Here is a 142,967-nt window from a genome sequence, read left to right on the forward strand (position 1 = left end):
AAATCGGGCCTTCTCGGCTGTGGCTCCTCGCCTTTGGAACAATCTCCCTCTGATGATTCGCACGGCCCCCTCACTGGGTACCTTCAAAAATCAGTTAAAAACATGGATGTTTGTGCAGGCCTTCCCTCCAGGTAATCCTTGACTTCTGCGGTTTAGCCCACAGTGCCACCACGTCCCTTGTTTTGGAACAGAGTTACTGATAAGATAAGGGAAAAGTAGCTCGTTAAGTTTAGTTCCAGTTTTCATGGGGGGGAAAAAGCAAATAATAGCAAGTTTCTGTAATGTGAATAGACAACAACAGAGGACAAACCTGGGCAGAGCAGAAACTTTCATTTGACGCCTCAGCAAAGGAACTGTGATCCAAAAAGCAGCCAAAGTGCTGTAGATCCTGCCTGGTTCCCCCATTTTGGAGTCCTCCCCCTCCTTCTCTGTAGTTTTGTGACAAGGCAAAGCCATGCACCCAAGGAGCCATGAGTTCTTTGATGTCGTCTGTGGGTACAATGGGACCATTGAGTTGATAGCAGTTTGAGGATCTTCTCATGTGAAGATCCTATGAATTTAGGACAATTAGTTTTTGAATACTTGGATCTGTTTCCTTCCTTCCCTTAAATGACATGCAGACTTCCAGTGTGCACACATGGAAAGGTTAGAAAAGGTTAACAAAGAAAGGCAGTCTGGCATATCTTTGGTGATGGTCCTGATGCCTCCCAGGAATCAGCCCATCAGGTAGGTGGAGGGATGTTTAAAATATAAGGAAGAGGGTTTTTTGTCTCTTGGATTTTGTCCCTCTCCAGCTGGTCATGTCAGACAGCTGATCCCAGGACAAGGGGAGGTGAGAGACCACAGCTACTTCCTTCTGGGAAGACCATCAGGGGCATCTTGGCAGATCTCAGGCCTTTCCTCCTTAACCTCTGATTTGGGCCTAAAAGATGAAGCCAAAGTTGGAGGGGGGGATGGGGTTGTTTGTACATGAAAAATCTACCCACAGTGCACATAATTCCTCATCCCAGGGGCATTCCCTTAAGGCATCAGACTGAACGTTCCATTTTCAGACTCTTGTATGTGGGCCTACAGTTAACCTCTTGTTTCAAATAAGCAGCATTTTTAAATTATAGTATTTCTAGATTTCAAAAGGCTTGTGCGCTGGGCTGAAAATAACAGAATGACTGTGAGTTTTCTCTTTCCCCTCCTTTCCTTCTGAAGGAACCAACGGAGACTCATGTTTAAACTCAAACAGGTTTATTATAGATAGTTTGTTCTCATGGCGGCAGATTGCAAACTATTCCAACTTAAGTGTGGTGTCGGTTTCCTTCACCAAGCCCTCTGATTCGCCACCATCTACTCTGCTGGGTAGCAGATCTTCCCACAAATAGTCCAGTCTGAACCATGGGTCAGAAGTCAATACAGTCTCTTACTGTCCCGTCAAGGGTAGTAAACCCAATTCCCACTGCTTTCTCATACTTTCTTGCCCAGGAAACTCCTCCTGTCAAGGAGCGAGTCCTGAGCAGCTATCCATTCTCAATTTTGTCGGGGGTTTTTTCCTATCTTTCTTTTCTCTCCCTCTGTAATCTCATCTCCTTCCTTCCATCTCTCTGTCCGAAGTATGATTGTTTTCTAGGCATTTGTTTTCTTTCGGTCTGTAGGGACTTTTAGCTGGACCCCTGCTCCAATCCATGGGTCTTCCTTTCTTATCCATTTCTTTATTATCCACTCCGGTAAAACTTTCTCTGGTTTATTTGTATCAGCCCACAGGACGTGGTGGCGCTCTGGGCTAAACTGCAGAAGCCTGTGCTGCAGGGTCAGAAGACCAGCAGTCATAAGATCGAATCCACGCGATGGAGTGAGTTCCCGTCGCTTTGTCCCAGCTCCTTGCCAACCTAGCAGTTCGAAAGCATGCAAATGAAATTAGATAAATAGGGACCATCTAGGTGGGAAGGTAAAACGGCGTTCCCTAGTCGCACTGGCCACGTGACAATGGAAACTGTCTTCGGACAAGCGCTGGCTCTAGGGCTTGAAAATGGGATGAGCACCATCCCCTAGAGTCGGACACAACTGGACTAAAAATGTCAAGGGGTACTTTTACCTTACAGTATCAGAGTTTCTTTGGGAACTCTTTTCTCCACCATAATCACTACTACTCTTCCTTCCTTCCTTCCTCCTCCTCTTTTATAATCCATTGGCTTCTTCCGCTGCAACACTTTCCCTGGGCTTTCCAAAGCCACCGGCTTCTCTGTTTTTGCTTTTGTTTTACTGGTGCGATCTTTGTTAACTGTTTTTCTCCTTCATCCTTAGGACTGTCAGTTAGCTCTACTTCACTCAGCTTTCATGGGGGAGGGGGTGACACACAAATAAGGAGAACCATCTCTCTATCCATTTCCTCACAATGACATTTAACAAGGATTGAAAATTTCTATACGGAGGTGAGGGGTGAAAGACACAGTTTTAAGATACTTTCTTCAGTAATACTACAGTATAAGCAGGAAGTATTTTGGAATTGTCGATCATAAGCTGCATATAAGCCAACAGTGCAAGGTGGCTGCAAAAAAGGCAAATGCTATTTTAGGCTACATTAACCAAAATACAGTCTCCAAATCCCATGAAAAACTAGTTCCCCTCTATTTAGGACCTCTCTTTTAAAAGGATACTGACAAACTGGATGAAGTTCAGAGAAGGGAACAAGGATGATCAGGGGACTAGAAACAGCTGGGCATGTTTAACCTTGAGAAAAGAAGACTGAGGAGAGGTCTGATAGCACGTTTCAGAGACTTGAAAGGCGGTCATCCAGAGGAGGAGCAGGATCTGTTCTCAGTCATCCCGGAGTGCAGGACAAGTAATGATGGGCTCAAGCTATAGGAAGCCAGATTTCGGCTGAATATCAGGAAAATCGTTCTATCTGTTTTAGGAGGATGTGCCACGGAAACAGTTACCTTGGGAATGTGAGCACTCCAACGTTGGAGGCATTCAAGAGAAAATTGGACAACCCTCTATCAGATCTGCTTTGATCTGGATTCCTGCCTTGAGCAGGGGGTGCGACAGTCCACTTCCCGCTCAATTTTTCTATGATTATGAGCCACCTTTTACTCAGTCCCTATAGAAAATAGTGTGGATCCATGTGTTGAAGAACCAAAGGTAATCTGTGTGCACAGATAGGACCTCTGATAGGATGGATGATCTGGTGAGAATCATATATAAAATTATATGGGATCCTGAGGATTGAAATTTGATTACATGGGCCCATGTTTTACCCAGTCCCAGTGATTACTAGGCAAAGAGGCGTCAGAGCCCTTATTTCAAACGCAGGAAGGATGCAAAAGGGATGCTTCCCTTGATCTCATGGATCTGTCTTTTACTCAAGTCTAGTTTTGTGCCACTGCAAAGCCATGGTTTAGCCCGTGAGCACAGCTGGGACCTGTGATTTGAGGGTGGTTCGGGGAAGGATCCCATGTAAAATAAATGAGGATCGGTCAGAAGAATCCTTCGCTCTGTTTTGAGCCGCTTGGAAAAGCCATCTGGCAACTAAGGGTTAAATATACCGAGTTGAGATTGCTAGAAGGGAAGAAGGAAAAGCCTGGCAAGCAGGAAACGGATCTGTCTCCATAGGAAGTGCTCCCACTCCCTCACCCAAAAAAGGTCCCTTCCGGTCTGTCCTTTTTCTTTCTCCGGGAGGAAAGCGTGACTTGGCCTTCTGGGAAGGTTCTTTGGGGATCTGTTTCTCCTTTTCTGGGATCTGGGGGAGCCTCTTCCTGCCTCTCCCCCTCCCAATTGCGACTGGGATGGTGAGTGTGTCCCAGCAGAGCTGCCTGGGAGGTTTGGGGCTGTTCTACTGGAATTGCACCTTCCGTCCCTTATGGTTCTTGGAAGTAAGATGGGTGGCCTGTGTTTGTCATATTTTCAAACCGAATCATAGTCCCGGACGTCTTGTACACCTTATTGCCTTTTAAAGTAAGGTGCGTCTTCCCCATATTAATTAATTAATTAATTAAACTTATATACCGCCCACACTACCCGAAGGTCTCTGGGCGGCTTACAACATTTAAATTACAATAAGAAGGCAAAATAAAAGGGCAAAATAATTAAAATGCAATTAAAATATATATACTCTAAGAATTGCTATCAAACCCACAGCTGACATTATTTCAATTAAAAGCCTTCTATTCCAATTTTCTAAGGAAAGCATAGGCTTACTTCTGCCATTGGCACAGCACCCAGTTTAGGACTGTGGCAGGCATGCAGTCCCTTCCAGTGGGTTCAGGGGTAGATTATCAACCTCGGAAGATATTCCATGGATCTTCTCTGAAGACTGAGGAGGAATTCCTCCAAATCCTATCAATTGCTCATGTGTTTTCTTGAGAAAAATCCAAGGATGATGCCTGCTATTTCCCAAGTCCCTGCCTCATCATTTGAGACCTTTGCCTCTCTCTTTACCTTCTTTATTACATGCCATAGGTGAGAAATCTCTCTGTGGAAGCTCAGTCAGAGATCCAGGTAGCAGAGCAGCCTCACTTCCAGACCAAACAGAGTGCCCAGCAAGAAGAGAGCCATCAGAGCAATAGGGAGGTGTCCGCCTTGATCGGTAAGGATTCATGTTTTTCCCTGTGTGAAAGGAGAATCATTTTTTTTTGTTTTTTGTTTTACTTAACTCTCTTGGTCTGTGGGAAAGGAAAAAAAAACCTATTCTTTTGTTCTTTATGTGCTTCAACCCAGTGCTGTGGTTTTCAGTATTCCAAGATTTTTTTTATATAGCAACCAGTTCCTTGTGGCTAAATGGAAATGCATTTTCACCCATATTTCTCCATGAGTGGTCTCCAGACTCTTTCAATAAATAAAAATAAATAAAAATAAAACAAAATATTTTCAGGTATGTGGGAGAAATTGTGAAGTTAATATTGTGAACTGTTGTAGAAATTTATTTAATCAATATTTTTTCTTCATTGAGTCATGTACCTTTCTCTGAATTTTGTTCACACACACTTTCCTGAAAGGGCACACTTCTTAATATGGGAACCAGTGGTTTTTACTGGCATGTGAACCCTCTCAAGGGTTTAGTTTCTAGTTAACATTTAAAGGATTATGATCTTATTCTAAGAGAAGCTTATCTAATTAGCTTCCTTTCCCCCTTGTCTCTCTCCCAGGGACTGGGAGGATGCCAGGAACAAGTATTCTTTCATTTCTTCCTTGTGATGGAGCAGAACCAGATTGGGTATGTACAAGATGTTTAAAAGACTCCTTGTGTAATTAGAACTTCTGTATATTCCACCACTTTAGTTCTTAATACTGCTTTCCATTCCTTTTTCATGTAATGTTCCACATGTTCAATGCTTTGGGGCCAGTTAGTTTCACTGGAATTCTTTTCCCTCCCCCTGAGTTCAGGTTCTGGAAGACAGGAAGGAGGAGAGAGCTTCCGTCCAGAACACATCCCTTTTAGAGAAGGCTTATGTAAAAATAACGACAAGAATGCCAGTCTCTGAAGCTCGTCTGTCCCAGTTCCTTCCCTCCCTTGCTTCTCCAGGGTTGGGTCAATGTCCAAGCTAATGTAGCCTTGTCCGAGTGCACGGCTGGTGTCTTCAGGGCCAATCAACCTGGTGAGGGTGGGCAGCTTCTGGCCTCCTCCCATACATCATCTGTCTTCTTCCAAGATAGGTGGCAACCTCTTTCCTTCCCAGTTCTGCTCTTTTATTTCCCTTTTATTCCCTTCCACCCTGCCTCCTCCAGCTCCAGAGACACCTTCTAGCCAGCGTAGTCCTGAGGCAGCTCATCCTCCTCCCATCTGACTTCTTGGAGGGTGCACATTGCCAAGGTGATTCACAAAGTAAAATGTATGGCTTATCTACTGCCCCATAGTGCTTAAAGCACTCTCTGAGTCTTCGGGTAGTGTGCGCGGCATATAAGTTAAATAAATAAAAATAAATTTACAGTTTAATCATGCAGGCTATACATCTCCTCCCCCCACCCCCCCGCCGCTGGGTACTCATTTTACCAACCTTGGAAGGATGGAAGACTGAGTCGCCCTTTATTTTTCTACTTTTCTTAAAATGAATAGGAAGTACAGAAAGGAAAATGAGTAAGGGGAATTTTGATACTAAAACATTTTCAAATGTCATATGATTGCATACAAGAATTACTACAAGACAAAACAGAGAAATAAATAATAAGAGAAAACTATTTTGTTGTTGTTTAGTCGTTAAGTTATGTCCGACTCTTCATGACCCCATTGACCAGAGCACGCCAGGCCCTCCTGTCCTCCACTGCTCTCTTTGCACTCCAGGGGACTCTCAAGAGTCTCCTCCAGCACCACAATTCAAAAGCATCAATTCTTTGGCGGTCAGCCTTCTTTGTGGTCCAGCTCTCACTTCCCCACATCACTAGTGGTAAAACTATAATTTTGTCTATGCGGGCCATTTGTCGGCAAGGTGATGTCTGCTTTTTAAGATGCTGTCCAGGTGTGTCCTCGCTTTCTTTCCAAAAAGCATGTGTCTTTTAATTTCATGGCTGCTGTCACCATCTGCAGTGATCATAGAGCCCAAGAAAGTAAAATCCATTTTAGTTCACTGATGTCCAGGATGTCAATGTTTATTCTTGCCATCTCCTGTTTAACCACATCCAGCTTCCCAAGGTTCATAGATCTTACATTCCAGGTTCCTACACAGTATTTTTCTTTGCAGCATCAGACTTTCCTTTCACTTTCAGGCGCGTCCGCAGCTGAGCGTCCTTTTGGCTTTGGCCCCACCACTTCATTAGCTCTGGAGCTACTTGTACTTGTCCTCTGCTCTTCCTCAGTAGCATGTTGGATGCCTTCCGACCTGAGGGGCCCATCTTCCAGCATCATATCTTTTAGCCTTTTGTTTCTGTCCATGGAGTTTTCTTGGCAGAGATACTGAAATGGCTTGCTAGTTCCTGCTCCAGGTGGATCGCATTTAGTCAGAACTCTCCACTATGACCTGTCCGTCTTGGGTGTCCTTGCTCAGCATAGCCCATAGTTTCTCTGAATTACTTAAGCCCTTTCGCCATGACAAGGCAGCAATTCATGAAGGGGGAAACTATACAGTATTAGAGTGTTAAAAATGCTTTCTGTTTTTTCTTTTCATTTTCAACTTCTTAGTTATATTGTTACAACTTGTATTACTGATTACTCAGCTTAATTCTTAATTTTTATCTAGTACTGTAGTAGAGAAAGATCTTAAAAACAAAGCCAAAACTGAACAGAACATCAATAAGAGGACTAAGAATATAATAAGTATCCACCATCTTAGTTGTTTCCAAGATATAAATACGCTTGCCATTTTTGCTCATATTCTTTGAATGGTATTTCATTTACATAGTTTGTTAACCTTGCCATTATTGCATGCTCAGCTAATTTTATTTCCAATTTATCGTTCTGTTGCAAAAGTTACTCTAGCTGCAGTTAACATATACTGTATCCTGAGAAGGCTATTCTGAACCCATCGGGATTGAACTCAGGTTGTGAGCAGAGTCTTCACTGTTATCTTTATGAAACCTATGAAGAAGCCCTGCTTTCCCTTTCATTTAGGATCCAGTGGCCTTTGAGGAGGTGGCTGTGTTCTTCACCCAGGAGGAGTGGGCACTGCTCGATCCTATCCAGAAGACCCTGCACCGGGAAGTCATGGAGGAGAACTGGCGAACGGTATCCTTACTTGGTAAGGCCCTCTCTTTGCCCCACTGGTGCTGTTCTTTCTTTATCAGTGCATTAGTTTTCCCAACTCTCACTAAGCCACTGTGGGATCCGTAATGCCAGACTGGGCAACCTGTGGCCCTCCAGCTCCCATCACCACAGCCAGTTTTGTCTATGTGGAATCACGATGAGAATAGTTCTTTATCAACATTTGAAGAGATGAAGGTTCCTGGATTACACAAGAACATTCTGGAGGGCTACAGTATGATGGCTACCAGTGACGGGCTTTTTTTTTTTGCATGTGCTGTACTTTTCTGTTAATTTTTTTTCTAATAATTTTGACTTCATGGTTTTTTTTAATAGTAGTATGCTGATTTAATTAGAGAATTGATATTATTACAATTTCTTATTAATAATTGTGCATTGTCTTTGGTTTACATGAGGTGCAGGCTAAAACAGAAACACTTCCTGTCTCCATGTTAGAGGAGATAAATGTTTATGTCAATATATTACGAGGGGACTTGAGAAAGGTGTATAATTCCTCCGCCTCATTTTTCTGGGAAGCATCTTGAAAATAGAGTCCAGAAACAAAAACAAACAAAAGGGAAGGGTAAGAGTTATAAGATTTAAAGTTTCTCATCCAGTTGCTTTACCTGGAGTGTAAAATTGTGTAAAGTGGGTACAAGGTGCCCATGACTGAAAGTGTGTAGTTTCTCTTCATTATATCATGATATGGGATAGAAGAATTAAAGAGGAAAGAAGGACAAACTGTTATGTTACTCAAAAGACTGATTTCATTCCATATTCTTCATAAAAGCTTCCTTGTAAGAGCCTCGTGGCGCAGTGGTTAAACCGCTGTATTGCAGCTAAAACTGTGCTCACAACCTGGAGTTCAAATCCCAGGTAGCCGGCTCAAGGTTGACTCAGCCTTCTATCCTTCCGAGGTTGGTAAAATGAGTACCCAGCTTGCTGGGGGGGCAATGTGTAGCCTGCATAATTAAATTGTAAACCGCCCAGAGAGTGCTTGAAGCGCTATGGGGCGGTATATAAGCAGCACGCTTTGCTTTGCTTTGCTTTTTTCCTGGAGATCTGTTTGTGTCTTCAGTACAGTTGTTTCTGCATTTGTCTTTTCTTTCAGAAACTATCTGGAGGGAGAAAAATGTATGTCCTCAATGCGAAAAGAGTTTTATGCACACATTAGAGTTTTCCAGATGTCAGAGAACTCATACAGAAGAGGAAAGTTACGTTCAAGAGAAGACCTACAAATGCATCATATGTGGAAACAACTTTGCCGTGGAGATAGCCATGGAGATGCTTCATGAAAGTATCCACACTGGGAAGACCCAATTTGTAAATGAAGTGTCTTTGAATTATTTAGGCTGCAATTCATACTTTGTGAGTCATCAGAGAGTCCGCCCAAGAAGGAGAGATTACAAATGCCAGCAATGTGGAAAGTATTTTACCTGCAATTCAAACCTTCTCATTCATCAGAGAGTTCACACAGGAGAGAAACCATACAATTGCCAGGACTGTGGGAAATGTTTTGCTCAGAGCTCAAATCTTGAGAGCCATAAGAAATTACACACAGGAGAGAAAACATACAAATGCCAGAAGTGTGGGATGTGTTTTGCGTGGAATTCACAATTTTTGCTTCATAAGAAAGTCCACATAGGAGAGAAACGATATAAATGCGAGGAGTGTGGAAAATGCTTTACAGAGAGTTCACTGCTTGTGAGTCATATTAGAGTCCACACAGGAGAGAAACCGTATCAATGCCACGACTGTGGTAAGTGCTTTGCCCAGAAGTCACAGCTTGAGAAGCATAAGAGAGTCCACACGGGAGAGAAACCATACAAATGTGAAGACTGTGGGAAATGTTTTGCTTGGAATTCTGACCTTTTCAGGCACAAGACAGTCCACACAGGAGAGAAACCTTACCAATGCCAGGAGTGTGGCAAATGTTTCGCGCACAGTTCATCACTTGTAACTCATAAGAGAGTCCACACAGGAGAAAAACCGTACAAATGCCAGGAGTGTGGGAAATGTTTTGCTCGCAGTTCACATCTTGTGGATCACAAGACAGTCCACACAGGAGAAAAAAGATACAAATGCGAGGAGTGTGGCAAATATTTTGCCCACAGTTCATCACTTGTAAATCATAAGAGAGTCCACTCATGAAAGAAACCATACAAATGCCAGACATTTGGAAATATTTTGCTCAGAAAATACATACTTGGGAATCATAAGAGGGAGCACACAGGAGACAAACTGTACAAACTTGTGAAGAATGTTTTGTCCACAGTTCACTGCTGCTTCTGACACCTATGAGAGTCCACACAGGAAAGAAACCATACAAGTGCCAGGAGTGGGGCAAATGTTTGATTCAGAATATACCCTTTGTGGTTCTTAAGGGGTCCATACAGATGAAAAACCGTACAAATATCTAGAGCGTGTTTTGCTCAGACCTTGCAACTTGTGAAGCATAAGAAAGTCCACACAGGAGAAAAGCCTAATAACATAAAGATATTTTGTTTGTTGTTCAGATTTCCTGTATTGTGAACTTTTAGAGAGTCATGATAGGAATGAAGCCATACAAATGACAGGAGTCTGAAATTTTTTTTAGGTTTAACCCATTCGGAGACTCCGGGCAGCCCAGTCAGGACGTAATGGATAAGAGATATTTCCTGCATCTCTTGGCCTGAAGAAAATAAGGGAAGGAGTTCTGTGCCGTCTTAAATTAAGGCACCAGAGATGTCTGGTGCGGTAATTTTAATGTCCGGTAGATCACATGATAGAGAGAGGTAGTTGGAATTGGGAAGAAGGTCTGGTTTGGAGCATACCATGGCCATATGAGTTCTGCACAGAATTTGCTACCTGAGGAGAAGAGACCGGAGTTGGGTATCCATGCTTGAATTGGGCAGCTTCACACCCTACCAGCAGCAGATACCACCTTCCAAGCTCTGACCCTGAGCCAAGTTAGAGAATAGGAGGGGTGTGATTGCACCAAAGTTTCCCTTTCTTAGCTACTTGTGTACAATGTTATTTTTATACATAAAAAGTCTTGGGGGGGGGAAGTGTGAAAAAATGTATGCCTTTTTTCCCATTGGGGTACTGTCCTACCCTTGCTGGTGTAAAATATCGGTATGAAAAATATTCCATATCAGTATTTTGGTGAACTACGCTGCTGAGAAGCCTGAGGGACTGACCCATTCTGGAAAGAGAGTAGATTTCTCTGGAGTTTCAGGAAATACAAGAAGAACACCTTAATAGTCTGGCCTCAATCCCAACCTCTCAGTTCACCATTAGAGTGGGAGCAGAAAGTAATGCACAGTACCCTCAGGGTAAAATGTTTCCTTCTCCCGATGCATGAAGGCTAAATAACAGTTTTTGCGGAAAAGCTGTGTTTGCCATCTGCTTTGAATGCTTTGGCATTACCCGGGGGGGATTTTTTGGATGAGCTTAGCAGCTCTCCAGAGAAATCAAAACTCCCGATGGCAGTTGGTGAATAGTTACTGCAATGCTAGAAAACTGATGCTGAAGGGCTTAGAGTCGAGCAGAGTAAGGAATGAGTAGCCTGGATTTCCCTGGTGAGTTACACTAATGGTGTAAATTAAGACAGTGAATTATCAGTAGTTAACAATCTGCTGTTCTTTACTGTGAGAGTTAAACTTTGGGGGGCCGTTTTGCTCCCCACTGACAGATACTCCAGACACTTTGTTGTTGCCTTAAACCATCATCTTTTATTTCAAAACCATCAACAAATAATAACAGTCTCTCTCTCTCTCTCTCTCTCTCTCTCTCTCTCTGTGGGGAGGTAGTTCCCCACCATCTCCTGAGTGAAAACTCTTGCTGTGGTGTGGTTTTCTCCTTTTTGACCTTTTCTCTTTTCTCTCTCAGTGTGGCGTCTTTCCTCTGATCTTTTTCCTCCACTGCTTACTCTCATATTCTCCCCAGTAAGAGGGCTTTCTGAGTGGTCAATAATTCATAGTCTTTTCTTTGTTCTCTTTAAGCAACATCAGTTTTTCCCACATATCCATGGTTTCTCTAACTAGATCCATTCTCATCCCTCAAGTAATAGTCGCTCTTCTTTTCTTATTTTTTCCATAAATGTAAAGGTTCCCCTTGACATGTTTTTGTCCAGTCGTGTTCGACTCTAGGGGGCGGTGCTCATCCCCTTTTCAAGCCATAGAGCCAGCGCTTGTCCGAAGACAGTTTCCATTGTCATGTGGCCAGTGTGACTAGGGAACGCCATTTTACCTTCCCACCGAGGCGGTACCTATTTATTTATTCGCATTTACATGCTTTCGATCTGCTAGGTTGGCGAGGAGCTGGGACAAAGCAATGGGAGCTCGCTCCGTTGCATGAATTCGATCTTACAACTGCTGGTCTTCTGAAGCTGCAGCACAGGCTTCTGTGGTTTAGCCCACAATACTAGCCTCCATTCTTTCAGTGCTTCTTTCAGCTTTGTTCATTTTCCTCTCTTATTTATATCTTCCTCTTTTTTCTCTCCCCTCCTTTCTGCTTTTCCAGTCTTTTTCTGTATGCCTTCCATCTCTTGTTCAACTGGGGGCATTCTCTTTTCTCTCCTTTTCTTTCTCTCCTGTTCTGAGGGCTTGAGTTTCCTTTATTTTCCGGGTAGAGAAGACGGTAATCCGGCAGAAGGTGTTGCTTTTCTGCCCTCTTCCTCATCAGTTAATGCAACTTCACACACAGTGAGGGATACAGGCATGATCTTTTTAAATAGTAGCTAACAAAGTAAAACTTAATCCAGACAAGAGAGAGGTGTTGAGGTGTTCCTGGTTAGTTGGAAGGCAGATGAGGGAATAGGGATACTACCTATGCTGGATGGGGTTACACTCCCTCTGAAAACTCAAGTCCGCAGCTGGATTCTGGATTTATCCCTAAGCTTAGATGCCCAGGTTTTGGTGGTGGCTAGGAGTGCTTTTGCACAGCTAAAGCTGGTGCGCCAGCTGCGCCTGTTCCTTGAGATGTCTGATTTGGCTACAGTGACACATGCCTTAGTTACATCCGCCTTTGAAGATGGTTTGAAAACTTCAGCTGGTGCAAAACTCTGCAGCCAGACTACTGAGTGGGGCCAGCTACAGGGAACATATAGCACACAACTGTTACAAGAACTGCACTGGCTACCAATCAGTTTCTGAGCCCAATTCACAGTGCTGGTCCTTATAAAGTTCTATACAGCTTGGGTCCAGGCTACCTGAAGGACCCTATCTCCATATATATGTGCCTTCTCGGCGATTCAGATCAGCAGAGGAGGCCCTCCTCTCGGTCCCATTGCCAGCAGAAGCACAGATGATGGGGACACGGGAAAGGGCCTTCTCAGTGGTAGCTCCCAGGCTGTAGAACGCTCTTCCTTGGGATCTCAGGATGGCCCCTCCCCTTTTATCCTTTCGAAAAAGGCTAAAGAAAGACCCATCTCTTCAGGCAGGTTTTAACAGTTATAACTGAATCCCTGAACCCAATTTTAGCAGATAGTTCTAATATTTTTCATGTTTTAATCTTTTAATTGTATTTTAAATCATATATTGTTTAATTTATCTTTTAATATTTAACTTATTGTGTTTTTAAATTGTGTGAATTTTAATGTTGTAAGACACTTTGTGTCCCTTGTTGGGAGAAATGCAGCATATACAGTGGATATAAAAAGTTTACACACCACTGTTAAAATGTCAAGTGTCTGTGATGTAAAAAAATGAGACAAAGATAAATCATTTCAGAACTTTTTCCACCTTTAATGAGAACTCTGAACTGTACAACTCAGTTAAACAACAAACTGAAATCTTTTAGGTGGAGGGAGGTAAAAATAAAAACCTGAAATAATATGGCTGTATCTGTGTGCACACCCTTAATCTAATACTTTGTCGAAGCACCTTTTGATTTTATTACAGCACTCAGCCTTTTCAGGTATGAGTCTATCAGTATGGCGCTTCTTGATTTGGCAATATTTGCCCACTCTTCTTTGCAAAAATGTTCCAAATCTGTCAGATTGCAAGGATGTCTCTTGTGCACAGCCCTCATCAGATCACCCCACAGATATTCAATCGGATTCAGGTCTGGGCTCTGGCTGGGCCATTCCAAAATGTTAATTATCTTCTGGTGAAGCCATTCCTTTGTTGATTTTGGATATATGATTTGGGTCATTGTCATGCTGAAAGGTGAAGATCCTCCTCATGTTCAGCTTTCTAGCAGAAGCATGAAGGTTTTGTGCCAATATTGACTAGTATTTGCAACTGTTCATAATTCCCTCTAGCTTGACTAAGATCCCTGTCCCAGCTGAAGGAAAACAGCCCCAAAGCATGATGCTGCCACCATCATGCTCACTGTGGGTATGGTGTTCTTTTGGTGATGCGCAGTGTTGTTTTTGCGCCAAACATATCTTTTAGAATTAGAAACATAAAGTTCAACCTTAGTTTCATCAGACCATAACACTTTTTCACACATGCTTTTGGGAGACTTCAGATGTGTTTTGCCAAATTTAGCCGGGCTTGGATGTTTTTCTTCATGAGAAAAGGCCTCCGTCTTGCCCCTCTACCCCATAGCCCAGACATAGGAAGAATACGAGAGATTGTTGTCACATGTCCCACACAGCCAGGACTTGCCAGATATTCCTGCAGCTCCTTTAACGTTGCTGTAGGCCTCTTGGCAGCCTCCCTGATCGATTTTCTTCTAGTCTTTTCATCACTTTTGCAGGGACGTTCAGTTCTTGGTAATATCACTGTTGTGGCATATTTTCTCCACTTGATGATGGCTGTCTTCACTGTGTTCCATGGTACAATATCTATATCTAATGCCTTGGAAATTCTTTTGCACCCTTCTCCCGACTGATACCTTTTAAACTATGAGATCCCTCTGATGCTTTGGAAGCTCTCTGTGGACCATGGGTTCTGCTGTAGAATGCGACTAAGAAAATGTCAGGAAAGACCTACTAGCACAGCTGATCTTTATTTGGGATTGCTCAGAGGTACTTTAAATGATGGCAGGGGTGTACGGACTCCTACTTAACATGAGTTTGAATGGGATTGTTTACTGCTGAACACAGCTACATCCCCAGTTATAAGAGGGTGTGCACACAGATGCAACCATATTACAGTGGTGCCCCGTATAGCGAGGTTAATCCGTTCCGGATTAACCTTCGCTATACGAAAACATCGCTGTGCGGGGCAGGAAAACCTATTGGAACGCATTAAACTTAGTTTAATGCGTTCCAATAAGTGTGTAAACTTACCCCCTCCAGCGATGTTTTCGCTCCGGTGGCCATTTTGGAGCCGCCGATCAGCTGATCGGCGGCTCCAAAATGGCCGCCGGATGACCCGAAATGGCCCCTATCAGCGTTTTCGCGCCCTCCCCTTGCTTACGGAGGTCGCGAAAACGCTGCGGGGGGGCATTTCGGGCCATCCGCGGCCATTATAATGGCCGCGGATGGCCCGAAATGCCCCCCCCCGCAGCGTTTTCGCGACCTCCCTAAGCAAGGGGAGGGCGCGAAAACGCTGATAGGGGCCATTTCGGGTCATCCGGCGGCCATTTTGGAGCCGCCGATCAGCTGTTCGGCGGCTCCAAAATGGCCGCCGGAGCCCCAATCGTCGCAAAGCGAGTGCGGCGATTGGGGCTGATCCGTATAGCGATCCCCAAAAAGGGATCGCTATACGGATTTTTCGTTAAACGGTGCACTCGTTAAGCGAGGCACCACTGTATTTCAGTTTTTTATTTTTACTTCCTTCCCCCTAAAAGATATCAGTTTGTTGTTCAACTGAGTTGTACAGTCCATAGGTCTCATTAAAGGTGGAAAAAGTTCCAAAATGATTTATCTTTGTCTCATTTTTTTAACAGCACAGACACTTGACGTTTTAACAGGGGTGTGTAAACTTTTTATATCCACTGTAAATAAAACTAATAATACTGTTTTTCATGATTCTTTCTCAGCATTAACTGTGTGTTGTTCTTAATTGTACCCTTCTTTTCTCTTCCAATCATAATAATAATAGTGAAATGAAATAAAAACAGGAATCCACCAGCACCACCTTCTGAGTTCTCTCATCCAGGAAGGACCTGAGCCAATGTAAAACAGTGCCTGCAATTCACATCTGAGAGGATGGGAACGATGGTATCAAAAGCTGGTGAGAGGTCCAGCAGAACCAACAGGGACACCCTTTCCCTGTCCAGGTCCCAAAATAGGTCATCCACCCAGTATCTGCCATCCACAGGCACTGTGTGAGAGACAGTGTGGCTGTGGCTGGGCTGCTGCCAGCTTTTCTGAGGGAGCCTGGCTCGGTTTCCCTCTGCCTTGCAGGACTGGGCTCTCGCCACTTCTGGCTGCCCTACCCCTCCCCAACATCAGCCACCTGGCTCAGGCGGAGAACAGGCTTATAAGCCGGAGCTGCTTTCAGGGGCCTACTGGACCAGCACTCCTGCATTCAGGGGAGCTGAATAACATCTGCTGATCACAGACATTGGGTGAGAGATGCTGTGGCTGGGCTGCCGCTGGCTGCCAGCTTCCGTGAGGGAACTGGCTGGGGAATAAATTGGAGAACAGGAGGGCTTGGGGGGGTGTTTCTGGGGCAACCAATAGAGACTCTATCTGGTGGGGAAAGATATGGCAGTGGGAGTAGAGCATGCCCGCATAGGAGAAAGGAGGTTAGATACCTTACATCTATCCCCTTTTCTAGCTCTACTCCCAGCCAAATGGTACTAGGTGACCGTATCAGCCACCCCCTGGGCCACATGGTACTGTTGGTAAAAATCAGGTCAGCAAGAAATAAGACCGCCTCTATCCATGATTTAATTTTGTATGAGGGGGCCAGTAGTTAGTTAGACTACCTAGCATTCATCAAAATCACAGGTTCGCCACCCTGTAAGGCAGGACAAGGGATCAAGAATCAACTAAGGGCCCTCCTCCTGGGTGTGTGGGGATTTAGAGTTGAAGTCTAAGAACATCTGGAGGCCCAAGGTTGGGGACTCCTGACGTAGGGGATTGTGGAGGCCTCCATGGGCCTATAAGAGGGATTCATAGATGCTGGACTCCCCTGTGACCACAGTGTGGCCTCAGGATTGGCCCCCAAAGTGATGTGTTGCCCCCGCGGCCCTGTGGGCCAATGGGGTGAGTTTGGAGGGGTTTAGCTAGAAAAGGGGTGGCTGTAGGGCATGCCTTGGGGCTGAAACTCCACAGCGGTTGCTGAAATGATACAGCAGTAATTTTGGGGGTCTTCTGCACGTGCTTGCTGCTCTTTGCAGAGACTGTTGCAGTTTGGAGAAGCTGGAGGAGAAGGAAAAGCAGCTCTCCTCTCCCCCAGTTGCCCCCAAAGGCAGAAAGCCAAAAGAACCTGGACGCCAAAACCCCAGCCAACCCCAGAAAGCGGTACGTGAGTACAGATTCTGACAATGAGAATATGCCACCTGGAAGAACCTTAAAGATGGCATAATATGGAAGCTCCCTTCTATAGAGAGAAATCTTCTGAAAGACTGGTATGTAATCATTTATGGAAGGGGTGGCGCCAGAGGGTTGCTATATGATTACCCAGTCTATGTGTTTGTTAAAAACCCTCTTCTCTTTGATTTTTCAGGAACCATCCCATTCACAAGTAAGTGGAACTCCTCTGAAACGAGGCAAGGGCATGAGATCTGTTGCAAGCCTTTATGGAATTCTGAAATACTGTCTGACTGGCTATATGAAGAAACAAGCGTGCAGGGGATGCCGCCTAGAAATGTCTGATCAAGAGGGACACATTTGTCTGTCCTGGGATGCACACAGCCTTTCAAGAATGCTGTGAATGTCATGTGGAAAAATCTGTTTTAAGACTGCTTTTTATGTTCTTACATTGGTAGCTTACCAGCATCATGCTGTCTACATCACTAAGAGAACTGTGGGTTATATGTCTGAGCTTTATAAAAATGTAACAAATTCTAATAATATCGGTTGTTGTGGGTTTTTCGGGCTTCTAATAATACCTTTTTAAAAAAGTTACAGAGAAAATCAGATCAGAGTTTTCTAGAGACTGTGTTAACTGGGCTTGAGGGCTTTCATTATAAAACATTTCGCTGTCAAGCCTGTAAAATTTGAATACAAATAATACTTTTGAAAGGTGGCAATTTATGATATTTCATTATACCTGGTTCCACACTGCTGCTACATAGAGCCTGGGCCTGTATTTATAAAAGGCCTCTGTATTCCCCCGCCCCTTAAGCAGGCTCCAGAAGTTCCCAAAAGCTTTTCCTGCTTAAAATAGAAAAGCCTCAGAAAAAGCCCTATTGTGGCCATTAAAGATTATTAACACACACTCCTCAGTTGTTATTCAGAAATATTCTTAGAAGTCCTGCTTTTGGGGAAATTTATTTGGAAAGACATCTTCTGAACTCTGACCGTATGCCAAGGGGGGAATAAGAAGAGTGTGATTCCACAAAATTCTTCCTTTCTCTGCTACTGGCCTTGTACAACTTTTTTTAATAGACAGAAAAACCTTGTGGACCAATATATATACGACTTTTTTTGCTGTTGGGTCACTATTCTGTCTTGCTGGTGTAAAATTAAATACTGTCCACACCTGGGTTTTGTGAACCATGATGCAGAGTTATCTGAGGGATGTCTGCTGAATGTCAGAACCTCAGCCCCATTCTTGAACTCAAACCCAGCCACTCCATTCATTAGAACTACAGAAAATAACTCACAACATACCCAGGGTGTTGTTTTTCTAACTTCTTATGCATAAAGGCTGGACGACCATTACTATTAAATAGCCGTATTTGCTATTTGCTTCAAACACTTTGGCCTTAGGGCATCCTTGGATGAACTTACTAGATCTTCAGAGAAATTTAAATCCGCAATGGCTGTTGGTGAATAGTTACTGGATGCAAGACATCTGATGCTGAAGTGCGTACAGTAGAGCAAAATGAGCACTTCTTAGCCTGATCCCCTTCTTGAGCTACACTTGCATGAAGTGCAATGCTGGAAATTGTGGTGAGGAATCATCAGTAGTTAATGATTTCCCCTTTGTTTTCCTTAATATGGATCAGTCCATGCAACTAGGCACACAGTGAGAGATACAAGCACAAACTTGGTCATTAGTAGGCATTGATTGCTGCAATTCACACCACTGCACTGAGACGGGGGTTCCTCGCCATTCAGGTTCTCGGCAGTATGTTCTGTTCGGTGCAATCTGTAGGAAGACATTTTAGCATCAATATGTCCAATTGAGACTAAAATTAGATTTCTCAACAGGATAAACAGCTGCTCAGAGTGGTCAATCTGACCAGATGAGCGGGATATAAATCTAATAATAATAATAAAAATAAAAATTAAAAAATTAAAAAATTATATCAAAAGCAAAGCTGCTTCATACTGGACACAATTTCCCCTTTTTAGGAGATAATTGTCTAGTTCACCTTGGTCCTGGCAATGCAACATGGATGATGTCTTCTTGAAACACTTAGGAGGTGCTGTGAGGAATGCATCATCCACAGGGAGGATCCACTACTACACTTGTTTTTACCTGGTGTGAGTACTTGCCAGGTGGGCCGGTGTGCTGAGGTTTGGGAAGGCTTCTTGGGAGCTCCTTCTCCCATCACCTTTCAGCCCCTTGCTCACATAGTGCTCCAGGCGGTTGCTTCCGGCTGCAAAACATCCTTACAAGGAAAAAAAACCTCAAAACCCACTAAATGTTCAAAGAGACGCTCAAGTTCAAGACACTGGCTTTAGTACCAACAATCAATGCTTTCAGTCGTCTGAATGAAAACACCGCTGTAGAGTCCTATTATTATTATTTTTATTAAAGGTGTTTTAGTGAAACATATAAACTCCCAAGCAAGCTTTGTGACTCTGAAAAGATGATGATGTAAAGCAGTTCCTTAATGAGGGTAAAACAAAACTTATTCAGTGGTTTAGGCAATCAAGGGGTTGTGCCACAGAAAAATACTGTAACAAAAGTTGCCTAATCTCCAGCTGTATTTCTAGAATAGCAGGATTCCAGGGCGCAAGCAGAGTTCAGCACAATAGCAAGCTAGATGACTTAAGCAAGCAAGCAAGCAAGCAAGCAGCTGCTCAAAGCTATTTGCCAGGATCTGGTTAACCATAACTAGTCTTCTGACTGACCTTCTATCCCATCATCCTCTCATGAGTGACAGGCCTTCCAACCAATCAGAATCTTTTCTGAGACTGACTTCTTGCACAGTAACACAGTTCAAGAATGGGGCTGAGGTTCTGACATTCAGCAGACATCCCTCAGATAACTCTGCATCATGGTTCACAAAACCCAGGTGTGGACAGTATTTAATTTTACACCAGCAAGACAGAATAGTGACCCAACAGCAAAAAAAGTCGTATATATATTGGTCCACAAGGTTTTTCTGTCTATTAAAAAAAGTTATACAAGGCCAGTAGCAGAGAAAGGAAGAATTCTGTGGAATCACACTCTTCTTATTCCCCACCTTGGCATACGGTCAGACCACCAGGTGTATCTACTCAGCATACCATGGGGGAACTCAGGTAGTTTCAGCTTCTCAAAAGATACTCCACATTTCAAGGACAAACACTCTCACACCAGCCTTTTGATGGCTTTCTAACTGTATGAGCATTTCCTCTCACTTATGGCAGCTCAGGTATGCTGATCTTAAGACTTCAAGGTAATTTGAGGGGATGACGAACCCTTTTCTTCCTGGTTCCTCTCCAGGGGCCCATTCGTTGGTAGTAGCTTCTTATATGAAACAGGTGATTCCAGACCTAAATTCTTATTACAAAATTCTTGTCCCTTTAGTGTGGGAAGAATAACCTGGAGGCGAGGGTTTGCAGCCAGCAGAGGCTGGAGGGGAAGCCCTGGGAGCCCCCAACCAGAACTTCTGAGCTTCCCCGATTTCTGTTCTTCCACCTTCAAACCTCTCCTGCTCTGTTATGTTGGAGCCATGAGTAAACACCATCCCATCTCTCGTGTTGGCCTTGGGCGATTCATTTGGTCTGTCTCCGTGAAGGATACACCTCAGGTCTGGGTGAGAAGAGGAGAGGGTTTTATCTGGCAGCAGAATGCCTTGGGCCACCTTAACCCTCTTGAATGGGTTCCCTTCTTTCTGCCTCTTTGCAGGAGCCATTTTGGGTCAAGCAGAGAGAACCCTTTGACCTGTGGGGCAAAGGAATCTCTTGCCCCCCAAAGCACCCGCTGTGCCACAGATCCAGGTTGTCTCCTCCAGGCTGGAGAACACATAAGCCATGAGCTGACAGATCCTTCCTTCCTTGATTGATTGGCACAGTTGGGAATCTAAGATTTGAGAGTGGTTTGGGGAAGATTTCATGACTTAGGAGATAGGGAAGAGGAGGAAGAGCTGAGCAATTTCTGAGTAAGGACTTCTTGAGCCCTCAAATCGAATTCGGGAGGGATCCACAGACTGGGAATGGGACACCTATTTTGGAAGTCCTGGATACTCCATCTTGTCACCCAGGGTTTAATACGAGTTGATATTCCGAGAAAAGAGGAACTGCAAAGCAGGAAACTTGTCTGTCTCCCTAGGAAAAGTTCCCTTTCCAAAAACAGTCCCTTGCAGCCCCTACTTTTCCTTCTTCCAGAGGGAAGCATGGCTTCAATCGCTGGAAAGCTTGTCCGGAATCTGCTTCTCTCTTCCTGCCATCCGGGGAGCTTCCTCCTTCCGCCTCCCCCCATTGCAACTGGGAGGGAGGGTGAGTGTGTCCCAGAAGGGCTGCCTGGGAGGGTGAGTGGGGGGGACTGGGGGAGGGAGAGCCCCCCAACTCCAAGCCCAGCCAAGGGAAGGGAAGCCCCCCAAGACTGGGCAGGAGAGGCAGCCAGAGGGGAGCCCTCAAGAGCTTTTGTGGCCCAAGCCTTTCTGCTGCCTGAAGGATGAAACCTTCGGACCGCCTCCTTCCACCTCTCATGCTCGCAAAAGGGCTAATCCTGCAACTTCCAAGCCATCTGCGGGGGGGGGGGGGGAAGAAGGTTCCCTGTTTGGCTCCCTTGGAGGGCGAAAAGGTTCCCTTTGGGGGCTGCGGGGCAGGCCGAGGGGAGGCCGACAGCTCCCTTACCCCCGAGAGGCAGAGCCTCCTCCCTCTACCTTATCTCTGGCGACACAAAAAGGAGGGAAGGAGAGCTGGTGAGGAGAGTTCTCTATTTACAGAGAGGAAATCCAAGGGGAGGCTTGAAAAGTTTAATGAAGACTACAGTTCGTATGATTCCTCTCCTCCTTCCTCCAGTGTCCAAGCTATTTAGAAAGATTCTTTTCAAAGGCTTCTCAGAATAATTGTTTCATGAATTTTTAAAATGTAGAACTAGGAGGGCACCTGTTGTATTTCCCACAGGAGACCATCACCTAAAGATGGCAGCAGGGCAGAATAAGCTCAGTTTCTGATTCCCATTTTCTGGGTTTCTTTGGGAATCAACCACTGCAGGTGTGAGGTCTGTAAAGATTGGGTCAGACAGGCAGTTGGAGATGGCAAAAGACATTCATTCACGTTTTTTTTTGAAAAGCAGCATTTTAAAAATCATTACATTTCCTTTAGTTTCAAAGGGAAGTTGATCGCTAAGGAGTTGGCAGCTCCAGAAGTATTTTGAGTCTGCAGTCTGATTCCATTTTATGATGCACATGTGAATTTTGTTTCATGTATAACTCTAACGCACCAGGTAAATCTGTGCTAATCAGAACAAACCAACCTTTTATTGGAAACAATCAAAGCTGATAACAGAGACAGCCAGGTTTTGAAACACCCACATTCTCTCTTCTGAACTACAGTGGACCCTTGACTTACAGACGGCTTGACTTACAGACTTTTTGAGTTACAGACTTCTCTGGCCGCCAAATTTAGGTTTGACTTGCAGCCTGAGAATTGACTTACAGACCAGAAAAAAACAAAAAACAAAAAAAACCCAAAATGGAACAAAAACGGCCTGTTACGGGATTAATCGGTTTTCAATGCACTGTAGGTCAATGGAGACTTGACCTACAGACTTTTTGACTTGAGAACCGCCTTCCAATACGGATTAAGTTCTCAAGTCAAGACCCCACTGTATACCAAAGCACTGGCCCAGGCTTGCTTCCCAGAGTTTACTACAATCCATTTTGTGGCTGTTCTCTCCTCTCACTGCCTTCTCCAATCGGTGCTTCTTCTGTAGAAAGAAAGAGGAAGGGAACCTAGCAATGGTGAAAGAGTAAACAAGGACACAGCAGGATGAAATTAAAAATAGATTCATTTTTTAAAAAAGGATCCTCATGATTTCAAGTGATTCTTAAGTGTTTTTGTTGTTGTTTAGTCGGCTTCAAGACCCCATAGACCAGAGCACACCAGGCCCTCCGGTCTTCTACTGCCTCCTGGAGTTGGGTGAAATTCATGTTGGTGGCTTAAGTGTTACCTTCCCCAAAATGTCGGATCCTGCCATCTGATCATGGTTTGGTGGGGATCCTACAGAGAAATCCCCTTGCAATCATGAAGATCTGGGTTTGTTTTTATTAAAGGGATTCGAATTTTCCCGTTTCTTTTGCAAAGCTCCAACCAGACTGGTTTTTGAATGAAAATGAACAAAGAGGCAAACAGAGAGGCCAGGTGGGAGTTCCTGGTCATGAATGGAGCTGGGAAGAAGAAAAGGAGGTGGGAGGATGGGGAAGAGCCCAGCGATTTCTGGGCAAGGGAGCCCCGGATCCCTTCCCTTGAAACCCGGAGGGACCCACGGATGCCGGGTCTGGAGAAGCCAAACCTCCAGGCGGTGCCAAGGATGCTTCCTTGGCCCTCTTTCGGAAAACCAGGAAACGAAGCGTTAAACGCACAGAGTCGCTATGCCTAGAAGGGTATCCTGAACGAGGGTGTGGCATCAGTCCCTACAGAAACGGTCCCATTTGAAAAAGCGTCCCTTCCGGTCCTCCCCTTTTTCTTCCTCCGGAGAGAAAGCGGGGCTTGGGTTGGCTTGGGCTGCTCGAAAGACTGCCTGGGATCCGAGGAGCCCCTTGCAACGAGGAGGGAGGGTGAGTCGGGGTTGGAGGGGGGACGAACTGGGGGAGGCCGGAGGGAGGGGAGGGGCGGGAGGGGGAGGGGAGGGAAGGAGGCTGGTGGTCTGAGAGCAAACTTTGAAGGGATTCCTATGGCTTTGAATTGTCTTTTTAGTCTTGGGTTTTATTTACAATGGTTAATCTAGTCTTTCATTTTTAAAAGGTCTCTGGATACTTACTGTTTTTGCTCCTAAATATTCTTTTTAGTGATGTAAACCACCTTGGGTCCTGTTGAAGGAGATAGGTTAAAGCAGATATCTTTTCAGTTCATCAGTATCCTCCTCCTTCCCCCCTTCATTTCTGCATAAAAGAGTTACTGTCTTTGATTTGTATCCATATAGTTTCTGGTTAGTATATATAAAAGTTAGAAGAAACAAGCCTCAAGTGTCGTAGGACAAAAAAAAAATCCTACAGTAATTCAGTCATAGAAGAAACAGTGATGCACTCTTGAGAAAATTAAGCACTCTAAATTTCAGGAGAGGATTAAGGAGGGTGATTTCTCCACATAAACCTTCTGTCTCCCCACCAAAAGTGCTACCCGTGTCACCCACACGAGTCAGGAGGTGAGGCTAAGGAGCCTGACGCCGAGGGAGGCCCGGAAGGAAAAAACAAGAAACCGGGCCTTCTCGGCGGTGGCTCCTCGCCTCTGGAACAACTTACCTCCTGACATTCGCGCAGTTCCCTCGCTGGGTATTTTTAAGAAACAACTGAAAACATGGAAGTTCAGGCAGGCCTTCCCCCTTTCCACCTAATACCTAATTATTATTTTTTCTTCTATTATATACCCTGTTTCTCACCATCTTTGGGAAAAATGTTATTCTGTCTTTTAATTAGGCAAATTATGTTATGCTATGTGATATGTTATATGTTTAATTTTTTAGTGTGTGTTGTAAGCCGCCTAGAGTGGTCACAATTGACTAGATAGGCGGGGTATAAATTAAATAAATAAATAAATAAATAGGTTGGATAAAATTATTTTAAATAAGTAAATAAATAATAAGTAAATAGAGGATGGAAATTATGAGCTCTCCATGTAAAGGATTCTGTCTGGTGCACAGCATGGTGCTATTCTAGTCAGAAAACTAGACTAGCTGTTCAGAGTAGACTTCAGTCTAGATGGGTGGGGTATAAATTTAATAAATTAAAATTACATAAACTCCTAGCTGGTGAAATATGAAATAGAACCGTCACCTGCTAAAGCATTCTTCCTGAATAAGCAGGGAATATTTTAATGAGATTATTTTTCAAAACAAATTGAATGAACAGATGCACTGCTTTGATTGATGCCTAGCTTTTAAGAGCCAAGCAATGGTTGCCTGAAGATTTCTTCCACATCAAAAGGAGCTCTGTGCACACTTAATATTAAGGCAGCAAAGTAAAAAAGAAAGTCAGGGGAAAGGCTTAGGCTTTGACGGCTTAAGGTGAAGAATGAATTCGAATAGTTAGAATAGTCAGGGGAAAAGGGAAGATGGTTCCATTTCTCAGTCTCTGACGGTATCAAGCACATTGGTCTGTGCCTCTGAGGTGAATGGACAGCCCCACATGCCTTTCTGCCATCTTGGCCTTAGGATCCTTCTGTCTTCCCTGCTGGAGATGAGACTTAGCTGGTTTCTCTTTGTGGCATTTTTTGGGTCTGGCACATGCTCACATGGGAGTGTCTTTGCTTTGCAGTGCTTCAGTCATATCGTTTGTTAAGGAACTTACAGTATTTGCTCTGCAGGACGAGAGTGGGTCAAGGACTGCATTGGTAGTAGTGTTGAGTACAGAATAAAATAGAAGACCAACACACACCCCTCCCCAGAGCAGGAAGAGACCCAGATGTTATGCAGTTAACAAGCCTTGGGACGTGCTCTGAAAGAACAGTGGAGAAGGTCCTAGATGAGGAGATGCCCAGCTCAGATACGCAGTGCCAGAAATTCAGGAAATTCTCCTACGAGGAGGCTGATGGTCCTCGAGAGGTTTGTACCCGACTCCACCACCTTTGCCGTCAGTGGCTCAAGCCGGAGCAACACACAAAGGCTCAGATCCTGGACCTGGTCATCTTGGAGCAGTTCCTGGCCATCCTCCCCCTGGAGATGTCGAGCTGGGTGAGAGAATGTGGAGCCGAGACCACTTCCCAGGCGGTGTCGCTGGCAGAAGGTTTCCTGGGTCTGAGTCAGGCCGAAGAGAGAAAGCAGGAAGAGCTAGAGGTGAGAGCAATCCATGCCAGGGACTTTGAATCTGAAATGGGGAGCCCATGACTCCTGCACTCACTCCCTGTTTGAGGCTGTTCTGGTGGAATTTATTCTTTCTGGTCCTTGAAAGGAAGATGTGGGGTCCGTGTTCATTTTATTTTGAAACCGAATAACCGCCCCCAAAATAGGGGAGACCCTCTTCCACTTAAAACAAGGTGCATCCTTCTCATCTGCATCATTTTCCAAGTAAATTTCAGGTTTACCTCTACCCTTGGCACTACACTCAATCCAGCACTGTTGTATGTGCAATGACACAATATGATGCCTTTCAGTGGGTTCCGGTGGGGATGGATTTTTTGTACTCCAAAGGGTCAAGAAAATGAGGGTAGAAATCCTACAATTTTTACCAATTGCCAATATTTTTCTAAGAAAATCTGTGGAAGATGTGCCTTCTCTTCCAAGTCCCAGCGTCATCCGCTGATATCATTTCTCTTTCTTTTCTTCTTCACCTTCTTATTGCATGTCGTGGATTCTCAGTTGGGAAATCTCTCTGTAGAAAATCAGTCTGAGGAACCTCAGCAACAAGAGATCAATCAAGGGAACGAAGAAGGTGTCAGCTTTATAGGTGAGGCTTTGTGCTAGAAAGCTGTGTGTTTTTCCTATGGGAAAGGAAAGAAGGGCCTGGGTATGTTTATCCCATGACTTTTGAGCTGAGGATAGAGTGAAATTCTTCTTTTCTTCTTTCTTTATTTCAAACCAGGCCCCAGTATATAGCAGCCAGTTCCTTTGTTTCTGTCCAGGAGACCATGTGTGAAAAGATGCATTTTTCCCATCTGAAACAGAAAACGTCTCAGGTGTAAATTTGGGATCAGGATGCAGGTTCCCGTTCGGATAGGGTGTGGTAGTAGCATCTATCTTTGCTGCTCCTTCACTCCTCATTTTTATCTAACTTCCTTTCCATATAGTATTTATAGCTCAATAATTTTATCTAACTCATTTCCACATAGATTTTACATCATTTTTGATATACAGTGGTGCCCCGCTTGATGACGATAATCCGTTCCATTAAAATCGCTGTTAAGCAATATCGTCGTCAAGCGAAACAAAAAACTATTGAAATGCATTGAAAACTGGATCAATGCTTTCCAATGAGTGAAATACCTCATCATCCAGCGAAGATCCTCCATAGGGGAAGCCATTTTCGGTTGCTGTCTTCCAGAAATAGGTCTGGAAAACAGCAGGCGGCCATTTTGAAACGCAATGATCAGCTGTTTTTTATCGTTGTAATGCGAAGAATCGGTTCCCGAAGCAGGAAAATGGATTTTCTCCTTTGAATCATCAATAGCAATCACAAAAACCTCATCGTGAAGCGATTTCGTCATGGAACGGGGTAATCGTCAAGCGGGGCACCACTGTAGAGCCTTTTGGTCAAACTCTGGCTGTGATTCTGAGTGATTTTGAGATCATGGTTTCTGACGTTAATACATAGGCGTTGCCATAAGACGTCCAAATATTTCAGCCTTTTAATCAAGGAACACTTTTTTTACTAATCTGATCAGGGAAAGAGACACCATCTGAACAGTCTATCCCTGGATTGAACTCCCTCCCAGCATGAACAAAATTTTTTCTAAAACATAACAAAGAGTTCAGCAACAGCTGGGAGACAAATATGTCAGTCTGCAAGAAGGCAATAGGAACGAGACACCCAGGAAGACCTCAAAGCCATGGGTTTCTGAATCTAAAGATGCACTGTCTGAGATGGGCATATCTGTTGTAAGCGTTTTTGAGAACTGTGCTCCCCCTTCTCTAATATAGAGGCTCGGGGGAGCAATTTTCCAACTTCCTGCTTGTTTCGTCTCTCCCGCAGGGGCCGGCGCGAGGCCAACGGCATGTAGTCCTTCATCTCTTCATTGCCATGGAGAAGCCGATCTGGTAGGGCAAAGGCCTTGCATATTTCGATTATGTACTGTATTTTATGTTTACAATTTGTGCTTAACTGCTTATTTAATGTACTACTATTATATTTTTGAAACAGAATAGCGTACAACACTTAATGGGGCAGAGAGAAAGGGTGAGAGTGTATTGTGTATCTGGGGTGTGTGTGTGTGAATTAGTAAATGAATTTGTAAAAATTCCTAACAAATCCCTGTACATTCAACCACTTTTGCCCTTATTCAGTCTGACACTTTCTTTTTAATGAAATGCTCCATTTGATCAGTGCTTACGTAGAAGGCTGGTATAGTATGGTCTTCCCAGTGTGATAAAGAGCAATACCTAACCATCCGTTTCCATGTCCAATACAAAGTCCTGTTTATTACCCTATAAAACTCTAGATGGCAACCTGAAGGACTGTCTCTCCCCATGTGAGCCTTCTCGGCTCTTAAGAGCTTCACAGGGGACCCACCTCTGGGCCATCACAGCCGGCCCTCTACTCTACGCCTGGTGTTGTTGAACGCCAGGTCTGTATCTAATAAAACCCAACTGATTTATGATCTTATCTTGGAGGAAGATGCAGACCTGGCCTGCATAACGGAAACATGGATTGGCGGAGAGGGGGAGTAGCTCTTATTTGTCCGCCTGGTTATGCTGTCCAACACCAGGGTAGACTGGAGGGACGGGGAGGGGGAGTAGCCATCCTCTATAAGTCCACCTTGGAGGTGGTTAGGCGCTCCTCGGTGGTAAAGCCGGGTCTTGAGGCTCTCCACGTGTGGATTGGGGCCAGGGACGGTATTGGGATCTTGCTGGGTTACCGTGCTCCCCGCGACCCAGCCATTTCCCTACCGGAGCTGGTGGACTTTGTCTCCGCGGCACTGCTGGGTTCCCCGAGGCTACTAGTCCTGGGGGACTTCAACGTGCATGCGGGGGCAGAAACGTCCGGACCAGCTCTTGAGTTCTTGGAGACCATGGCCTTCTTGAACATGTCCCAGCATGTCAACGGCCCTACACACGTGGGCGGCCACACATTAGACCTGGTCTTTTCCACCAATGGGAGCGAGAGTGGTCCGATGGTGACTGACCTCGAGTCGGTCCCCTTGTCATGGTCGGATCACCACCTAATAAAGTGTACCATCAAGATGGCTCTCCCCCCTCGCAGGGAGCAGGGACCTATTGTTATGGTCCGCCCTCGAAGGCTACTGGATCCGATTGGATTCCAGGATGCCATGAGAGGGGTTACGGCTGACCTGGCTGGCGCTCCTGTCGAGGCTCTGGTTGACGCCTGGTTCACAGCCGCGGCTAGTGCCATAGACACGATCGCGCCTAAACGCCCTCTCAGCCGCAGAGATCGCCCGGCGCCCTGGTTTAACCAGGATCTCCGGATGTCGAAGCGGGTCAGGAGACGGCTAGAGCGCAAATGGAGAAAGGACCCGACGGTTTTTAATCGCATAGCTGTTAAGGTCGCTACTAACCTTTACCAGGCCAAGGTAAAGGCTGCCAGTCGAACATACCTCGCTAACCGGATAAGCGAGGCGTCTAATCAGCAGGCGGAATTATTCCGTATAGTACGTGACCTATCCGGAATTGACCCGGGTGATAGGCCTCCCCCTAGTTTTACACCGGACCAATTTGCAGCATTTTTTAAATCTAAAGTGGAGGCCATCCGCCGGGACCTCTCCCCTTTTTTGAATACAGTGAGTCGAGCTGAGATGTCCAGCGCTCCATCTTGTCCGGTGATTTTTGACTCCTTTCAGCCTGTTTCGCCCGACACTGTGGCCAGAACGCTTGATCGCTGCCGTGCTTCCACCTCCTCTTTGGACCCTTGCCCGGCCTGGCTAATCAAGGCAGCCAGGCCTTCAACAACGGAATGGGCTACTGTAATAATTAATGGGTCTTTCCTTGAGGGCAGATTTCCCTCTGCCCTCAAGAATACACTCATTAGGCCCATAAGAAAGAAACCTAGTTTGGCGGCGGACGAAATTGGCAATTATAGGCCCGTCGCCAATGTTTCTTTCTTAAGCAAGGTAGTCGAGAGGGTGGTGGCCGATCAGCTTCAGGCGTTCCTGGATGACACAGATGCCCTGGATCCATTCCAATCGGGCTTCAGGCCGCGCCATGGAACAGAGACGGCATTGGTCGCCCTGTGTGATGACCTGTTGAGGGAGGCCGACAGAGGCAAAATGTCTCTGCTGGTCCTCCTCGATATCTCAGCGGCCTTCGATACCATCGACCACGGTATCCTCCTGGGGAGGCTCACCGAGTTGGGAATAGGTGGCCGGGCATTTGCCTGGCTCCGTTCCTTCTTGGAGGACCGTCCCCAGAGAGTACAGCTTGGGGAGAATGTCTCGGCCCCGTGGAGCCTCAATTGTGGGGTTCCACAGGGGTCGATCATCTCCCCAATGCTGTTTAACATCTATATGAGGCCGCTGGGGAGGGTCATCAGGGGGTGTGGAGCCCTGTGCCATCAATATGCGGATGACACGCAGCTCTACATCTCCTTTTCTCCAACTACAGGAGATGCCGTTCTGTCCCTTCAGCGCTGCCTGGAGACCGTTCGGGAATGGATGCAGGAGAATGGGCTGAGGCTAAACCCGGACAAGACGGAGGTACTGAGGGTGGGCGCTCCCACAGTTGGGGATTTGGGAAACTCCCTCATTTTTGGGGGAGTGACCCTGCCTGCCAGGGATGGAGTTCGCAGCTTGGGGATTCATCTGGACCCGGCGCTTACTATGGAAACCCAGGTGGCGTCCGTGGTCCGCACCGCATTTTTCCATCTTCGGCGGATAGCCCAGCTGCGACCCTACCTTGATGTGGGGGCTCTCAACACTTTGGTACATGCGCTTGTAATCTCAAGATTAGACCACTGCAATGCACTCTACGTGGGGCTACCTTTGAGGCTGCTGCGGAAACTACAGGTGGTGCAGAATGCTGCGGCCAGATTACTCAGTGGAGTGAGAAGATACCAACATATCTCGCCCACTCTGGCCGCATTGCATTGGCTGCCCATCCAATTCCGCATCGACTTCAAAGTGTTGATGCTTACTTACAAAGCCCTAAACGGTTTAGGACCTCAATATTTGGTGGAACGCCTTCTCCCACCTAGATCTACCCGTGTCACCCGTGCAAGCCAGGAGGTGAGGCTGAGGAGCCTGACGCCGAGAGAGGCCCGGAAGGAGAAGACCAGAAATCGGGCCTTCTCGGTGGTGGCTCCTCGCCTCTGGAACAACTTACCTCCTGAGATTCGCGCGGCTCCCTCGCTGGGCATTTTTAAGAAACAATTGAAAACACTGATGTATAGGCAGGCTTTCCCAACAGATAATCCCTGACGATTTTTCTTTTATATTCTTTGATTTCCATTTTTGTCTATTTGTAATGTTTTTAATAATTTTATCGTTGCTCTAATTGTAAGCCGCCTAGAGTGGTCTAGTATGACCAGATAGGCGGGATAGAAATAAAATAAATAAATAAATAAATAAATAATATACCTGATGGGGACACGAGAAAGGGCCTTCTCTGTGGCAGCTTCAGTTTACTCAGGAGATTGTCCCTTCCTTTTCTCCCTCCACCAACAGCTTCAGACTGGCTTTTACTAGCTGAGTCTTGAATGCTGGTTTTTACCTAGTAAGTTTGTTTTTAAAGATGTAAATGTTTTTAATTCTTTAATATATTTTAAATCATAGTTAATTCCTTTTTAATGTATAATTTATGCTGTTTTAAACTCTAAATTATTCCCATGATGAGCTGCCTTGAGTCCCTTCCTTGGGAGGAAGGCAGCCCACAAGTAGTGGGTTGTTTGAGGTTTTCCAAAAGTGAAGGTGGAGACACCAGGAATTACTTTCCCATCTCTCATCCCAAAGCCCGGATTATTCTAGCATCCTGTTGCTGACAGAGGGTCCCTGGTTGCCTCAAGGAAGCTGACAAGGAGGGACGGTGGGTCACCAGTAGCTCTTTCCCTCCCCCTGTTCTTTTCCAGCAACTGAGGTTTGGAGGCCTCTCTTCCTGAAGGGAACACGTGGCCAAAGTGATTGGTAGCCATTAATTGGTGGATTCCTACCATATGAGATCCACCAACTTCTCTTCAGTTGTTCCTTGGGATTGAGGAGGTTATCTTTGTTAATCTAATGAAGAAGGCCTCCTTTCTTTTCCATTTTTAGGGTCCAGTGACCTATGAAGAGGTGGCCGTGCACTTCACCCAGGAGGAGTGGGCACTGCTGGATCCTGACCAGAGGGCCCTCCACCAGGAGGTCATGGAGGAGAACTGGCAAACGGTATCCTTTCTTGGTAAGGCTCTCTTGTCTGGTTGACGCAAATCTCCATCATTACCAGTGCAATAACGACAACCGTAGTGTTTCCATACTAGAATGGTGCCCCAAATCACTATACCCACTGTGATACTGGCAAATTTGTTGCTGTAGTGATCGCATGGAAAATAACAGTGAAGTCATCAAAATAACAGGCAAATAACAGTAAAGCATATTAAGCTAAAACAAAACCTGTATTAAGATTTTAAAGTCCTCATATAGTACTAATGTATTATAGTACTCCGGGAGGCAGAGGAAGACAGGAAGGCCTGGCGTTCTCTGGTCCGTGGGGTCACAAAGAGTCGGACACGACTAAACGACAAAACAACAACAACAATTATACAGTGGTGCCTCACTTGATGATGATAATCTGTTCCACTGAAGTCACTGTTTAGCGAAATCATTGTCTAGCGAAAAGCATTTCCCCATTGGAATGCATTGAAACCTGTTCAATGTGTTCCAATGGGGAAGAATCGTCATTGTCTAGCGAAGATCAGTCATAGGAAAGCCGTTTGCAAACCACCGATCAGCTGTTTAAATCGCTGTCTTGTGAAGCTTAGGTCCCAAAAACACCTGTTTGCCAGCACGGAGGGAGCTGTCAAAATCGTCGTCTAGTGAAAATCAGTTTGCGAAGCAGGGACCAAACATTGACCAGCGAAATTCCCCCATAGAAATCTGTTTTGTGAATTGGTATAGCAATTTAAAAAAGCCAATGTCTAGCGAAAAAACTACAACAACAACAACAACAGTCTTTATTTGCAGTCTCTGACCCATTAAAATACATACATATAATATTTATATGCATGAGGAAGCAATTAAAACATTACAGGATAGTTAAAACAGTATAAAAAGGTAATATATATATATATATATAAAATATTAATATTGTATACAATCAGACACTCTTAATTTTGCGGTCACCGACTCAATAAAATACATACATATAATATTTATAGTAAGAGGGAGCAGTTAAAAAATTTCAAGGCAGTTAAAACAGAATAAAATCATAAGATAGATTACCCAAACATTGCTTTTGTATTAATATTATATGCAATCAATCAATCTTAATTCTGAAAACTCTGACCCATTAAAATACTTTCATATTTAAAATAGATAGGAGCAATTAAAACAATTATTCATGTTTAAAATAGATAGAAGCAATTAAAACATTTCAAAACAGCTAAAACAATAGAATTGATAAAATAGATTACCCATATATTGGTTTTTTTAATTTTTGTTTTTAATTTTTATGACAGGGTTAGGTAGAGGTCAAGATCGTTTTACGTATTCTTTGAGCAGAGAGAAGGAATTTGGCCACTGATTTGGTGGTTAACTTGTTAGTGTCGCTTAATAAATATTTTGTGTACCAAATCAGAGTCCTACCTGGGAAGATATTCATTATGGGCTTGAGGAATTTGATATGCTCATTTCTATAAAAATCACATTCCAAAAGGACATGCTTCAAAGTTTCTATTTCTCTATCCTTACAGGGGCACAATCTTTTTTCGTAAGGGGTGCCAGAGTACCACGCATCAAAAATTGCGGATTGGAGACAGTTAAATCGGGCTCTTGAAAAAAACTTGCCTGTATTTTGGGATAGTCAATTTCTCTAAATACCTAGCACTTTCGGAGAAATTATAGTTCAGGCCAAGGTGCAAGATAGAGCACGTTTTACGAGCCATTGCAGTGGAATACTGGAAATCAATGTCCCTGATCTGCTTTTCTAAGATAGAGTTGGCTGCCTTGGGTTCCTGGGCATAGAGAAAGTCCAAAGAGAGCCCTAATAGATGCAGTTTGGCTGGAAAAGCTTTAAGCCAAGAGCTGTTATAGACATCTTTCTGTAGTAGGTCGAGGTATCCCATAGATGGATCAGCATGTATCACCTTGTTCCAAAATCTGAAAGCAGAGAGCCACGCACTGCATTCTAGTGATGTTAGTCCAGTCTCTAATCGTAAGGCAGCTGCAGAAAGGATCTTAGAAAATTTGAGAGCACACTCTCTATACATGTGTGAAATCCTAGGATCCAAGTTGGTATGCCATATAGCAGCTGGGGCAGAATCTTGAGCTTAAAAACTTGGATGGCAGCTGGTATAAATTGTCCCCCTTTAGTAAAGAAAAAACGCATGATGGTTTTCTGCATGTTCTGGGTTGCTTGGATTATGGTCCGTCTATGGGCAGCCCAGGAAAGTTTATAACGGAATGCAATACCTAGGTACTTTATCTGTTTTACTTGCTCAATACATGAACCGTTAATTGTCCATCTTCTAGGTATTACAGAATGAGTGAAAACCATGATTTTTGTTTTAACAAAATTTATGACCAATTGATTGTTCTCACAGTAAATCATAAATGTGTGGATCAGCTGTTTAAGTCCAATTCTCGATAGGGACAGAAGAACTGCATCATCTGCGTAGAGCAGTAGGAGGCTTTCGGTCTCTGCTAATCTGGGAGGATGGAAGTCTGTTCCAAGACACCACCCAAGCAGATCATTTAAATACAGGTTGAATAGTGTGGGAGCTAATATACAGCCCTGTCGAACCCCTTTATTAACCTGAATAGGTTTTGTCAGGTTTCCTTCTGTTCCACATATAACACGGAGTGTGGTGCCCTGATAAAGACATTTAATAAGATACAAAAGTCTCTTCTCTATAGAGGTTTTGTATAATTTTGACCATAAAATGTCTCTTGGGAAAGAATCAAAGGCTGATTTTAGGTTTATGAATGCAGTATAGAGCCCATTTCCTCAAGATGACTCAAAACCATACAGTGATCAATTGATGATCTACCCTTTCTAAATCCTGCCTGTTCCTTCCCCAAGATATTTTCCTCCTCCATCCAGGCGAGGAGTCTTTGATTTAAGTGATTAGAATACAATTTGCCCAGCACAGAAAGCAGACTGATTGGTCTGTAGTTAAAAAAGCCAGTGTCTAGCAAAAAAACTGTCATGCAGGGTAACTGTCTAGCGAGGCACCACTGTACTTGAAAGACGGACAATTTCGTCTTTCCTTTAAAGATTTCTTGCCTCAAAATCCACGTGTTGAAAAAACTTTTTTTCGGTCTCTAGATCTGTTCATCTCTCCAGTTGAGCCTTTTTTGCATTTGTCGTCCTTTCCTGCAGATAAATGTAAGGAGAAAAATGTATGCCCCAGATATGAAAAGATGTGTACATACAAATTAGAGGTTGCAGGACACAGGAGAACTCACAGAAAAGAAACCTGTACCCAAGAGAAGCCGTACAAATGCATCATGTGTGGGAAATATTTTCCTCCAATGGTAGCACAGATGGTTCACAGAAGGGTCTGCACTGAAAAGAATATCTTTTTGAGCAAAATGTCTGGGAAATGTTTAAACTGCAAGGAACGCTTTCTGAGCCATCGAAGAGTTTACCCAAGAGAAAAACTGTACAAATGGCAAGTGTGTAGGCAATATATTGTTCATGATTCAAACTTTAAGAACCATAAGAGAATTCACACAGGAGAGACACTGAACAAATGCCAGGAATGTGGGAAATCGTTTGCGCAGAATTCACAGCTTCTGAGTCATATGAAGTTCCATACTGGAGAGAAACTATACAAGTGTGAGGACTGTGGAAAATGTTTTGCTCGGAATTCACAACTTGTGAGACATATGCGAATTCACACAAGACAGAAACCATACAAATGCCAGGACTGTGGGAAATGTTTTCTTTGGAATTCACAACTTGTGAATCATATGAGTATCCATACTGGAGAGAAAACCTACAAATGCCTGGAGTGTGGGAAATGTTTTGCTCGGAATTCACACCTTCTAAGACATATGCGAGTTCACACAGGAGAGAAACCCTACAAATGCCAGGAGTGTGGGAAATGTTTCACTTCGAATTCATCACTTATGACTCATATTAGGATCCACAAAGGAGAGAAACCTTTCAAATGCCAGGAGTGTGGGAAATGTTTTGCACGGAATTCACAGCTAGTGAGTCATATGCGGCTGCACACAGGAGAGAAACCTTACAAATGTCAGGAGTGTGGGCAATGTTTCACTTCGAATTCACCACTTATGAGTCATATTAGAATCCACAAAGGAGAGAAACCCTACAAATGCAGGAATTGTGGGAAATGTTTTGCTCGGAATTCACAGCTTGTGAGACATATGCGGGTTCACACAGGAGAGAAACCCTACAAATGCGAGGAGTGCGGGAAATGTTTTGCTTGGAATTCAGACTTTGTGAATCATAAGAGTATCCATACTGGAGAGAAACCATACAAATGCCAGGAGTGTGAGAAATGTTTTGCTTGTAATTCACAGCTTGTGAGTCATATTAGGATCCACAAAGGAGAGAAGCCCTACAAATGCCAGGAGTGTGGGAAATGTTTCACTCGGAATTCACAGCTTGTGAGTCACATGCGTGTTCACACAGGAGAGAAACCCTACAAATGCCAGGAATGTGGCAAATGCTTTACTTGGAATTCACAGCTTGTGATTCATATGCGAGTTCACACAGGAGAGAAACCCTACAAATGCCAGGAGTGTGGGAAATGTTTTACTCGGAATTCACACCTTCTGAGACATATGCGCGTTCACACAGGAGAGAAACCCTACAAATGCCAGGAGTGTGGAAAATGTTTCGCTCGCAGTTCACACCTTGTGCGTCATATTAGGATCCACAAAGGAGAGAAACACTACGAATGCCAGGAATGTGATGTTTCGCTTGGAATTCACACTTTCTGAGACATAAGGCCATCCACACAGGAGAGAAGCTATACAGATGCCAGGCGTGTGAGAAATGTTTTGGTCAGAATTCACAACGTGACATATAAGAGTCTACACACTGGAGAGAAATCACAGAATTGCTAGGAGTGTTGTTATTGGTTTGCACATAGCTCAACTCTTATGAGGCATAATGGGGTCCGCACAGGAGAGAAACCATATAAATGTCAGGCGTATGGGAAACGTTTTGATGACAGTTCAGAGCTTGTGAGTAATCAGTGTCTCCACACTGGAGAGAAACCATACAAATGCTAGGAGTTTGATATGTGTTTTGGCCAAGTTCCTTTTCTTGTAAAGCATAAAAGAATCCACATGTAGAGGAACACCTGGCTCAGTTTATTTGTTTATTAATAAATTTACAGTATTTCTACAGCACCTTTCTCCTTGAAAAGGACCAAAGGCAACTTGCAACAGTCGAAGACAGTATCAGAGTTTGGAACAATGAGTGTACAAAGTGGTTAACATAATTAGACAGAGCTAAAATATATATAAAGAGGCATCTCAATAAAAGGACATTTTAAAGCTAAGAACTATATGTGAACAAATATTTAAAAGGGAGGGGAAAAGTCATTTTGAAAATTGGAAACCCGGAAAATGGAAAGTAAAATAACAATCCGTCTAAAAATCACATACAGGTAGCTAGATTCCTGAGGGAAGGCTTGCCGGAAGAGGAAGGTCTTTTCCTACTGGCAGAAGGATATCAAAGATGGGGCCATCTCAGCCTCCTGTGGGAGCTAGTTCCAAAGTCTGGGAGCAGCCACAGAGAAGGCCTGCTCCTCTGTCCCCATTTGATACAGTTGTGGGGGGAGGCGGCGGGAAAAACCTCACTTCGTGATCGTATATCCCAGGCCAGCTCATAATGGGAGATAGCTTGTAGGTTAAAACTAGCATAGGCGCATTCAGCAACCCGGCTGCTGTGTTTTGGATCCACTGAAGCTTCCTGACACTTTCCATTATCAGCCCCACATTAAGTCTGTTACAGTAATCCAGATTCTGCCCTATATCTGCTATTCCGTATTATTCTCTGGCTACGGAAAAGAGGCTAGACAGGATACCATATTTTTTGCTCCATAAGAGGCACTTTTCCCTTCAAAACAGTGAGGTGGAAAGTCTGTGCGTCTTCTGAAGAAAATACATTGTGTTTGCTTCCCTCTAGAGGTCAGTCTGAGAATTACACCTTTTTTACAATGCTGATCTGGAAGGATGCTGCCTCAAGTTTGCTGGGACGAAGCAAAATCGTGGTGAGTTAACAGCCCCCCTCCCAGTACTGTACTCATTAGTAGCACTGATACTACAGGGCATCCGTAGCAGCCCTGTAGGACCAGAGCTGCTTACTGGACAGCCGGATCACGTGACTAGCCAGACGCTGGGGGAAGCAGAGAGAGAGAGAGAGGAGAGCTCCATGGACAAAGGGAGAAGACTCGTCCAGGTACCGTAAATAACATAATACAGAGGAATTCCTGGCTGGATTGCTGACTGGTGACATTAAGGGGCACATGAGGCACTGTTGGTGAAAAGTCGGATTTGTTTCAGTTGCTCACTGAGTGAAAGATTTGTCATACTATTCAAAGCAACCCACTCTAATTATATCTTAAACTTGAATTTTTGATACTTTACACTGATGTATTGCGCCTTGGGGTGTCTACTTCACTCCCCTAATGCTGAATATAATTCACAATGTGTTATATAAAGTAACAGACCTCCTCACGTGGGACCATTCTGCCTATAGAGATACCATACAACTTTATTCAGTAGTGGGATTTAAATAAATTAACAACAGGTTCTATGTCCTAATGACCATTTTAACTAAACCGAAAGATATCCCGAAAGGTAGTTTAATAATTCATGCATTAAATACTGCAATAAGAACGGTAAAAGAGGTACAGAAAACTAGATTGTGTTTAAAGGAAGATTTTGGTTAAGCCTCGTTAATAATATAGGAAGGACCAAAGCAAAGTGGCAGATCAACCTTGTCCCATGGGAATCGAACTCCATCCTCTGGCTCTGTAGTCTTTGACCTAAGACCCTGAGCTATCAGACAGCTCTGTTAGTAGAGAGGAGGCCAGACTAGATAGACCTGCTAGCTGGCTGCAAGGAAGGACCCAGGGAGACCCTCTCTAGCCCTGTTCCCACCCAGCCAACCAAACGAGGGGAAGCCCCTAACAAAGGGATGCCATGTGCTCCAGCCAGGCAGGGGACTGAGAACATTAGCAGGCTGACTGCTGTGTTCTGTAGAACCACGTGGCAAGAAACGGCCCAAAAGTGGGGGGGGGGGGCGGGCACGCTAAGACCCAATTACAGCCAAACCCTCTCAATTTGGAAGAAGCACTCTGTCCTGTCGAAACAGCTGATGTCCAAATAAAGCACCTGAACTATAAACCAGCATTTGGGGCTCTTTAGTTGAGAGAAAAGCCACCTGAGGGGGACATGACTGAGACATACAGTATAAAGTTATGCAGGCAATGGATAAAGTGGATAGAGGGAAGCTATTTTCCCTCTTAGGCAATACCAAAACCAAGGGACATCCGCTCCAATTGAGACTTGGGAGAGTGAGAAAAGACAAAATATAATATTTCTTTACCCAGCGTGTTGTTAGTCTATGGACCTCCTTGCCACATGATGTGGTGATAGCATCTGTCCAAGATGTCTCTAATAAGGGATTGGATGGATTCCTGGAAGAAAAGTCCATTGCAGGTTTCAAGCCATGATGGGGATCTATAACCTCCAGGTGTCATGAATTCAGCCAAAGATCTGGAATCTGAGGGGTTAATTACAACTGAGGAAAATGCTGGGCAATCAGAATTGCAGAGAGCTGAATCACCACCAGAGTCTCCTCCTCCAGTAGCCAGAGTGAGGGATAAGCTTCGGTGGAGACTCATGACACGAAGGCCTGAGGCTCACATGAATGTTTCCCATAGGAACATCAATTCAACCAGCCCTGAGATTTAGCAGGATGAAAGATGACTGCTGCTGCTGCTATAAAATCTGCACCCAGAGGCTTGGAAGCTTGTGGAAGCAACACACTCTGGCTCTCATCCACGCTCCTGCTCATCTTTGACCTCTGACTTCTGACTATGTTTTGTGTTTTGGCTTTGACAATTTGGAAACTACTTTGTATCTTCTGGACTTCTGATACTGGACTGGCTTATTGGACTTTTGCCTGCTGAAACCCCTAGGAACGTGACACCTACCTTAAAAGGAAGGTACCTCTAAATGGCAGATGCAGGGGAAAGTGAAACCGGAGACAGGGATCTCGTTCTCTCGTGGACTCCCAGAGGCATCTGGTGAGGCCCCTGTGAGCTACAGGAAGCTGGAAGAAATGGGCCCTTAGCTTGATCCGGCAGGGCTCTTCTTATGTTCTTATGATTTTCAGGGTCACAAGCGGTCAGATGTTTGATGACAGGACGTGTTGTCCTTGTTGAAGGCTTGATCTTTTATTGTTTTATTAAAGGTTTTACTTGGAAGCTAAGCCTGTGAAATTTTTTGAGCCAATTCAGTCTGTTTGACTGGGATTGGTCATCTTTTTCTACTTACAGTACGTTTTTCAGTAATATATTTGACCTCCTCAATATAGGACAAAAAGTTATTTGCATTTACAGTGGGGCCTCGCATAACGAGCGCACCGTTTAACGACGAATCCGCATAGCAATCTATTTTTTAGATCGCTAATGCGATCACATTGCGATATTTTAATGGGCAAAACATCACATTGCGATTATCAGTAAGCGTTTCGCTTACTGATCTTCGCATTGCGATGTTTCTAAAACAGCTGATCGGCAGTTCCAAAATGGCCACCCGGTGCCCAAAATGGCCGCCGCAATCATTTTCGCGCCCTCGGTGAGCTATGGAGGATCTTCGCTGAACTGTGAGTTTGGGCCTCATAGGAAAGCATTAAACGAAGTTTAAATGTTTCTTAGGAATGAAAAGGAGGTTGTGATGCCAAAATATTTTGAAGCCACCAGGTTAAGACGTGGGGCAAGGCCTTGGTCGATCCCATTCTGATCTCTCAAGAACCTTGAAACCGTTCCCTCCCTCTCAGCCTGGCCTCCCTCATGGTTGCTGTTGAAAAGATAAGTGATTTGGAAAAAAAGCTCTGAGCATCTCACAAGAAATGTGAGATATAAAGATAACAAGTATTTATTTATTTATTTATTTATTTATTTGATTTATACCCCGCCTATCTGGTCCGAAAGGACCACTCTAGGCGGCTAACAACCATAAAAATAATATAAAACAACGAAAATGGACATTTCTAAAAAAGGAAAGCACTACATTAAATCATATAACACACAAAGCAAAAAACAAAAACAAAAAAAAGAGGGGGGTCAAGAGGTGTATGATGTAAAGTTAAGTATGGATATGCCTCAGAATCTCTCCTATCCTGCACTTGTACAGTTAAGGCCGTTTATGTCAGACAGAATAAAGGTCACCTCTTCACTCATGGCCTCATGGACAGAAGAAACTGAGGAACTGGTTGCTATTACAAAAATTCTTCTCAAACTAAAAATCACAACACTGGTTTGATGTATAGAAAGAACTAAAGAACAGGATCTCTCCACTCCTAGCCCCATAAATCCAGAGGAGGAATGTATATATATAGACCTTTCCTTTCACAGAGGAAAAAAATACGTATCCTCATAGTATTACCCGTCAAAATGGCACCTTCCTCAATTCCCCAATTGTTTTCTCATCACTGGAGACTTCTTTTGGTGTGAAACGAAGGTTTCTCAGCCATGGGAAAATCAGCCTTAGCAGCGTCTGAGGATCCATGACATACAACAGGAAAATAGAAGAGAAAAGATGGAGGCAAAGATCTCAGTGGGTGAGGTTGGGACTTGGGAGATACAGGATATCACCCTCAGATTTCTTCAATCAAGGATGTGGGCTGTTGGTAGAACATGTAGGGTTTTCTCAGCCTCTTGGAGAAGACAGGGACAAGATCAGGGGGTGGAAAATCCCTGCCAGAACCCACCAAAAGGGATTGCCCCAGGCCACTGCTCCTGCCACGGCTGAAGTGGGCACTGTGCCAATGACAGAAGGAAATCTATCGTTTCCTTAGAAAACTAGGAACACAGGGAAAATGTTGGGTTCAGGCAATGAGCAGGCTGATGGGCTTTGGGGTGATCACCAGATAATAGGATAGCAAAGAGTCTCTTAGCAATAGATTAAGGAAGTCAGCCACACACACAGATGGATGTCTGCCAGCAGGACTCCTGGTGGGCGACTCATCAAGGAAGCAGAATGAGAAGTCTTCTGGCTTCTTCTGGCTCCCTGCCCTCAGGAGACTGTCCTTTTATTAACATTACAAGGTCACAGGTAGTGACAGCATTACAGATAGTAGACTGGGTGCAGATAGGACAATGGTTACATCACGTTATTAGGATTGGTCTGGGGAAAGGCAATTAATTAATCAAGCCCTCTGATTGGCGTAAGGGAAGGCCTCTAATGCAAGCTCTCTATGATAATGAGAAAGAGGAAGAATGGTGGCAACTCCTCCCCTCAAAAGCAGCCACAGGATTCTAGGAGAGTTTTCTCTACACTACAACACCCATGTGACTTAGCAAGCTTGGTTATGGCATCCCACAGGAAAATAACCCTTTTTTAAAAGTGAAAACAGCCTGCCAAATTTTGAGGCGAGGAACACATACCTCAGATCTTATTTTCAAGGATCAGATCAGAAAAATACATGTAATTGGAGCAGAAGAGTCGCAAGCTTAAAAGGGTGATGGGCAGCAAGGATGGACTGCCCATGCCAGACCTCCCAGCAGAAAGTGCTGGGAATCCGTTGCAATCATGAAGATCTGGGTTTGTTTCTTTTTATTATTAAAGGGATTTGGAATTTACCCGTTTCTCTTGGAAAGCTCCAACCAGACTGGTTTTCAATGGAAATGGACAAAGAGGCAAACCGAGAGGCCAGGTGGGAGTTCCTGGTGCTGGAATGGAGCTGGGAAGAAGAAAAAGAGGCTGTGGGTGGGGTGGGGGAAAAATCTCAGTGTTTTCTGGGCAAAGGAGTCCCGGATCCCTTCCCTCGAACGCCGGAGGGAGCCACGGATGCCGGGGCTGGAGAAGCCAAACCTCCGCCTGGTGCCAAGGATGCTTTCTTGGCCCTCTTTCGGAGGCCAGGAAACTTAGGGTTAAACGCACAGAGTTGCTATTCCTAGAAGGGAACCATGGAAGAGGGAGCGGAGCCAGTCCCCATAGAAACGGTCCCATTTGAAAAAGCGTCCCTTCCGGTCCTGTTCTTCCGGACAGAAAGCGGGGCTGCGGCTGCTGGAAAGGCTGCCTGGGATCCGAGGAGCCCCTTGCAAGGAGGAGGGAGGGTGAGTCGAGGTTGGAGGGGGGAGGGAACTGGGGGAGGCCGGAGAGAGGGGAGGGGCGGGAGGGGGAGGGAAGGAGGGAAGGGCCCCCCAACTCCGAGGCCAGCCGAGGGAAGGGAAGCCCCCCCCAAGACCGGGCAGGAGAGGCAGCCGGAGGGGAGCCCCCAAGCAAGGCCTGTTTGCGGCCCAAGCCTTTCTGCTGCCTGAAGGGCCACATCCACCCCCCCTCCTTCCACCTCTCGTGCCCACAAAAGGGCTGATCCTGCACCTTCCGAGCCACTTGCGGGGGGGGAGAAGGTTCCCCTGTTTGGCTCCCTTGGAGGGCGAAAGGGTGGCGCTTGGTGGGCCCCCCATTTAATGGAGGACACCTTCAGCCAACAACTCATTAGATCCCGAAACTCTGGGATCCCCTCGCCTGGGATCCGAGGCTGGTTCCCTCTTGGCTGACCTTCCAGACGGGGATGAAGGCCACCCTCTCCAGGCAGGCTTTCCTTGAGGGACCGACTGGTGGGTCTGAGAGGGTTTCTTTGAAGGGATTCTTATGGCTTTGAAATGTCTTTTTTTTTTTGCCTTTGTTGTTTATTACAATGTTTAATATAGTCTATGTTTTATTTTTAAAAGATCTCTGGATACTTGCTGGTTTTGCTTCTAAATATTCTTTTTAGTGATGTAAATTACCTTGATCCTGTTTAAGGAGATAGGCCGGATAAAATGATTTTAAATAAGTAAATAAATAAAATAATAAATAAATACAGGAGGGAAATTATGAGCTCTCCAGGTAAAGGATTCTGTGTGATGCAGAGTTTGGTCCTCTTCTAGTCAGGAAACTGGACATGCCGCCCAGAGTAAACTTCGGTCTAGATGGGTGTGGTATATATTTAATAAATAAAAATAAAATAAATAAACCCCTAGCTAATGAAATATGCAATAGAACCATAAAGCAAAAGCAAAGCGTGCTGCTTATATACCGCCCCATAGCGCTTCAAGCACTCTCTGGGCGGTTTACAATTTAATTATGCAGGCTACACATTGCCCCCCCAGTAAGCTGGGTACTCATTTTACCGACCTCAGAAGGATAGAAGGCTAACCATCACCTGCTAAAGCATTCTTCTTGAATAAGCAGGGAATATTTTAATGAGATTATTTTTCAAAAAGAATTGAATGAATAAATACACTGCTTTGATTGATGCCTAGCTTTTAAGAGCCAAGCAATGGTGGACTGATGATTTCTTCCACATCAAAAGGAGCTCTGTGCACACTTAATATTAAGACAGCAAAGTATAAGAGAAAGTCAGGGGAAAGTCTTAGGTTTTGGCGGCTTAAGTTAAAGAATGAATCTGAATGGTTAGACAGGGATCAGGGGAAAAGGGAAGATGGCCCCACTTCTCAGTCTCTGACGGTCTAAAGAACATTGGTCTGTCCCTCTCAGGTGAATGGGCAGCCCCACATGCCTTTCTTCCATCTCGGCCTTAGAATCCTTCTGACTTCCCTGCTGGAGATGAGGCTTGGTTGATTTCCCTTTGTAGCGTGGTGTTTTTTTTTTTTTGGTCTGGCAGATGCTCATTTGGGAGGTTATTTGCTTTGCAGAGCTTCAGTCATATTGTGTGTTAAGGAATTTATTTGCTCAGCAGGACGACAGTGGTTCGAGGACTGCATTGGAAGTATTGTCGAGTACAGAGTAAAATGGAAGACCAACACACACCCCTCCCCAGAGCAGGAAGAGACCCAGATGTTATCCAGGTAACAAGCCTTGGGACGTGCTCTGAAAGAACAGTGGAGAAGGTCCTAGATGAGGAGATGCCCAGCTCAGATACGCAGTGCCAGAAATTCAGGAAATTCTCCTACGAGGAGGCTGATGGTCCTCGAGAGGTTTGTACCCGACTCCACCACCTTTGCTGTCAGTGGCTCAAGCCAGAGCAACACACAAAGGCTCAGATCCTGGACCTGGTCATCTTGGAGCAGTTCCTGGCCATCCTCCCCCTGGAGATGTCGAGCTGGGTGAGAGAATGTGGAGCCGAGACCACTTCCCAGGCGGTGTCGCTGGCAGAAGGTTTCCTGGGTCTGAGTCAGGCCGAAGAGAGAAAGCAGGAAGAGCTAGAGGTGAGAGCAATCCATGCCAGGGACTTTGAATCTGAAATGGGGAGCCCATGACCCCTGCACTTGCTCCCTGTTTGAGGCTGTTCTGGTGGAATTTATTCTTTCTGGTCCTTGAAAGGAAGATGTGGGGTCCGTGTTCATTGTATTTTGAAACTGAATAACCGTCCCCAATATTGGGGAGATCCTCTTCCACTTTAAAACAAGGTGCATCCTCCTCATCTGCATAGTTTTCGAAGTAAATTTCAGGTTTACCTCTACCCTTGGCACTGCACTCAATCCAGCCCTGTTGTAGGTGCAATGACACAATATGATGCCTTTTGGTGGGTTCGGGTGGGAATTGTCTTTTTGTATTCCAATGGATCAAGAAAATGTTTGAAGCAATCCTACAAATTTTACCAATTGCCAATATTTTGCTTAGAAAATCTGTGGAAGATGTCCCTTCTCTTCCAAATCCCAGCCTCATCCGCTTAGATCTTTTCCTCTTTCTTTTCTACCTTCTTATTGCATGTCACGGATCCTCAGATGGGAAATCTCTCTGTAAAAAATCAGTCTGATTTCCCCAGAGCAGAGGAACCTCAATTCAACACCAAACAGGATCCTCAGCAACAAGAGATCAGTCAAGGGAACGAAGAAGGTGTCAGCTTTATAGGTAAGGTTTTGTGCTAGAAAGTTGTGTGTTTTTTAATGTGGGAAAGGAAAGACGGGCCTATGTTTTCTCCCTGACTTTTTAGCTGGGGATGGAGTGATATTCTTCTTTTGTTCTTTCTTTATTTCAAACGAAGCCCCTTTAGTTTTTCAGTTTTCCGGGACCTATTATATAGCAGCCATTTCCTTTGTTTCTGTCCAGGAGACCATGTGTGAAAAGATGCATTTTTCCCATCTGAAACAGAAAACCTCTCAAGTGTAAATTTCGGATTCGGAGAGTGGTTCCGGTTCTGATAGGGTGTGGTAGTAGCATCTCTCTTTGTTGCTCCGTCACTCCTTATTTTTATCTAATTCCCTTTTTATATAGTGTTTATAGCTCAACAGTTTGGTCTAACTCCTTTCCATGTGGATTTTATGTCATTTTTATATAGAGCCTTTTGGTCAAACTCCAGCTGTGATTCTGACTGATGTTGAGATCATGGTTTCTGACATTAATACGTAGGCGTTGCCGTAAGAGGTCCAAAGAATTCATCATTTTAATCAAGAAATGCTTTTTAATCTGATCAGGGAAAGAGACACCATATAAATCGTCTATCCCTGGATTGAACTCCCAGCATGAAGAGAAAAGGTTCTAAAACATAGGAAAGGGGAGTTCAACAACAGCAGGGAGACAAATATGTGAGTCTGCAAGAAGGCAATAGGAAGGAGACACCCAGGAAGACCTCAAAGGCCAGGGTGTCTGAATCGAAAGATGCACTGAATGAGACAGGTGTGTCTGTTGTACGTAAGTGTTTTTGAGAACTGTGCTCCCCCTCTGCCACTGTGTCTTTGCAGCCCAGATGATGCTAAAAGCATTCAAGGGAAAGAAAACCATAGCACGCATTCAATTGATCTGGACACTACTGGCAGTGTTTGGGGGAAATCTCCATCTGGAACCCCACCTCCCAGTGCTATCGAATTGGTAGAGACTGATCCCCAGCCGCCAATGGAGTGGGCAAAAGATCCCACAGAACCCTTGGATCCTGATGAGAGTAACCTCTTCGACTGTCTCTTTACTTTAAGAAGTACAAAATGCCCTAAATAACAGTTTTGAGGTTTTAAAGGGCCACCTGATAGAAATAAGGGCAAGGAAGGGAGGATTAAATGACCACGAGAAACTTCACTGGGACAGAGAACGCTTAGACACAATAAATCTAAGAACGAGGAAGCTGCTGGTTCAGAACCTCAGAGTAGAAATATAGAGGCTCGGGGGAACAGATTTCCAACTTCCTGCTTGTTTACCCAATGTGAACAAACCAAGTAGTTTTCTTAGAGAGTGTTACCGCCCGCCTCAACCCTGCTGTGGGAAAGAAAACATTCACCTCAGATTCATCTGCTTCTGAATGACAATCCAGCAACAAGATCTCTCGATGACATTTTTTTCCTGGAACATTACGGGCTCTTGAGGGAAGGTGGTGGACCCCTCTTTTCAAAGCTTTATCAGGGAATACGACACAGGACTCCGCCAGGAGACCTGCGAGAAGGAAGAATGGGAGCTAAACGGTTTTGTAAGCTATCCATCAAAAGCCGATTCCAGCTCCAGAGGAGGTCGCTCTAAGGGAGGCCTTGGCATCCTGATTTCTAATAAATTTGGAGCCATCCATATCAACTTAGTTCTGAATATATCCTAAGGCAATATTCATTATAGCAGAGGATTTCAATGTACACTTAGGTGCTAATGAGGAAAGTTTATATACCACTTTCATTGGGTTATTAGATTCAGATGATTATATATTGGGCGTAAGTTGTCGACAATCCAAAGATAAAATATGGAATTATGCAGGATATTGCTTTACTGAGTTCAGAAAAAAGAGGGATCTCCTAATATTAAATGGCTTTGTGAAGCGAGACGGTTCTGGAGAATGTATTCATTTCAGTAAGAGGGGTGGCAGTGTGATCTACATAGCAATCTTGCATTCTGCATTTTAATATATTGCCCAATTTGAAATTGATTACGTATTACAGAAAGTGATCATTTGTGTCTGGCACTGACACTAATACACCCTCCTTGATTTGAATTACAATTGTACTCCAACAAAAATTTAGAAGTGATACAAGGAAATCTGCAACTGGTATCCGAAGGCCTTAGGAATTCACCTCAACAGATGGGAAACCTTGACATCTGAGCATTCAGCCCGGAGGCAAGCGGTGCATCACAACCTCTCCCATTTTGAAGAGACCCTTGTCCAGAATGTTGAGGCAAGGAGGCAGTCCCAAAATCAGGAAAAACCAGGGAGCTGGACAGGGGACAGAGTGTATTTGTCTTCTGTGTGGAAGGGATTGTCACTCTCGAATTGGCCTCCTCAGCCACACTAGACGCTGTTCCAGGACCTCTGTTCAGAGCACATTACCATAGTCTCTCTAGACTGAAGGATGCTTTCGTTTATTTATCTTTCTAAGACGTATGGCTAATGTAAATAAAATGATGTTTCACATCACCTTCAAATAAAAAAGAGGTTCCTAATCAGGCAGTAGTCCCCCTGTCAGGTTGCAGCACCCCAGTGCTTTAACCCCTTCTTCAGCTCTCGCACAAAAAATCTCCAGACCTCGTAACCTTGAGGGATCAGAAAAGAAGTTGGCTCTTCCAGGGTAGACATAGCTTTCCACAAGGAAAAATACATTTAGGATCAGAGAGATACTGAAACACATCGGTATACAGTCGTGCCCCGCTTAACGATTACCCCGTATAACGATGAATCCGCTTCATGATGATGTTTTTGCAATCGCAGTTGCGATCGCAAAACAATGTTTTAAATGGGTTTTTTTCGCTTTGCAAAGATCCGTTCCCTGCTTCGGGAACCGATTCTTCGCATTACGACAATCAAAACAGCTGATTGTTGGGTTTTCAAAATGGGGTGCTCAGTATGGCTCCCCGCTGTGTTTCTGGACGGATTCCTCGCTATACAGCCACTGCAAATGGCTGCCCCAGTGGAGGGTCTTTGCTGGATGGTGAGTTTTTAGCCCATTGGAATGCATCAACTGGGTTTTAATACGTTTCAATGGGATTTTTTATTTCGCTTTACGACATTTTCCCTCTATAGCGATTTCGCTGGAACGAATTAACATCATTTAGCGAGGCACCACTGTATAGCCTTGCATGCTTCAATGAGTGTACTCGTTTTTCTGTTATTTATCCTATACACCTTTTGAGATGCCAGTCTCTCTTTTCCTCTACTCTCTACAGCTAATGTTTGAAGAATTGAGCTTAATAGTTAGGAAGAAGGTAGGAATCACGGGGTGGAGAGGGGGAAAGAAACACAGAGGAAGGCAATTACTTCAGGGCAGGTGGAGAGACACAAAGAACACCCCCACCAGATTTTCCATTCATTTTCTACAGTGTGGGTTAAACCAAAGCCAGAACTTGGTTTGTTTGGTGGTAATAAATAAATAAAAAGGTGATCCAGAATAAAAAAATTTTTTTTGCACAGCAGTTAAACTCTAGTATCTGGAAAAAAAGGAGAAATCATAACATTTGGTGTTTTTTCATTCTTGGAGAAATTCTTTTACTCAATAAAAAATAAAAAGTCTCAGTCTTCTTCCCTCTTGGAATATCATTCACTCACAGTTTCCTGAAATGGCAGATTTTTTAGTATGTGAATGTGTGCCTTTAACTGCGGTGGGAATCCTCAGGTGCTAAACAAAGACTTTAGTATTTAGTCCATGTTTTTAGGATTATGATCTTCTCTTGAGAGGAGCTTCTAGGACTGGCTCCTCTACTTCTTTCGTCTCTCCCGCAGGGGCCGGAGCGAGGCCAACGACAAGTAGTCCTTCAACTCTTCCTTGCTGTGGAGACGCCGATCTGGTAGGGCAAATGCCTTGCGTATTTCGATTATATACTGTATTTTATGCTTACAATTTATGCCTCTTGGAGTTTCTGTGGTTTCTTTAACTGCTTATTTAATGTACTAATATTATATTTTTGAAACAGAATAGTGTATGACACTTAATGGGGCCGAGAGAATGAGTGAGGGTGTATTGTGTGTCTGGTGTGTGTGTGTGTGTGTGTGTGTGTGTGTGTGTGTAGACTTTGTTTTTGTCTAGAGGGGCAGGGTATAAATCTAAAGTAAAGTGTGTGTATTAGTAAATGAATTCGTAAAAAATCCTAACTGATGAATCCCTGTACATTCAACCACTTTTGCTCTTATTCAGTCTGACATTTTCTTTTTAATGAAATGCTCCATTTGATCAGTGCTTACGTAGAAGGCTGGTATAGTATGGCCTTCTCAGTGTGATAAATAGCAATACCTACCCATCCGTTTCCATGCCCAATTCAAAGTCCTGTTTATTACCCTATAAAACTCTAGACGGCAACCTGAAGGACTGTCTCTCCCCATGTGAGCCTCCTCGGCTCTTAAGAGCCTCACAGGGGACCCACCTCTGGGCCATCACAGGTACACCTGATGGGGACACGAGAAAGGGCCTTCTCTGTGGCAGCTCCAGTTTACTCAGGAGATAGAGTTGTCCCATCCTTTACTCCCTCCACCAACAGCTTCAGACTAGCTTTTAGTAGCTGAGTCTTGAATGCTGGTTTTTACCTAGTAAGTTTGTTTTTAAGGTTGTAAATCGTTTTAATTCTTTAATATATTTTAAATCATAGTTAATTCCTTTTTAATGTATAATTTATGCTGTTTTAAACTCTAAATTATTCCCATGGTGAGCTGCCTTGAGTCCCTTCCTTGGGAGGAAGGCAGCCCACAAGTAGTGGGTTGTTTGAGGTTTTCCAAAAGTGAAGGTGGAGACACCAGGAATTACTTTCCCATCTCTCATCCCAAAGCCCGGATTATTCTAGCATCCTGTTGCTGACAGAGGGTCCCTGGTTGCCTCAAGGAAGCTGACAAGGAGGGACGGTGGGTCACCAGTAGCTCTTTCCCTCCCCCTGTTCTTTCCCAGCAACTGAGGTTTGGAGGCCTCTCTTCCTGAAGGGAACACGTGGCCAAAGTGATTGGTAGCCATTAATTGGTGGATTCCTACCATATGAGATCCACCAACTTCTCTTCAGTTGTTCCTTGGGATTGAGGAGGTTATCTTTGTTAATCTAATGAAGAAGGCCTTCTTTCTTTTCCATTTTTAGGGTCCAGTGACCTTTGAGGAGGTGGCCGTGCACTTCACCCAGGAGGAGTGGGCACTGCTGGATCCTGACCAGAGGGCCCTCCACCAGGAGGTCATGGAGGAGAACTGGCAAACGGTATCCTCTCTTGGTAAGGCTCTCTTGTCTGGTTGATGCAAATCTCCATCATTACCAGTGCAATAACGACAACAGTAGTGTTTCCATACTAGAATGGTGCCCCAAATCACTATACCCACTGTGATACTGGCAAATTTGTTGCTGTAGTGATCGCATGGAAAATAACAGTGAAGTCATCAAAATAACAGGCAAATAACAGTAAAGCATATTAAGCTAAAACAAAACCTGTATTAAGATTTTAAAGTCCTCATACAGTACTAATGTATTATAGTACTCCGGGAGGCAGAGGAAGACAGGAAGGCCTGGCGTGCTCTGGTCCGTGGGGTCACAAAGAGTCGGACACGACTAAACGACAAAACAACAACAACAACAATTATACAGTGGTGCCTCGCTTGATGATGATAATCCGTTCCACTGAAGTCACTGTTTAGCGAAATCATTGTCTAGCGAAAAGCATTTCCCCATTGGAATGCATTGAAACCTGTTCAATGTGTTCCAATGGGGAAGAATCGTCATTGTCTAGCGAAGATCAGTCATAGGAAAGCCGCTTTGCAAACCACCGATCAGCTGTTTAAATCGCTGTCTTGTGAAGCTTAGGTCCCAAAAACACCTGTTTGCCAGCACGGAGGGAGCTGTCAAAATCGTCGTCTAGTGAAAATCAGTTTGCGAAGCAGGGACCAAACATTGTCCAGCGAAATTCCCCCATAGAAATCTGTTTTGTGAATTGGTATAGCAATTTAAAAAAGCCAATGTCTAGCGAAAAAACTACAACAACAACAACAACAGTCTTTATTTGCAATCTCTGACCCATTAAAATACATACATATAATATTTATATGTATGAGGAAGCAATTAAAACATTACAGGATAGTTAAAACAGTATAAAAAGGTTATAAAAATATTAATATTGTATACAATCAGACACTCTTAATTTTGCGGTCACCGACTCAATAAAATACATACATATAATATTTATAATAAGAGGGAGCAGTTAAAACATTTCAATGCAGTTAAAACAGAATAAAATCATAAGATAGATTACCCAAACATTGCTTTTGTATTAATATTATATGCAATCAATCAATCTTAATTCTGAAAACTCTGACCCATTAAAATACTTTCATATTTAAAATAGATAGGAGCAATTAAAACAATTATTCATGTTTAAAATAGATAGAAGCAATTAAAACATTTCAAAACAGCTAAAACGATAAAATTGATAAAATAGATTACCCATATATTGGTTTTTTTAATTTTTGTTTTTAATTTTTATGACAGGGTTAGGTAGAGGTCAAGATCGTTTTACGTATTCTTTGAGCAGAGAGAAGGAATTTGGCCACTGATTTGGTGGGTAACTTGTTAGTGTCGCTTAATAAATATTTTGTGTACCAAATCAGAGTCCTACCTGGGAAGATATTCATTATGGGCTTGAGGAATTTGATATGCTCATTTCTATAAAAATCACATTCCAAAAGGACATGCTTCAAAGTTTCTATTTCTCTATCCTTACAGGGGCACAATCTTTTTTCGTAAGGGGTGCCAGAGTACCGCGCATCAAAAATTGCGGATTGGAGACAGTTAAATCGGGCTCTTGAAAAAAACTTGCCTGTATTTTGGGATAGTCAATTTCTCTAAATACCTAGCACTTTCGGAGAAATTATAGTTCAGGCCAAGGTGCAAGATAGAGCACGTTTTACGAGCCATTGCAGTGGAATACTGGAAATCAATGTCCCTGATCTGCTTTTCTAAGATAGAGTTGGCTGCCTTGGGTTCCTGGGCATAGAGAAAGTCCAAAGAGAGCCCTAATAGATGCAGTTTGGCTGGAAAAGCTTTAAGCCAAGAGCTGTTATAGACATCTTTCTGTAGTAGGTCGAGGTATCCCATAGATGGATCAGCATGTATTACTTTGTTCCAAAATCTGAAAGCAGTGAGCCACGCACTGCATTCTAGTGATGTTAGTCCAGTCTCTAATCGTAAGGCAGCTGCAGAAAGGATCTTAGAAAATTTGAGAGCACACTCTCTATACATGTGTGAAATCCTAGGATCCAAGTTGGTATGCCATATAGCAGCTGGGGCAGAATCTTGAGCTTAAAAACTTGGATGGCAGCTGGTATAAATTGTCCCCCTTTAGTAAAGAAAAAACGCATGATGGTTTTCTGCATGTTCTGGGTTGCTTGGATTATGGTCCGTCTATGGGCAGCCCAGGAAAGTTTATAATGGAATGCAATACCTAGGTACTTTATCTGTTTTACTTGCTCAATACATGAACCGTTAATTGTCCGTTTTCTAGGTATTACAGAATGAGTGAAAACCATGATTTTTGTTTTAACAAAATTTATGACCAATTGATTGTTCTCACAGTAAATCATAAATGTGTGGATCAGCTGTTTAAGTCCAATTCTCGATAGGGACAGAAGAACTGCATCATCTGCGTAGAGCAGTAGGGGGCTTTCGGTCTCTGCTAATCTGGGAGGATGGAAGTCTGTTCCAAGACACCACCCAAGCAGATCATTTAAATACAGGTTGAATAGTGTGGGAGCTAATATACAGCCCTGTCGAACCCCTTTATTAACCTGAATAGGTTTTGTCAGGTTTCCTTCTGTTCCACATATAACACGGAGTGTGGTGCCCTGATAAAGACATTTAATAAGATACAAAAGTCTCTTCTCTATAGAGGTTTTGTATAATTTTGACCATAAAATGTCTCTTGGGAAAGAATCAAAGGCTGATTTTAGGTTTATGAATGCAGTATAGAGCCCATTTCCTCAAGATGACTCAAAACCATACAGTGATCAATTGATGATCTACCCTTTCTAAATCCTGCCTGTTCCTTCCCCAAGATATTTTCCTCCTCTATCCAGGCGAGGAGTCTTTGATTTAAGTGATTAGAATACAATTTGCCCAGCACAGAAAGCAGACTGATTGGTCTGTAGTTAAAAAAGCCAGTGTCTAGCAAAAAAACTTTCATGCAGAGTAACTGTTTAGTGAGGCACCACTGTACTTGAAAGACGGACAATTTAGTCTTTCCATTAGAGATTTCTTGCCTCAATATCCACGTGTTCAGAACCCCCCTTTTTTTCATCTCTAGATTTGTTCATCTCTCTAGTTCAGCCTTTTTTACATTTGTTGTCATTTCCTGCAGATGAATGGAGGGAGAAAACTGTATGCCCCAGATATGAAAAGATGTGTACACAGAAATTAGAGGTTGCAGGACATCCGAGAACCCACACAAAAGAAACCTGTACCCAAGAGAAGCCATACAAATGCATCATGTGTGGAAAATATTTTCCTCTGATGTTATCACGAATGGTTCACAGAAGGGTCTGCACTGAAAAGAATATCTTTTTGAGCAAAATGTCTGGAAAATGTTTAAACTGCAAGGAACGCTTTCTGAGCCATCGAAGAGTTTACCCAAGAGAAAAACTGTACAAATGGCAAGTGTGTAGGCAATATATTGTTCATGATTCAAACTTTAAGAACCAGAAGATAATTCACACAGGAGAGACACTGCACAAATGCCAGGAATGTGGGAAATCGTTTGCGCAGAATTCACAGCTTCTGAGTCATATGAAGTTCCATACTGGAGAGAAACTATACAAGTGTGAGGACTGTGGAAAATGTTTTGCTTGGAATTCACAACTTGTGAGACATATGCGAATTCACACAAGACAGAAACCATACAAATGCCAGGACTGTGGGAAATGTTTTCTTTGGAATTCACACCTTGTGAATCATATGAGTATCCATACTGGAGAGAAAACCTACAAATGCCTGGAGTGTGGGAAATGTTTTGCTCGGAATTCACAGCTTGTGAGACATATGCGGGTTCACACAGGAGAGAAACCCTACAAATGCGAGGAGTGCGAGAAATGTTTTGCTTGGAATTCAGACTTTGTGAATCATAAGAGTATCCATACTGGAGAGAAACCATACAAATGCCAGGAGTGTGGGAAATGTTTTGCTTGTAATTCACAGCTTGTGAGTCACATTAGGATCCACAAAGGAGAGAAGCCCTACAAATGCCAGGAGTGTGGGAAATGTTTCGCTCGCAATTCACACCTTGTGACTCATATTAGGATCCACAAAGGAGAGAAACCTTTCAAATGCCAGGAGTGTGGGAAATGTTTTGCACGGAATTCACAGCTAGTGAGTCATATGCGGCTGCACACAGGAGAGAAACCTTACAAATGCCAGGAGTGCGGGCAATGTTTCACTTCGAATTCACCACTTATGAGTCATATTAGAATCCACAAAGGAGAGAAACCCTACAAATGCAGGAATTGTGGGAAATGTTTTGCTCGGAATTCACAGCTTGTGAGACATATGCGGGTTCACACAGGAGAGAAACCCTACAAATGCGAGGAGTGCGGGAAATGTTTTGCACGGAATTCACACCTTGTGTATCATATGAGCATCCACAAAGGAGAGAAACCCTACAAATGCCTGGAGTGTGGGAAATGTTTTGCTTGTAATTCACAGCTTGTGAGTCATATTAGGATCCACAAAGGAGAGAAGCCCTACAAATGCCAGGAGTGTGGGAAATGTTTCACTCAGAATTCACAGCTTGTGAGTCACATGCGCGTTCACACAGGAGAGAAACCATACAAATGCCAGGAATGTGGCAAATGCTTTACTTGGAATTCACAGCTTGTGATTCATATGCGAGTTCACACAGGAGAGAAACCCTACAAATGCCAGGAGTGTGGGAAATGTTTTACTCGGAATTCACACCTTCTGAGACATATGCGAGTTCACACAGGAGAGAAACCCTACAAATGCCAGGAGTGTGGAAAATGTTTCGCTCGCAATTCACACCTTGTGCGTCATATTAGGATCCACAAAGGAGAGAAACACTACGAATGCCAGGAATGTGATGTTTCGCTTGGAATTCACACTTTCTGAGACATAAGGCCATCCACACAGGAGAGAAGCTATACAGATGGCAGGCGTGTGAGAAGTGTTTTGGTCAGAATTCACAACGTGAGATATAAGAGTCTACACACTGGAGAGAAATCACAGAATTGCTAGGAGTGTTGTTATTGGTTTGCACATAGCTCAACTCTTGTGAGGCATAATGGGGGTCCGCACAGGAGAGAAACCATATAAATGTCAGGCATATGGGAAACGTTTTGCTGACAGTTCAGAGCTTGTGAGTAATCAGTGTCTCCACACTGGAGAGAAACCATACAAATGCTAGGAGTTTGATATGTGTTTTGGCCAAGTTCCTTTTCTTGTAAAGCATAAAAGAATCCACATGTAGAGGAACACCTGGCTCAGTTTATTTGTTTATTAATAAATTTACAGTATTTCTACAGCACCTTTCTCCTTGAAAAGGACCGAAGGCAACTTGCAACAGTCGAAGACAGTATCAGAGTTTGGAACAATGAGTGTACAAAGTGGTTAACATAATTAGACAGAGCTAAAATATATATAAAGAGGCATCTCAATAAAAGGACATTTTAAAGCTAAGAACTATATGTGAACAAATATTTAAAAGGGAGGGGAAAAGTCATTTTGAAAATTGGAAACCCGGAAAATGGAAAGTACAATAACAATCCGTCTAAAAATCACATACAGGTAGCTAGATTCCTGAGGGAAGGCTTGCCGGAAGAGGAAGGTCTTTTCCTACTGGCAGAAGGATATCAAAGATGGGGCCATCTCAGCCTCCTGTGGGAGCTAGTTCCAAAATCTGGGAGCAGCCACAGAGAAGGCCTGCTCCTCTGTCCCCATTTGATACAGTTGTGGGGGGAGGCGGCGGGAAAAACCTCACTTCGTGATCGTATATCCCAGGCCAGCTCATAATGGGAGATAGCTTGTAGGTTAAAACTAGCATAGGCGCATTCAGCAACCCGGCTGCTGTGTTTTGGATCCACTGAAGCTTCCTGACACTTTCCATTATCAGCCCCACATTAAGTCTGTTACAGTAATCCAGGTTCTGCCCTATATCTGCTATTCCGTATTATTCTCTGGCTACGGAAAAGAGGCTCGACAGGATACCATATTTTTTGCTACATAAGAAGCAGTTTTCCCTTCAAAACAGTGAGGTGAAAAGTCTGTGCGTCTTCTGAAGAAAATACATTGTGTTTGCTTCCCTCTAGAGGTCAGTCTGATAATTACACCTTTTTTACAATGCTGATCTGGAAGGATGCTGCCTCAGGTTTGCTGGGACAAAGCAAAATCGTGGTGAGTTAACAGCCCCCCTCCCAGTACTGTACTCATTAGTAGCACTGATACTACAGGGCATCCGTAGAAGCCCTGTAGGACCAGAGCTGCTTACTGGACAGCCGGATCACGTGACTAGCCGGACGCTGGGGGAAGCAGAGAGAGAGAGAGGAGAGCTCCATGGACAAAGGGAGAAGACTCGTCCAGGTACCGTAAATAACATAATACAGAGGAATTCCTGGCTGGATTGCTAACTGGTGACATTAAGGGGCACATGAGGCACTGTTGGTGAAAAGTCGGATTTGTTTCAGTTGCTCACTGAGTGAAAGATTTGTCATACTATACAAAGCAACCCACTCTAATTATATCTTAAACTTGAATTTTTGATACTTTACACTGATGTATTGCGCCTTGGGGTGTCTACTTCACTCCCCTAATGGTAAACATAATTCACAATGTGTTATATAAAGTAACAGACCTCCTCACGTGGGACCATTCTGCCTATAGAGATACCATACAACTTTATTCAGTGGTGGGATTTAAATAAATTAACAACAGGTTCCATGTCCTAATGACCATTTTAACTAAACCAAAAGATATCCCGAAAGGTAGTTTAATAATTCACACATTAAATACTGCAATAAGAACAGTAAAAGAGGTACAGAAAACTAGATTATGTTTAAAGGAAGATTTTGGTTAAGCCTCGTTAATAATATAGGAAGGACCAAAGCAAAGTGGCCGATCAACCTTGTCCCCATGGGAATCGAACTCCATCCTCTGGCTCTGTAGTCTTTGACCTAAGACCCTGAGCTATCAGACAGCTCTGTTAGTAGAGAGGAGACCAGACTAGATAGACCTGCTAGCTGGCTGCAAGGAAGGACCCAGGGAGACCCTCTCTAGCCCTGTTCCCACCCAGCCAACCAAACGGGGGGAAGCCCCTAACAAAGGGATGCCATGTGCTCCAGCCAGGCAGGGGACTGAGAACATTAGCGGGCCGACTGCTGTGTTCTGTAGAACCACGTGGCAAGGAACGGCCCAAAAGTGGGGGGGGGGGGCGGGCACGCTAAGACCCAATTACAGCCAAACCCTCTCAATTTGGAAGAAGCACTCTGTCCTGTCCAAACAGCTGATGTCCAAATAAAGGACCCGAACTATAAACCAACATTTGGGGCTCTTTAGTTGAGAGAAAAGCCACCTGAGGGGGACATGACTGAGACATACAGTATAAAGTTATGCAGGCGATGGATAAAGTGGATAGAGGGAAGCTATTTTCCCTCTTAGGCAATACCAAAACCAAGGGACATCCGCTCCAATTGAGACTTGGGAGAGTGAGAAAAGACAAAATATAATATTTCTTTACCCAGCGTGTTGTTAGTCTATGGACCTCCTTGCCACATGATGTGGTGATAGCATCTGTCCAAGATGTCTCTAATAAGGGATTGGATGGATTCCTGGAAGAAAAGTCCATTGCAGGTTTCAAGCCATGATGGGGATCTATAACCTCCAGGTGTCATGAATTCAGCCAAAGATCTGGAATCTGAGGGGTTAATTACAACTGAGGAAAATGCTGGGCAATCAGAATTGCAGAGAGCTGAATCACCACCAGAGTCTCCTCCTCCAGTAGCCAGAGTGAGGGATAAGCTTCGGTGGAGACTGTTTTGGCTTTGACAATTTGGAAACTACTTTGTATCTTCTGGACTTCTGATACTGGACTGGCTTATTGGACTTTTGCCTGCTGAAACCCCTAGGAACGTGACACCTACCTTAAAAGGAAGGTACCTCTAAATGGCAGATGCAGGGGAAAGTGAAACCGGAGACAGGGATCTCGTTGTCTCGTGGACTTCCAGAGGCATCTGGTGAGGCCCCTGTGAGCTACAGGAAGCTGGACGAAATGGGCCCTTGGCTTGATCCGGCAGGGCTCTTCTTATGTTCTTATGATTTTCAGGGTCACAAGCGGTCAGATGTTTGATGACAGGACGTGTTGTCCTTGTTGAAGGCTTGATCTTTTATTGTTTTATTAAAGGTTTTACTTGGAAGCTAAGCCTGTGAAATGTTTTGAGCCAATTCAGTCTGTTTGACTGGGATTGGTCATCTTTTTCTACTTACAGTACGTTTTTCAGTAATATATTTGACCTCTTCAATATAGGACAAAAAGTTATTTGCATTTACAGTGGGGCCTCGCATAACGAGCGCACCGTTTAACGACGAATCCGCATAGCAATCTATTTTTTAGATCGCTAATGCGATCACATTGCGATATTTTAATGGGCAAAACATCACATTGCGATTATCAGTAAGCGTTTCGCTTACTGATCTTCGCATTGCGATGTTTCTAAAACAGCTGATCGGCAGTTCCAAAATGGCCACCCGGTGCCCAAAATGGCCGCCGCAATCATTTTCGCGCCCTCGGTAAGCTATGGAGGATCTTCGCTGAACTGTGAGTTTGGGCCTCATAGGAAAGCATTAAACGAAGTTTAAGTGTTTCTTAGGAATGAAAAGGAGGTTGTGATGCCAAAATATTTTGAAGCCACCAGGTTAAGAGGTGGGGCAAGGCCTTGGTCGATCCCATTCTGATCTCTCAAGAACCATGAAACCGTTCCCTCCCTCTCAGCCTGGCCTCCCTCATGGTTGCTGTTGAAAAGATAAGTGATTTGGAAAAAAAGCTCTGAGCATCTCACAAGAAATGTGAGATATAAAGATAACAAGTATTTATTTATTTATTTATTTATTTATTTATTTATTTATTTATTTATTTATTTGATTTATACCCCGCCTATCTGGTCCGAAAGGACCACTCTAGGCGGCTAACAACCATAAAAATAATATAAAACAACGAAAATGGACATTTCTAAAAAAGGAAAGCACTACGTTAAATCATATAACACACAAAGCAAAAAACAAAAACAAAAAAAAGAGGGGGGGTCAAGAGGTGTATGATGTAAAGTTAAGTATGGATATGCCTCAGAATCTCTCCTATCCTGCACTTGTACAGTTAAGGCCGTTTATGTCAGACAGAATAAAGGTCACCTCTTCACTCATGGCCTCATGGACAGAAGAAACTGAGGAACTGGTTGCTATTACAAAAATTCTTGTCAAACTAAAAATCACAACACTGGTTTGATGTATAGAAAGAACTAAAGAACAGGATCTCTCCACTCCTAGTCCCATAAACCCAGAGGAGGAATGTATATATATATAGACCTTTCCTTTCACAGAGGAAAAAAATACGTATCCTCATAGTATTACCCGTCAAAATGGCACCTTCCTCAATTCCCCAATTGTTTTCTCATCACTGGAGACTTCTTTTGGTGTGAAACGAAGGTTTCTCAGCCATGGGAAAATCAGCCTTAGCAGCGTCTGAGGATCCATGACATACAACAGGAAAATAGAAGAGAAAAGATGGAGGCAAAGATCTCAGTGGGTGAGGTTGGGACTTGGGAGATACAGGATATCACCCTCAGATTTCTTCAATCAAGGATGTGGGCTGTTGGTAGAACATGTAGGGTTTTCTCAGCCTCTTGGAGAAGACAGGGACAAGATCAGGGGGTGGAAAATCCCTGCCAGAACCCACCAAAAGGGATTGCCCCAGGCCACTGCTCCTGCCACGGCTGAAGTGGGCACTGTGCCAATGACAGAAGGAAATCTATCGTTTCCTTAGAAAACTAGGAACACAGGGAAAATGTTGGGTTCAGGCAATGAGCAGGCTGATGGGCTTTGGGGTGATCACCAGATAATAGGATAGCAAAGAGTCTCTTAGCAATAGATTAAGGAAGTCAGCCACACACACAGATGGATGTCTGCCAGCAGGACTCCTGGTGGGCGACTCATCAAGGAAGCAGAATGAGAAGTCTTCTGGCTTCTTCTGGCTCCCTGCCCTCAGGAGACTGTCCTTTTATTAACATTACAAGGTCACAGGTAGTGACAGCATTACAGATAGTAGACTGGGTGCAGATAGGACAATGGTTACATCACGTTATTAGGATTGGTCTGGGGAAAGGCAATTAATTAATCAAGCCCTCTGATTGGCGTAAGGGAAGGCCTCTAATGCAAGCTCTCTATGATAATGAGAAAGAGGAAGAATGGTGGCAACTCCTCCCCTCAGAAGCAGCCACAGGATTCTAGGAGAGTTTTCTCTACACTACAACACCCATGTGGCTTAGCAAGCTTGGTTATGGCACCCCACAGGAAAATAATCCTTTTTTAAAAGTGAAAACAGCCTGCCAAATTTTGAGGCGAGGAACACATACCTCAGATCTTATTTTCAAGGATCAGATCAGAAAAATACATGTAATTGGAGCAGAAGAGTCGCAAGCTTAAAAGGGTGATGGGCAGCAAGGATGGACTGCCCGTGCCAGACCTCCCAGCAGAAAGTGCTGGGAATCCGTTGCAATCATGAAGATCTGGGTTTGTTTGTTTTTATTATTAAAGGGATTGGAATGTTCCCGTTTCTGTTGCAAACTTTCAACCAGACTGGTTTTCGATGGAAATGGAAAAAAGAGAGGCAAACCGAGAGGCCAGGTGGGAGTTCCTGGTGCTGAATGGAGCTGGGAAGAAGTAAAGGAGGCTGTGAATGGGTGGGTGGGGGGAAGAGCCCAGCGATTTCTGGGCAAGGGAGCCCCGGATTCCTTCCCTCCAACCCCGGAGGGAGCCACGGATGCCAGGGCTGGAGAAGCCAAACCTCCGCCTGGTGCCAAGGATGCTTCCTTGGCCCTCCTTCGGGAGACCACGAAACTTAGGGTTAAACGCACAGAGTGGCATTTCCTAGAAGGGCATCTTGGAAGAGGGAGCGGCGTCAGTCCCCATAGAAACGGTCCCATTTGAAAAAGCGTCCCTTCCGGTCCTCTTCTTTTTCTTCCGGACAGAAAGCGGGGCTTCGGCTGCTGGAAAGGCCGCCTGGGATCCGAGGAGCCCCTTGCAAGGAGGAGGGAGGGTGAGTCGGGGTTGGAGGGGGGAGGGAACTGGGGGAGACTGGGAGGGAGGGGAGGGGCGGGAGGGGGAGAGAAGGAGGGAAGGGCCCCCCAACTCCGAGGCCATCCGAGGGAAGGGAAGCCCCCCAAGACCGGGCAGGAGAGGCAGCCGGAGGGGAGCCCCCAAGCAAGGGCTGTTTGCGGCCCAAGCCTTTCTGCTGCCTGAAGAGCCACATCCACCCCCCCTCCTTCCACCTCTCCTGCCCACAAAAGGGCTGATCCTGCACCTTCCGAGCCACTTGCAGGGGAGGAGAAGGTTTCCCTGTTTGGCTCCCTTGGAGGGCGAAAGGGTGGCGCTTGGTGGGCCCCCCATTTAATGGAGGACACCTTCAGCCAACAACTCATTAGATCCCGAAACTCTGGGATTCCCTCGCCTGGGATACGAGGCTGGTTCCCTCTTGGCTGACCTTCCAGACGAGGATGAAGGCCACCCTCTCCAGGCAGGCTTTCCTTGAGGGACTGACTGGTGGGTCTGAGAGGGTTTCTTTGAAGGGATTCTGATGGCTTTGAAATGTCTTTTTTTTGCCTTTGTTGTTTATTACAATGTTTAATCTAGTCTATGTTTTATTTTTAAAAGATCTCTGGATACTTGCTGGTTTTGCTTCTAAATATTCTTTTTAGTGATGTAAATTACCTTGGATCCTGTTTAAGGAGATAGGTCGGATAAAATGATTTTAAATAAGTAAATAAATAAAACAATAAATAAATAAATACAGGAGGGAAATTATGAGCTCTCCAGGTAAAGGATTCTTTGTGATGCAGAGTTTGGTCCTCTTCTAGTCAGGAAACTGGACATGCCGCCCAGAGTAGACTTCGGTCTAGATGGGTGGGCTATAAATTTAATAAATAAAAATTAAATAAATAAACTCCTAGCTAGTGAAATATGCAATAGAACCATAAAGCAAAAGCAAAGCAAAGCGTGCTGCTTATATACCGCCCCATAGCGCTTCAAGCACTCTCTGGGCGGTTTACAATTTAATTATGCAGGCTACACATTGCCCCCCCAGTAAGCTGGGTACTCATTTTACCGACCTCAGAAGGATAGAAGGCTAACCATCACCTGCTAAAGCATTCTTCTTGAATAAGCAGGGAATATTTTAATGAGATTATTTTTCAAAAAGAATTGAATGAATAAATACACTGCTTTGATTGATGCCTAGCTTTTAAGAGCCAAGCAATGGTGGACTGATGATTTCTTCCACATCAAAAGGAGCTCTGTGCACACTTAATATTAAGACAGCAAAGTATAAAAGAAAGTCAGGGGAAAGTCTTAGGTTTCAGTGGCTTAAGTTAAAGAATGAATCTGAATGGTTAGAAAGGGATCAGGAAAAAAGGGAAGATGGCCCCACTTCTCAGTCCCTGACGGTCTAAAGCACATTGGTCTGTCCCTCTCAGGTGAACGGGCAGCCCCACATGCCTTTCTTCCATCTCGGCCTTAGGATCCTTCTGTCTTCCCTGTTAGAGATTAGACTTGGTTGGTTTATTTAGTGGCATTTTTTTGGGGTCTGGCACATGCTCACTTGGGAGTGTCTTTGCTTTGTAGAGCTCCAGTCATATCAACTGTTAAGGAATTAATTTGCTCAGCAGGACGACAGTGGTTCGAGGACTGCGTTGGAAGTATTGTTGAGTAAAGAGTAAAATGGCAGACCAACACACACCCCTCCCCAGAGCAGGAAGACACCCAAATGTTATCCAGGTAACAAGCCTTGGGACATGCCCTGAAAGAACAGTGGAGAAGGTCGTAGATGAGGAGATGCCCAGCTCAGATACGCAGTGCCAGAAATTCAGGAAATTCTCCTACGAGGGGGCTAATGGTCCTCGAGAGGTTTGTACCCGACTCCACCACCTTTGCCGTCAGTGGCTCAAGCCAGAGCGACACACAAATGCTCAGATCCTGGACCTGGTCATCTTGGAGCAGTTCCTGGCCGTCCTCCCCCTGGAGATGTCGAGCTGGGTGAGAGAATGTGGAGCCGAGACCACTTCCCAGGCGGTGTCGCTGGCAGAAGGTTTCCTGGGTCTGAGTCAGGCAGAAGAGAGAAAGCAGGAAGAGCTAGAGGTGAGAGCAATCCATGCCAGGGACTTAGAATCTGAAATGGGGTGTTACAAACCCAGACCTACTGGAGGATATGCCACAGTTTCACTAAGCTGCCACCAACCATTCCCTGTAAGGAGTCACACAGACCAGGAATGGATTTCTAACAAATAAAGGAATAAGGTTTATTTAGATAACACACAGGGAAAATAAAATGATCAAGTGAATAAGATACAGTAACGTGGCTTAGTCTCAATCATACATACACCAGGATGGTTCACACAGAACACCTTTAAATAGAGCACAGACCCTGAACCTATCAGTTCTGGCTACCCATAAAGACACCTGAACCTATCAGGTTGGTACTGACTGACACACAGTAGTACCCTGTCTGACACACAGACTCCCACACCAGCTTCTTCTCTCAGCTCTCCTCCAGCTTCTTTCCCAGCTTCTTTCCCAGCTTCTGAGCTCTCTTCACACAAGCTCCACATATATATACAGTACAGCCCCTCCTCCTGATGTCCCGCCTTCCACTCCCCATAGGATGGAACTTTCCCTCCAACCCATGACAGACAGGTAACATCAGTGCTGTATGTAACATGGGGAGCCCATGACCCCTGCACTCGCTGCCTCTTAGAGGCTGTTCTGCTGGAATTTATTCTTTCTGGTCCTTGAAAGGAAGATGTGGGGTCCGTGTTCATTGTATTTTGAAACTGAATAACCGTCCCCAATATTGGGGAGATCCTCTTTCACTTTAAAACAAGGTGCATCCTCCTCATCTGCATAGTTTTCCAAGTAAATTTCAGGTTTACCTCTACCCTTGGCACTGCACTCAATCCAGCCCTGTTGTAGGTGCAATGACACAATATGATGCCTTTCGGTGGGTTCGGGTGGGGATTGTCTTTTTGTATTCCAATGGATCAAGAAAATGTTTGAAGAAATCCTACAAATTTTACCATTTGCCAATATTTTGCTTAGAAAATCTGTGGAAGATGTCCCTTCTCTTCCAGATCCCAGCCTCATCCGCTTAGATCTTTTCCTCTTTCTTTTCTACCTGCTTATTGCATGTCACGGATCCTCAGATGGGAAATCTCTGTGTAGAAAATCAGTCTGATTTCCCCAGAGCAGAGGAACCTCAGTTCAACATCAAACAAGATCCTCAGCAACAAGAGATCAGTCATGGGAACGAAGAAGGTGTCAGCTTTATAGGTAAGGTTTTGTGCAAGAAAGTTGTGTGTTTATTAATGTGGGAAAGGAAAGATGGGCCTATGTTTTCTCCCTGACTTTTTAGCTGGGGATGGAGTGACATTCTTCTTTTGTTCTTTCTATATTTCAAACCTGCCTCTTTAGTTTTTCAGTTTTCCGAGACCTATTATATAGCAGCCATTTCCTTTGTTTCTGTCCAGGAGACCAAGTGTGGAAAGATGCATTTTTCCCATCTGAAACGGAAAACGTCTCAGGTGTAAATTTCGGATTGGGAGAGTGGTTCCGGTTCTGATAGGGTGTGGTAGTAGCATCTCTCATTGTTGCTCCTTCAGTCCTCATTTTTATCTAATTCCCTTTTTATATAGTGTTTATAGCTCAACAATTTGATCTAATTCCTTTCCATGTGGATTTTATGTCATTTTTATATAGAGCCTTTTGGTCAAACTCCAGCTGTGATTCTGACCGATTTTGAGATCATGGTTTCTGACGTTAATATATAGGCGTTGCCGTAAGAAGTCCAAAGAATTCATCCTTTAAATCAAGAAATCCTTTTAAAACCAATCTGATCAGGGAAAGAGACACCATATAAATCGTCTATCCCTGGATTGAACTCCCAGCATGAACAGAAAAGTTTCTAAAATATAGGAAAGGGGAGTTCAACAACAGCTGGGAGGCAAATATGTGAGTCTGGAAGAAGGCAATAGGAAGGAGACACCCAGGAAGACCTCAAAGGCCAGGGTGTCTGAATCGAAAGATGCCCTGACTGAGATGGGTGTGTCTGTTATACGTAAGCGTTTTTGAGAACTGTGCTCCCCCTCTGCCACTGTGTCTTTGCAACCGAGATGATGCTAAAAGCATTCAAGGGAAAGAAAACCATAGCACGTATTCAATTGATCTGGATACTACTGGCACTGTTTGGGGGAAATCTCCATCTGGAACCCCAACTCCCAGTGCTATCGAATTGGTAGAGACTGATCCCCAACCACCAATGGAGTGGGCAAAAGAACCCACAGAACCCTTGGATCCTGATGAGAGGAACCTCTTGGACTGTCTCTTTATGAAGTATAAAATGCCCTAATTAACAGATTTGAGCTTTTAAAGGGCCATGTGATAGAAATAAGGGCAAGGAAGGGAGGATTAAATGACCACGAGAAACTTCACTGGGACACAGAACGCTCAGACACAATAAATCTAAGAACGAGGAAGCTGCTGGTTCAGAACAGAGCAGAAATATAGAGTCTCGGGGGAACAATTTTCCAACTTCCTGGCATGCTTACCCATTGTGGAGAAACCAAGTAGTTTTCTCACCCCCTCAACCCTGCTGTGGGTAAGAAAACATTCACCTCAGAGCCATCTGCTTCTGAATGATTTTTAATCCATCAACAAGATCTCTTGCTGACATTTTTTTCCTGGAACATTACGGGCTACTGAGGGAAGGTGGTGGACCCCTCTTTTCAAAGCTTTATCAGGGAATATGACACAGGACTCCGCCAGGAGACCTGGGAGAAGGAAGAGTTGGAGCTAAACGGTTTTGTAAGCTATTTATCAAAACCTGATTCCAGCTCCAGAGGAGGTCCCTCTAAGGGAGGCCTTGGCATCCTGATTTCTAATAAACCTGGAGCCCTCCACATGAGCTTAGTTCCAAATCTCTATATCCTAAGGCAATATTCATTATTGCAGGGGATTTCAATGTACACTTAGGTGCTAATGATGAAAGTTTATATCCCCACTTTCATCGGGTTATTAGATTCAGATGGTTATAATTGGGGGAAAGTTGTCGAAAATCCAAAGAAAAAGTATGGAATTATCCAGGATATTGCTTTACTCAGTTCAGAAAAAAGAGGGATCTCCTAATATTAAATGGCTTTGTGAAGGGAGATGGTTCTGGAGAATGTACTCATTTCACTAAGAGGGGTGGCAGTGTGATCTGCATAGCAATCTTGCATTCTACGTATTAATATATTGCCCAATTCGAAATTGATGATAGATATTACCGAAAGTGATCATTTATGTCTGGGACTGACACTAATACACCCTTCTTGATTTGAATTATAATTGTACTCCAATAAAAATTTAGAAGTGATACAAGGAGATCTGCAAGTGGGATTTGAAGGCCTTAGGAATGGACCTCAACAGATGGGAAACCTTGACATCTGAGCATTCAGCCTGGAGGCTGGTGTTGCCTCACGGCCTCTCCCAATTTGAAGAATAGAGTAACAGTTAGGAAGAAGATAGGAATCACGGGATGGAGAGGGGGAAAGAAACACAGAAGAAGGCAATGATTTCAGGGCAGGTGGAGAGAGACAAGGAACACCCCCACCAGATTTTCCATTCATTTTCTACAATGTGGGTTAAAACAAAGAAAGACAAAGTTTGGTTAGTTTGTTTTTGTCTCCTAAAAAAGGGTGGTAATAAATAAATAAAAATATGATCCAGAATAAAAGAAAAAATCTGGTGCAGCAGTTGAAATCTAATATCTGGAAGGAAGGAGAAATCATACCATTTGGTGTTTTTTAATTGTTGGAGAAATTCTTTTACTCAATAAAAAATAAAAAGTCTCAGTCTTCTTCCCTCTTGGAATATCATTCACTCACAGTTTTGTGAAATGGAAGAATTTTTAGTATGTGAATGTGTGTCTTTAACTGCGGTGGGAATCCTCAGGTGCTAAATTAAGACTTTAGTTTTTGGTCCACGTTTTTAGGATTATGATCTTCTCTTGAGATGAGCTTCTAGGACTGGCTCCCCAACTTCTTTCGTCTCTCCCGCAGGGGCCGGCGCGAGGCCAACGACAAGTAGTCCTTCAACTCTTCATTGCCATGGAGAAGCCGATCTGGTAGGGCAAATGCCTTGCGTATTTCGATTATATACTGTATTTTATGCTTACAATTTATGCCTCTTGGAGTTTCTGTTGTTTCTTTAACTACTTATTTAATGTACTACTTACTTTTGTATTTTTGAAACAGAATAGTGTATGACACTTAATGGGGAAGAGAGTGTATTGTGTGTCTGTTGTCTGGTTTTTTGTGTGTCTGTGTACAGTGGTGTCTCGACTTACGAACGGCTCCACTTACGAACTTTTTGACCTACGAACTTCTCCGGCCGCAAAATTTTACTTTGACTTACGGCCGAAGAATCGACCTACGGACCAGAAGGGGGAGGCGGGGAAAGAGCCCAATTCAAATTTGGCGCTTTCCCCACCTCCCCCTTCCAGTCCGTAGGCCATAGGTCGTACCTCCAGATGCCTTGGAGGGCTTCTCTGCCGCCATGGAAGGCATCTCGGAGGTCCCCGCCGCCTCCGATAGTGCTTCGGACCCACTATCAGCCGCGGTGGGGACCTCCGAGATGCCTCCCAAGGCGGCGGAGAAGCCCTGCAAGGCATCCGGGGGTCCCCTGCTGCTGCCGCCGCTGCTGGAAACCGTGCCATGCCGGGCAACCCAAGCCATGCTCGGACTCCCAGGAGTCCGAGCATGGCTTGGGTTGCCCGGTGTGGCACAGCTCCAAGCAGCTGCGGCAGCAGGGTAGGGGGTGTCCGGATGCCTTCCAGTGCTTCTCTGCCTGGAAGGCATCTGGAATTCTCCACCCCGCCGCCGCTGCCGGGAACCGAGCCGCGCCCGCCTATCCCAGCCATGCTTGGACTCCTGAGAGTCCGAGCATGGCTGGGAAACCAGGCGTGGCGTGTCAGGATCTGCAGATGAAGCCTTGTTGTAGGGATCTGCAGATGAAGCCTAATTGTCGGGATCTGCAGATGAAGCCTTTTTCCCCTCTTGACCAGCAAGGAGAAAGAAAGAGGCGAGGCACTCGAGTGTGGTTTCAGGATGGGATCCGGATGAACAAAACAGCATGCTGTGCAAAGCTGTTCAGTGGGAATTCCTCCCGATCCTTCGCTACGCCCCCTTTTATTGTTTTCTACTACCTTTGCACAAGTTAATCAAGTACATTCTAAACGGAGGCAAGTAATATCCTGAATACACAAGTATGGTAAACAGAGGGGCCGGTAAACAGAGGCAGGTAAACCCTAAATACACAAGCAGGATAAACATTCCTGAATACACGAGCAGGGTAAACAGAGACAGGTAACACCTTAAATACACAAGTAAGTTAATACAATTTACCCAGAGACAGGTAATTATCCTAGATACAAAGGCAGGTTAATGAATCATCCTTTACTAGAAGCTAGTACGCTGTGTACGTGATTTGCGCGCTTAGCACAATGTCTGCTACTACCACAGATACATACATTGTAAAAGCATACATTTTCCCCACATCCCATCTGTTTTTATTTATTTTGTTGAAGATGATGGCTGTTGTAGACTCCTGAAAATTCTGAGTCCAAGGAATTCCGGCGCTGGTATGATGGCATGAAGTCAGGTTCGTCTTCGGCAAAGGGTGGGACAGTGTTAAGAACATGATATTTTACTTGATATAATTGCTTAGTGGTTAAAGATAGTTGAGGTACAGACTTACGGAAAAATGCAGAACACATAGTAACTAAATTTGGAATACACTGAATTGAATAGATATCTCCCAATGTGGAATATTCCAGGCCACTGGGAATAAGGGAGGCATTCAAATAACTAAACCTGCCTCCTTGTTGCGCTGAGAGCCAAAACTCATTGTCACATGCTGTATAATTCTTTAAAACTTTAAAACATTGTTCAGATGGAATGAAACCTGGAATCTTGGCATTCCAGTTCTCTGTATGAGTACAACAGAAACACAAACCATGAGTGTGGTGCGTAAACTGCTCCTAAGCATTAGTATAAACACTACAGGATTTCTTCATCCTATAAGATTTCTACTGGGCTTAACTTATACACCCCTATAGTACCTAAATATAGAAAGATACATAGACTTATAGAAAATACCAGAATTAGCTAATAAGCTCTATGTTCTGTCCTATCAGCAGAACCATTTCCCAACATTTTCCCTTTTTTTGTTTTGTTTTTTGTTTTTGAAACCATCCATCGCTAGTTATACACGCCAGAAAGTTCTGTATCTAGGGATCCACGTTGCTCAGTCATCGAGTGGCGGCAAAATCCATCTTTGCGCAATTAGCGAGTCATAAGCAGCATCTTCATGGAGGATATAATATTCAGCCTGATAACTGCTTAGGGCTAAGAGAATTAGATGGCACAGTCCGATGACATCAGCATCACAGTGTAGATTAAAGAAAATGCAATATACATAACAAGAGTACATAATCATGTTTAGAAAAAGAAAACATATTGATCACTAATTAACTATTCCATTGTTACGAGTGTATGATGAATATTCAGATACATAAAACACAGCTATGGGGAAAAAGCAGAAAATTGTAAAGTATACAGAGCTTTTGCATAGAAACATTTGTCACAGAAACTCCTTTGCTTGAGGTTTGCTTGTGCAAAAGAGAATTAAAAGTTAAATGTGCTCTTTCCACAATTGGTTGCCCTGTGGAATTAAAGGAAATCCTATGCTTCAGTGATTCCCCACTGAACACACACACACACATCATGAATTTCTTGTATGAGACTTGATTGGAGGAGTGCATATGGTAGATATGGATTGAGCAGTAGCTTCCATACATGTCCCAGTAAATGTACTTCTGGGCCACTAATTAAAAGGCAATTAACAGGTGTACAGCTTGGCAACATAACAGTAACTTTAAAAACAGCAACTTTAACCCCTATAATCTGGCAGTCAAATTCTATAGCTGTTTTGTCTTTTATTCCATACTGTGTTTTATTTTTATTTTGAGGGATGAGTAGGAAAAAAGATAGAGGTACTTGTTAGTGCCCTTTATATCTAAATTTAAATTAACTGTTGATGAGTGACTGGTCTCATAATAAAAAGATACCTGTAAAAATGCTCAGGTGGCATCATGGAGCTATGACCATAACACAGTCATATGCAGACTTGAACAGTCATAAACTCAGAGCAAACTTACACCCATGCAGTCATGGATCTTTGGCAGCAATTCCAAACGATCATTTGCATATGTTGAATTGGCCCTTGTTGCGACTGCCACCTCCTCCTACGTCACCACAAGAGATGACAGGTCAGGATCCTTCACACACACATACACAACTTCGCTGCCACCAACCACACAAACCTGACACATCAGACTTATTATGGATTTCAAAATAAAAATGATGATTTATTGAATACAAAAATAAAATTTAAATCACTGAATGAAAGAATCACTTGTCACACTATATTTCTCAGACCTTAACCCTGCACAGTTCTTCGTTACTTAACACTCAATTACCTAACCTATATCTAACCCTGTCTACAGATCTTCTTTCAAGCCCTCACTCAACTCTCTCTTCAACCCTATCTCAGCCCTCTATCTCCCCTTCTTTGCACTTCACCCTTATATACATAAACTCCACCCCTTTAAGACCCACCTCCTGCCCTGCCATAGGCCAGGAAACTCCAGCCTTAGCCAAGACAGGCAGGTGACGTCATGGCACACTTCACATACCTTCCCCCTTTAATAAGTTGTTTTGTGGGGGAAAGCTAAGGTGCTTTTTCCCCAAAACAACTGAAAACAACATCAAGCATTACAGTTCTCACGTAACAACACAGTTTTATATAACCATATTATTCAAATATACTTACACTTCCGCCATACAGGTATATAAAACATGCAATGCACAAAATTTATCATAACACAACACATAACTGTCCAAACATTTTACATTGCCATATACCATGTACAGAGTCCATAAGTTCTTCAGATGTCGTCTTCCGGTCTTCTGGATAAGGCGTCAGCCACACAGTTTATAGTCCCTCTGACCACCTTAACCTCGAAATCATAGTCCTGCAAAAGAAGCGCCCACCTCATCAGTTTACTGTTCTGTGATTTCATAGTCCGCAACCACAACAGAGGTGAGTGATCGGTGCACAAGGTAAAATGTCGACCCCAGACGTAAGCCTTCAACTTCCGGATCGCGAAGATGATCGCCAAACACTCTTTCTCGATGGTAGAAAGACTCTTCTCCCTGGGAAGCAACTTCTTGCTCAGGTACGCCACCGGATGTTGGTCTCCGCTGTCATCCTGTTGGCACAGTACCACTCCCACACCGGCATTAGACGCGTCCGTGTAGATGATGAACTCTCTGCTGAAGTCAGGAGCATGCAGCACCGGATGGTTGGTTAGAGCATCTTTCAGCCGTCCAAACGCCATCTCGCACTCTTCCGACCAGGAAACACTGTTGCTGCTCTGCTTCTTTGTCAGGTCTGATAAAGGTGCAGCAATCTCACTGAAACCGGGTATAAACTTTCTATAATACCCTGCCAGACCTAAAAAGGATCTCTCTTTTTAGTGGTAGGTCTGGGCCAATTCAGGATTGCTTCAACCTTGGCCTCTAAAGGTTTGATTAGGCCTCCTCCCACTATGTGACCTAGGTACTTCATCTCTGTGTTACCTAGCTGACACTTACTAGCTTTAACGGTTAAGCCAGCATCTTTCAATCTTTGTAGCACTAATTCTAAATGATGTAGGTGATCTTGCCAGGTGTTGCTAAAGATCCCTATATCCTCGATGTAAGCCACAGTAAATGCACTGAGCCCTTGCAAGGTTTTGTCCATGAGCCTCTGAAATGTAGCTGGTGAGTTTCTCAGGCCAAAACTGAGGACCCGGAACTCAAACAGACCAAATGGACTGCAAAATGCGGTTTTCTCTAGGATCACTTCTTCCTTGCCAACACTCTTTGGTTAGACCTAAAAAGGATATGACTCTGCAACCTCCAATCGTCTCACTTAGGTCATCAAGCCTAGGCATAGGATAAGCATCAGGTTTAGTTACTGAATATAACTTGCTGTAGTACACACAGAACCTGACACTGCCATCCGGCTTGTCTACTAAAACTGCAGGGGCTGACCAAGCGCTAGATGAGTGTACAATAATTTGATCGTTCAGCATTTCGTCTAGCTCTTTGCGAATATTGTCAAAGTAATAACCTGTTACTCTATATGGTGTTACAGACTGAGAAGCATTCCCTGTGTCAGTCCTGGGTAGCACTCCCTTGTCAACACCAGGTTTGTTTGAGAACACTTCTTGATGTTTTGTAACTAGCGTTCTACGACTATTCTGCTATTCTCTGGATAGAGCAGGGCTGATCTGCACCTCTTGTGGATTGAACTTTTGTGGGCCCCTCCCTTCCCCGAAGGGCAACCCATGTTCCTCCTTATCAGCCGCTTTTATTGCAAACAGCATCTGGTTCGATTCTCTATAATAAGGCTTAAGGGCATTGACGTGAACGACCCCCCTGCCTAACCTTTTCATAAGTTTGGATGTATGAGAGGTTCCTGAGTCTGTGATTATCTCAGAAGGGAAACCCATCCTACTCCTATAATCTACCAAAGCCTCTGCTACTGTCTGGGTCTCTATATTACGTAATGGGATCGCTTCCGGATATCTCGTTGCATGGTCTACTATAGTTAAAACAAATCTGTTCCCCCGCTTAGTGGCGTTGGGCAATGGACCTATGATATCCACCCCTAGACGTGTAAAAGGAGTTGAAATCACTGGTAATGGGCATAGCTTTGCTCTAGTTTTATCACAGTTAGAGCCCTGTCTCTGACAAATATGGCATCTTTGACAGAAACTCTTAATATGTTTACCCTTATCAGGCCAGTAAAAGTTTTGGGCTATTCTTTGTTTGGTCTTATTTATCCCCATATGAGCTGAGAAAATGTCTGCATGTCCCTTTTCCAGAATCATAGGGCGATATTTCTCAGGCACCACCAACTGTCTCTTAACTTCAGGCCCCCCTTTTGAAATATTATTCAGTTTTTCCTTATAAAGTAAACCACCCTTAATAATAAAACGTTCAGGGCACTCAGGTGATAAATCTTTATCAGTCACCTTTCCGAAACAGTCTTTTAAGGTGGGGTCTGCTGTTTGTTCCTTGACTAAGAGGCTTTTCTGAGGTATCTCAACTGAGAATGCCTCAGGTTGGGGTACAAATTTCTCTTGCTCTTGAGAGTCAGTCTCATTACTGGCTTCACTTTGTACGGATTGTGAACGTGTTACCACCAGGGCACTCTTGACATGCTTTGTTAAGTCATTACCAATAAGAAAAGGGGTAGGAATCTCAGAAGACACCCCCACTCTCCAAAATCCCTTCCAACCTTGATATTCAATTTTCATATCAGCTACAGGTAATGAAACTAGTTCTGAACCAATCCCTTTCACAGATAGAGTCTGGCCAGCAATCATACAACTTTGTGGTACTATGTCTGAGTGGCAAATAGAAATTTGAGAGCAAGTGTCTCGCAAAGCAGTATAGTTATTTTCAAAAATCTTTTTATTCTGTCCCCAGCAGATTCCAGTAACTGAGAATTAGTCTCTATGTAATAACAGTGGACAACTTCAGCGAGAGGTAGCTCCTTCAATGTATCCAATTCAGAGCTCCTAACTGCTTCTGCCTGGTTTTCCATGGTAACAGAACTTTCAGTAGAAGAAGCTTGAGGTTTACTCTGAACACAAAATACAGCCTTTGCTTCTTTTACATTAACTTTCTGAGGTGGAATTTCTTTATTTTGCCTTGTATTAAAACATTGTGCAGCAATGTGGCCTTTCTTTTTGCAAATGAAGCAGATTCTCTCCCCCCATGAGCTTTTCCCATCAAATCTTTCAAGTTTCTCTTTTCCCTCCAAAACTTGTTTACTGTGCTGGCCCTGTTTTGAGGGCTTTTCACTAAAATGGCCGCCTACTTTAGTCTGTCTCTGTCCTTGTTCCTAAGAGAACTTTGGGTCCCATGTTTTCCTCACACCTCTCCCCTCATAACAACTGCAATAATAAATGGGTCTTTCCTTGAGGGCAGGTTTCCCTCTGCCCTCAAGGAGACACTCATTAGGCCCATAAGAAAGAAACCTAGTTTGGCGGCGGACGAAATTGGCAATTATAGGCCCGTCGCCAATGTTTCTTTCATGAGCAAAGTGGTGGAGAGGGTGGTGGCCGATCAGCTCCAGGCTCACCTGGATGAAACAGATGCCTTGGATCCATTCCAGTCGGGCTTCAGGCCGCGCCATGGTACAGAGACGGCATTGGTCGCCCTGTATGATGACCGGTTGAGGGAGGCCGACAGGGGAAAAATGTCTCTGTTGGTCCTCCTCGACATCTCAGCGGCCTTGGATACCGTCGACCACGGTATCCTCCTGGGGAGGCTCTCCGAGTTGGGAATTGATGGCTCGGCTCTTGCCTGGCTCCGTTCCTTCTTGGAGGACCGTCCCCAGAGAGTCCAGCTTGGGGAGAGTGTCTCGGCCCCGTGGAATCTCAATTGTGGGGTTCCACAGGGGTCGATCATCTCCCCAATGCTGTTTAACATCTATATGAGGCCGCTGGGTGGGGTCATCCGGGGATGTGGGGCTTCGTGTCACCAATATGCTGATGACACCCAGCTCTACATCTCCTTTTCACCTGATACAGGTGATGCCGTCCTGTCCCTTCAGCGCTGCCTGGAGGCCGTACTGGGATGGATGCAGGAGAATGGGCTGAGGCTGAACCCGGACAAGACGGAAGTTCTGAGGGTGGGTGGCCCCGTGGTTAGCGGCTTGGGGGACTCTCTCACATTTGGGGGGGCAACTCTGGCCGCGAAGAGTGGGGTCCGCAGTTTGGGCATACATCTGGACCCGACGCTCGCCATGGAAACACAGGTGGCGTTGGTAGTCCGTACCGCCTTTTTCCATCTTTGGCGGATTGCCCGGCTGCGGCCCTATCTCGACACGGGGGCACTCACTACCTTGGTGCATGCGCTCGTAATCTCAAGATTAGACCACTGTAACGCGCTCTACGTGGGGCTGCCTTTGAGGCTGATGCGGAAACTTCAGGTGGTGCAGAATGCTGCGGCCAGACTCCTTATTGGAGTGAGAAAATACCAACACATTTCTCCAATGCTGGCCGCATTGCATTGGCTGCCCATCCGTTTCCGCATCGACTTCAAAGTTCTAATGCTTACTTATAAGGCCCTAAACGGTTTAGGACCTCGATACTTGGCGGAACGCCTGCTCCCACCTAGGTCTACCCGGATCACCCGCTCGAGTCTGGAGGTGAGGCTGAGGAGTCTGACGACGAGAGAGGCCCGGAAGGAGAAGACACGAAACCGGGCCTTCTCGGCAGTGGCTCCTCGCCTCTGGAACAACCTTCCTCCAGAGATTCGCGCGGCCCCTACGCTGGGTGTTTTTAAAACTCAATTAAAAACATGGTTATACATCCAGGCCTTCCCTCCTATCAATTCCTGATCCCTTTTCTAATTTCCTTATATTCGTTTTTATCTGCTGTGATTGTAATTATTCTTTATGTTTATGCACATGTTTTTTAAATTGTATTTTATTCTTATTATATGCTGGAAGCCGCCTAGAGTGGACTTATAGTCCAGATAGGTGGGATATAAATTAAATAAATAAACAAACTAGGACCCCTTATTTGAGAAATAAAATCAGCTATTTGAGCAGCTTTTCTAACGTCAGTTGGTTTCTTTTCTTGAACTAGATATTTAAGTTCCCCATGGAGTAAGGAATAAAACTGCTCCAGGCCCACAACATTTTTCAATTCCTGAAAAGTTTTTACATTCTCCTGTTCAAGCCACCAATCTAAACACTTTTCTAAGTTAAAACCAAGTTGGGTATAAGATTCATCTGATTTTTTAGTAAGTTTTCTGAACTTCTGCCTAAGATGTTCTGAATTAATGCCAAATCGATTGAAAACCATTTTTTTGAACTCTGAATAATCTTTAGTGAGCTCAACTGGCATATCAGCATACACATCAGCCATTTTTCCACTCAGGAGAGACCTCAAAATTATCATTTTCTCTGTTTCCCTCACAGAAAAATCAGCACAACTTCGTTCAAAGATTTTAAGGAAGTTTTCAGGACAATCCCCCTGTTTATATGTAGGAAATTTCTTCAAATCTGATTTTGATAACTGGCCTGGTTCAGTACCAGAATCTCTGTTGTTGTTATTGTTTTGGTTCAGTAATTCTGATTTCCTAAATTCAAAAGCCATACGCTCCTTTTCCAGAGCAATTTTCTCCCTTTCTATTCTTTCCTCTTTTTCCAAGGCCCTTAATCTAAATTCGTGTTCCTGGGCTAATTGAATTTTCTTAATTTCTGATAACTGTTCACCATTAGCTTCTTCCTGCACTGAGGCAACTCTTCCCTCACCATTTGACTCATCCCCAGACCAGTCTGACATCGCTTGGTCTCTTAGTTCACTCATTTATGCCATTTGACTGCGTGTGAGAGGCATTTTACTAACTCAAAAGGCTCCTGTCAATTTCCACGCCTCTGTTTAAAATACTTTTCTTCTTGCTGTGCTTTAGGTCTGACACTCTTTAACAGGGTATACCAACAGATACGGCTAGGCTTGTTACTGTAATATCTAATGGCTTCTGCCCCTTCACCGGGCCTCTTGCCAGATTTAGAGCTACTTTAATTTTCTGCCCTTGGCTCTACTTCAAAATCCACCACAGCTTCACCTTCTCTCAGGTTCTGTAGTTCACTAGAGAAATCCCAAATCTTCGCTGCCCTTGGTCTGTCTGTCCCTTCCGAGTTCTCCCAACTCTGGACTCTCAGACCAAGTCACAACAGCCTCCTACTTTGGGCCAATCTCCCTCACAAAATGGACCTTCCAGAGCTCATAAGTCAGTTCCCTCACTCTGAAGTTTAGGTACCTCTCTACTAGATCTGCTCCCCCCTTGAGACAAATCCTAGAGAGTTACCCACACCCCACTTCAGGTGCACCTAACTGAAATCCTTTTGCTCTGGTCACACTAGCCAAGGCTTATCTGGGCAACTGGACCCTCGTATCCCAACCGCTGGACACCAGTTTTGTCGCGACTGCCACCTCCTCCTACGTCACAACAAGAGATGACAGGTCACGATCCTTCACGCACACATACACAACTTCGCTGCCACCAACCACACATAAACCTGACACATCAGACTTATTATGGATTTCAAAATAAAAATGATGATTTATTGAATACAAAAATAAAATGTAAATCACTGAATGAAAGAATCACTTGTCACACTATATTTCTCAGACCTTAACCCTGCACAGTTCTTTGTTACTTAACACTCAATTACCTAACCTATATCTAACCCTGTCTACAGATCTTCTTTCAAGCCCTCACTCAACTCTCTCTTCAACCCTATCTCAGCCCTCCATCTCCCCTTCTTTGCACTTCACCCTTATATATATAAACTCCACCCCTTTAAGACCCACCTCCTGCCCTGCCATAGGCCAGGAAACTCCAGCCTTAGCCAAGACAGGCAGGTGACGTCATGGCACACGTCACAGAAACCAACTGACGTTAGAAAAGCTGCTCAAATCGCTGATTTTATTTCTCTGATTTTATAACATTAGACACACTGACGCAGCTGCCTCAGGCAGAAAACTTTGGGAGCCATGGAAAGGTAAAAAGTTATTAAGTTATTTTGCTTCTTATTACTGTAAGAAATAGGGAAAATGCTTTTAGATTTTCTGCCTCATGTGCTAAAGTGAAACCATGTCCCTTATCTTGTGTATTCCCTCAAGGGAATAATTTGCTTCTCTGTCTCAGGCATAAACAGACAAAGTTTTCAAAGTTTTCAAGGGAAGCTTGTGACATATTTAGAAGAGAGCCACAGTGAACTAAAAGTCTCTCCATGAAGAAACCCACAATCAAATGTAATAGAAGGATATAGATATGAGGAATAAAAAATGCAAAAGAATAAACATATTGTGTCTACAACAAAAGTAAATTCAACATTAGAAAAAAACTCAAAGGCTAAAAAACTGCAGCTAATTCTGAGCATTAAAATGAAGCTCTGTGAAATTCAATACCCATTGCCCTTTAAGATCTGGCTAACTGATAATAGACAGAGGAAAGACATGTCAAGCGCTCTTATCAATATCACCCTGCAAACAAACAGTTAATTATCTGTTCCTGACAATTTAACAAGCATCTGGAACAGGCATTCTTTCAGGGATGTAGAGAACTGCATTTAGCAGCCATGAAGTAGCCAAAATAGCAGGCAGAACGCCTGGAGTCACTCTTAAGATCTTGACACTGTTACTCCTGAAGGCACAGAGGCAGAGACAGGCATGCAGGCTTGTATGAAGTCCATCATGCCGAGCTACTCAGGAAACTCAGCAATGCAAGGTGTGATAGGATTTGTAGTTCTAAGAACATGGAACATAGAGTGTCCAGGACATCATTTGGATCCCTTACAAGTGGCTTGAGTGTAAACAATGCTTTCTCCAGATTGGAAGGTGATGGGGGAAAACTTTAAGGAGCTGATTCACCTCCTCCCACGCTAATATGCAGCATTAGTCTCTCTACTGGCTAGGTGGGGGGGCAATCATTCCCAGCTATGATATCAACTGTGATATCAGCACCTGTATCCACTAGGCTCTGGACTGGATGTCCTCCCATCTGGATGGTCAGGATCTGGATAACTGCCATGTCCGGCTGAGTAGGATTTTTCACCCAAACTGGATTAGCACATGGAAAAAGCAGTTCAAAACAAGCTTCATGTTGGGGTGTAGCAGCCACCCCCCTTAGATTCTCTTCCTCCTCCCCTTCCTTATATGATGCATCAAATGCTTGTAAAGCTGCTTTTGTACCCCAGCCCATGATATCAAAGAAATCCTGCAGATCCTCTATTATTTTCTCTGGGCCTGGGTCCCAATTCCCTGGGATATCATGCAACTTTGGCTGACCAGGTGGAGACAATGAGGTAGCTGCTGCTTCTTTCAGGCCAGCCAGGGAGGGAGGCAGGCAGGCAGTTTGATTTGCTGATTGGAATGTCCGCTTTATAACTACTTCTGCTGCACCAGCATTAAGTCCTGCTTGCTTAAATGCTGAATCTTGCCATTCTTGAAGGCAAATGAGTCCTTCTGCTGGTGGAAGGAGACCTCTCCTCCAGTCACTAGGGACCAGCCATTGGGCGGATGAGGATTCCAGGAGAACCTCTATCCCTTTGTCCTTGCTACTGCTTTGCAGTTCGCGGATGCCTTGAGCGTGGAAAAGTTCAGATCTGACAGGAACTGCTATGGCAGATTCCTGCAGGACAATAGAAGCAGAAATGACACAGCCAGTTTCTGCACAAGCACCAGTTGTATCCATTGAAGGACGGTTATCAATCTCAGTTGCCTGAGGGGGCAATGCTTTTAAGTCATCCTGGGTTTTCCAGGAGGTATTCTCAGGCTGGTCAGAATGAGACGGAGAGTGTAGCAGGGGAGCTAAGGAGGCTGGAGGCAGAATTTGAGGAAGTTGTTTGAGTAGTTTAGCCTCAAATTCTGGATCGAAAAGAATGTTGCGTGCGCCTTGAAGGCAAGTACACACTTTGGAGCATGTAGAAATCACTTCTGCTTTAACTCTTGGCTGTCCATGAAAATAGCTGCTTATTTTAGGCACAAATCCCCTATAGTATATACTAAATCTTCCACTTCTGTGTGTGTGGTCATGTGACCATTCCTTTTTAATAAGAAGTGGAGGTCCTGTACAAATTGTTCCTGAAGACTTGATAAAGAAGTCGCCATGTTGCTAGAAGTCTAGGTGTCTTACTTGACAAATTCAACACTCACCGAGGGATCCTTGCGGATGATTGACGCGTCTTGGGGCCTGTGCCAGGCGAGATGAGTGAGTGGTCATCGAAAGTTGACCTCAGAGAGGGCACCATTTGTTGGGATCTGTAGATGAAGCCTTGTTGTAGGGATCTGCAGATGAAGCCTAGTTGTCGGGATCTGCAGATGAAGCCTTTTTCCCCTCTTGACCAGCAAGGAGAAAGAAAGAGGCGAGGCACTCGAGTGTGGTTTCAGGATGGGATCCGGATGAACAAAACAGCATGCTGTGCAAAGCTGTTCAGTGGGAATTCCTCCCGATCCTTCGCCGCGCCCCTCTTTTATTGTTTTCTACTACCTTTGCACAAGTTAATCAAGTACATTCTAAACAGAGGCAAGTAATATCCTGAATACACAAGTATGGTAAACAGAGGGGCCGGTAAACAGAGGCAGGTAAACCCTAAATAGACAAGCAGGGTAAACATTCCTGAATACACGAGCAGGGTAAACAGAGACAGATAACACCTTAAATACACAAGTAAGTTAATACAATTTACCCAGAGACAGGTAATTATCCTAGATACAAAGGCAGGTTAATGAATCATCCTTTACTAGAAGCTAGTACGCTGTGTACGTGATTTGCGCGCTTAGCACAATGTCTGCTACTACCACAGATACATACATTGTAAAAGCATATATTTTCCCCACAGTGGCGTGGCTCCAAGCGGCAGCAGCAGGGTAGGGGGTGTCCAGATGCCTTCCAGTGCTTCGCCTGGAAGGCATCCGGACACGCCCTACTCTGCCGCCGCCGCCACTGACAGCCTTCTGAGCTCTCAAAGGACTTTTTCCAATGTCGGGTGGAAAGCCCTTTGAGAGCTCGGAAGGCAAAGAGGCAGGTAGGAAAAGGCTGGAAATTCGAATTTCCCACCTTTTCTCCCTGCCTTCTTGCCTTCCGAGCGTTCCGCCGGACATCAGAGGAAGGCATTTGAAAGCTCAGAAGGTATGTAGAACCGTTCGTAAGTCGAGACCCCCCTTTAATTCATTCCATTTTAAACTCTACTTGTTTTTCACATAGTGAGCTGCCTTGAGCCTCTTCCTTGGGAGGAAGGTAAAGGTTCCCCTTGACATTTAGTTCAGTTGTGTCCCACTCTAAGGCACGGTGCTCATCCCCATTTCCAAGCCATAGAGCCAGCGTTTGTCCGTAGACAGTTTCTGTGGCCACTTCTCCAGTGCGACGAAACACGGAACGCTGTTACCTTCTCACTGTGATGGTACCTATTTATCTACTCACATGTACATGTTTTCAAATTCCTATGTTGGCAGGAGCTGGGACAAGCGACAGGAGCTCCCTCTGTCACGTAGATTTGATCTTATAACTGCTAGTCTTCTGACCTTGCAGCACAGAGGCTCCTGTGGTTTAACCCGCAGAGCCACCGTGTCCCACACCTCGGGAGGACAGTGTCCCACAAGTAGTGGGCTGTTTGAGGTTTTCCAAAAGTGAAGATGGAGACACCAGGAATTACTTTCCCATCTCTCATCCCAAAGCCCGGATTATTCTAGCATCCTGTTGCTGACAGAGGGTCCCTGGTTGCCTCAAGGAAGCTGACAAGGAGGGATGGTGGGTCACCAGTAGCTCTTTCCCTCCCCCTGTTCTTTCCCAGCAACTGAGGTTTGGAGGCCTCTCTTCCTGGAGGGAGCACGTCGCCAAAGTGACTGGTATCCCTTAATTGGTAGATCCCTACAATATGAGATCAACCAACTTCTCTTCAGTTGTTCCTTGGGATTTAGGAGGTTATCTTTATTAATTCTATGAAGAAGGCCTTCTTTCTTTTCCATTTTTAGGGTCCAGTGACCTATGAGGAGGTGGCCGTGCACTTCACCCAGGAGGAGTGGGCACTGCTGGATCCTGACCAGAGGGCCCTCCACCAGAAGGTCATGGAGGAGAACTGGCAAACTGTATCCTCTCTTGGTAAGGCTCTCTTCTTCTCTGGTTGATTCTAATTTCCATCGTTACCAGTGCAATAACGACTACCAACAATAACAGCAATGATAATGCTTCCATACTAGAATGGTGTCCCAACTGACTTTAGCCACTGCGATATAGGCAAATTTATTGCCGGAAAATAACAGTAAAGCTATCAAGGAGCATATTAAGCTAAAAGAAAACCAGTAGGTGACTCGCTTAACAAGTGCCTCGTTTAGCGATGAATTTGCATAACGATGGGTTTTTAAGAAAATAATATGCACCATTTAACGATGTTTCCTATGGGCAATTTTTGCTTAGCGAAGTTTGGGACCATGCTTCACATAGCGAATGCGTTTTTAGGTCCCCTGCTTCGCTTAGCGATGTTTGTTTTTTCATTTTAAAAAGTGTCTTAAAATGGTCACAAACGGTTCTAAATGCTTGGATTCGTTAGAGCACCTTCTAAAACAGGTGCAAACTTAATTTGGCTTTGATCTGACTTTTCGTTAATTTTTGCTGAATTTCTTTCTCCCCCTTAGGAAATAAGGCAGCTGTCAAAATTTGACAGGTCCATTGCTTCCTATGGGGGAGAAGAAAATTCACAAAAAATTAACGAAGACTCAGAATGAAGCCAAACTTAGTTTGCACACGATTTAGAAGGTCCTCTAACGAACCCAAGCATTTAAAACAGTTGCTGACTTTTCGTTAATTTTTTTGCATTTTTTCCTCCCCATAGAAAATAATGGAGCTGTCAACTTTTGACAGCTGTCAAAAGTTGGTGGAGGAGAAAAAAATTCAGCAAAAATTAACGAAAAGTCAGATCAAAGCCAAATTAAGTTTGCACCCGTTTTAGAAGGTGCAAAAACTATTCCAAGCATTTAAAACCATTTTTGACCCTTTTATGACACACTTAAAGTTGCAAAAATTGACTTCGCTAAACCATTGAAAAGCATTGAAAAGGCTTCAATGCATTCCAATGGGGGAAACAATGTATCGCATAACGATGTTTCCAATGGGTTTTTTCGCTTAAGGACGGTAATCCTTACTGGAACCAATTAACCGGTTTTCAATGCATCTCTATGGGAAAACGCGTTTCGCATAATGATGTTTCCCATAGCGATTTTTTTTTGGAACCAATTAACATCGTTATGCGAAGCACCACTGTATTAAGATTTAAAGGTCCTCATACAGTCCTAATTCAGTATAAAGGCCTTCGCTTGGATGTTATAAAGAGTATAATGTTGGTACCAGGTGTCCATGAAGGAAATCATTATATTTCTCTTAGCCTTCTTAAATTAGTTTATAGATGTGATGGAAAACAAAAAGGGGAAAAAGGACAATGTATTATAGTACTTGAAAGACTGACAATTTCATCTTTCCATTAGAGATTTCTTGCCTCAAAATCCACGTCTTGAGAAAACTTTTTTTCGGTCTCTCGATCTGTTCATCTCTCCAGTTCAGCCTTTTTTGCATTTGTCGTCCTTTCCTGCAGATAAATGGAGGGAGAAAAAGGTATGCCCCGGATATGAAAAAACATGTACACACAAATTAGAGGTTGCAGGACACCGGAGAACCCACAGAAAAAAAACCTGTACCCAAGAGAAACCATACAAATGCATGATGTGTGGGAAACATTTTCCTCTGATGTTAGGACGGATGGTTCACAGAAGTGTCTGCACGGAAAATAATTGTTTTTTCAGCAAAATGTCTGGGAAATGTTTAAACTGCAAGAAACGCTTTCTGAGCCATCGAAGAGTTTACAGAGGAGAAAAACTGTACAAATGTGGGAAATGTTTTGCTCGGAATTCACCACTTTTGCATCATATGAGGATCCACAAAGGAGAGAAACCCTACAAATGCCAGGAGTGTGGGCAATATTTTGCATGGAATTCACAGCTTGTGAGTCATATGCAAGTTCACACAGGAGAGAAACCCTACAAATGTCAGGAGTGTGGGAAATCTTTTGCTTTGAATTCAAACCTTTTGAGTCATATGTGGGTTCACACAGGAGAGAAACCCTACAAATGCCAGGAGTGTGGGAAATGTTTTGGTCGGAACTCTCAGCTTGTGAGTCATATGCGGGTTCACACAGGAGAGAAACCCTACAAATGCCAGGACTGTGGGAAAAGTTTTGATCAGATCTCCCAGCTTGCGAGTCATATGCGAGTTCACACAGGAGAGAAACCCTGCAAGTGCCTGGAGTGTGGGAAATCTTTTGCTTGGAATTCACAGCTTGTGCGTCATATGCGAGTTCACACAGGAGAGAAACCCTACAAATGCCAGGAGTGTGGGAAATCTTTTGCTCAGAATACAAACCTTTTGAGTCATATTAGGATCCACAAAGGAGAGAAACCCTACAAATGCCAGGAGTGTGGGAAATGTTTTGTTCGGAACTCTCAGCTTGTGACTCACATGCGAGATCACACAGGAGAGAAACCCTACACATGCCTGGAGTGTGGGAAATGTTTTGCTTGTAATTCACAGCTTGTGAGTCATATGTGGGTTCACACAGGAGAGAAACCATATAAATGCCAGGACTGTGGGAAAAGTTTTGGTCGGAACTCTCAGCTTGTGAGTCATATGTGGGTTCACACAGGAGAGAAACCATATAAATGCCAGGACTGTGGGAAAAGTTTTGGTCGGAACTCTCAGCTTGTGAGTCATATGCGAGTTCACACAGGAGAGAAACCCTACAAATGCCAGGACTGTGGGAAATCTTTTACTCAGAATTCACACCTTCTGAGACATATGTGGGTTCACACAGGAGAGAAACCCTACAAATGCCAGGAGTGTGGGAAATCTTTTGCTCAGAATACAAACCTTTTGAGTCATATTAGGATCCACAAAGGAGAGAAACCCTACAAATGCCAGGAGTGTGGGAAATGTTTTGGTCGGAACTCTCAGCTTGTGATTCACATGCGAGTTCACACAGGAGAGAAACCCTACAAATGCCAGGAGTGTGGGAAATGTTTTGCTTGTAATTCACAGCTTGTGAGTCATATGTGGGTTCACACAGGAGAGAAACCATATACTGTAAATGCCAGGACTGTGGGAAAAGTTTTGGTCTGAACTCTCAGCTTGTGACTCACATGCGAGATCACACAGGAGAGAAACCCTACAAATGCCAGGAGTGTGGGAAATCTCTTGCTTGTAATTCACAGTTTGTGAGTCATATTTGGTTTCACAAAGGAGAGAAACCCTACAAATGTCAGGAGTGTGGGAAATCTTTTGCTAAGAATTCAAACCTTTTGTGTCATATTAGGATCCACAAAGGAATGAAACCCTACAAATGCCAGGAGTGTGGGAAATCTTTTACTCAGAATTCAAGCCTTCTGAGACATATGTGGATTCACACAGGAGAGAAACCCTACAAATGCCAGGACTGTGGGAAATGTTTCACTTTGAATTCAAACCTTTTGACTCATATTAGGATCCACAAAGGAGAGAAACCCTTCAAATGCCTGGAGTGTGGGAAATCTTTTGCTCACAGTTCACAGCTTGTGACTCATATGCAAGTTCAAACAGGAGAGAAACCATAGAAATTCCTGGAGTGTGGGAAATGTTTTGCTCAGAATTTACACCTTGTGCGTCATATGAGGATCCACAACTGAGAGAAACCCTACAAATGCAGGTTTGTGGGAAATGTTTTGCTCAGAATTCACAGCTTGTGAGTCATATGCGAGTTCACACAGGAGAGAAATCATAGAAATCCCTGGAGTGTGGGAAACGTTTCGCTCGGCATTCACACTTTGTGCGTCATATGAGAATCCACAAAGGAGTGAAACACTACAAATGCCAGGAGTGTGATGTTTCACTTGGAATTTGCAGCTTCTGAGACATAAGGGAGTCCACACAGGAGAGAAACTATACAGATGCCAGGAATTTAAAAAATATTTTAGTCAGAATTCACAACTTGTGAATCATAACAGTGTCCACACTGGAGACAACTCACAGAATTGCTAGGAGTGTGGCAATTGTTTTGTACACAGCTCAGCTCTTGTGAGGCATAATAGGGTCTGCACAGGAGAGAAACCAAATAAATGTCAGGAGTATGGGAAACGTTTTGCTTACAGTTCAGAGCTTTTGAGTAATCAGTGTCTCCATATTGGAGAGAAACCATAGAAATGCTACGAGTGTGATATGTGTTTTGTCCAAGTCCGAAGCATAAAGAAATCCATACATGGAGGAACACCTGGCTCAGTTTATTCATTTGTTAATTTACAATATTTCTACAGCACCTTTCTCTTTGAAAAGACCGAGGGCAGCTTACAACAGTCTAAGTATTCAGAGTTTGGAACAATGAGTGTACAACAGTTGTTAATATCATTAGACAGAGCTAAAAATACATATAAAGAGGCATCTCATTAAAAGGCCATTTTAAAGCTAAGAACTATATGTGTACAAATATTTAAAAGGGAGGAAAAAAGTCACTTTGAGAATTGGAAAACCCAAAACTGGAAAGCACAATAATAATCCATCTAAAAATCACATGTTTGTTTGTTCAGTCGTTTAGTCATGTCCGACTCTTCGTGACCCCATGGACCAGAGCACGCCAGGCCCTCCTATCCTCCACCGCCTCCCGGAGTTGTGTCAAATTCATGTTGGTTGCTTCAATGACACTGTCCAACCATCTCATCCTTGGTCGTCCCCTTCTCCTCTTGCCTTCACACTTTCCCAACATCAAAGTCTTTTCCAAGGAGTCTTCTCTTCTCATGAGATGGCCAAAGTACTGGAGCCTCAGCTTCAGGATCTCTCCTTCCAATGAGCACTCGGGGTTGATTTCCTTTAGAATTGATAGGTTTGTTCTCTTTGCAGTCCAGGGAACTCTCAAGAGCCTCCTCCAGCACCACATTCATAGGCATCCTTCAGTCTCGAGATACTATGGTAACATGCTCTGAATCGAGGAGCGTCCTCTCCAGAGCATGAAGCCCGGGTAAGGTAATATGGAGGATAGGCTGTTACCCAAGCAGCAAATCCCCCCTCTCCACGTTGCTGAAATGGTCCAATGGAAAGGCAAGAGCCAATACGACTGGTTCCAGCAACGTCGCAGGAGTTGGCAGACCGACACGAGCTGCCTTCGGGACTCCAGCTCCGGATTTTGCCTCGAGGTTAACTCCTGAAGCCTTTTCCATTGGTGGATATAGCCACAAGGCAGTGGAGGTTTGAAATCAGAGTTTTCCTTCTCCCACATACAGGTGGCTAAATTACTGAGGGAAGGCTTGCCTGAAGAGGAAGGTCTTTTCTTATGGAAGGATATCAAAGATGGGGCCAGCTTGGCCTCCTGTGGGAGTTCCGAAGTCTGGAAGCAGCCACAATGAAGTCGCTCTCCTGTGTCCCCATCAGAAACAGTTGTGAGGTTGGTAGGACTGAGGGAAAAGCCTCTCTTCGTTATCGTAAACCCCAGGCCAGCTCATAATGCGAGATGACTTGTAGGTTAAAACTAGCAATGCCGCATTCAGCAATCCGGCTGCTGTGTTTTGGATCTGCTGAAGCTTCCTGACACTTTCCATTGGCAGCCCCACATAAAGTATGTTACAGTAATCTAGGTTCTGCCCTATATCTGCTATTATGTATTATCCCCTGGCTATGAAGAAGAGGCTGGAACAGTGTATTTGTGCTTGGGATGAGCAGTGACACACCATTCCAACAGCAACTAACTCCTTATGCAGGACAAGACCCCTGATAAAGGTCCAGTCACCCCAAATTAACTGCTTTCTATATGGTACCATCTAAATTCAGACCATGATCCAAGATGGGTAATAGAAAGAGTGTGATTGCTTCAAATCCTTCCTTTCTCAATTACTTGCCTTGCAAATATTTTTATAGACAAAAATCGCGGGGTGGGGAAGTCCCAAGAAATGTAAGGATTTTTGCCATTAGGACATAGTCCTGCCCCTTCCACTAAAATATTGGGATTAAAAACATCCTATGCTGTGTGGTGAATTAGGGTGATGGTGAGAAACCTGAGGGACGTATTTGGATCGTGAGAAGGCCATCCCCATTCTGAGGAGTTTTTAGCAGATACATGGAGTACAAGAACAGTACTTTAAAACCCAACCTCTCAGTCCATTAGAATTACAGCGAGAACAGAAAGTAACTCATAGTAATAATAAATGAGTCTTTCCTTGAGGGTAGATTTCCATCTGCCCTCAAGGAGACACTCATTAGGCCCTTAAGAAAGAAACCTAGTTTGGCGGCGGACGAAATTGGCAATTATAGGCCCGTCGCCAATGTTTCTTTCATGAGCAAAGTGGTGGAGAGGGTGGTGGCCGATCAGCTCCAGGCTCACCTGGATGAAACAGATGGCCTGGATTCATTTCAGTCAGGCTTCAGGCCGCACCACGGTACTGAGATGGCATTGGTCGCCCTGTACGATGACCTGTTGAGGGAGGCCGACGGGCAAAATCTCTCTGCTGGTCCTCCTCGACATCTCAGTGGCCTTTGATACCGTCGACCACGGTATCCTCCTGGGGAGGCTCTCCGAGTTGGGAATTGGTGGCTCAGCACTGGCTTGGCTCCGTTCCTTCTTGGGGGACTGTCCCCAGAGAGTCCAGCTTGGGGAGAGCATCTCGGCCCCGTGGAATCTCAACTGTGGGGTTCCACAGGGGTCGATTATCTCCCCAATGCTGTTTAACATCTATATGAGGCCGCTGGGCAGGGTCATTAGGAGATGTGGGGCTTCATGTCATCAATATGCCGATGACACCCAGCTCTACATCTCCTTTTCACCAACTGCAGGTGATGCTGTCCTTTCCCTTCAGCGCTGCCTGGGGGCCGTACTGCAATGTATGCAGGAGAATGGGCTGAGGCTGAACCCGGAGAAGACGGAAGTTCTGAGGGTGGGTGCCCCTGTGGTAGGTGGCTTGGGTGACTCACGTTTGGGGGGGGCACCTTGGCCGCGAAGAGTGGAGTCCGCAGCCTGGGCATATATTTGGACCCAACGCTCACCATGGAAACCCAGGTGGCGTCGGTAGTCCGCACCGCATTTTTCCATCTTTGGCGGATTGCCCGGCTGCGACCCTATCTCGACAGGGGGGCGCTCACTACCTTGGTGCATGCACTCGTAATTTCAAGATTAGATCACTGTAATGCGCTCTACGTGGGGCTGCCTTTGAGGCTGACACGGAAACTTCAGATGGTGCAGAATGTGTCGGCCAGGCTCCTTACAGGAGTGAGGAAATCCCAACACATCTCTCCTATTCTGGCCAAGCTGCACTGGCTGCCCATCCGTTTCCGCGTCGACTTCAAAGTGTTAATGCTTACATACAAGGCCCTAAATGGTTTAGGACCTCAATATTTGGCGGAACGCCTGCTCCCACCTAGATCTACCCGGATCACCCGCACGAGCCAGGAGGTGAGGCTGGGGAGCCTAATGCCGAGGGAGGCCCGGAAGGAGCGAACACGAAATTGGGCCTTCTTGGCGGTGGCTCCTCACCTCTGGAACAACCTTCCTCCAGCGATTCGTGCAGCCCCTATGCTGGGCACATTTAAGAACCAGCTAAAAACATGGTTATATGTTCAGGCCTTCCCTCCTGTCAATACTTAATTTCCTTTCTCTTTCTATCTATTTGTTTTATTATATGTGGTGTTGTTTACTTGTAATAATTTTTATGCTTTATTGTATATTTTTTATGGAAGCCGCTCAGAGTGGTCAATCTGACCAGATGAGCGGGATATAAATCAAATAAATAAATAAGTAAGTAAGTAAGTAAGTAAGTAAGTAAGTAAGTAAGTAAGTAAGTAAATAAATAAATAAATAAATAAATAAATAAATAAATAAATAAATAAATAAATAAATAAATAAATAAATAAATAAATAAATAAATAAATAGTAAGGTAAGGTTTCTCCAACTCCTGATGCAAGCAATATTAGCCTCCCAGTTTGAATGCTTTGACATTGGGGACATGCTGGATGAACTTAAAGAGGACTTTAAAGAACTCTAAATCCACAATCGTAGTTGGGGAATAGTTACTGCAATGCACGAAATCTGAAGCAGAAGTGCTTATAGTTGAGTAAAATAACGAATTATCACCTTAGATGGATTGCATTGTGCATCCCTATCTGGATACTTGGTCGCACATCATGTTGATCCATGCACTGGTTGGCTCAAGGATAGACTACTGTAATACCCTCTATGTGGAGCTTCCATTGAGGTTGATACAGAAGCTTCAACAACTCCAGAACATGGCATCCAGACTAATGGGTGGAGATAAATACCAAACATATCTCCCTGGCCACCTTACACTGGTTACCTTTCCGCTTCCATGTCAGCTTCAAGGTGATGGTTCTGACATTTAAAGCCCAAATGGTTTGGGACCTCAGCACTTCGCAAACTGCTTCTTTCAGCAAGAACTGTTTTGTTGTCTTTGCTCATGTTCTAAACTGCCCAGAATGGCCTGTGGGCAGTGTATAAAATTAAATATCAGCCAGAATCCTCTTGGTGGATAATATTCACATGAAAGTGCCGTGGTGTCAGCAATTTGAACTGCTTGTATCCTTCATGATGTATCAGTTTATGCAACTGGGCACACAGTGAGATATCCAAGAATGAACTTAATAAATTTGCATTTTTAGCAGTGCAAGATAAAATAAAATATAACTAACTCCAAAAGAACTTGTAACACAAAAACACATAAATTATAATCTCAAAAATCTAATCTGTTTCCATGTACAGTAGATGGAGATTTTTTAAGGTGTTGTTACTACTATGTCAGTCATTAAAAATGGAACCACAGGAATATCAACAGTCAGTCAAACTAAGGGTGGATGATTCGGAATGTCTGTGTAGCCAATGAAACATTCCAGAGAGCTTTAAAACGTGCACATTACTTTGTTGGTCTCAGTAAAGATACAGCCATGCTGGATCTTCGTGCAGGCTGCATCATGGCACGGAGACAGCATTGGTTGCCCTGCAAGATGACATCTCTCCACAGCCCTGGATCCTGTCAACCACAGTATCCTCCTGGGGAAGCAGTTGGAGTTAGGACTCAGTGGCCTTGCTCTGTCCTGGCTCCAGGCCTTCTTCAAGAATTATCCCCAGAGAGTGCAACTAGGGGAGAGGGCTTCTTTCCACCCCTTTAACTCTCTCTTGTTGAGTCCCTCAGGGTCAATCATCTCCTTGTTGCTATTTAATATCTGTATGAGGCCTCGGCAGTAGGTCTTCTCATCAGGAGTTTTGTGTCACAAATCTGTGGACAACATGCAATACTTTCTCTCCTTCCCACCCCGCTGCATTGGATGCTGTCTCGTCCCCTGAGCGATGGGAACAACCGGTTGAGGTTGAACCCAGAAAAGATGAAGGTCCTTTGGGTGGATGCCCCTGGTGTCGGCATATTGGGTGACCCTCCCCTTTTTTCATGGAGCTGCTCTCTCTTCTAAGGATGAGGTGTTGTCAGTGGACATTCAGGTAGTGTGTACGGTCTGAGCCGCCTACTGTCATCTAGGGTGGATTGTGCTGCTGCACCCCTACCTGGACTCCAGGTCAATCACCTGTTGCTCCATGCAGTGGCAGTCTCAAGAATAGACTACTGTAATGCTCTCTATGTGGGGCTTCCAATGAAGCTGATGCAGATCCTTGAACAGGTCCAGAATATAGTGGCTGGGTTACTGCGCTGAGTTGGGAAAAACCAACACATTTTTCCAGCTCTGGCCACCTTACTCTGGTCACCCATCTGCTTCGATGCTAGCTTCAAGGTGATGGTTCTAACATATACAGCCCTAAATGGTTCGGGACCTCAGTACCTGGTAGAAGGCCTTCTGGTTTGATAGGCAGTGTGTCAATCAAATCAATAAATAAAATATTTCTCCAAAATTTTTCTACCACCAAGAAAAGCAGATTGGATTTCTCTGACTCAACAGATTTGCGCTTCTGCGTGTCTGGTGTCTGAAGTTCCAAAATGGAACTCCCTTTCAGGAGAAAGGCAGCCTATAAATAAAATGAAAAAGATGCTTCCCAGAGAGCAAGGGAGAGGGGGAAACAATATAGCATTCTCAATTCACCTCGTATTCTAACAAACACTTCTTATTTTTCTACCACAGAAAGTAGGGAAGCTTTCCCTTTTCTCCTCTAATACTGAAGTACAATTATAGAAAATGTGTTTAATATGAAAATAGAATTAAATTAATTCTATTAAATCAAGACGGCAAACCCACTTTTTAAACCATGCAGTTAAAATAAGCACAAACAAGCAGCACAAAGTACATTACATCTCTAAATCCTGAGTCATTCCTGAATCACCATGCCATCATCTGTTTACTAAACCATTGCACCATTAGCAGACAACTTACTAAGGAATATCCCCGTGTGGGATTGGCCCCGATCCCCCCGCTGATGAAACTGGACTCTCTACATCTCTGAGAGTCAGGGTGAGATTCCCGATGAGCAGTTCACCTGCAAATTGGGGAGTTGGCAGTGGTGATGCAGATGATACCTTGGAAGCTGCAGGTGTTACCAGGGCTGGGTGGGGTTTTTTATGGAGGAGCTGGAGGACTCTCGGGTGGATGCTATCGTCCGGCAGGCGTTCAAGGCCCAAGAGGTTTTGGCATTATTGGAACACTCGACAGCCAGCTTGGAAAACTATCCATTGCAGAACTCCAGATACTGGGCATGGGGAAGACTTTTTGGGTGCCGCGAGAGGAAGCGGCCTGAGAACACCCCGAGAAGATGAGGTGATAGGGCTGGAGGACCAGCGATGGCTATGTTGCTGGCAGAGGAAGCAGCCCCAGACAAGCAGATCCTCAGCTGCTGGGATTGGAAGTTGCCAGGCTGGTGGAAAAGAGGGAAACCATCCCCTAGAGGGGACCGCTTCTACAGGTGACGGGCACAGTATCTTTTTGCACTGAGGATCCTCCTCATGGGGAGGGGGAATTTAATTGTCAGGAACATAGAGTGAGAAGTTTGTGACAATTGTGAGTATCACACGGTTAAGTTCCTGCCTGGTGCAATCATTGCGAACATCATGTCTCCTCTGGATCAGCTGGTAGAGAGTGCTGGGGACGAGGTAGCAGTGGTGGTGCATGTCGGCACCAAGGACATGGGGAAATGGAGCCACGAAGCCTGGAGGTGAAATTTAGATTATGAAGGAGGAAGCTCAAAGCTAGGACCTCAAAGGTAGTGTTCTCGGAAGTGCTCCCTCTTCCATGCGCAGGGCCAGCTAGGGCAGGCGGACCTCAGTGGTCTCAATGCGTGGATGAGGGGGGAGGTGTCAGGGGGAGGTGTTTCGATTCATTAGGCACTTGGGAACATTTTGGGACAAGCCGGGTCTCTTCAAGAGGGACGGGCTTCACTTGAATGAACATGGAACCAGACTGCTGGTGCATATCATTTAAAAGGCGGCAGAGGAGCTTTTAAGCTGAATCCCGGGGAAAAGCTGCCTGGTGCCAAGCGGTGTCTGGGTCGGGACTCCTCATTCCAGACTGGAATGAGGGTAGAAAGGGTTGTTGTTGTTATTTAGTTGTTAAGTCATATCTGAATATTCACGACCCCATGGACCAGAGCATGCCAGGCCAGGTGGAGAGGGTAGAGAACCACAAAGTGAGGACAGTGTAAGAATTAGGATTTGGAGCATGATGGTACGTGAGAGTTGGTCCACTGGAAGAAGCTGTGGGATAAAAAAGTAACAAACAAACAGCCCTTCTTGGGGGACACGCTAAGCAGGTGCTTATATGCAAATGCCCGAAGCATCTGAGCAAAGATGAGAGAGCTGGAACATTTAGTGGCTAGGATTAACATTGAAATAGTGGCCATAACGGAAGCCTGGTGGAATTCGGAGAACTAAGGGGACACTTCAATCCCAGGCTATAAACTCTGTAGGAGGGAGAGGGTTGGGCGTGTCGGAGGTGTGGTTGGAATCCAGCAGAATGGAGATGGATGGCGGGTCTGACTCCATCATAGAATCACTGTGGGTTAAACTGCCAGGCCCAAGGAGCGATGTGATAGTGGGGGGAGGGTTTCTGTCATCCTCCAGATCAAAAACTTGAGGGGGAACTTGAAATGAGGAGACAAATTGGAGGGGTCCAAGAGGGACAGGACTGTAATCATGGGGGACTTCAATTATCCTCACATCAACTGGGGCAATGCGTGTTCGGGTCAAGAAAGAGAGATCAGATTTCTTGACATGCTAAATGACTGTGCCTTGGAGCAACTTATGATGCAGCACACCAGAGGACAGGTGACTCAGGACCTGGTTAGGGATGCGAATGTCACTGAGATGCTAGGAAATACTAACCATGCCGCAATCTCTTTCAGCATGCATGCTGGGGTGGGGGTGTGTTAAGCAAATCTGACAAAAACCCTTGATTTTTGAAGGGCGGACTTCAGAGGGCATCCCTCTGATATAAAAACTAGTTATAAATAAGTTGAAAGGGAAGTTGAAAGAACCCAATCTCTCCAGAGCACATGGAGCCTGTTTAAAACAACGGCAGTAGAAGCCCAAAGAAGTTTTTACCACAAAGAAAAAAGGCCTCAACTAAGTCCAAGAGGTTTCCAGTATGGTTAACGAGCAGAATTAGAGAGGGTTTAAAGTGCAAGGAGGGGTCCTTCTATAAATGGAAATCCTTCCCAAATTGTTGTTCTTGTTTAGCCGTTTAGTCGTGTCCAACTTGTGACCCCATGGACCAGAGCATGCCAGGCCCTCCTGTCTTCCCCTGCCTCCTGGGAGTTGGGTCAAATTCATGTTGGTCGCTTCGATGACACTGTCCATCCATCTCGTCTTCTGTCGTCCCCTTCTCTTCTTGCCATCACACTTTCCCAACATCAGGGTCTTTTCCAGGGAGTCTTCTCTTCTCATGAGATGGCCAAAGTTCTGGAGCCTCAGCTTCAGGATCTTTCCCTCCAGTGAGCACTCAGATTTCATTTCCTTCAGAATGCATAGGTTTGTTCTCCTTGCAGTCCAGGGGCCTCTCTCCTCAAGCACCACAATTCAAAAGCATCAATTCTTTGGCGGTCAGCCTTCTTTATGGTCCAGCTCTCACTTCCATATACAGTGGTGCCTCGCTAGACTATGATAATCCGTTCCACTGAAATAGCTGTCTAGTGAAATCATTGTCTAGTGCAGGGGTCTCAATCATGCAGCCTGGGACCTGTTTACGGCCCTCTGGATGACAGTTTGTGGTCCCCGCCTTGCCTGCCCCCCCGAAGCGCTCCCCCGTCCTCTGCTGTCAAGAGTAAAAAAAAAGCCTCACCTCGCTCGCTGGCTCTCCCCCAAGACAGCGCCTCATGCACCCTCCATCCAGAACTGCAGCCTGCTAGCCCGCTCACCTCTCTGCCGGCTGGCAGGCTGCAGTTCTGGATGGAGGGTGCAAGAGGCGCTGCCTTAGGGGAGAGCTGGTGACCAAGGCATGCTGCCGGCCCTTTTCCCCAGGTGCCCAAGCCGCTGCTGAGCGATGCCTGAGAGCGGAGCTCGCTCCCAGCCCATCCTCAAAGAGCGCCTCCAAGCCGCCAATAGCAGCTACCACCGCCGCCTCTTCCAGGGAAGCGTCTCTCTGGCGCTCTCTCAGCACCCCCAGGACCAGCCCGGCCAGCGGCCGCTTCAGCACCCGGCGATGCTTCCTCCTCCTCCTCCTCCTCTTCGTCCTGCATCATCCGCCTCAGCTCTGAAGGCTGCCTGGGCTTGCCTCGCAAAGTTTGCTCCTCTGTCATGGTGGGGGTAGCTGCTGCTACTGCGTGCGCCTTTTTTGAGGGGGCCCCTCAGAGGAAGGTTGCCGGACCGCCATGTGTGTGTTTGTGTTTTTGTGCATGTGCGCACACCTGTGTGGCCCCTGCCTCATTCTGTTTAATTTCACGGGAACCAGTGGGCGCTTTTCTCCTTTGGCAAGGTGATTCTGTGAGGGTTTTAAAAATTTTTTTATGTCGTGCCCTCCTTCCCCCCCCCCGGCTAGGCAGTCGCCGGTGCTTCGTCCCTTCTCCGCTTCTTCGTCCTGCTGCTGGTGGTAGTGAAGAAGAGCCAGAGGGGGTCATGGCTGGCGACAAGGGCTCATGCGCCCCTCCTCCTCCTCCTCCTCCGAGCCCCAGATGGGCTAAAGAAACTCCTGGGCGGCTTCCTCAGGCTCTTGCTCCGCTTGGCGGAAAATCTGATGCGGCCCAGCCTTGCCCAGACTCTGCCTCCAGCGGCCCCCAGGTAAATGGAGTTTGAGACCCCTGATATACAGGATACCCAGTGTGTTGTACTAGGGCAGTGGTCCCCAATCTTGGGCCTCCAGATGTTTTTAGACTTCAACTCCCAGAAATCCTGGCCAGTAGAGGTAGTGGTGAAGGCTTCTGGGAGTTGTAGCCCAAGAACATCTGGAGGCCCAAGGTTGGGGACCACTGTACTAGGGGAAACAATGATGGAGGAGGTCTGGGTTCGAATCTCTGCTCAGCCATGGAAGCTCACTGGGAGTGTGGAATTGGTAAAACCACTCCTTAAATATACTTACCTTGAAATCTCTGTTAGGGTGGCTATAAGTTGTTGTTGTTGTTGTTGTTGTTGTTGTTGTTGTTGTTGTTGTTGTTGTTGTTGTTGTTGTTGTTGTTCATTTGATTTATACCCTGCCTATCTGGGCAACTCGTTGGTACAGAACAACCCTATAGATAAGTTACCTAGCAGGAAGTATGAGGTTTTTTGAGGTAAGAGGGGGCGGGGGGGGGAAAGGATCTGTCATACACCACATAATTAACACGAGGGGTTGCCGCTCCTCCAATCGTTACCCTCAGCTGTCCTCCTGTGCTTTGTGCCTGGGGCCACATGAATCCGGGTGCAGGGCTCCTGCACCACAAACCCATTGGGTGGAAAAGGGAATTCTGACGGATGAGGTTTCCGTGACGAGGTGCAGGAGCATCCTCTTCCTTTATATGAGGCTGCACTTGCTCTTTTGAACAGTTCGGAATGCAGCAGAGGATCCCTGTTTCCTTGTGCAATTGGCCACCTCGCTGGGAAACCCACCTGCGTAAATAATCTACACATGCCCACATGTACATACATAAAGAGACACCAGGGTTTCTTTTTAGCACAGTGGTTCTTAGGAAGGGTGTAATCCCTTCTGACGTTAATTACCCATCCCACAACAAGGTTGATCAGTGTGTTGGAGGGCAGGTTTAATCAATGGAACCTAAGACCTCGGGAGGTGATGTGTTCTCCAACTCTGGAGGCCATCAAGAGAAAACCGGCCCAGCCTCAGTCAGATCTGCTTTAGTCTGGATTCCTACATGGAGCAGGGGGTTGGACTGGATGGCCTTAAGAGGCCCCATAGAATCCATAATTCTAGGATTAAGAAAGCAACTTAGCCATGTGAGCCATGAGAAAAAATTTTAAAGCACAGTTGGTAATGCTTTAACTAACTCCTTTTATTTTTCTTTTATTGGGCCGCTAAGATCCCCCTCCCCCCAAAGACTAAGCAATTGAGGGGTTTTTTTAATCCTCCAGAAACTTCACAGAAAAATGGGCAGCTGAAAACAGAAATGTTGAGAATTCATCCTGGCCAAATCTCATAATAATACTGATGTGCTACCAAGTTGATGATAACTGGTTTGTGGAAAGTATAAAGTCCTTGGGAGGGGTTTACCAACTCTTCCTTCTGGTAGTGCTCTGGGACAGGGCAACCTGCTACATGGGTGAAAAAGCATGTAACCCCATCATCCTCACACACTCCAGGTGATCTCACCTGTCCTCTCCCCCAGGAGGCACAGTCGGGATTTGAACTCTTGGCCCTCACGCGCTCCAACCCACTGAGCTACTCCAGGTTCCTCAATCCAAGGTGAGTCTCAACTAGAGCCAGCCTCCTGAAATCAGTGTCTTACACAGGATGTGACTAAGAAATCCCATTTGTTTTAATGGGTCTCTTCTGTTGGATTTAGCCTTTTGAATCAAATGCCCATTTTGGCTTTGGCCCTTTTCTTTGGCAGACAATCCTTCTGGAGCTTTCCATGACGTTTGAATGGAATCCATGGCCAAGAAGAACCAAACTCCTCCCTGCCCTACATGAGAAGAAGTGGCCAAGTTCTTTATTCGTTCCTGATGGCCTTGCAAACCGTTGTTGAAGCAAAGGCATTGCAGGCTGTCCCGAGAGTGCCCTTAGCTTGCCACCCCCCCCCTCGGCCGATCTCCACAGACAGGTCAAGTCGCATCAGTGCTCCAGAATTTCCAAGAGCGGTCTTCTCCAAGCCAACCCACAGAGGTTGAGGAGGAGCATTGGGTGGGATCCTGTCCCTGCAAAACCACTTCAATGCAACCATCTCTCCCTGAAACAGAAAGAAGTACTTCTGGAGAACACAATCGAGAGCCTTGATTCTAATGTTTCTGGAGTGTCCAATAGAGAAGTCCCATGGAGGAGGAAAGACAATAATCATCACCAGGCGCATCCACAATGTCAGACATATGGAAATGGGTGACACACATTTCACTCAACATTTCAGTCCTTTTTTTGCATGTCTGACGAAGTGGGCATGTCCATGAAAGCTCACATTAAAATATAACCGTTAGTCTTTAAGGTGCCACCACGGTTTTGTCTTGTTTTGTATTAGTTCCTTTGGATTTTGTATTAGTTCCTTTGGATTTTGCCCGCACAGACCCACACGGCTGCCCCTTCCGAAATTGCTGAGTGAACAGGAAGGGGGGCGCGGCACTTCCATCCTTTGCACAACCAGCTCCTGCAAAGGAAATTCGGTGTCCTCAAATATTGAAAAGGATCCTGGGAACAGGAGTCAAAAAGCCAAGCGGAGCAAAAACAAAATAAACCGCGTGGAGGCTGCCTTTTGCTTGAAACAGATTGACTTGCATGGTTCAAAGCCGTGGACGGAGGAAGCAAAACCACCTTATACACCAATTGGGGACATCTGAGAAGATGTGGGTGATGGACTGGTGTCCAAAGGAGAAATTCTGAAGCATCTGGAGGAAAAAGCTAACATGACACTCCATCCAGCGGCGGGCAATGACCTTATATTCCTGCTGGCCATTGGCCAGCCTCAAACTATAAAACTGCAGCCAAGGACTGGATTTCTCTTCTTTTAAGGACAAACAAACCCTGGAGTCTTAATTGCATTTTAATAGAAACGGCGAACATTGTTTTTACTGTTTATGATTGTATGCCTTTGTAATTGACTGTTGTTCTTAACTCTCTTCTAAGCTACCTGAGGTCCCAGGTCTGCGGAAAAGGCACCAGATTCCAGAAATAAATATTAAACGTAATCTCTAGACACTAGGGAGCTAACGGATGAGAGGGAGGAGGTTCTACTAAAGCTCTCTATCTCTTCTGTTCCAGAGGCAAGCCTGAGGTTTGGGTAATATATAATGAATAGTTTTGTGTGCCATCAAATCAGTTGACCTAGGGTGACCTTTTTCAGGGTTTTCCAGGTGGAGGAGACTCAGGTGTGGTTTCCCATCCCCTTCTTCTGGGGAGAGCCCTGGGACTGTCTGTAACTTTTGTGTCTGGACATAGATGGTTGGTAGTGTTTGATTTCATCATCCTGCCTTCTGATGCCTGAGCTGGGAAAATGCTGCCCCAGAATGTCTTGTAAGCCCTTAGCAGAATAGGCCATGAATGGGCTGCTTCATTTATAACGGTGAAAATGCAAAACCTAAAAGCATTCTGGGCTAAAACTTGCACATCACGTCAGCCAGTATGGCCACCATGGATTTCGGGAGCTGCTCTCTGGGGAAATAACTTTTCCAAGCCCTGCTCTTTCCTCTATAGACGGATGAATTAATGGATACAAACTCCACACCTTGTGGGTCCTCCAAATTCGGCAGGTGGGAAAGGGTAGAAATTATAGGCCTGACCAGAATCAAATGCTGTAATGAGCAACCATGTCTGTCAGGTGTGCTGGGAATGAGTCAGGGTGACTCAGCAGAAGATGATGCAACCCAAGATGATGTAACCCAAGATGAAGTAATGGAGTGATGTAATCTGAAATGTGATTGGTTATGTAAATGTATATATGTAGACTTGTACAGTCAGTATTATCTTCACTTGGTTGGAGATCACATATGCCTGCAATGCTGCTGCTGTAAATACACTTTGCTGCACGAAATGCTGCCGGATTGCGTGTGTTTATTGCTGGACTGCCTAGACCGCCATATACTCTGCTGAAACCGCTGAAAAACGTAATTCCGCGAGGAAAACCCCGACACGATGCTTTCATTGATCTGCTGACCTTCCCCAGGGTTTTGTTTTTTTCAATCAACCAAACACTTATTGAAACAATTTAAAAAAGCGAGAAAGACGCAATCTCTGTTTCCAAATTTGTGGCTTTTATTGGTTTTCCAATAAGACCACATTTTCTTTCCTTAATTTCAAGTTTCAGCTCATTTTAATATAAGATTTATTTAAGGTATCCCAAGAGGCTTAAGGTGTGACGCATGCTGGATGCCCAGAGGAAGGCAAAAAACCTCCAGGGTCTCCCAGCCAATCAGCCCTGGAGGAAAATCCCTTCCCGACCCCAAAGTGGCGATCAACGCTACCCTGGGCATGCCAGCAAGGGCCACGGGGAAGCAGACACCTTTCTCCCACCTTCTACTCAGCAATTTCATTGGTGCTGTAACTACAGCGGTCAGCAGGCATATAGGTCCAACAATCATGACAATCAGCTGAAAAGCTTTCCCTGTTTGACTGTCCAAATGTTTGATGTTCTGCAATATTGATGTAGTATTATTTCACATGATCCCCTTCCTGCCCTGTGTACGTGCATGACTGTGGCTCAATGTTGCAATGAAAATTCGATTTGTAGCCAATGCGAAACTGCAAAGGGTGTCCACCTGTACAAACGAATGTGTGGTTAATGAGCTTTTCAGAGTAGAACACGATTATTTCTGCTCGGTCAACGAAAGCCGCTTGTGGTTATATGTGTGTTGATGCTGAAGCATTGACGAACGGCATGCTTCACATTGATCGCCACATAACCCAAGCACGTGTCTGCTCAATTCTAAACCTTACCCTAACCCCAAAGATAATTTAAACCTTCACTGAGCCCCAAACCCCAAATTTAAATCCAAATCCCACTTTAAACCCATCCCAAACCTGAACCTTGCTCCCGACAACCTTGATTTCACACCTTATGGTTTCCACTTCTTCCCACTGGCAAAGCATGACTTGGAAACCAGTGGTGATGCAAAATGAGAAGGCAGAGAAAGCAACAGTGAGACAAAGGGATAAAAGATAGTAACTCAGAATACCACCTGGATGAACGGAGAAACAGGTTTTATGCTGGAAGAAGTTGAATGCAATGAAGACAGAGGTTATTGTAGGGGGGCAAATAAGTCACTTGAAAGAGGAAACTGCAGCTGTTTTAGCTTTTTGTTTTTTAAAAAGAAATGCCGCTGTATGTTATTAAGTCTTGAGTCAACAGGGAAGACCCTTTAGCTGACCCTCGTAATTATGTGTGCAGCGTAAAAACCATGTAAGCAAATACCCAACTCCTATTATTTCATTTTTGGCTACAAGCCACATTTGGTATATTCTAATATCTTTTGTCCAAGCAGTCAGGCTTCTTGATTTCTGAAGTATGTTATGTTACGAAGTGTATTACTTCCTGATTTCTGGAGTACGACATGTTTTTTAATTTAGAAAGGGTAGATGTTTCATGTTTATAATTAGTGATCATTTTGAGTACAGTCCTTATTTTCCTGGTTAGTGCCCGAGTATGTTTCAATTACAACATTAGTTGAAATGATTCCACAGTCAAATTTGTGTGATGCCTGCTGGATGCCCAGGGGAAGGCGAAAAACCTCCAGGACCTCGGGCCAATTGGCCCTGGAGGAAAATTCCTTCCCGACCCTTTCAACATTTCCACATTTGGGTCGACCTCTTCCACATCTGAGTTGACATCTCCTTGTGTTTCAGCAGCTTCTCCCTCCAGGTTTTTCTTCCTTCTTTTTTAGCATTTCTTGCTGATTGGTTCTCCTTCGGTCTGAAGACCTCTGCGATTGATTTGCAAAAGGCCCAGCTCTGACTGAAGCTGGACTGAATCTTCTTTCCCTTGTGATTGTTTCTGAACTGAAACCTTACAACAGATACTGTGGATTTTCAGAGATGCTCTCCATGCAATTAGGAACGGCTCGCATCCAGGTCGTCTTGTGGGTGAATGTGACATTACCGGTGAACATCCTTCCTATAAATTATCACCTTTCCTCTTCCTCTCCTGCAGCCATCTACTCTTCTGTCTCTCATCACGAAGATCCCGCTCAGGAAAACAAACTCCTCTTCAGATATCCTGGGGGTTGGGCTCCTTTGGGTGCACAACGAAAGCCCCTGAGACTGTCTTTTGCGACGTTGCTTTACAGGCGACTCTGGAGGACGACATCTGGGGCAGGAGGGCAAATTTAGTTATGCCGTGCTTTTACCTCTTCCAAAGGGAGATTCCAAAGGCACCCTCATTGCCACATCTTTGGAATTCATGGAAATTACTTACCCAGCGTTGGTCTCTTTCAAGATAATATCTGGAACATGATTGACACACCTTTAGGAACTTGTTGCGAAGGGCCAGTGTCATGAGGTTCATTTCACGATTGTGCAGTTCAGGGCATTCTTGCTAAATGATTGGTATTCCTGATACTTTCCGGGACAGTTTCAGCTTGCTCTAATACCATACCAAGAAGCTTTCGGGTATAGTGGTACTTAAGAAGTCTCCACTTGCGAACGTCATGAGTTACAAACGTCTCCACTTGCGAACGATTTGAGTTACAAATGTCTCCACTTGTGAACGATTCCAGTTGTGAACGTCTCCACTTGTGAACGATTTGAGTTATGAATGTCTCAACTTGCGAACAATTCAAGTTACGAATATCTGAACTTGTGTACAGTTTGAGTTACAAACATCTCCACTTGCGAACAATTGCAGTTGCGAACGTCTGCACTTACAAACGATTGCAGTTGCGAACGTCTCCACTTGCAAATGATTGGACTTACCAATGTCTTCACATACAAACGATTCAAGTTATGAACGTCTCCACTTGCGAACGATTGGAATTATAAACGTCTCCACTTGCCAACGATTGCAGTTGCGAATGCCTCCACTTGAGAACAATTAGTTACGAATGTCTCCACTTGCAAATGATTCCAGTTACGACCATCCCCTTTTGCGAACGATTGGAGTTACGAATGTCTCCACTTGTGAACAATTAGAATTATGAATGTCTCCACTTGTGAACGATTCAAGTTACAAATGTCCCCGGTCACAAAAAGTTGCTTCGACCTGCAAATGGAGCCTTGACTTACGAACATTTTTTTGAAAAAACTCTTTCCTGCCCTTTTTTTTTAAACCTAAGTTCAGTGTAGGTCAAAAGAAGAAAAAAATTAAAAAATATTCTCCACCTAGTGGTAGAGTACGGATTAACCGGCTTTGCATTACTTCCTACGGGAACTAATGCCTCTACCTATGAACAGCGCCTCGACATATGAATGAAAAACAGCCTGAATGGATTAAATGATTTCCAGTGCATTCCTATGGAAAAGGTTGCCTTGACTTATAAACTTTTCGACGTACGAACACCGTTCCAATATGGATTAAGTTCATAAGTCGAGGTACCACTGTATCATCTGCCTACGTTCATTTGATGTCACGAAGCATCACACACACTTGCTGGAAAGCACAGCAGCTGGAAGAAGGGATACAGGTAGCCCTTCGAATGAAGAAATAGCATAAAGGTAAAAAAGTTCCCCTTGACCTTTAGTCCAGTCGTGTCTGACTCTAGGGGGCGGTGCTCATCCCCATCTCCAAGCCGTAGAGCCAGCGTTTGTCCATAGACCATTTCCATAGTCACATGGCCAGCGCGACTAGGCATGGAACGTCGTGACCTTCCCACCAAGGTGGTCCCTATTTATCGACTCACATTTTTGCATACTTTCGAATGGCTAGGTTGGCAGCAGCTGGAACAAGCGACGGGAGCGCCCTCTTTCGCGTGGATTCAATCTTATGATGGTGGGTCTTCTGACCTTGCAGCACAGAGGCTTCTGCAGTTTAACCTGCAGCACCACCACATCTCTAAATGAAGAAACACTCACCTCAACAACACAGTCAATATTCAGGAAAAATGGGTCAATTGAATGCACAAGTATACAACTGTAGGACCGTCTTCAATATACTTGAGACTTGCTGTGTTTGAATTATGGAACCTGGAGACTTTTCAGAAATGAAACTTTTAGAAAGACATCTGTTCTTTGCCTGGGTGCTCTATAAATATCTGTAGGACTCCTGAAGCAGTCAGGCTTCCTGATCAGGATCTGACACCTAAAGATACTCACCTATATATCAGATTCCTGTGGGTTAAAGAATACTCACCTGTGTAGCACTATAAATCTTACTCCAGAACAAAGTCAGTTCAACTAAGCCACCTGCAGGCACCACTAAAGGAGAGGCTGATCCTGCATCTTGAAGCAGTGCTCCCCAAAGTGAGAAAAAACATCCAATTGTAGTGTCATTCATAAATCTTAAAGAATACCAGAGGTTCTCCTTGGCGCACGTTCATTGCACACCCAACACGTTCCAGATGTAGAACTGAATAGATCCATTGTTGCCTTTCACCAGGCAAAGCCAGAAAAGAAAACAATGATCCAGAAATAAGAGGACTAATAAGATCTCTGAGGGAAATCTGTGAACATCTTTCCTGTAAATGATTACCTTTCCTCTTTCTCTCCTGCAGCAATCCAGTATTCTGTCTCTCATCTTCCTCTGTAAACCCTACAATGAAACTAGGGAGAAATGCGAGACTTTTCCACGCTGCATCTCTCAGGTTACTCGGCCTAAAGGAGGATGACACCGAAATGAAGATCCCGCTCAGGAAAACAAACTCCTCTTCAAATATCCTGGGGGTGGGACTCCAATAGAATGCACGTCCCCGAGCCGCTAGGAAATAGTGACCAGGCCGTGATCTCTTTCGCCATGCATGTGGGAAGAAGGTTGTCAAGCAAATCTAACAGAAAAACTCTTGATTTTCGAAGGGCGGACTTCCCTCCGATAAGAAAACTACATAGAAAAAAAGTGGAAAGGGAAGGTAAAAAGAATCCAATCCCTCCAGAGTGCATGGAGCCTGTATAAAATAAAGATAGCAGAGGCCCAAGGAAGTGTTTACCACAAAGACAGAAGGGCTCAACTAAGTCCAAGGGGGTGCCAGCACGGTAAACCAGCAGAATTAGAGAGGCTTTGAAGGGCAAGGAGGGGTCCTTCCGTAAATGGAAATCCTTCCCAAATTGGGGGGGGGGGGGACAAAACTCTGGCAAAAGAAATGTAAGAAGATGAGACAGAAGACAAATAAAGACTTTAAGGGACATATGGCCAGCAATATAAAGGGGAATGATAAAAGCTTCTTTAAATAGGAAATCTGCCAGAGAAGCAGCTGGCCCTCAGAATGATGATGGGGTAGAGGGGGACTTGGAGATGGCAGAGAAATTAAATGAGTTCTTCACATCTGACTTCATGACAGAAGACCCTGGGCAGATTCCGCCGCTTGAACGGACCCTCCTGACTAATTAATTAAATCAAACATAGGATAAAAGAGGATGTCTTAGACCTAATCGATAAATTGAAGATCAATAAGACCTAGAGATCAATAAGATAAATTGAAGATCAATAAGACACTGATTAGTTCAAAATTGGGAAAGGAGTACGACAAGGCTGTATATTGTCCCCCTGCTCATTTAATTTATATGCACAATACATCATGCGAAAAGCCGGACTGGAGGAATCCCAAGCCGGAATTAAGATTGCCGGAAGAAATATCAACAACCTCAGATATGCAGATGATACCACTCTGATGGACGAAAGTGAGGAGGAATTAAGGAACCTTGTAATGAGGGTGAAAGAGGAGAGTGCAAAAAATGGTCTGAAGTTCAACATAAAAAAAACTAAGATCATGGCCACTGGTCCCATCACGTCCTGGCGAATAGAAGGGGAAGATATGGAGGTAGTGAGAGATTTTACTTTCTTGGGCTCCATGATCACTGCAGATGGTGACAGCAGCGGAACGCCTACTTCCACCAAGATCTACCCGTGTCACTCATGCGAACCAGGAGGTGAGGCTGAGGAGCCTAACGCCGAGGGAGGCACGGAAGGAAAAGACAAAAATCAGGCCTTCTCAGCGGTGGCTCCTCACCTCTTGAACAATCTACCTCCTGAGATTTGTGGGTCTCCCTCGCTGGGTATCTTTAAGAAGCAATTAAAGACATGGATGTTTCAGCAGGCCTTTCCAACACATACTTCCTGACCCCCCTCTTTCCTCTCTTTCTGTTTCGTGTATCGTGTAATGTAATGTAGTGTTTTTATCATTCAGAACTGTCTATTTACACTTTTATTGTATTGTTTTTATGGTTGTTAGCCGCCTAGAGTGGTCCTCACCGACCAGATAGGCAGGGAATTAAATAAATAAATAAATAAATAAATAAATAAATAAATAAATAAATAAATAAATAAATAAATAAATAAATAAATAAACAAACAAACAAACAAACAAACAAATAAATAAATAAATAAATAAATAAAAGACGCCTTCTTGTTGGGAGGAAAGCGATGACAAACCTCGACAGCATCTTAAAAAGCAGAGACATCACCTTGCCAGCAAAAGTCCAAATAATCAAAGCTATAGTTTTTCCTGTAGTGATGTACGGAAGTGAGAGCTAGACCATAAAGAAAGCTGACCGCTGAAGAATTTATGCTTTTGAATTGTGGTGCCTGAGGAGACTCTTGAGAGTCCCCTGGACTGCAAGGAGAACAAACCTATCAATCCTAAAGGAAATCAAGCCTGAGTGCTCACCGGAAAAGACCCTGATGTTAGGAAAGTGTGAGGGCAAGAGGAGAAGGGGACGACAGAGGATGAGATGGTTGGACAGTGTCATTGAAGCGACCAACATGAGTTTGGCCCAGCTCCGGGAGGCAGTGGAAGACAGGACGGCCTGGCGTGCTCTGGTCCATTGGGGTCACGAAGAGTTGGACATGACTAAACAACAACAAAGACCTAGATGGCATCCAGCCAAGGGTTATGAAGGAACTGAGAAATGAAGTTGCTGATCTCTTAACTAAAATATAGAACTTGCCCCTTAAAACAGCTACAGGGCCAGAGGAAAGCACATGTCACGCCAATCTTTTAAAAGAGAAGAACTGAGGGGGAACCCAGGAAATTACAGGCCAGTTAGTCTAATGTCTGTTCCAAGGAAGATGGTGGAAAGTCTCATCCAAGACAAAATCTTAAAACACATAGAAGAACAAGCCTTGCTGAGGGAAAATCAGCATGGCTTCTGTAAGAGTAAGTCTTGCCTCACAAACCTTTTAGAATTATTTGAATAGGTGAAGAGGCATGTGGATGCGGCTGAACCAGTGGATATGGTCTATGTGGATTTTTAGAAGGCCTTTGACACGGTCCCTCACAAAAGGTTGCTGAGAAAAATCCACAGTCAGGGGATAGGGGACAGGTCCTCTTATGGATTTAGAATTGGTTGAGAATCAGAAACAGAATAGGTGTCAATGGGCAATTTTCATAACAGAGAGAGGTGAAGAGTGGTCTGCCCCAGGGATCTGTGAAACTTTTCATAAATGATCTGGAGACAGGGATAAGCAGTGGGGAGGCCAGGTTTGCAGATGACACTAACCTTTTCTGGGTGGTGAAGGCCAGAAGGGATTGTGAAGAGCTCCAGGAGGATCTCTCCAGACTGGGAGAATGAGCGGCAAAATAAGAAATGTGTTTTAAAGGAAGAAAATGTAAAGTAGTGCGTATTGGGGCAAAAAATTAAAACATTATTTATCAGCTAATGGGTTCTGAGCTGATCATGACATATCAGGAAATAGATCTTGCTGTGCTGGTGGGCGGCTCAATGAAAGTGTCAAACTAGTGTATGGTGGCAGTAAAGATCATGCTAAGTATGATTTCAAATGGGGATTGAAAATTGAAAGACATTGTGGAACTGGAAAAGGTGCAGAAGAGAGGGACTAAAAGGATGATTGTGCTCGCTTCGGCAGCACATATACTAAAATTGGAACGATACAGAGAAGATTAGCATGGCCCCTGCGCAAGGATAACACGCAAATTCGTGAAGCGTTCCATATTTTTTCATGGATTGCTGCCTTGTCGTGGTGAAGGGGCTTGAGTGACTCAGAAAAGCTATGGGCTATGCCGTGCAGGGACACCCAAGACGGACAGGACATAGTGGAGAGTTCCGACTAAACGCAATCCACCTGGAGTAGGAAATGGCAAGCCACTCCAGTATCTTTGCCAGGAACGCCCCATGATCAGAAACAAAAGGCTAAAAGATATGACGCTGGAAGATGGGCCCCTCAGGTCGGAAGGCGTCCAACATGCTACTGAGGAAGAGTGGAGGACAAGTACAAGTAGCTCCAGAGCTAATGAAGTGGTTGGGCCAAAGCCGAAAGGACGCTCAGCTGTGGACGTGCCTGGAAGTGAAAGGAAAGTCCAATGCTGTAAAGAAAAATACTGCATAGGAACCTGGAATGTAAGATCTATGAACCTTGGGAAGCTGGAGGTGGTCAAACAGGAGATGGCAAGAATAAACATCGACATCCTGGGCATCAGTGAACTAAAATGGACAGGAATGGGCGAATTCAGCTCAGATGATTATCATATCTACTACTGTGGGCAAGAATCCCGTAGAAGGAATGGAGTAGCCCTCATAGTCAACAAAAGAGTGGGAAAAGCTGTAATGGGATACACTCTCAAAAATGATAGAATGATGTCAATACGAATCCAAGGCAGACCATTCAACATCACAATAATCCAAGTTTATGCACCAACCAGCATTGCTGAGGAGACTGAAATTGAACAATTCTATGAAGATTTACAACACCTTCTAGAACTGACACCAAAGAAAGATGTTCTTCTCATTCTAGGGGACTGGAATGCTAAAGTAGGGAGCCAAGAGATAAAAGGAACAACAGGGAAGTTTGGCCTTGGAGTTCAGAACGAAGCAGGACAAAGGCTAATAGAGTTTTGTCAAGAGAATAACTGGTCATCACAAACACTCTTTTCCAACAACACAAGAGGCGACTCTATACACGGAAATCACCAGATGGGCAATATCGAAATCAGATTGATTATATTTTCTGCAGCCAAAGATGGAGAAGCTCTATACAGTCAGTAAAAACAAGACCTGGAGCTGACTGCGGTTCTGATCATCAGCTTCTCATAGCAAAATTCAAGCTTAGACTGAAGAGAGTAGGAAAAACCACTGGGCCACTCAGGTATAATCTAAACCAAATCCCTTATGAATACACAGTGGAAGTAAAGAACAGATTTAAGGAACTAGATTTGGTGGACAGAGTGCCTGAAGAACTTTGGATAGAGGCTCGTAACATTGTCCAGGAGGCAGCAACGAAAACCATCCCAAAGAAAAGGAAATGCAAGAAAGCAAAGTGGCTGTCCAACGAGGCCTTAGAAATAGCAGAGAGGAGAAGGGAAGCAAAATGCAAGGGAGATAGGGAAAGTTACAGAAAATTGAATGCAGACTTCCAAAGAATAGCAAGGAGAGACAAGAGGGCCTTCTTAAATGAACAATGCAAAGAAATAGAGGAAGATAACAGAAAAGGAAAGACCAGAGATCTGTTCAGGAAAATTGGAGATATTAGAGGAACATTTTGCGCAAAGATGAACATGATAAAAGACAAAAATGGGAGGGACCTAACAGAAGCAGAAGACGTCAAGAAGAGGTGGCAAGAGTACACAGAGGATTATATCAGAAAGATTTGGATATCCCGGACAACCCAGACAATGTAGTTGCTGACCTTGAGCCAGACATCCTGGAGAGCGAAGTCAAGTGGGCCTTAGAAAGCCTGGCTAACAACAAGGCCAGTGGAGGTGATGGCATTCCAGTTGAACTATTTAAAATCTTGAAAGATAATGCTGTTAAGGTGCTACATTCAATATGCCAGCAAGTTTGGAAAACTCAACAGTGGCCAGAGGATTGGAAAAGATCAGTCTACATCCCAATCCCAAAGAAAGGCAGTGCCAAAGAATGCTCCAACTACCGTACAATTGCACTCATTTCGCACGCTAGCAAGGTTATGCTCAAAATCCTGCAAGGTAGGCTTCAGCAGTATGTGGACCGAGAACTCCCAGAAGTACAAGCTGGATTCCGAAGAGGCAGAGGAACTCGAGACCAAATTGCTAACGTGCGCTGTATTATGGAGAAAGCCAGAGAGTTCCAGAAAAGTATCTACTTCTGCTTCATTGACTATGCGAAAGCCTTTGACTGTGTGGACCACAGCAAACTATGGCAAGTTCTTAAAGAAATGGGAGTGCCTGACCACTTTATCTGTCTCCTGAGAAACCTATATGTGGGACAGGAAGCAACAGTCAGAACTGGTCATGGAACAACTGAGTGGTTCAAAATTGGGAAAGGAGTACGGCAAGGCTGTATATTGTCCCCCAGCTTATTTAACTTATATGCAGAATACATCATGCGGAAGGCTGGACTGGAAGAAACCCAAGCCGGAATTAAGATTGCCGGAAGAAATATCAACAACCTCCGATATGCAGATGATACCACTCTGATGGCAGAAAGTGAGAAGGAATTAAAGAACCTTGTAATGAGAGTGAAAGAGGAGAGTGCAAAAAATGGTCTGAAACTCAACATCAAAAAAAACTAAGATCATGGCCACTGGTTCCATCACCTCCTGGGAAATAGAAGGGGAAGATATGGAGGCGGTGTCAAATTTTATCTTCCTGGGCTCCATGATCACTGCAGATGGAGACAGCAGCCCTGAAATTAAAAGACGCCTGCTTCTTGGGAGAAAAGCGATGACAAATCTTGACAGCATCTTGAAAAGCAGAGACATCACCTTGCCAACAAAAGTCCAAATAGTCAAAGCTATGGTTTTTCCTGTCGTGATGTATGGAAGTGAGAGCTGGACCATAAAGAAAGCAGACCGCCGAAGAATTGATGCCTTTGAATTGTGGTGCTGGAGGAGGCTCTTGAGAATCCCCTGGACTGCAAGGAGAACAAACCTATCAATTCTAAAGGAAATCAACCCTGAGTGCTCACTGGAAGGACAGATCCTGAAGCTGAGGCTCCAGTACTTTGGCCATCTCATGAGAAGAAAAGAGTCCTTGGAAAAAACCTTGATGTTAGGAAGGTGTGATGGCAAGAGGAGAAGGGGACGACCGAGGATGAGATGGCTGGACAGTATCTGCGAAGCAACCAACATGAACCTGACACAACTCCGGGAGGCAGTAGAAGACAGGAGGGCCTGGCGTGCTCTGGTCCATGGGGTCACGAAGAGTCGGACACGACTAAATGACTAAACACACACACAAAAGGATGATTGGACTGGGGCACCTACCTTATGAGGAAAGGCTATAGTGTTTGGGGCTCTTTAGTCGAGAGAAAAGCCACTTGAGGGGGACATGACTGAAACATACAGTATAAAGTTATGCAGGCGATGGATAAAGTGAATAGAGGGAAGCTCTTTTCCCTCTCAGACAATACCAGAACCAGGGGACATCCACTCCAATGGAACTTGGGATAGTGAGAAAAGACAAAAGATAATATTTCTTTACCCAGCGTGTTGTTAGTCTGTGGACCTCCTTGCCACAGGATGTGGTGATAGCACCTTTCCAAGATGTCTTTAATAGGGGATTGGATGGCACCTACCTTAAAAGGAAGGTACCTCTAAATGGCAGATGCAGGGGAAAAGGAAACCAGAGACAGGGATCTCGTTGTCTCATGGACTCCCAGAGGCATCTGGTGAGGCCCCTGTGAGCTACAGGAAGCTGGACGAGACGGGCTCTTGGCCTGATCCGGCAGGGCTCTTCTTATGTTCTTATTATTTTCAGGGTCACAAGTGGTCAAATATTTGCTGACAGGACGTGTTCTCCTTGTTGAAGACTTGATCTTTTATTGCTTTATCAAAGCTTTTACTTGAAAGCTAAACCTGTGAAGTTCTTTGAGCTAATTCAGTCTGTTTGACTGGGATTGATCATCTTTTTCTACTTACAGTATGTTTTTCAGTAATATATTTGACCTCCTCAACATAGGACAAAAATTATTTGCATTTATTTTTCATTTTAGATGATAGGTTGCATTTTTTTTGTTTAAATGATCTGGTTGATGGCAAAACAGGCAAGGGGAAGCCTGAATGTTTCTCAGGAATGAAAAAGAGGTTGTGATGCCAAAATATTTTGAAGCCACCGGGTTAAGAGGTGGGGCAAGGCCTTGGTTGATCCCATTCTGATCTCTCAAGAACCATGAAACCGTTCCCTCCCTCTCAGCGAGGCCTCCCTCACGGTTGCCGTAGAAAACAGAAGTAATTCAGAAGAAAGCTCTGAGCATCTCAGAAGAAATGTGGGATATAAAGATAACAAGTAAACAAACACATACTGATCATGTAAAGTTAAGTACGGATGTGCCTCAGAATCGCTCCTATCCTGCACTTGTACAGTTAAGGCCATCTGTGTCAGACAGAATAAAGGTCACCTCTTCACTCATGGCCTCATGGACAGAAGAAACTGAGGAACTGGTTGCTATTACAAAAAGTCTTGGAAAACTAAAAATCACAACTGCCCAGTGATACTTGACTCTTTTCAGCCTGTTATGCCTGACTCTGTGGCCAGGGCGATTGATCGCTGCCGTGCCACCACCTCCTCTTTGGACCCTTGCCCGGCCTGGCTAATCAAAGCAGCCAGGCCTTTAACAACAGAATGGGCCATGGCAATAATTCATGGGTCTCTCCTGAAAGACACACTCATTAGGCCCATTAAGAAGAAACCTAGTTTGGCGGTGGATGAAATTGGCAATTATAGACCCGTCGCCAACGTTTCTTTCTTAAGCAAGGTGGTTGAGAGGGTGGTGGCCGATCAGCTTCAAGCGCTCCTGGACGAAACACATGTCCTGGATTCATTTCAGTCGGGCTTCAGGCCGCGCCATGGTACAGAAACGGCATTGGTCACCCTGTGTGATGACCTACTGAGGGAGGCCGACAGGGGCAAAGTGTCTCTGCTGGTCCTCCTCGACATCTCAGCCGCCTTTGATACCATTGACCACGGTATCCTTGTGGGGAGGCTCTCCGAGTTGGGAATAGGTGGCCTGGCATTGGCCTGGCTTCGTTTCTTCTTGGAGGACCGTCCCCAGAGATTGCAGCTTGGGGAGAGTGTCTCGGCCCCATGGAGCCTCAATTGTGGGGTTCCACAGGGATCGATTATCTCCCCAATGCTGTTTAATATCGTCATGAGGCCGCTGGGTGGGGTCATCAGGGGATGTGGGGCATCATGTCATCAGTATGCGGATGACACCCAGCTCTACATCTCCTTTTTGCCAATTGCAGGAGATGCCGTTTTGTGCCTTCAGCGCTGCCTGGAGGCCGTACTGAAATGGATGCAGGAGAACGGGCTGAGGCTGAACCCAGACAAGACAGAGGTACTGAGGGTGGGGGCGGGCACAGTTGGGGATTTGGGAAACTCCCTCTCTTTTGGGAGGGGGACTCTGCCCGCCAAGGATGGGGTCCGCAGCTTGGGGATCCACCTGGACCCAGCGCTCACCATGGAATCACAGGTGGCGCCGGTGGTCCGCACCGCCTTTTTTCATCTCAGGCAGATAGCCCAGCTGCGGCCCTACCTTGATGTGGGGGCGCTCACCACCTTGGTGTTCCTCTTCTTTCCCTCTCCACTGGTTTTCTATCTTTGTAAGGTTCTTATTATTTATGCTGTTTTATATATGTTTATTTTTATTAATTGCTGATTGTTAGCCGCCTAGAGTGGTCCTGAGTTGACTATATAGGCGGGATATAAAAACAAACAAACAAACAAACAAACAAACAAACAAACAAACAAACAAACAAACACTGGTTTGATGTGTAAAAAGAACTAAAGAACAGCATCCCTCCACTCCCAGTCCCATAAATCCAGGGGAGGAATATATATATATATAGACCTTCCCTTTCACACAGGAAAAAAAATACGTATCCTCATAGTATTACCCATCAAAATGGCACCTTCCTCAATTCCCCAATTGTTTTCTCATCACTGGAGACTCCTTTTGGTGTCAAATGAAGGTTTCTCAGCCATGGGGAAATCAGCCTTAGCAGCGTCTGAGGATCCATGACATACAACAGGAAAATAGAAGAGAAAAGATGGAGGCAAAGATCTCAGTGGGTGAGGTTGGGACTTGGGAGATACAGGATATCACCCTCAGATTTCTTCAATCAAGGATGTGGGCTGTTGGTAGAACATGTAGGGTTTTCTCAGCCTCTTGGAGAAGACAGGGACAAGATCAGGGGGTGGAAAATCCCTGCCAGAACCCACCAAAAGGGATTGCCCCAGGCCACTGCTCCTGCCACGGCTGAAGTGGGCACTGTGCCAATGACAGAAGGAAATCTATCGTTTCCTTAGAAAACTAGGAACACAGGGAAAATGTTGGGTTCAGGCAATGAGCAGGCTGATGGGCTTTGGGGTGATCACCAGATAATAGGATAGCAAAGAGTCTCTTAGCAATAGATTAAGGAAGTCAGCCACACACACAGATGGATGTCTGCCAGCAGGACTCCTGGTGGGCGACTCATCAAGGAAGCAGAATGAGAAGTCTTCTGGCTTCTTCTGGCTCCCTGCCCTCAGGAGACTGTCCTTTTATTAACATTACAAGGTCACAGGTAGTGACAGCATTACAGATAGTAGACTGGGTGCAGATAGGACAATGGTTACATCACGTTATTAGGATTGGTCTGGGGAAAGGCAATTAATTAATCAAGCCCTCTGACTGGCGTAAGGGAAGGCCTCTAATGCAAGCTCTCTATGATAATGAGAAAGAGGAAGAATGGTGGCAACTCCTCCCCTCAGAAGCAGCCACAGGATTCTAGGAGAGTTTTCTCTACACTACAACACCCATGTGGCTTAGCAACCTTGGTTATGGCACCCCACAGGAAAATAATCCTTTTTTAAAAGTGAAAACAGCCTGCCAAATTTTGAGGCGAGGAACACATACCTCAGATCTTATTTTCAAGGATCAGATCAGAAAAATACATGTAATTGGAGCAGAAGAGTCGCAAGCTTAAAAGGGTGATGGGCAGCAGGGATGATGGACTGCCCATGCCAGACCTCCCAGCAGAAAGTGCTGGGAATCCGTTGCAATCATGAAGATCTGGGTTTGTTTGTTTTTATTATTAAAGGGATTGGAATGTTCCCGTTTCTGTTGCAAACTTTCAACCAGACTGGTTTTCGATGGAAATGGCCAGGTGGGAGTTCCTGGTGCGGAACGGAGCTGGGAAGAAGAAAAGGAGGCTGTGGGTGGGGTGGGGAGAAGAGCCCAGCGATTTCTGGGCAAGGGAGCCCTGGATCCCTTCCCTTGAAACCCGGAGGGAGCCACGGATGCCGGGGCTGGAGAAGCCAAACCTCCGCCTGGTGCCAAGGATGCTTTCTTGGCCCTCTTTCGGAGGCCAGGAAACTCAGGGTTAAACGCACAGAGTTGCTATTCCTAGAAGGGAACCATGGAAGAGGGAGCGGAGCCAGTCCCCATAGAAACGGTCCCATTTAAAAAAGCGTCCCTTCCGGTCCCCTTCTTTTTCTTCTTCCGGACAAAAAGCGAGGAGCCACATGTAACAAGGAGGGAGGGTGAGTCGGGCTTGGAGGGGGGAGGAATTGGGGGAGGCCGGAGGGAGGGGGAGGGGCGGGAGGGGGAGGGAAGGGCCCCCCAACTCCAAAGCCAGCCGAGGGAAGGGGATCCCCCCCAAGACCGGGCAGGAGAGGCAGCCGGAGGGGAGCCCCCCCAGGGCTGTTTGCGGCCCAAGCCTTTCTGCTGCCTGAAGGGCCACATCCACCCCCCTCCTTCCACCTCTCGTGCCCACAAAAGGGCTGATCCTGCACCTTCCGAGCCACTTGCAGGGGAGGAGAAGGTTCCCCTGTTTGGCTCCCTTGGAGGGCGAAAGGGTGGCGCTTGGTGGGCCCCCCATTTAATGGAGGACACCTTCAGCCAACAACTCATTAGATCCCGAAACTCTGGGATTCCCTCTCATGGGATACGAGGCTGGTTCCCTCTTGGCTGACCTTCCAGACGGGGATGAAGGCCACCCTCTCCAGGCAGGCTTTCCTTGAGGGACTGACTGGTGGGTCTGAGAGGGAACTTTCAAGGGATTCTGATGGCTTTGAAATGTCTTTTTAGTCTTGGGTTTGATTTACAATGTTTAATCTAGTCTTTGTTCCATTTTTAAAAGGTCTCTGGATACTTACTGTTTTTACTTCTAAATATTCTTTTTAGTGATGTAAATCACCTTGGATCCTGTTTAAGGAGATAGGTCGGATAAAATGATTTTAAATAAGTAAATGAATAAAATAATAAATAAATACAGGAGGAAAATTATGAGCTCTCCAGGTAAAGGATTCTGTGTGATGTAGAGTTTGGTCCTCTTCTAGTCAGGAAACTGGACATGCTGCCCAGAGTAAACTTCGGTCTAGATGGGTGTGGTATATATTTAATAAATAAAAATAAAATAAATAAACCCCTAGCTAATGAAATATGCAATAGAACCATAAAGCAAAAGCAAAGCAAAGCGTGCTGCTTATATACTGCCCCATAGCGCTTCAAGCACTCTCTGGGCGGTTTACAATTTAATTATGCAGGCTACACATTGCCCCCCTAGTAAGCTGGGTACTCATTTTACCGACCTCAGAAGGATAGAAGGCTAACCATCACCTGCTAAAGCATTCTTCTTGAATAAGCAGGGAATATTTTAATGAGATTATTTTTCAAAAAGAATTGAATGAATAAATACACTGCTTTGATTGATGCCTAGCTTTTAAGAGCCAAGCAATGGTGGACTGATGATTTCTTCCACATCAAAAGGAGCTCTGTGCACACTTAATATTAAGACAGCAAAGTATAAGAGAAAGTCAGGGGAAAGTCTTAGGTTTTGGCGGCTTAAGTTAAAGAATGAATCTGAATGGTTAGACAGGGATCAGGGGAAAAGGGAAGATGGCCCCACTTCTCAGTCTCTGACGGTCTAAAGAACATTGGTCTGTCCCTCTCAGGTGAACGGGCAGCCCCACATGCCTTTCTTCCATCTCGGCCTTAGAATCCTTCTGACTTCCCTGCTGGAGATGAGGCTTGGTTGATTTCCCTTTGTAGCGTGGTGTTTTTTTTTTGGGTCTGGCAGATGCTCATTTGGGAGGTTCTTTGCTTTGCAGAGCTTCAGTCATATCGTGTGTTAAGGAATTTATTTGCTCAGCAGGACGACAGTGGTTCGAGGACTGCATTGGAAGTATTGTCGAGTACAGAGTAAAATGGAAGACCAACACACACCCCTCCCCAGAGCAGGAAGAGACCCAGATGTTATCCAGGTAACAAGCCTTGGGACGTGCTCTGAAAGAACAGTGGAGAAGGTCCTAGATGAGGAGATGCCCAGCTCAGATACGCAGTGTCAGAAATTCAGGGAATTCTCCTACGAGGGGGCTGATGGTCCTCGAGAGCTTTGTACTCGACTCCACCACCTTTGCCGTCAGTGGCTCAAGCCAGAGCGACACACAAAGGCTCAGATCCTGGACCTGGTCATCTTGGAGCAGTTCCTGGCCATCATTCCCCTGGAGATGTCGAGCTGGGTGAGAGAATGTGGAGCCGAGACCACTTCCCAGGCGGTGTCGCTGGCAGAAGGTTTCCTGGGTCTGAGTCAGGCAGAAGAGAGAAAGCAGGAAGAGCTAGAGGTGAGAGCAATCCATGCCAGGGACTTAGAATCTGAAATGGAGAGCCCATGACCCCTGCACTCGCTCCCTGTTTGAGGCTGTTCTGCTGGAATTTATTCTTTCGGGTCCTTGAAAGGAAGATGTGGGGTCCGTGTTCATTTTATTTTGAAACTGAATAACTGTCCCCAAAATTGGGGAGACCATCTTCCACTTTAAAACAAGGTTCATCCTCCTCATCTGCATAGTTTTCCAAGTAAATTTCAGGTTTACCTCTACCCTTGGCACTGCACTCAATCCAGCCCTGTTGTAGGTGCAATGACACAATATGATGCCTTTCGGTGGGTTCGGGTGGGGATTTTCTTTTTGTATTCCAAAGGGTCAAGAAAATGTGGGAAGAAATCCTACAAATTTAACCAGTTGCCAATATTTTTCTTAGAAAATTGGTGGAAGATGTCCCTTCTCTTCCAAATCCCAGCCTCATCCGCTTAGATCTTTTCCTCTTTCTTTTCTCCCTTCTCACTGAATGTCACGGATCCTCAGATGGGAAATCTCTCTGTAGAAAATCAGTCTGATTTCCCCAGAGCAGAGGAACCTCAGTTCGACACCAAACAGGATCCTCAGCAACAAGAGATCAGTCAAGGGAACGAAGAAGGTGTCAGCTTTATAGGTAAGGTTTTGTGCTAGAAAGTTGTGTGTTTTTTAATGTGGGAAAGGAAAGACGGGCCTATGTTTTCTCACTGACTTTTTAGCTGGGGATGGAGTGACATTCTTCTTTTGTTCTTTCTTTATTTCAAACGAAGCCTCTTTAGTTTTTCAGTTTTCCGGGACCTATTATATAGCAGCCAGTTCCTTTGTTTCTGTCCAGGAGACCATGTGTGAAAAGATGCATTTTTCCCATCTGAAACAGAAAACCTCTCAGGTGTAAATTTCAGATTCAGAGAGTGGTTCCGGTTCTGATAGGGTGTGGTAGTAGCATCTCTCTTTGTTGCTCCTTCACTCCTGATTTTTATCTAATTCCCTTTTTATATAGTGTTTTTAGCTCAACAGTTTGATCTAATTCCTTTCCATGTGGATTTTACGTCATTTTTATATAGAGCCTTTTGGTCAAACTCCGGCTGTGATTCTGACTGATTTTGAGATCATGGTTTTTGACGTTAATACGTAGGCGTTGCCGTAAGAAATCCAAAGAATTTATCATTTTAATCAAGAAATGCTTTTTAATCTGATCAGGGAAAGAGACACCATCTCAACCGTCTATCCCTGGATTGAACTCCCAGCATGAACAGAAAAGGTTCTAAAACATAGGAAAGGGGAGTTCAACAACAACAGGGAGACAAATATGTGAGTCTGCAAGAAGGCAATAGGAAGGAGACACCCAGGAAGACCTCAAGGCCAGGGTGCCTGAATCGAAAGATGCCCTGACTGAGATGGGTGTGTCTGTTGTACGTAAGCGTTTTTGAGAACTGTGCTCCCCCTCTGCCACTGGGTCTTTGCAACCCAGATGATGCTAAAAGCATTCAAGGGAAAGAAAAGCATAGCACGGATTCAGTGGATCTGGACACTACTGGCAGTGTTTGGGGGAAATCTCCATCTGGAACCCCAACTCCCAGTGCTATCGAATTGGTAGAGACTGATCCCCAACCACCAATGGGGTGGGCAAAAGATCCCACAGAACCCTTGGATCCTGATGAGAGGAACCTCTTCGACTGTCTCTTTACTTTAAGAAGTACAAAATGCCCTAAATAACAGTTTTGAGGTTTTAAAGGGCCACCTGATAGAAATAAGGGCAAGGAAGGGAGGATTAAATGACCACAAGAAACTTCACTGGGACAGAGAACACTCAAGACACAATAAATCTAAGAACGAGGAAGCTGCTGGTTCAGAACCTCAGAACAGAAATATAGAGGCTCCGGGGAACAGTTTTCCAACTTCCTGGCATGTTTACCCATTGTGGAGAAACCAAGTAGTTTTCTCAGAGAGTGATACCCAACCCCTCAACCCTGCTGTGGGGAAGAAAACATTCACCTCAGATACATGTGCTTCTGAATGACAGTCCATCAATACGATCTCTCGCTGACATTCCTGGAACATTACGGGCTGTTGAGGGAAGGTGGTGGACCCCTCTTTTCAAAGCTTTATCAGGGAATACGACACAGGACTCCGCCAGGAGACCTGCGAGAAGGAAGAATGGGAGCTAAATGGTTTTGTAAGCTATTTATCAAAACCTGATCCCAGCTCCAGAGGAGGTCCCGCTAAGGGAGGCCTTGGCATCCTGATTTCTAATAAACTTGGAACCATCCATATCAACTTAGTTCTGAATATATCCTAAGGCAATATTCATTATAGCAGAGGATTTCAATGTACACTTAGGTGCTAATGAGGAAAGTTTATATACCACTTTCATTGGGTTATTAGATTCAGATGATTATATATTGGGGGGATGTTCTCGAAAATCCAAAGATAAAATATGGAATTATGCAGGATATTGCTTTACTGAGTTCAGAAAAAAGAGGGATCTCCTAATATTAAATGGCTTTGTGAAGCGAGACGGTTCTGGAGAATGTATTCATTTCAGTAAGAGGGGTGGCAGTGTGATCTACATAGCAATCTTGCATTCTGCATTTTAATATATTGCCCAATTTGAAATTGATTACGTATTACAGAAAGTGATCATTTGTGTCTGGCACTGACACTAATACACCCTCCTTGATTTGAATTACAATTGTACTCCAACAAAAATTTAGAAGTGATACAAGGAAATCTGCAACTGGTATCCGAAGGCCTTAGGAATTCACCTCAACAGATGGGAAACCTTGACATCTGAGCATTCAGCCCGGAGGCAAGCGGTGCATCACGACCTCTCCCATTTTGAAGAGACCCTTGTCCAGAATGTTGAGGCAAGGAGGCGGTCCCAAAATCAGGAAAAACCAGGGAGCTGGACAGGGGACAGAGTGTATTTGTCTTCTGTGTGGAAGGGATTCTCACTCTCGAATTGGCCTCCTCAGCCACACTAGACGCTGTTCCAGGACCTCTGTTCAGAGCACATTACCATAGTCTCTCTAGACTGAAGGATGCTTTCGTTTATTTATCTTTCTAAGACCTATGGCTAATGTAAATAAAATGATGTTTCACATCACCTTCAAATAAAAAAGAGGTTCCTAATCAGGCAGTAGTCCCCCTGTCAGGTTGCAGCACCCCAGTGCTTTAACCCCTTCTTCAGCTCTCGCACAAAAAATCTCCAGACCTCGTAACCTTGAGGGATCAGAAAAGAAGTTGGCTCTTCCAGGGTAGACATAGCTTTCCACAAGGAAAAATACATTTAGGATCAGAGAGATACTGAAACACATCTGTATACAGTCGTGCCCCGCTTAACGATTACCCCGCATAACGATGAATCCGCTTCATGATGATGTTTTTGCAATCGCAATTGCGATCGCAAAACAATGTTTTTGTTTTTTTTTTTCGCTTTGCAGAGATCGGTTCCCTGCTTCGGGAACCGATTCTTCGCATTACGACGATCAAAACAGCTGATTGTTGGGTTTTCAAAATGGGGTGCTCAGTATGGCTCCCCGCTGTGTTTCTGGACGGATTCCTCGCTATACAGGCACTGCAAATGGCCGCCCCTGTGGAGGGTCTTTGCTGGATGGTGAGTTTTTAGCCCATTGGAATGCATCAACTGGGTTTTAATACATTTCAATGGGATTTTTTATTTCGCTTTACGACATTTTCCCTCTATAGCGATTTCGCTGGAACGAATTAACATCATTTAGCGAGGCACCACTGTATAGCCTTGCATGCTTCAATGAGTGTACTCGTTTTTCTGTTATTTATCCTATACACCTTTTGAGATGCCAATCTCTCTTTTCCTAACCACGTGTACTCTCTACAGCTAATGTTTGAAGAATTGAGCTTAACAGTTAGGAAGAAGGTAGGAATCACGGGGTGGAGAAGGGGAAAGAAACACAGAGGAAGGCAATGACTTCAGGGCAGGTGGAGAGAGACAAGGAACACCCCCACCAGATTTTCCATTCATTTTGTACAATGTGGGTTAAAACAAAGACAGAACATGTTTCGTTTGGTGGTAATAAATAAAAAAAAAGGTGATCCAGAATAAAAAAAAAATTTGCACAGCAGTTAAACTCTAGTATCTGGAAAAAAAGGAGAAATCATAACATTTGGTGTTTTTTAATTGTTGGAGAAATTCTTTTACTCAATAAAAAATAAAAAGTCTCAGTCTTCTTCCCTCTTGGAATATCATTCACTCACAGTTTCCTGAAATGGCAGATTTTTTAGTATGTGAATGTATACCTTTAACTGCGGTGGGAATCCTCAGGTGCTAAACTAAGACTTTAGTATTTAGTCCATGTTTTTAGGATTATGATCTTCTCTTGAGAGGAGCTTCTAGGACTGGCTCCTCTACTTCTTTCGTCTCTCCCGCAGGGGCCGGCGCGAGGCCAACGACAAGTAGTCCTTCATCTCTTCCTTGCTGTGGAGACGCCGATCTGGTAGGGCAAATGCCTTGCGTATTTCGATTATATACTGTATTTTATGCTTACAATTTATGCCTCTTGGAGTTTCTGTGGTTTCTTTAACTGCTTATTTAATGTACTAATATATTTTTGAAACAGAATAGTGTATGACACTTAATGGGGCCGAGAGAATGAGTGAGGGTGTATTGTGTGTCTGGTGTGTGTGTGTGTGTGTGTGTGTGTGTGTGTGTGTGTGTGTGTGTGTGTGTGTGTGTGTGTGTGTGTGTGTGTGTGTGTGTGTGTGTGTGTGTGTGTGTGTGTGTGTGTGTGTGTGTGTAGACTTTGTCTTTGTCTAGAGGGGCAGGGTATAAATCTAAAGTAAAGTGTGTGTATTAGTAAATGAATTCGTAAAAAATCCTAACTGATTAATCCCTGTACATTCAACCACTTTTGCTCTTATTCAGTCTGACATTTTCTTTTTAATGAAATGCTCCATTTGATCAGTGCTTACGTAGAAGGCTGGTATAGTATGGCCTTCTCAGTGTGATAAATAGCAATACCTACCCATCCATTTCCATGCCCAATTCAAAGTCCTGTTTATTACCCTATAAAACTCTAGACGGCAACCTGAAGGACTGTCTCTCCCCATGTGAGCCTCCTCGGCTCTTAAGAGCTTCACAGGGGACCCACCTCTGGGCCATCACAGGTACACCTGATGGGGACACGAGAAAGGGCCTTCTTTGTGGCAGCTCCAGTTTATTCAGGAGATTGGGTTGTCCCTTCCTTTTCTCCCTCCACCAACAGCTGAAGACTAGCTTTTAGTAGCTGAGTCTTGAATGCTGGTTTTCACCTAGTAAGTTTGTTTTTAAGGTTGTAAATCGTTTTAATTCTTTAATATATTTTTAATCATAGTTCATTCCTTTTTAATGTATAATTTATGCTGTTTTAAACTCTAAGTTTTTCCCATGGTAAGCTGCCTTGAGTCACTTCCTCGGGAGGAAGGCAGCCCACAAGTAGTGGGTTGTTTTAGGTTTTCCAAAAGTAAAGATGGAGACACCAGGAATTACTTTCCCATCCCTCCTCACAAAGCCCGGATTATTCTACCATTTATTTATTTATTCATTCATTCGATTTATACCTCGCCCCCCTAGACAGCGTCTTCTCAGGGCGGCTTACAAAATTGTAAAATCTTTAAATAACAATAAAAACATCACAATCAAAAATAAACAACATTCATAATCATAAAAAATATTTGAACAATAATATAGCATGATCAAGATGGGGAATCCAAGAACAGAAAAATGGAATTCAGGAATTGACATGAGGGAAAGCCTGCCTGAAGAGCCAAGTTTTTAAATGGCTCTTAAAAACACCCAGTGAGGGAGCCAGGCGGATCTCTGATGGAAGGCGGTTCCGTAGTGGAGGGGCCACTGCGGAGAAGGCCCGGTTTCTTTCTTTCCGGGCCTTTCTCGGCGTTAGGCCCCTCAACCGACCCTCCCGGCTATGCCGAGTAATTCGAGTAGATCTGGGTTTGGAGAAGGCGATCTGCCAAATACCGAGGTCCCAACCCGTTTAGGGCTTTATACGTCATCATTAACACTTTGAAGTCGATGCGAAAGCGAATGGGCAGCCAGTGTAAGGCAGCCAGAGTGGGAGAGATATGCTAAGAAGTCTGGCCACCGTGTTCTGCACCATTTGCAGCTTCCGCATCAGTCTCAAAGGTAGCCCCACATAGAGCGCATTGCAGTGGTCTAATCGTGAGATTATGAGACCGTGGATGGGAGTAGTGAGGGGCCCCCATCAAGGTAGGGTCGCAGTTGGGCAATCTGCCACAGATGAAAACAGGCGGAGTGGGCCACGGACGCCACCTGGGTTTCCATGGTAAGTGCCGGGTCCAGATGTATCCCCAAGCTGCGGGCCTCACTCCGTGTGGTGAGAGACACCCCCCAAAGAGAGGGAGTCTCCCAAACCGCCTATGGGGGGGCCACCCACCCTCAAGACCTCTGTCTTGTCCGGGTTCAGCCTCAACCCATTCAGCTGCACCCATTGCAGTACGGCCTCCAGGCAGCGCTGAAGGGACAGAACGGCATCCACTGAAGTAGGTGAAAAGGAGATGTAAAGCTGGGTGTCATCAGCAGACTGATGGCACGACGCCCCACAGCCTCTTATGACCCCACCCAGCGGCCTCATATAGATATTAAACAGCATTGGGGAGATAATCGACCCCTGTGAAACCCCACAGTTCAGAATCCACGGGGCCGAGACATTCTCCCCAATCTGTACTCTCTGGGGACTGTTCTCCAAGAAGGAACGGAGCCATGCAAATGCCAGGCCACCAATTCCCAGCTCAGAGAGCCTCCCTAGGAGGATACTGTGGTCGACGGTATCAAAGGCGGCTGAGATATCAAGGAAAACCAATGAGGACGTATTGCCCCTGTCGGCCTCCCTCAGCAGGTCATCCAACAGTGCGACCAGTGCCGTTTCTGTACCGTGGCGCGGCCTCAATCCCGACTAAAATGGATCCATAGCGTTAGTTTCATATAGAAGCGACTGCAGCTGATCAGCCACCACCCTCTCTACCACTTTGCTAAGGAAGGAAACATTGGCAACAGGCCTATAATTGCTGATTTTGTCGACCGCCAAATTTGGTTTCTTCCTAATGGGCCTAATGAGTGTCTCCTTGAGGGCAAGAGGAACCTTGCCCTCCCGGAGAGACCCATTAATTATCGCTGTGGCTCATTCCGTTGTTATAGGCCTGGTTGCTTTGATTATCCTGTTGCTGACAGAGGGTCCCTGGTTGCCTCAAGGAAGCTGACAAGGAGGGACGGTGGGTCACCAGTAGCCCTTTCCCTCCCCCTGTTCTATCCCGGCAACAGCGGTTTGGAGGCCTCTCGTCCTGGAGGGAGCATTTGGCCAAAGTGACTGGTAGCCCTTAGTAAATGTTCCCTCCAGTATTAAGTTGAAACCTATAATATGAGATCCACCAACTTCTCTTCAGTTGTTCCTTGGGATTGAGGAGGTTATCTTTATTAATCCTATGAAGAAGGCCTTCTTTCTTTTCCATTTTTAGGGTCCAGTGACCTTTGAGGAGGTGGCCGTGCACTTCACCCAGGAGGAGTGGGCAATGCTGCATCCTGACCAGAGGGCCCTCCACCAGGAGGTCATGGAAGAGAACTGGCAAATGGTATCCTCTCTTGGTAAGGCTCTCTTCTTGTTTGGTTGACGCTAATCTCCATTATTACCAGTGCAATAACAACTAGCAACAATAACAGCAACAGTAGTGTTTCCATGGTAGAATGGTGTCCCAAATCGGTTTAGCCACTGCAATGTTGGCAGATTTGTTACTGCAGTGATCCCACGGAAAATAAAAGTAAAGCCATCAAAATAACAAGAAAATACAGTGGTGTCCCACATGACGACGATAATCCATTCCGGGAAACTCGCTGTTAAGCGAAATCATCGTCATGCAAAAAGCCTTTCCCCGTTGGAATCCATTGAAACCCATTTAATGCATTCCAATGGGGAAATTACCTCGTCGTCCAGCGAAGATCGCCCACAGGGAAGCCATTTTCCTAGCGCTGATCAGCTGTTAAATGGCTGCCCTGCGAAGCATGGGTCCGGAACACACAGGGCAGCCATTTTAAGAACCCGGCGATCAGCTGGAAAAATCGTCGACTTGAGAACAAACGGTTCGCGAAGCATGGACCTATTCAACGTCCAGTGGAACTCCCCCATTGGAATGACTGTTTTGCAAATCGCTGTAGCGATCGCAAAAAGTCACCGTCCTGCGGATTCATCATACAGCGGTGTCCTCATCTAGCGAGGTACCACTGTAATAGTAAACCATATTAAGCTAAAACAAAATCTGTATTAAGATTTAAAGTCCTCATACAGTCCTAATTCTGTATAAAGACCTTGACCTGGACCTTATAAAGAGTATAATGTTGGTACCAGGAGTCCATGGAGGAAATCAGGATGTTTCTCTTAGCTTTCTTAAATAAGTTTATAGATGTGATGGAAAATTAAAAGCGGAAAAAGAACAATGTATTATAGTATTTGAAAGACTGACAATTTCGTCTTTCCATTAGAGATTTCTTGCCTCAATATCTACATCTTTAAAAACGGCTCGTTTTTTTTTCATTTTTAGATTTGTTCATCTCTCTAGTTCAGCCTTTTTTACATTTGTTGTCCTTTCCTGCAGATGAATGGAGGGAGAAAAATGTATGCCCCAGATATGAAAAGACATGTACACAGAAATTAGAGGTTGCAGGACATCCGAGAACCCACACAGAAGAAACTTGTACCAAAGAGAAGCCGTACAAATGCATCATATCTGGAAAATATTTTCGTCTGATGGTAGCACGGATGGTTCACAGAAGGGTCCGCACTGAAAAGAATAGCTTTTTCCGCAAAATGTCTGGGAAATGCTTAAACTCCAAGGCAGGCTTTCTGGGCCATCGAAGAGTTTCCACAGGAAAAAAACTGTACAAATGGCAAGTGGGTAGGAAATATTTTGTTCATGATTCAAACTTTAAGAACCATAAGAGAATTCACACAGGAGAGACACAGTACAAATGTCAGCAATGTGGAAAATCGTATGCGCAGAATTCACAGCTTGTGAGTCATATGAAGTTCCACAAGGGAGAGAAAATATACAAGTGTCAGGAGTGTGGAAAATGTTTTGTGTGGAATTCACACCTTGTGAGTCATATAAGGATCCACACAGGAGAGAAACCCTACAAATGCCAGACTTGCGGGAAATCTTTTGCTCAGAATTCACACCTTCTGATTCATATGCGAGTTCACACAGGAGAGAAACCCTACAAATGCCAGGAGTGTGGGAAATGTTTTGTTCTGAATTCAGAACTTGGGAATCATATGCGAATTCACACAGGAGAGAAACCCTACAAATGCCAGGAGTGTGGGAAATGTTTTGTTCTGAATTCAGAACTTGGGAATCATATGCGACTTCACACAGGAGAGAAACCCTACAAATGCCAGGAGTGTGGGAAATGTTTTGCGCAGAATTCACAGCTTGTCAGTCATATGCGGGTTCACACAGGAGAGAAACCCTACCAATGCCAGGAGTGTGGGAAATATTTTGGTCGGAATTCACACCTTCTGTGTCATATAAGGATCCACACAGAAGAGAAACCCTACAAATGCCAGACTTGCGGGAAATCTTTTCCTCATAATTCACAGCTTGTGAGACATATGCGAATTCACACAGGAAAGAAACCATACAAGTGCCAGGAGTGTGGGAAATGTTTTGCTAAAAATTCACAGCTTGTCAGTCATATGCGGGTTCACACAGGAGAGAAACCCTACAAATGCCAGGAGTGTGGGAAATGTTTTGGTTCGAATTCACACCTTGTGTATCATATGAGGATCCACCACGGAGAGAAACCCTACAAATGCCTGGAGTGTGGGAAATGTTTTGCTTGGAATTCACAGCTTGTCAGTCATATGCGGGTTCACACAGGAGAGAAACCCTACAAATGCCAGGAATGTGGGAAATGTTTTGCTTGGAATTCACAGCTTGTCACTCATATGCGGGTTCACACAGGAGAGAAACCCTACAAATGCCAGGAGTGTGGGAAATGTTTTGCTTGGAATTCACACCTTCTGCATCATATGAGGATCCACAAAGGAGAGAAACATTACAAATGATAGGAGTGTGATGTTTCACTTAGAATTCACAGCTTCTGAGACATAAGGGAGTCCACACAGGAGAGAAACTGTACAGATGCCAGGCGTGTGAGAAATGTTTTGGTCAGATTTCACAACTTGTGAGTCATAAGAGTGTCCACACTGGAGAGAACTCACAGAATTGCTAGGAGTGTGGGGATTGTTTTGCACACAGCTCAACTTTTGTGAGGCATAACGGGGGTCCGCACAGGAGAGAAACCAAATAAATGTCAGGAGTATGGGAAATGTTCTGCTGACAGTTCAGAGCTTGTGAGTAATCAGTGTCTCCACATTGGAGAGAAACCATACAAATGCTAGGAGTGTGATATGTGTTTTGTCCAAGTCTGAAGCGTAAAGGAATCCATACGTGGAGGAACACCTGGCTCAGTTTATTCATTTATTTATTAATTTACAATATTTCTACAGCACCTTTCTCCTTGAAAAGGACCAAAGGCAGCTTACAACAGTCGAAGACAGCATTCAGAGATTGGAACAATGAGTGTACAACAGTGGTTGACATCATTAGACAGAGCTAAAAATACATATAAAGAGGCATCTCATTAAAAGGGCATTTTAAAGCTAAGAACTATATGTGTACAAATATTTAAAAGGGAGGGGAAAAGTCACTTTGAGAATTAGAAAGCCCGAAACTGGAAAGCACAATAATAATCCCTCTAAAAATCACACATACAGGTGGCTAAATTACCGAGGGAAGGCTTGCCTGAAAAGGAAATGACTGAGGGAAGGCTTGCCTGAAGAGCAAGATGGGACCAGATTGGCCTCCTGTGGGAGGGAGTTCCAAAGTCTGGCAGCATCCACAGAGAAGGCCCGTTCCTGTGTTCCCATCCGATACAGTGTTGAGGGTGGGGGACGGAGGGAAAAGCCTCGCTTTGTGATCGTAAACCCCAGGCCAGCTCATAATGGGAGATTGCTTGTAGGTTAAAACTAGCAGTGCCGCATTCAGCAATGTGGCTGCTGTGTTTTGGATCTGCTGAGGCTTCTTGACACTTTCCATTGGCAGCCCCACATAAAGTGTGTTGCAGTAATCCAAGTTCTGTGATTACGTATTATCCCCTGTCTATGAAGGCTTGACAGGGTATTTGTGCTTGGGATGTGCCGGGTCACACCATTCCAGCAGAAAATAACTCCTCATGCAGGACGAAACCTCTGATAAAGGTCCAGTCACCCCAACTTAGCTGCTTTCTACATGGTACCTTCTAAAATCAGACCATGATCCAAGATGGGTAATAGGAAGAGTGTGATTGCTTCAAATCCTTCCTTCCTCAATTACTTGCCTTGCACAATATTTTTATAGACAAAAATCTCGGGGGCGGGGAGAGTCCCAACAAATGTATGGGGTTTTGCCATAAGGATACAGTCCTGCCCCTTCCACTAAAATATTGGGATTAAAAACGTCCTATGCTAGCGTGGTGGATTAGGCTGATGGTGAGAAACCTGAGGGAAATATTCGGATCGTGAGAAGGCCATCCCCATTCTGAGAAGTGGAATTTTTAGCAGATACATGGAGTAGAAGAACAGTACCTTAAAACCCAACCTCTCAGTCCATTAGAATTACAGCGAGAAAAGTATCCATTGCAGAACTCCAGATACTGGGCATGGGGAAGAGTTTTGGGTGCCATGAGAGGAAGTGGCCTGAGTACACCACGACAAGGTGAGGTGAGAAGGCTGGAGGACCAGCGATGGCTCTGTTGCTGGCAGAGGAGAAGCTGTAGAAAAATAAATAAACAAGCAACCCCTCTTGGGGGACACCGTATGCAGGTGCTTATATGCAAATGCCTAAAGCATCTGAGCAAAGATTGGACAGCTGGAACATTTAGTGCCTAGGGATAACATTGATATATTGGGCATAATGGAAATCTGGTTGAATTTGGAGAACCAGTGGGATACTTCTATCCCTGGCTATAAACTCTCTAGGAGGGAGAGGGAGCGGCATGTCAGAGGTGGGGTGGCCCCTTCTATGTCAAAGAAGAGGTAGAATCCGGCAGAATGGAGATGGATAACAGATCTGACTCCAACTGAGAATCACTGTGGGTTAAACTGCCAGGCCCAAGGAGTGATGTGATAGTGGGAGGAGGAATGGTATTATCCTCCAGATCAAAAACTTGAGGGGGACCTTGAAATGAAGAGACAAATCAGGGAACTGCCCAAGAGGGACAGGACTGTAATCAAGGGAGACTTCAATTATCCTCAGTTCTGTCTCATAAGAAAACTAGTTAGAAAAAAGTTGAAAGGGTAGGTTAAAAAGAATCCAGTCTCTCCAGAGCGCATCTCTTAGGCATCCTTCAGTCTCGAGAGACTATGGTAATGTGCTCTGTATGAGTGTCCTTTCTGGAGCACGAAGCCTGAGTAAAATAATATGGAGGATAGGCTGTTACCCAAGCAGCAAATCCCCCCTCTTCACATAGCAGCTTTAAATATGTTAGAAGCAGGAAACCTGACAGAGAAGCACCTGGCCCTCAGGCTAGTGAGGGAGGTTGTTACTGCGAACCCGCGTAGAATCCAGCAGAGTTAATATTTTCAGGTCCAGAAGGCGAAATAAATCACTCAGACACATTCAGCTTTCTCCAGCACATGTATTTACAGCATATGTACAAGTGCAGAAAGCAGCAGCATGACAGCATGGCAAATGAAGGTGGTGATGCATGTTCTATACAGTCCATATATATATACAGTTGAGCCTCTGCTCTTATCCAATCACATCAGGGTCATGCAATGTTGTACTCATGTTGCATCATCCGAGGCACCACCTCTCCAGAGTCACTGTGACTCAGCACATTACACACCTGTATAACATGGCAGCTCATTATTACTTCTGCTCTGCTCTGTTCTGTTCAGGCCTGTAAATTTTCAATACTCTTGACACCCCTCCTAATTTACATCTGAACAGAAACCATACCCCAGTTCCTTAGTTATTTCATCATGTCTTTGTGCATTCAAAGGTTTCATCATAATGTCAGCAACATTCTTTTCTGTTTTCCAGTACTGTACTGTAGTTCTATTAATGTTTCTTTTATAGCTTCTCTTACATTATGATATTTAACATCTACATGTTTGCTCCTAGTCCTCATTTTTTCAGTTACAGCCATCTGTATGTAAGTTGTGTTGTCTTCCAACTCTTTTATTGTGTTATGTGTTTCAACCTTTAAATCTTTAATTATTTGCTTGTACCAGACTACTTCAGAACATAATTCTGATAAAGCAGCAAATTCAGCTTCTGCTGTGGAAGTAGCAACTGAATTTTGCTTCCGAGATTTCCATCGTACTAGGGTGTTTGCAAACATTACTAAAAATCCAGACATTGTTTTCCTGTCACTTTCATCATTCGCCCAGTCGCTATCAACACAAGCCATTAAATTCAATACTTTTGAAGGCTTTATAAATAAACATTTGTCACTTGTTCCTTTTATATACTTAAATACTCTTTTAACACCTTGCCAGTGTTTTACAGTTGGCTTTGACACATGTCTGCTAAGTATATTCACTGCTGCTGCAATGTCTCGCCTGGTCCAATTCGCTAAATACATTGAACTCCCAATTGCAGATTGGTAAATTTCTTGATTTTCGAATTCTTTGCTTAATTCATCAGACTTTTGGAAATCTATAACCATAGGGGTTTGTACACTTTTACAATCTTGCAAATTGTATCGTTCTAGCATCTGCTCAATTTTCATTTTTTGACTCAGTACAAAACCTTTGTTTTGTTTCTTTATTTGCACCCCTAAATAATTTTGTATTGAACCCAATTTTTTTAATTTAAATTTCTTTTTCAGTTGCCTTTCAAACATGTTTATTTGGCTCTGATCCTATGACATGAAACATAGGTCATCCACATATGCCAACAACATATTCAGTTCATTTTCATTGTCTTTTATATATCGGCATGGATCAGCCAGACTGTTCTTGTAATTCATATTTTCTAACACTGCATGAAGACATTGATTCCAGTTTCGAGTCTATTGTCGTAACCCGTAAATAGCTTTATTCAATTTCTAAACCATCCCTGGTTTTGACCCTTCAAAGCCAGGTGCTTTTGCCATGTATAACTCTTCTTTCAAGTCTGCATTTAAATATGCAGTTGTTATATCGTAATGATTTATAAAATAATCCCTGGATGCTGCTAAGGCCAACGCTATTGTCATGGTTTCTGCTCTCACAGTAGGCGAAAACACCTCATCATGATGCAGGTTTTTTCTATTGTGTAAAGCCCTGAGCCACTTTGTACCTAAATTCTCCATTATCTTGCAGTTTTCTTTTGAAAACCCACTTGCTGCCAGTCACCTTATGCTCAGGTGGTAGCCTAGTCTCAGTGAAGACCTTGTGGTCATCCATGGATTTCACTTCCTCTTTCATGGCCTCCTGCCATTTCTTCCTCATAACATTTAGGCTCCTGGTACACATGGCACACCCTTATTTCCCCTACTCCAAACCTTGTGGGTGGAATTCCTTTGTTGGCCCTCTCAGTTAGGACACAGTGGCCTTGCTCTGTCCTGGCTCCAGGCCTTCTTTGAGGACTATCCGGGGAGAGGGCTTCTTTCCACCCCCTTAACTCTTGTGGGGTCCCTCGTGGTCAATTGTCTCCCTGTTGCCATTTAATATCTATATGATGCCTCTGCAATAGGCCTCTTTCATCAGGAGTTTTGTGTCACGATTATGTGGACAGCATGCAATACTTTCTCTCCTTCCAACCCCTTTGTATTGGATGTTGTCTCATCCCTGAACAGTGGGAACAACAGACTGAGGTTGAACCCAGAAAAGACGAAGGTCCTTTGGATGGATGCCCCTGGTGTCAGCAAATTATGCAGTCAAATAATTGTGGGGGAATGCCCCTCCCCAAGCTTGCTAAGCTGTTGGCTGATTCTACAGTCGTAGAGAACGCTCTCCTGGATGACGTCACAGCTGCTTCTGAGAGGAGTAGCGGCTACCCATTCTTCCTCTTTCTCATAGTGATAGGGAGATAACTTCAAGGCCTTTCTTTGGGCCAATCCTAAAATGGCATTTATGTAACCATTGTCCTATCTCTATACTGTCACCTATCTGTGAGCTTGTAAGTTTAATAAAAGAGAGTCCTCCCAGGGGCGTTGTCCCAGCGCTGGATCCAGATGTGTATATGGAGGACTCTGCTGGCAGACATCCCTGCGTGTGTGGCTGAATTCTTTAACTTCTCTCTCTAAGACTTTTTGCTATCCTAATTATCTGGTGGTCACCTAGACTTCTCATTTCATGACCCCTACAATAATGACAAGCAGTACAAAGTACAGTACATCTCTAAAGCCTGAGTCATTCCTCAATCACCATGCCATCACCAGTTTACTAAACCAGTGCACCATTAGCAGACAACTTACTAAGGAATATCCCCGTGTGGGATCGGCCCCGATCCCCCTGCTGATGAAACTGGTCTTTCCACCTCTCTGAGAGTCAGGGTGAGATTCCCGATGAGCACTTCACCTGTTTTGGGTGCTGTGAGAGGAATTGGCCCGAGTACACCACGACAAGGTGAGGTGATAAGGCTGGAGGACCAGCGATGGCTCTGTTGCTGGGAGAGCTCTTCGGCTGCTGGGATTGGAAGTCACAGAACTCAAGGATGCCAATCTGGAAAGGAGGGAAACCATCCCCTAGAGGGGGCCGCTTCTACAGGCGATGGGCACAATATCCAGTTGCCCTGTTGATCCTCCTCATGGGGAGGCAGCAATTCAATTGTCAGGAACATAGAGTGAGTGGTTTGTGACAGCTGTGAAGACCGCACGGTGACTTACCTGACTGGTGCAAAGGTTACAGACATCATGTATCCTCTGGATCGGCTGGTAGAGAATGCCGGGGAGAAAGTAGTGGTGTTGTATGTCAGCACCAAGGACATGGGGGAATGTAGTCAAAAGGCCCTGGATGCCAAATTTAGGTTGCTAGGGAAGAAGCTCAAAGCCAGGACCTCAATGGTAGTGTTCTCGGAACTACTCCCTCTTCCGCGCACAGGGCCAGCTGGGGCAGGTGGAGCTCAGGGGTCTCAACACGTGGATGTCAGGGGGAGGCGTTTAGATTTATTAGACACTGGGGAACAATTTGGGAGAAGCCGGGCCTCTACAAGAGGGACAGGCTTCACTTGAACAAACACAGAACCAGACTGCTGGTGCGTATCATTAAAACGTTGGCAGAGCAGCTTTTTAAACTGAATCCCAGGGAAAAGCTGAATGATACCGAGCGGTGTCTGGTTCAGGACGCCTCATCCCTGTGGAATGAGGGTGGAGAGGGTTGTTGTTTAGTTGTTAAGTCAGGTCTGAATCTTCGTGACCCCATGCCAGGCGAGGTGAAGAGGACAAAGCAAAGTGTGATGCTTATATACCGCCCCATAGCGCTTCAAGCACTCTTTGGGCGGTTTACAATTTAATTATGCAGGCTACACATTGCCCCCCCCACGAGCTGGGTACTCATTTTACCGACCTCGGAAGGATAGAAGGCTGAGTCAACCTTGAGCCGGCTACCTGGGATTTGAACCCCAGGTCGTGAGCACAGTTTTAGCTGCAGTACAGCGGTTTAACCACTGTGCCACGAGGACAGTGTAATAATTAGGAGTGTGATGGGACGTGAGAGTTGGTCCATTGGAATGAGAAGCTGTGGGGGAAAAAAAACAAACAGCACTTCTTGAGGGACATTGTACGGGGGTGCTTATACAGTATGGAAATGTCAGAAGCATTTGAGCAAAAATGGGAGATTTGGAACATTTAGTGGCTAGGGTTAACACTGAAATAATGGCCATAACAGAAGCCTGGTGGAATTCGGAGAACCAAGGGGACACTTGTATCCCAGGCTATAAACTCTATAGGAGGGAGAGGGTTGGGTGTGTCGGAGGTGGGGTGGCCCCTTCTATGTCAAAGAAGGGTTAGAATCCAGCAAAATGGAGATGGATGGTGGGTCTGACTCCATCATAGAATACCTGTGGGTTAAACTACTAGGCCCAAGGAGCGATGTGATAGTGGGAGGGGGTTTCTGTCACCCTCCAGATCAAAAACTTGAGGGGGACCTTGAAACAAGGAGACAAATCGGAGGAGTCCAAGAGAGACAGGATTGTAATCATGGGGGACTTCAATTATCCTCACATTGACTGGGGCAATGCATGCTCGGGTCAAGAAAGAGAGACTGGATTTCTTGACATGTTAAATGACTGTGAAGCCAATCTCTCCAGAGTGCCTGGAGCCTGTTTAAAACAACAATAGTAAAAACTAAAAATCCCAACACTTGTTTGAGGTATAGAAAGAACTAAAGAACAGCATCCCTCCACTCCCAGTCCCGTAAATCCAAGAGAGGAATATACATAGACCTTTCCTTTCACAGTGGAGAAAAATACATATCCTCATAGTATTACACATCAAAACGGCAAAACGGCAACTTCCTCAGTTCCCCAATTGTTTTATCACTGGAGACTCCTTTTGCTATCAAACGAAGGTTTCTCAGCCATGGGGAAAGTTTTTTTGCTTTTCTGCTTCCTCACCTCCACCCCCTTTCTTGCCACAGACTTGGGAAACCCTGTTCCAAGGCCACCGCTTGGGAAGTGGTCACAGCTCCATATTCTCTCACCCACTTCAACCTCCCCGTGAAGTTAATGGTCAGGAAGCACTTCAGGATCACTAGGTCCAGGATCTGAGCCTTTGTGTGTTGCTTTTGTCCAACATTTTATTTTGCACCTAACAATGCCTCTAATGGGGGTCCCAGAGCCAGCAGTATTTTCCTGCTGGCAAAAGGCTGCCTGAACAGACCAGACCACTGAAGCTCTGCCAATCCCATCCCAAGACTCAGATGGAGGGAAGGAAGGTGGGATTCTGCCTTCCCCTGAAAGCCACAGATGGATGGGCTTGAAAACATTGGAGAGTCAGATAGGGAAGCATCTACGAGGCTGAAGTTAGCTTCTTATTCGGCCAGCTTCTTATTCACTTCTTATTCGTGTCCCAGCTTCTTATTCAGAACATGTTGTATTTAAACTATTAAACCAAGTTGGATCACTCAAATATCAGTGTATTAATAATGATGTTTAGCCTGTATAATTAAAATTGTAAACCGCCCAAAGAGTGCTTGTAGCGCTATGGGGCGGTACATAAGTCAAATAAATAAATAAATAGATAAATAAATAAATAAATAAATAAATAAATAAATCAATCAATCAATCAATCAATCAATCAATCAATCAATCAATCAATCATTCAATCAATCAATCAATCAATCAATCAATCAATCAAATCTCTAACACAAAATACAATAGTATTTTGCCTGGACCAATGCTGTTTTGGGCATGGAATAGGCTGGCAAAGTGGGCACCGCTGCATATTTTACCATTTTGAATAAGAAGCTGGAGTTCTGCAAGGGTTAATGAGCCTTGGGCCACAAATTTCACACCGGAAACCAGCAGAGGGGGGTCACTTACATATGACCCACTTGTACTTTGCCTGGCCCAATGCTGTTTGGGGCAAGGAATAGGCTGGCAACCTCCCCCCTTTATCTATTACTTTAATCAACAGTCAGGAAAGTCACTAAGATTATTTTGACATGATCTCCCACCAGTCAATCCATGCTGCTTTGGATCATGTAAATTGCTATATTAAGATTTCCATACTAATAATGTAAGGGTCACAGGTTGCCAGCTACTTTCCTACATTCAGTTTTATAAAGAGGGACTACTAGTTAATTTTGTTAACCAAACCTCCGCCCGGTGCCAATGATGCTTCCCTGGCCCTATTTCAGGGTATCCGGAAGCGAGGAGTTAAACACACAGAGTCTCTATTCCTAGAAGGGAAACTTGGAAGAGGGAGCGGAGCCAGTCCCCATAGAAACGGTCCCATTTGAAAAAGCGTCCCTTCCGGTCTTCTTTTACTTCTTCCGGACAGAAAGCGGGCCTTCGGCTGCTAGAAAGGCTGCCTGGGATCCGAGGAACGGCTTGCAAGAAGGAGGGAGGGTGAGTCGGGGTTGGAGGGGGGAGGGAACTGGGGGAGACTGGGAGGGAGGGGAGGGGCGGGAGGGGGAGAGAAGGAGGGAAGGGCCCCCCAACTCCGAGGCCATCCGAGGGAAGGGAAGCCCCCCCAAGACCGGGCAGAAGAGGCAGCCGGAGGGGAGTCCCAAAGCAAGGGCTGTTTGCGGCCCAAGCCTTTCTGCTGCCTGAAGGGCCACATCCACCCCCCCCCTTCTTCCACCTCTCCTGCCCATAAAAGGGCTGATCCTGCACCTTCCGAGCCACTTCCAGGGGGGGAGAAGGTTCCCCTGTTTGGCTCCCTTGGAGGGCGAAAGGGTGGCGCTTGGTGGGCCCCCCATTTAATGGAGGACACCTTCAGCCAACAACTCATTAGATCCCGAAACTCTGGGATCCCCTCGCCTGGGATCCGAGGCTGGTTCCCTCTTGGCTGACCTTCCACAGGGGGATGAAGGCCATCCTCTCCAGGCAGGCTTTCCTTGAGGGACCGACTGGTGGGTCTGAGAGGGAACTTTCAAGGGATTCTGATGGCTTTGAAATGTCTTTTTAGTCTTGGGTTTGATTTACAATCTTTAATCTATTGTTTGTTCCATTTTTAAAAGGTCTCTGGATACTTACTGTTGTTGCTTCTAAATATTCTTTTTCGTGATGTAAATCACCTTGGATCCTATTTAAGCACATAGATTGGATAAAATTATTTTAAATAATAAATAAAATAATTAATAAATACAGGAGGGAAATTATGAGCTGTCTATGTAAAGGATTCTGTTTGATGCAGATTTGTCCTGTTCTAGTCAGGAAATTAGACTAGCCGCCCAGAATAGACTTCAGTCTAAATGGGTATAAATTTAATGAATAAAAATGAAATAAATGAACTTGTACCTGGTGAAATATGTAGTAGAACAGTCACCTGCTAAAGATCTCTTCCTGAATAAGCAGGGAATATTTTTATGAGATTATTTTTCAAAACCAATTGAATGTAAAACAATGACTGTAAGAAACCAAAATACAAGTGAGTGTTTCACAAGATTGTGTAGATGTTCTGAATGGAGGCACTGCTTTGATTGATGCCTAGCCTTTTAAAAGCCAAGCAATGGTTGCCTGAGGATTTTTTTCCACATCAAAAGGAGCTCTGTGAACACCTAATATTAAGGCAGCAAAGTATAAAAGAAAGTCAGAGGAAAGGCTTATGTTTTGGCTTAAGGTGAAGAATGAATCTGAATAGTTAGAAAGGGATCAGGAAAAAAGGGAAGATGGCCCCACTACTGAGTCTCTGACGGTCTCAAGCCCGTTGGTCTGTTCCTCTCAGGTGAACGGACAAGAGCCCCATCCTTCTGTCTTCCCTGTTGGAGATGAGACTTGGTTGGTTTCCCTTTGTAGCATTTTTTTTTGGTCTGGCACATGCTCACTTGGGAGTGTCTTTGCTTTGCAGAGCTTCAGTCATGTCGTCTGTTAAGGAATTTATTTGCTCAGCAGGAGGACAGTGGTTCGAAGACTGCGTTGGAAGTATTGTTGAGTAAAGAGTAAAATGGCAGACCAACACACTCCTCTCCCCAGAGCAGGAAGAGACCCAGATATTATGCAGGTAACTAGCCTTGGGACGTGCTCTGAAAGAACGGTGGAGAAGGTCCTAGATGAGGAGATGCCCAGCTCTGATATGCAGTGCCAGAAATTCAGGAAATTCTCCTACAAGGAGGCTGATGGTCCTCGAGAGGTTTGTACCCGACTCCACCACCTTTGCCGTCAGTGGCTCAAGCCAGAGCGACACACAAAGGCTCAGATCCTGGACCTGGTCATCTTGGAGCAGTTCCTGGCCGTCCTCCCCCTGGAGATGTCGAGCTGGGTGAGAGAATGTGGAGCCGAGACCACTTCCCAGGCGGTGTCACTGGCAGAAGGTTTCCTGGGTCTGAGTCAGGCAGAAGAGAGAAAGCAGGAAGAGCTAGAGGTGAGAGCAATCCATGCCAGGGCCTTAGAATCGAAATGGGGAGCCCATGACCCCTGCACTCGCTCCCTGTTTGAGGCTGTTCTGCTGGAATTTATTCTTTCTGGTCCTTGAAAGGAAGATGTGGGGTCCGTGTTCATTTTATTTTGAAGCTGAATACGCGTCCCCAAAATTGGGGAGACCCTCTTCCACTTTAAAACAGCATGCATCCTCCTCATTTGCATAGTTTTCCTATGCCACTGCACTCAATCCAGCCCTGTTGTAGGTGCAATGACACAATATGATGCCTTTCGGTCGGTTCCAGTGGGGATGGCCTTTTCTACTCCAAAGCGTAAGAAAATGAGGAAAGAAATCCTACAAATTTTACCAATTCTCAAATGTTTTTCTTAGAAAATCTGTGGAAGATGTTTCTTCTCTTCCAGGTCCCTTTCTCATCCGCTGAGATCTTTTCCTCTTTGTTTTCTTTTCTCCCTTCTCACTGAATGTCACGGATCCTCAGTTGGGAAATCTCTCTGCAGAAAATCAGCCCGATTTCCGCAGAGCAGAGGAACCTCAGCAAGACAGTAAACAGGATCCTCAACAGGAAGAGATCAATCAAGGGAATGAAGGAGGTGTCAGTTTTATAGGTGAGGCTTTGTGCTAGAAAGTTGTGTGTTTTTTAATGTGGGAAAGGAAAGACGGGCCTGTGTATGTTTTCTCCCTGACTTTTTAGCTGGGGATGGAGTGACATTCTTCTTTTGTTCTTTCTATACTTCAAACCAAGCCTCTTTAGTTTTTCAGTTTTCCGAGACCTATTATATAGCAGCCATTTCCTTTGTTTCTGTCCAGGAGACCATGTGTGAAAAGATGCATTTTTCCCATCTGAAGCGGAAAACCTCTCAGGTGTAAATTTTGGATTGGGAGAGTGGTTCCGGTTCTGATAGGGTGTGGTAGTAGCATCTCTCTTTGTTGCTCCTTCACTCCTCATTTTTATCTAATTCCCTTTTTATATAGTGTTTATAGCTCAACAGTTTGGTCTAACTCCTTTCCACGTGGGTTTTACGTCATTTTTGATATAGTGCCTTTTGGTCAAACTCCGGCTGTGATTCTGACTGATTTTGAGATCATGGTTTCTGACACTAATACGTAGGTGTTGCCGTAAGAGGTCCAAAGAATTCATCCGTTTAATCAAGAAATGCTTTTTAATCTGATCAGGGAAAGAGACACCATCTCAACCGTCTATCCCTGGATTGAACTCCCAGCATGAACAGAAAAGGTTCTAAAACATAGGAAAGGGGAGTTCAACAACAACAGGGAGACAAATATGTGAGTCTGCAAGAAGGCAATAGGAAGGAGACACCCAGGAAGACCTCAAGGCCAGGGTGCCTGAATCGAAAGATGCCCTGACTGAGATGGGTGTGTCTGTTATACGTAAGCGTTTTTGAGAACTGTGCTCCCCCTCTGCCACTGTGTCTTTGCAACCCAGATAATGCTAAAAGCATTCAAGGGAAAGAAAACCATAGCACGGATTCAATTGATCTGGACACTACTGGCACATTGGAAATATCCATCTGGAATACCCCCCCCCCCCCAATGCTATAGAATTGGTAGAGAATGATCCCCAGCCGCCAATGGAGTGGGCAAAAGAACGCACAGAACCACTGGATTCTGAGGAGAGGAACCTCTTGGACTGTCTCCATGCTTTACTTTATGAAGTATAAAATGCCCTAATTAACAGATTTGAGCTTTTAAAGGGCCACCTGATAGAAATAAGGACAAGGAAGGGAGGATTAAATGACCACGAGAAACTTCACTGGGACAGAGAACACTCAGACACAATAAATCTAAGAACGGATCCATCTGCTTCTGAATGACAATCCATCAATGGTGGTGGAAGGTGGTGGACCCCTCTTTTCAAAATCCTCCAAGGTAAGCTTCAGCAGTTTGTGGACCGAGAACTCCCAGAAGTACAAGCTGGATTCCGAAGAGGCAGAGGAACTAGAGACCAAATTGCTAACATGCGCTGGATTATCGAGAAAGCCAGAGAGTTCCAGAAAAATATCTACTTCTGCTTCATTGACTATGCAAAAGCCTTTGACTGTGTGGACCACAGCAAACTGTGGCAAGTTCTTAAAGAAATGGGAGTGCCTGACCACCTTATCTGTCTCCTGAGAAACCTATATGTGGGACAGGAAGCAACAGTTAGAACTGGTCATGGAACAACTGATTGGTTCAAAATTGGGAAAGGAGTACGACAAGGCTGTATATTGTCCCCCTGCTTATTTAACTTGTATGCAGAATACATCATGCGGAAGGCTGGACTGGAAGAAACCCAAGCCAGAATTAAGATTGCCGGAAGAAATATCAACAACCTCAGATATGCAGATGATACCACTCTGATGGCAGAAAGTGAGGAGGAATTAAAGAACCTTGTAATGAGAGTGAAAGAGGAGAGTGCAAAAAACAGTCTGAAACTCAACATCAAAAAAACTACCATCATGGCCACTGGTCCCATCACCTCCTGGCAAATAGAAGGGAAAGATATGGAGGCAGTGACAGACTTTACTTTCTTGGGCTCCATGATCACTGCAGATGGAGACAGCAGCCCTGAAATTAAAAGACGCCTGCTTCTTGGGAGGAAAGCAACGACAAACCTTGACAGCATCTTAAAAAGCAGAGACATCACCTTGCCAACAAAAGTCCACATAGTCAAAGCTATGGTTTTTCATGTAGTGACGTATGGAAGTGAGAGCTGGACCATAAAGAAAGCTGACCGCCGAAGAATTGATGCTTTTGAACTGTGGTGCTGGAGGAGGCTCTTGAGAGTCCCCTGGATGCAAGGAGAACAAACCTATCAATTCTAAAGGAAATCAACCCTGAGTGCTCACTGGAAGGACAGATCCTGAAGCTGAGGCTCCAGTACTTTGGCCATCTCATGAGAAGAAAATAGTCCTTGGAAAAAACCTTGATGTTAGGAAGGTGTAACGGCAAGAGGAGAAGGGGACGACCGAGGATGAGATGGCTGGACAGTGTCTGCAAAGCAACCAACATGAATTTGACACAACTCCGGGAGGCAGTGGAAGATAGGAGGGCCTGGTGTGCTCTGGTCCATGGGGTCACGAAGAGTCGGACACGACTAAACGACTAAACACACAAGGCTAAGTTCCCTTCCTCTTTGTTTCTACAGAAGAAGCAAAGATTGGAGAAGGCAGTGAGAGGAGAGAACTGCCACAATATTTTGTGTTTGTTTAGTCATTTAGTCATGTCCAACTCTTCGTGACCCCATGGACCAGAACAAACCAGGCCCTCCTGTCTTCCACTGCCTTCCAGACTTGGGTCAAAATTTTTTGCATTTTTTCCAGGGAGACTTCTCATGAGATGGGAATAGTATTGGAGCCTCTGCTTCAGGATCTGTCCTTCCAGTGAGCA

At 44.7% G+C, this 142,967-nt stretch overlaps 5 protein-coding genes, 1 long non-coding RNA gene and 1 other non-coding gene across 10 annotated transcripts in view; 6 read left to right on the plus strand and 1 right to left on the minus strand.

The window, feature by feature from the left end:
* Positions 1-220: 220 nt before the first annotated feature.
* LOC140703992 (uncharacterized) lies at positions 221-10,342 on the plus strand. 2 transcript variants are annotated; one of them, XM_078388286.1, is made up of 5 exons: positions 221-3,860; positions 4,447-4,573; positions 5,133-5,200; positions 7,529-7,655; positions 8,769-10,342. In XM_078388286.1, the coding sequence occupies exons 1-5, from the start codon at positions 3,774-3,776 to the stop codon at positions 9,806-9,808; spliced, it is 1,449 nt and encodes a 482-aa protein (XP_078244412.1). In that variant the 5' UTR covers positions 221-3,773; the 3' UTR covers positions 9,809-10,342. The 2 variants fall into 2 exon arrangements, with proteins under 2 accessions (XP_078244412.1, XP_078244413.1); XM_078388287.1 differs by having other exon boundaries at positions 228-3,776.
* An 11,838-nt stretch (positions 10,343-22,180) lies between these two features.
* LOC140704013 (uncharacterized) lies at positions 22,181-25,193 on the minus strand. The gene is made up of 2 exons (XR_012083139.2): positions 23,794-25,193; positions 22,181-22,740 (listed from the first exon to the last, which is right to left on the minus strand). It is a non-coding gene; the product is annotated as an uncharacterized LOC140704013 (long non-coding RNA).
* LOC110091180 (uncharacterized) lies at positions 23,475-59,259 on the plus strand. Its single transcript, XM_078388298.1, is given in 9 exon segments — positions 23,475-23,590; positions 25,286-25,803; positions 26,326-26,413; positions 27,656-27,720; positions 31,878-32,004; positions 35,143-36,707; positions 36,861-37,052; positions 54,579-55,929; positions 55,932-59,259. Coding segments are annotated over 8 exon segments (3,870 nt in total). The 5' UTR covers positions 23,475-23,590; positions 25,286-25,437; the 3' UTR covers positions 56,048-59,259.
* An 866-nt stretch (positions 59,260-60,125) lies between these two features.
* Positions 60,126-87,113, plus strand: LOC144587484 (uncharacterized). 3 transcript variants are annotated; one of them, XM_078388252.1, is made up of 6 exons: positions 60,126-62,148; positions 63,729-64,241; positions 65,303-65,429; positions 68,195-68,259; positions 82,804-82,930; positions 84,417-87,113. In XM_078388252.1, exons 2-6 carry the CDS (start codon positions 63,825-63,827, stop codon positions 85,991-85,993), a joined length of 2,313 nt encoding a protein of 770 aa, XP_078244378.1. In that variant the 5' UTR covers positions 60,126-62,148; positions 63,729-63,824; the 3' UTR covers positions 85,994-87,113. The 3 variants fall into 3 exon arrangements, with proteins under 3 accessions (XP_078244378.1, XP_078244379.1, XP_078244380.1); XM_078388253.1 differs by having other exon boundaries at positions 63,773-64,241; XM_078388254.1 differs by lacking the exon at positions 63,729-64,241.
* A 21,711-nt stretch (positions 87,114-108,824) lies between these two features.
* Positions 108,825-108,931, plus strand: LOC144587681 (U6 spliceosomal RNA). The gene has a single exon (XR_013542840.1). It is a non-coding gene; the product is annotated as a U6 spliceosomal RNA (small nuclear RNA).
* Positions 108,932-116,179: 7,248 nt separating this feature from the next.
* Positions 116,180-129,025, plus strand: LOC140703978 (uncharacterized). Its single transcript, XM_078388265.1, has 6 exons — positions 116,180-116,431; positions 118,045-118,513; positions 119,033-119,159; positions 122,933-122,997; positions 126,032-126,158; positions 127,163-129,025. The coding sequence occupies exons 2-6, from the start codon at positions 118,097-118,099 to the stop codon at positions 128,629-128,631; spliced, it is 2,205 nt and encodes a 734-aa protein (XP_078244391.1). The 5' UTR covers positions 116,180-116,431; positions 118,045-118,096; the 3' UTR covers positions 128,632-129,025.
* An 8,472-nt stretch (positions 129,026-137,497) lies between these two features.
* LOC140703990 (uncharacterized) overlaps positions 137,498-142,967 on the plus strand; it is a 21,162-nt gene continuing 15,692 nt past the window's right edge. The window contains exons 1-3 of the mRNA XM_078388214.1: positions 137,498-137,605; positions 139,094-139,562; positions 140,059-140,185. Of these exons, the coding sequence (XP_078244340.1) occupies positions 139,146-139,562; positions 140,059-140,185 (544 nt within the window). The 5' untranslated portion in view covers positions 137,498-137,605; positions 139,094-139,145. The remainder of the gene's footprint in view (positions 137,606-139,093; positions 139,563-140,058; positions 140,186-142,967) is intronic.

This window comes from Pogona vitticeps, chromosome 2 (genome assembly GCF_051106095.1).
Source record: "Pogona vitticeps strain Pit_001003342236 chromosome 2, PviZW2.1, whole genome shotgun sequence".
NCBI lineage: Eukaryota > Metazoa > Chordata > Lepidosauria > Squamata > Agamidae > Pogona > Pogona vitticeps.

Bases quoted from the DNA above. Each gene is read 5' to 3' on its own strand.
- LOC140703992 (XM_078388286.1), top strand. From the start codon at position 3,774: ATGGTGAGTGTGTCCCAGCAGAGCTGCCTGGGAGGTTTGGGGCTGTTC. The intron at 4,574-5,132 runs GTAAGGATTCAT...TCTCTCTCCCAG, and splicing joins GGAGGTGTCCGCCTTGATCG to GGACTGGGAGGATGCCAGGA. The intron at 5,201-7,528 runs GTATGTACAAGA...CCTTTCATTTAG, and splicing joins ATGGAGCAGAACCAGATTGG to GATCCAGTGGCCTTTGAGGA.
- LOC144587484 (XM_078388252.1), top strand. From the start codon at position 63,825: ATGGCAGACCAACACACACCCCTCCCCAGAGCAGGAAGACACCCAAAT. The intron at 68,260-82,803 runs GTAGGGCAAATG...TTCCATTTTTAG, and splicing joins GCCATGGAGAAGCCGATCTG to GGTCCAGTGACCTATGAGGA. The intron at 82,931-84,416 runs GTAAGGCTCTCT...CCTTTCCTGCAG, and splicing joins GCAAACTGTATCCTCTCTTG to ATAAATGGAGGGAGAAAAAG.
- LOC140703978 (XM_078388265.1), top strand. From the start codon at position 118,097: ATGGAAGACCAACACACACCCCTCCCCAGAGCAGGAAGAGACCCAGAT. The intron at 119,160-122,932 runs GTAAGGTTTTGT...TCTCTCCCGCAG, and splicing joins AGAAGGTGTCAGCTTTATAG to GGGCCGGCGCGAGGCCAACG. The intron at 122,998-126,031 runs GTAGGGCAAATG...TTCCATTTTTAG, and splicing joins GCTGTGGAGACGCCGATCTG to GGTCCAGTGACCTTTGAGGA.